The sequence below is a fragment of the Hypanus sabinus genome, chromosome X1, assembly GCF_030144855.1.
Source record: "Hypanus sabinus isolate sHypSab1 chromosome X1, sHypSab1.hap1, whole genome shotgun sequence".
In the NCBI taxonomy this organism is placed as follows: Eukaryota; Metazoa; Chordata; class Chondrichthyes; order Myliobatiformes; family Dasyatidae; genus Hypanus; species Hypanus sabinus.
The window spans coordinates 16806369-16928264 of NC_082738.1; the positions used below are offsets into that span (position 1 = coordinate 16806369).

A 121896-nucleotide genomic window follows, 5' to 3' on the forward strand; every position below is an offset into this window, starting at 1 on the left:
AACCTGGGGAGAATAAAATAGGATTAGTGTGATCAATATCATGGGTGGTTGATGGTCTACACAGACTCAATGGGTCAGAGGGCTTGCTTCTGTACTGAGTGCCTTTGACTCTTGTTTACTAAAAGAATGGGGAAAAGGAAGGTTTCTGGAGTTACATCACAGATCACCCAGTAAATGGTCCAACAGGTTCAAGGACTGAATAGCTTCTTCCTAGTTGCAAATCTCGACAAACAGCAGCTTTAGAGTTATACAATGACCACTTCTTCTCTCAGACTTGCTACTTGTTATCAGCAAAACTCGTCCACTCACCCAAAGACCAGAGCTACCTCAGCTTCTCCCAATAAAACTCTAGACTCTAGTTGGAAGTCACTTTATTGCAAAGAAACCTCAGACCGATATTAAAACAAAGACTGGTGATAACTAGGAATTAAAAACAAAATACACAACAGACTACGCAGAAAGAGAGCTATGTTAACATTCCAATAAAATCCTTCCATCAAAAAAATCCATTTATTCCTCTTTCACAGAGGATCCCAAATCCAAAATTTGTTTTCAATAGCCACGCTTGGCCATGTGGGCAACACCAGTATTTATTGCCCATCCCTAATTGCCCCTGAGAAGATGATGATGAGTTGTCTTCTTGAAGTTCTGTGATCCTTCTGGTGAAGGTGTTCTCACACTGCTGTTGGGAAAATGGGGTTACATCACACAGAGCCAGCGATACTGGAGAAACAACCAAGTCAGAATGGTGTGTGATTTGGACAGGAGCCCACAGGGGCTCAAAGCCCTTGTTTGTCTAAGTGGCCTTCTTTTAGAAACCGCCCTTTTGGGCATATCTATTACCTTTGAATTGACCACAGACACACAAGAGAATCTACAGATGCTGGAAATCTTGAGCAACACACATAAAATGCTGGAGGAACTCAGCAATTCATGCAGCATCTATGGAGAGGAATAAACAGTTGTCAGTTCTGGACAAGATCCTTCATTGGAGGTCCTGATGAAGGGTCTCAGCCCAAAATATTGACTGTTTATTCCCCTATGTAGATGCTTCCTGACCTGCTGAGATCCTCCAGTGTTTAGTATGTGATGCCTTTGAATTAACCAGTAATTTTGTAACTGCTTCTGCAGAGCCCCAATTAAGTAACATGGGGACACATAACCAACTGGACAAAAGTGCACTGAAGCATGAGCATTGAACCAACTCCCTGAATTGCATCAAGTCTTACTGGGAACCATTGCCATAGAGTCAAAAATACCAGGTCCCATTGAAAGGGGTCTCTGCTGCATGAAGTTTCTCAAAGACTTTCAATATGTAATGGTGCTTTGTTAAACTCCAACACATTTTGAAATATATCATTTTTGTTTGCCAGAGCCTGGTGGGAAATGAAAACAAGCAAAAGTTATAATTTATATTACTGAACAAAATGCAGGGATACAAATTAAAACCAGTTATTGAGGTTTAACAGGGTGGTTTCATTCCAGCACACAATGCAAGCCAGGGCACAGAATGCTGCCAAATCTCGTAGGTTTTCTGCTGTGGCTTTGCAGTTGGCTGAGCCACATGAACTCACTCAGTGCCACACAGATAAAAATCACCAATTTAATGAACTAATTCTGACCAGCAATTTATTCTTTATGAATAAACCTTTTACAGTGGAGATTGGCTCCTGATTAGCCAACAGCTCAAGATTTTACAAACTATCCCTGTTTACAAATCTTTTTAAAAGTCTCATGCTTTCCTGGTTTTTCATCTCATCTCATCCTCCAAGGGCTCTTCGTTGCTCCATCTCTAGCCTCTAGTAATCCCCAAATGTTATTGCTCCACCATTGGTAGTGATGGGCTCTGGAATCCCACTGCTCAAATTTAAACCTCTCTGGTCCTCTTCCTTCCTTTACTGAGCTCCTCAAAACTTCCTTCTGTAACCAGTTTTCAATCATCTGTCCCAAAATCTTCTTATGCACCTCAGTGTCCACCTTAGTTAGTTAACACTGCTGTGAAGCCCTTTGTGGTATACTTTCTATGTTAGAAGGGTTATTGCTCTAAGTTATCACTTATCTAAATATTTATGGAGTACCTTTGGTGCCTGTTAACCCCATGAGACAGTTCAAAATGATAATCCTCTGAGTGTCATGGGCCTTCGAATTTTTACACGTACAAGATATTTTTTGGTGCTGGAAATTCAGAGGTTGCTCTGACATTTCTTTGCTTCAAGGTTCTGCTCTATCTAGAATGTGAGTAGTAATTATGCTGTTAATTAAAATATTAAAACATCAGAGAATAGGAGCTGGGGTGCAGACAGGTACCAAGCACGGAAACCTGGAGGTTGGTGACCAGCGGTGTTTCACAGGTTCTAGCACCCATGCTCTGTGATTTTTAAAAATGACTTGGATGAGGAAGAGGAAGGGCGGGTTAGTAAGTCTGCAGATGACACAAAGGATGGTGGTGTTGTGGATAGTGTGGAGGGCTGTCAGAGGTTACAGTGGGATATGGACGGGATGCAGAGCTGGGCTGAGAAGTGGCAGATGGAGTTCAATACAGAAAAGTGTGAAGTGATTCATTTTGGAAGGTTGAATTTGAAGGCACAATTCTGGGTTAATGGCAGCATTCTTGGGGGATCATAGGGTCCATGTCCATTGATCCCTCAAAGTTACCACACAAGTTGATGGGTAGTTTTGTGGGGATTGAGTTCAAGAACCATGAGGTAAAGTTGTGGCTATGTAGAACACTGGTTAGACCACACTTAGAATATTATGTTCAATTCTGGTTGCCTCATTATAGGAAGGATGTGGAAACTATAGAGAGTGTGCAGAGGAGATTTACCAGGATTCTGCCTGGATTAAAGAACATTTTTTATGAGGATAGGCTGCACTGATTTTGTATTAGACTTTGTACAATTCAAACCATATAAACATTAACATCAACAGAAGTTTTAGATGTAATGTCGGGCAAGTCATTTTTACCTACTGTGATAGAACATAGAACACTACAGGCCCTTTGTCCCATGATGATGTGATGACCTTTTAAACAATGTTTTGCTTTGTCAATCTTCCTTCAATTCCCTCTGTGTACTCCTGTACCCCAGCTTGCTCATATTGACTGAGTCTTTTGCTCCTCACAACTTAATAACCTACTCATCTTTATATCTTCAGTTAACATGGCTACAGTATCCTCAATCCCATCATCTGAATCTTCAGTATAGTTTATAAATAGTTATAAACAGCTCTGATCCCTATGGCTCCTCATTTGTTCTTGCTTGCAACTCTCATCCCTACTCCAGCCACCATATGCTCTTGTAGGGTTACATTTTATATGGCACCTTATCAAATATGTTCCAGAAATCCAAGTATACTACATCTACTGGTTCCCCTTTATCCACCCTCGAAATACACTAGCAGCTTTGTGGGATGGGATTTGCCCCTCATCTGAACTCTGCTTGATTGCCTTATGGTTTTCTAAATGTTACACTTATTACATCCTGGACTAACTGGTCTATAATCTGGTTTCTGTCTCCATTGGTGGTTTTCTAATACTCTGGAACCTGTCCAGATTCCAGAGAACTTTGGTATATTATAATCAATGAATCCATCATCCTTGACTGTAGCATGCATGTTGTCAGGTCCTGGGCTCTTGTCAGCCTTTAGCTATATTAGTTGACCTAGTACCTTGCTAACAATAAGTTATTTTAACTTCCTCCAACCCCACCCCCCACAAAATACACCGTGTGGTCCAACAACCACTTGTAACACGGCATTCCAATCCGTATACTCGATGCCACATACCTTCTTCACCACCCTGTCTACCTGGGTCACCACTTCTGGAAACTATATACAGATACCCCTAGGTCTCTCTGTTTTACAACACTCCCCAGGGCCCTAACACCTACCGTGCAAGTCCTGCCCTGGTTTAACTGACCAAAGTGCATCACCTTGCACGAGGTTAAATTCCATCTTCCATTTCTTGTCCCACTTTCCTACTTGATGTAGATCCTACTGCAATCTTAAATAACTCTCTATGGTTCTAGTACCACCCCGGCAGCACGTTCTATGCACTTACACACTCTGTGTAAAGAACCTGCTTCTGACACCTCTCTGTACATTCCTCCAATCACCTTAACATTATGCCTCCTTGCTTGAGTCATTTCTGCCTGGGAAAAAGTCTCTGGATAGCCACTCTATCAGTGCCTCTTACCATCTTATCACTTCTATCAAGTCTCCTCTCATCCTCCTCAAAAGAGAAAAGCCCAGGTCACTTAACCTTTCCTCATGAGACATGCTCTCTAATCCAGGCAGCATCCTCTGCACCCTCTCTAAAGCTTCCACATCCTTCCTAGTAATGAGGTGACCAGAACTGAGCACAATACTCCAGGTGTGGTCTGGCCAGAGTTTTATAGAGCTGCAACATTACTTTCCCATTCAGTTAACATCACACCTGCCCTCAGCCAGACTTCAGTAGGTAGTATTATCACATCTGGGTAGGAAGGTAATAAAGTTCAAGTCCTGCCCTAGAGCCTAAAAGCTTGGCTGACCCTCCAGTGCGGTTCTGAGGGAATACTGAACCACCAGGGGCATCATCATTCTGATCAACTGTGAAGCTAGGTCCTCTGCCCTGTCAAGTGGACCTAAAACATCCCACAGCACTGTCTCTCATAGAGTCATACCACACAGGAAAAAGCCCCAAGGCCCTCCATGGGTGCTGGCCTGTGTGTGATTCTCAGATGAAATGGCCCAGCAAGCCCATTGCCCATAGGCTGTCTCATTATCCATGTCCTAACTTCTTATCTCAATAAGAGATGTGTAATAATAAGCACTGTCCTTACCAGTCTGAATGAGCAACAAAATAAAAAGATTCAAATCAGTTCTGAGGTGATATTGTTGCACAGCTCAAAATTAGCTGAAAGCATAGCATCTTTGAAGCAAAGGATGCTATAAAATGTCAATGGAATAACATGTGGGGGGATGGGGGGAACCCATGGCCTGACTTTTGGCTAAGCTGAATATTGAGCCAGAAGTATGCATTGTAATCATCTTAGGTTGCACAATTTCTCGTTACTTCTTTAGAGCTGCTCTCCTCCCTGTGGAGGGCTGTTGCAATGGAGCAGCGAGAAGGATTAAGTAAGGTTTTTGGGCAGTAACACAGCCTTTTATGATGTCACTTGTAACTTCTGAAGGCACTGGTAAAACACCACCATTGCTGTCACTGCAAATTCCCCTGGATTCACTGGAAAGGCAAGTAAATCAACATCAGTGTCCTGTTCCAAGCCAACATCCCAAGATCCAAGACCCTGTGTACATCACTACACATGCCCAATACCGGACTCCCAAATTGGACAATCTGTTGTTCCAAGCTCTATCACATCAAGGTTACCAGAGGAAAAGATTCAAGAATTCACTCAAATCATCCTTGAGGAAATCCACATCTCATTGATTCCTGGGAATGTGTGGCCCATGGAGCACTGGAGATGGTATTGACAACCTTGAGTCCATGGATCAGGAGCAGACAGTAGACTTGCATAAATGGTGGAAGGAGTGAACCACCACAAACTACCCACCCATCCGCTCCGTCACCCACCTCCTGCCCCATATGTGGAAGAGACCGTGGTACCACACTGGCCTCATCGGTAACCTCAGAACCTACAAAACCTGAGTGGAAGCCAGTCACTCTAAGGAGTAATGCTGCATGCTGTGGTTTAGGGACCTGCTGAGCTCAATTACTTCATCAGTTGATATATGGCCCCATAACTGAGAAAGGATGTGTTGACATTGGAGAGAGTTCAGACGAGGTTCACAAGAATTATCCCAGAAGTGAAAGGGCTAACAAATTTAAAATATTTGATGACTCTAGGCCAGTACTCACTGGAATTTATAAGAGGGGATCTCATTGAAACCTATTGAATGTTGAAAGGCCAGGATAGAGTGGATATGGAGAGGATGTTTCCAAAAATAGGAGGGTCTAGGGCCAGTGGACATGGCTTAAAATAGAAGGACATCCCTTTAGAACAGATATGAGGAGGAATTTCTTTAGCCGAACGATGGTGAATCTGTGGAATTCATTGCCATGGAGGCCAAGTCATTTGGTATGTTTAAAATGGAGGTTGATAGGTTCTTGATTAGTAAGAGTGTTGAAGATTATGGGAAGAAGGCATGAAAATGGGTTTGAGAGGGAAAATAAATCAACATCTATTGAATGGTGGAGCATTGATGGGACAAATAGCCTAATTCTGCTCCCATGTCTTATCAAAGTGACCAGTCAACATGAGCGATCAAACATAAGCATGGACATAAGCTCTATCCCTCAATGAAGATGGTGAGTTTCCACTATAGACAGTAACCAGGTGTGTAAACCATTGTTAATTCTTACTCTCTCTATCCAGACACTACATTGATACTAAACAGCCAGATTCCAAACCAATATTAATTGATATTTAATCCCTGACATTAAATAACTTTCTCCACATCACACAGAGCAAACCTGGGCCACCTCCTGGGAATGACTCTTGACCAACTCAATAATCATTTACAATCTGTCATTTAATGATGTTATACTCCTACTTCTGGCAAGAATAGACTGGGAAATGACAAAAAAAAAACACAGCATAGCTTATATCAGAATTCTGAAAAATGATTCCTTTTCACGATTAAGCCGTATGGAGTCCTTATGTGCTCATTACAGGCAACACTGCTCTTGGACGAAAGAAGAAATGAAAATAAGACACAGATTTCCACAACAAATATTGGCTACTCTCAGCAACTGGAAAACACCCAATTTGAAACTTGTTATTAATTTATAGACGAATGGATAAACATTAATTTGTGCTCAGAACAGATCGAGGAACACTGTGTATAAAATAAGTTCTCTTTTGCAATCTGGAGATCCCCTTTAACTTAACTCTTTAAGGTATATCCCTAGAAGGAAAGCATTTTGAAACTTCTTTGTCATTTGAAGATGCTAACTTTTGCTAGACTCAATTAGCCTGTCATGTTCCCTCAGCATTGATACTGGTGTTTTGTCTAAAAATAAAAATAGCATTTTTTGTTAATTATTGCTCATTAACAATAATTAATTTTTCAATTAGAGGCCATGGCATTCTGTTACTTCACCTGATATGGTAACATAATTAAATTTGTTTGTGCACCATATTACCATACAATGGACAACAAGATGGACACCAGTTTTACTTGCTTTCTCCTTCAATTGCTCTCCTTGGGGCCTGGCCCCAATATAAGGAGGGTCTTTCCTCCACTACCTGAACCCTTCCATATACTTCAGTAGCTCAATGGCTGTGGTTCCTGGTGTAGAAACATTCAAATGCTTTCATTGTGTTTTGACAACAGGCTAAGCTGAGGGAGCAGCTAAGATGGCTGTCAAAGATTTTTCAGCAGCTTTGTGGGCAGGCTTTATCCTGCCTTTCCCAACTCACTTGTCCCCCTCACAACACCACCACCACATTCTATGAAGGCCTTTGCTACTAAGGTCAGCTAGTTTTGTCTAGCAATTTGTCAGCAGAAATAAGAGAAAGCTAAATGGGAACTGACCATTAAAAAATTCTGAGCCTTGTCTTTAATCAAATACCAGTGCAGAGGCTCTAGCTTTACAATAGATTATAAATATCATAAAAGACATGCATTTGTTAAATGGTTCTGCCTGTATTAATAAATCTGTGGCAAGTTAAGTGTTATTATCAGAACTCTACCGAACTCTTCATGTGCTGTTTCTCTTCATTTCCTACAACAATCTAGATGCACTCTAAAGAATCTAATGGAAGGATGCATTTCCCCTTCCTACTCCATCATGAATGTAATGCCTTGTCAATTCGCTGCAAACTTTTGGGTTATATGGCATTGCCCCAAACTGCTCCCTAGGCAGGTTTGTGTCAGACTGCCTCCCCACTACTGGGCTGGAGGAGGAACAGAAAGCACCGGCTCCTGGCAGCTAACCTGCACCCTCCAACTCCAGGCAAGTGCATTTCACGGGACAGATCAGACTCAGCAAAGAAGAAGAACAGTTGGGTACTTCTCTAGTGTCTTCTATGATTTTTGGATGTTCCGGAGCACTTCAGCGGCCAATAAAGTACCCGTGAAGTGTTATAATTTAAGAAACACAGCAGCTGATTTATGCACAGCAAGATCCCACCTACCACAATCAATCTCAAGCCTGTGGAGTGGGTCTTGAACCCACAACCCCAGGCAGCCCACTTCTTGGCACTGACCTGGCAAAGTAACAGGAAAGCAAAGGTGGACTCTTTGAGTATCCATGCTCCAGTGAGAACTGGAGCTTGCAGGAGAGGAGGCAAATTCCTGGAGGGGAACCAATCTGCTTTTAAGAATGAAAAAGAACTATGCAGAAGAGAGCACACTTCTAAACATCTTAAAAGCCTCAGCATCTGTTCTTATAATTTCAAAAACTTTTTCTTTCATACCTGGTCCCTCTCCCTTGAGGAGCCCTAAAGACAGTTACAAGCTGCTCATCTGGGCCCAGTGTCTGGGAGATTCGATTTACCTTCACACACAAGAGGTGAGTGAACAACACAGGGAGCAAGTGACACTATCGGGACTTCCACAGTAATGGAAAGTGCCAACACTTTCTAAACACCATTTCTCACTAATACTAATTTCCTTTTACATATTTATGCTTGCAGGCCTTAAACAACACAGAATACTCTTTTAAATCTAAAGAACTGCAGATAATGGAAATCCAAAGCAAAAACAGAAAGTGGTGGAAATGTTCAGCAAGTCAGATAGCATTCATGGAGAGAGAAACTGATTTGTGTTAAAGGTCAAGGACCTAGAGAGGTGAAAAGACAAGCAGGTTATTTTGCAGAGAATGGGGAGGTGGTGGAGATATCAGAGGGAATGTCTCTGTAGGATGTAGACCAAAGTTGTCATATTTCCATTTTGTCTTAATATCTTTGTTTTAATTTGCCTTGTCTATTCTACTCTTATTTTCTAAAGAATTATTACATTAACAAAAAAAAAACAGAAAATGTGAGAAACAGTCAATGGGTCAGGGAGCATCAGTGGAAGGTGTGGAAGTGGCCTTGGTTAAGAAAAAGGAGGAGGTGCGTGGCAGGTATAGGCAGGCAGGAACAAATGAAGCACTTGAGGAGTATAAGAAATGCAAAAGAACAGTTAAGAAGGAAATCAGGAGGGCTAAAAGAAGGAATGTGCTTACTCTAACAGACAAAAGTTTCTACAGATATATTAAAAGCAAAAGGATAGCAAGGACCAAAATTGGTTCTCTGGAAGATCAGAATGGTAATCCATGCATGGAGCTGATATAGAAACATAGAAAACCTACAGCACAATACAGGCCCTTCAGCCCACAAAGTTGTGCCAAACATGTGCCTACCACATTTGCTGTAAGAGATGGGGAGATCTTAAATGGATTTTTTGCATCTGTATTTACTTGGGAGATGGACACAGAGTCTATAGAAGTGAGGCAACATAGCAGTGAGGTCCTGGAACATATATAGATTACAGAGGAGGAGGTGTTTGCTGTCTTGAGGCAAATTAGGGTGGATAAATCTCCAGGACCTGACAAGGTGTTTCCTCAGACCCTGTGAGAGGTAAGTGCAGAAATTGCACTGGCCGAGCAGAAATATTTAAATCATCCTTAGCCATGGGTGAAGTGCTGGAGGAATGGAGGATAGCTAATGTTGTTCCATTATTTTAGAAAGGCTCCAAGAATAAACCAGGAAATGATAGGCCAGTGAGCCTGACATCAGTAGTGGGAAAGTTACTGGAAGGTATTCTAAGGGGGCGGATATACTGTAGGAGTATTTGGATAGGCAGGGACTGATTAGCGACAGTCAACGTGGTTTTGTGCATGGTAAGTTGAGTCTAACCAATCTTATAGAGTTTTTGGAGCAGATTACCAGGAAATTTGATGAAGGCAAGGCATGGAATGTTGTCTACATGGACTTCAGCAAAGCATTTGACAAGGTTCCATAAGGGAGATTGGTCAAGAAGGTTCAGTCACTCAATGGTCAGAATAAGGTGGTAAATTGGATTAGACATTGGCTGTGTGGGAGAAGCCAGAGAGTGGTAGTAGAGGGTTGCCTCTCTGACTGGAGGCCTGTGATTAGTGGCGTGCCGCAGGGAGTGGTGCTGGGTCCATTGTTGTTTATCATCTATATCAATGATTTGGATGATAATGTGGTTAACTGGATCAGCAAATTGGTGGATGACACCAAGATTGGGGGTGTAGTGGACAGTGAGGAAACTATCAAGGCTTGCACAGGAATCTGGACCAGCTGGAAAAATGGGCTGAAAAATGGCTAATGGAATTTATTGCAAACAAATGCAAGGTGCTGCACTTTGGGAACACCAACCAGGGTAGATCTTACACGGTGAGTGGTAAGCCACTGAGATAGAACAGAGAGTTCTGGGAATACAGATCCATAATTCCTTGAAACTGGCATCACAGGTAGAAGGGTCATAAAGAAACCCTTTGACACATTAGCCTTCATAAATCAATGTACTGAGTACAGGAGATGGGATGTTGTGTTGAAACTTTGCTGAGACCTATTTTGGAGTATTGTGTGCAGTTTTACATCTTACCTACAGGAAAGATGTAAATAATGTTTGGAAAGTACAGAGAAAATTTACAAGGATATTGCCAGGTCTGGAGGACCTGAGTTACAAGGAAAGGTTGAACATTCTCGAGAATGTAGAAGATTGAGAGATTTGATAGAGGTATACAAAATTATTGAGGGGTATAGATAGGGTGAATGCAAGAAGGCTTTTTTCCACTGGAAACAGATGTTCTTGGGGAAATGTACGGAAGAAATGTGGCAAATGTTCAGGGGATATTTGCGTGAGTTTCTGAGTAGGTATGAAACATGGGAAGGATGGTAGGGTACTGGAACCGTGGTGTTCGAAGGCTGTTGTAAATCTAGTCAAGAAGAAAAGAAGAGTTTACAAAAGGTTCAAAAAACTAGGTAATGATAGAGATCTAGAAGATTATAAGGCTAGCAGGAAGGAGCTTACAAAGCTTATAAAGGAAATTAGGAGAGCCAAAGGGGCCATGAGAAGGCCTTGGCGGACAGGATTAAGGAAAACCCCAAGGCATTCTACAAGTATGTGAAGAGCAAGAGGATAAGATGTGAGAGAATAAGACCAATCAAGTGTGATAGTGGAAAAGTGTGTATGGAACCGGAGTAAATAGCAGAGATACATACTGAATACTTTGCTTCATTATTCACTATGGAAAAGGATTTTGGTGAATGTAGTGCTGACTTGCACCAGACTGAAAAGCTTGAGCATGTAGATATTAAGGATGAGGATGTGCTGGAGCTTTTGGAAAGAATCAAGTTGGATAAGTCACCGGGACTGGATGGGATGTACCCCAGGCGACTGTGGGAGGTGAGGGAGGAGATTGCTGAGCCTCTGGTGATGATCTTTGCATCATCAATGGGGATTGGAGGGTTGTAGATGTCGTTCACTTATTCAAGACAGCGAGTAGGGATAGCCCAGGAAATTATAGGCAAGTGAGTCTTACTTCAGTGGTTGGTAAGTTGATGGAGAAGATCCTGAGAGGCAGGATTTATGAACATTTGGAGAGGCATAATATGATTAGGAATAGTCAGCATGGCTTTGTCAAAGGCAGGTCCTGCCTTACGAGCCTGATTGAATTTTTTGAGGATGTGACTGAACACATTGATGAAGGTAGAGCAGTAGATGTAGTGTATATGGATTTTAACAAGGCATTTGATAAGGTACCACATGCAAGACTTATTGAGAAAGTAAGGAGGCATGGGTTCCAAGGGGACATTGCTTTGTGGATCCAGAACTGGCTTGCCCACAGAAGGAAAGAGTGGTTGTAGACAGGTCATATTCCACATGGAGGTCAGTGACCAGTGGTGTGCCTCAGGGATCTGTTCTGGGACCCCTACTCTTTGTGATTTTTATAAATGACCTGGATGAGGAAGTGGAGGGATGGTTTAGTAAGTTTGCTGATGATACAAAGGTTGGAGGTGTTGTGGATAGTGTGGAGGGCTGTCAGAGGTTACAGCGGGACATTGATAGGATGCAAAACTGGGCTGAGAAGTGGCAGATGGAGTTCAACCCAGATAAGTGTGAGGTGCTTCATTTTGGTGGGTCAAATATGATGGCAGAATATAGCATTAATGGTAAGACTCTTGGCAGTGTGGAGGATCAGAGGGATCTTGGAGTCCGAGTCCATAGGACGCTCAAAGCTGCTGCACAGGTTGACTCTGTGGTTAAGAAGGCATATGGTGCATTGGCCTTCATCAATCGTGGAATTGAGTTTAAGACCTGAGAGGTAATGTTGCAGCTATATAGGACTGTGGTCAGACCCCACTTAGAGTACTGTGCTCAGTTCTGGTCATCTCACTACAGGAAGGACGTGAAAACCATAGAAAGGGTGCAGAGGAGATTTACAAGGATGTTGCCTGGATTGGGGAACATGTCCTATGAAAATAGGTTGAGTGAACTCAGCCTTTTCTCCTTGGAGCAACAGAAGATGAGAGGTGACCTGATAGAGGTGCATAAGATGATGAGAGGCATTGATTGTGTGGATAGTCAGAGGCTTTTCCCCAGGGCTGAAATGGCTAGCACAAGAGGGAGTAGTTTTAAGATGCTTGGGAGTAGGTACAGAGAAGATGTCAGGGGTAAGTTTTTTTTATGCAGAGTGGTGAGTACGTGGAATGGGCTGCCGGCAATGGTGGTGGAGGCAGATACGGTAGGGTCTTTTAAGAGACTCCTGGATGGCCACATGCAGCTTAGAAAAACAGAGGGCTATGGGTAAAGCATAGGTAGTTCTAAGGTAGGGGCATGTTTGGCACAGCTTTGTGGGCCGAAGGGCCTGTATTGTGCTGTAGGTTTTCTATGTTTCTATTAGGTTGACTGAGACTACAACTAGAGCTCATGGGTTAAGGATGAAAGGTGAAATGTTTCATGGGAACATGGTAGGGAACTTCGTTACTCAGAGGGTGGTGAGTGTGGAACATGCTGTGATGGATGTGTGGTTGATTTCAACATTTAAGTGAAATTTGGGTAGGTAGATGGATGGGAGGGTTATAAAGGGTTATGGATCCCATGCAGGCCAATAGCACTAGGTAGATTAATGGTTCAGCACAGACTAGAGTTCACTCTGCTGTAGTGTTCTATGACACTATGTTCCAAGAAAACACTTATTTCTCTGCAATCTCATCTCTCACCCCCCCCCCCCCACATACACACTAACATCCCCTACCGTACTGGGGGGGGGGGGGGTGGAATTTACAACAGCCATTGAACCCAAAAAAAACCATGATATTGGGATGCGGCTGCAAACCAGAGTACCCATGTGAAACAATAGAATGGTGAAACGATTGTACTGTAACTGAGGTCACGCGAGAAGAAATGCTACAATGACAATAACTGAGAGAAACAGAATGGCATCATCTTTTAAGCATCGCTGTAGTTGTGCTGGCCCTGACGAGTGTTAACCAGTGGGATTGGAGGTAGTTGGGGGATGGCTGGGTCGTTGGAGATGTTCACTACTTTGGGAAAGGTATGTTACGGGGGTAAATATTACCTCAAATTGACAGCTCAAACCAGGCACTGCAAACTGACACAGGAGGATCAAACCCCTGTGCAACGGTCTTTCCTCAATATAGAGGATGAATCACCGAAGGAACCCCTACAGCGTACGTCTGATGTCTCCCTCAGCCCAGGAGGCATCCTGAGCCCTTACTTCACCAAAAGCCTCCGGCACACGGTGTGAACGCACGAGGAAATCGTCACGGTAGCGTATCAGCTTCAGAATCCCAGTGACCCAGGTTCAATCCCGTGTAGCCTATGTGGAGGTTACACGTTTTCCCCGTGACTTGTATAGTCTTTCTCCGGGTGTTGCAGGTTCACCCCTCACGTGCGGTTGGTGGGTTAATTGGCCGTAGTAAGTTGTAAAGTGTGTGAGGGGTGTGGAATTGAGGCGGCGGCGGGTGAATAAAAAGTGGGTGTTTGATTATCAGTGCCTACTCGGTGGGCTGAAGAGCGTCACGGTAACATAGGGGTTAGTACGACGCGATTACTGCTCGGAGCGCCGCAGTTTAGAGTTCAGTGCTGACGTCCTCTGTAAAGAGTTTGTACGTCCTCGCAGTAGAATGTGTGAGTTTTCCCCGGCAGCTCCGGTTTCCTCCCGCAGTCCAAAGACGTACCGGTTACTAGGTTAATTACTCATCGTAAATTGTCCTGTGATTAGGCTAGGATTCAACTGGTGGGTTGTGACAGGCGGCGCGGCTCGAAAGGCCAATGTTGCGTTGTATTTCTAAATAAAAATAAAATAGTAAAGTATTTCTCCCAGACACCAATGCCCTCAGCGTAGGAGGCAAGACTTATTTCAACGGTCTAGCGAGAAGTCAGCTCTCGAACAACTCGCTCCATCCTCCATAAACTGAAATGTTGCTGATTACGTGGCGCACAAGATGCATCGATTCCAAGTTTGGCAACCCAAACAAGCCTTAACATATGAGTAAACATTCCCCGGCCTCTCCCTCTCAACCACACTGGTGCTGATGGGGAAATGGGTCACTTGAAACTGGATATCTGCTGTTTCAGTTCTCTCCAGTGAAGCTACAGAGAAAACCACAAGAATGTCATGTTTCCCAAAAGACAGAGCTGAAAATTGCCACTTGGACCATGCTTTTTGATGCATGATCGGATGGAATTGAATTCTAAACAAAAACATCAGCAAGTCCACACGAACTGGTTGTGCAGACCGCTAAACCGTCATTTAAGGTCGAAGGATGATCGTGGCTGCTGTGCCTGGATAATTATGAAACTTTTATCCATGTAAACCTCTCAATGTTCAAGAAACATTTAACTGACATAAAAATGCCCGCACTCAAACGTAGGCAAAAAAAAAATCTATCGGACCCCGAAATCGACGTTCACTCTTTTACGTCCGTCGTCTCGGACATCCCGCTCTTTCAAAAAAGTCACCTGACAGGAATTTTTAAGAGTCAGTTTCTCCCAACAGTCGTTTGCGAGCCCAAATCTTCTCCCTGGCTTTAATTTACTTTAATTAGATCAGTCAAGTGGAGTGACCCTAACAGCAGGGATGGTGAAGTGAGTCCTATGAATAGAAGCTACGTGCAGTAGCTCATAGTGGAACTAAAGTTACTAAGTAACCCACCCATGTATAGCAGTAATCACCCACTGTATTGCATTGCCCCTCAGTAAATCTATTCACACGTTTTATAAAAACTGCTGTGGAAGAGATTCTCTGAGAACTGATCTGAGCCTCCGACAATATCCTTAACCACTTAACCAGAGAACGGCTGTATGACACAGCGGTTTGTACCATTTGGCGCTTGCCTATGACATATCATCAAGGTGTACCATTGATAGAGGATTGCTGAACGGTTACCGCAATTGCCTGACAAATCTATCAGTTTGAATTTGCAAACCACTGGCCAAAGAAAGGGATAGGGGCTCTTGAAAATAACGCCAATCTAAATTTATGCCACCTGCCAGAAACTGCAGGTGTGAATGTGGATTGGGTTTCATTTGCGATCATCCTCAATCACTGCTGATGTGGGTCACTTTCTGTGAGAGGGTGATGGGAAGTTTGGGTATACACTGCCTGGAAATTCTACGATTGGAAATAATCACTTGCTCGCAACAGTTCTCTGCAGTTCGCACATTACCAGCAGGCGGCAGTAGATTACACGTCGCTTGTTGCCCGTGTCTGAACAGTGCAACATTGCCATCTGTCGAATTTGAATATCAGTACAACTTTTAATCCTGAGGGAAACTTTAAGGATATTTTCTCCTCTGAATAGGCTCCTCAGGCTCTACACGATATTTGCCTTAATGTACGATTAAAATGTCCTTGTTTTGCGACTTTTGAAGTAGTAAATTATTTATTCTCAACTCTAGATTTAAGAGAGCTGTTTTAACAACTCCAAGAACAACTACACTTTCCACATGCAACACTAATACTGTCCTCTTGAGAGCAAAGAAAGGTGAAAGGAGATCGGATAGAAATGTTCAAACATCATTTTGGATTCATAATAAATAAACCTCAATTGTTTTAACGCAACGGAACGTGCAAGCAGTTACTGTCCCAGAGATATTGGCCCCTGCTGGACCTGAGTCCATTAGTCTGAGCTACTTTCTGGAATGGCCAGTCTTGAATGTACAAAAGGTTTCATGGTACTGGTTACAACAGCCTGTTCACGCTCCAGACACAATGACACCCTACCTTTTGCAGAAGGAAAGCGGTAATTAATTTGCTTTTTAGGGCCTGCAGGCTTACCATACCTACTGCTTTATGGGTGAGATCTACGCATTCATCACAAGCCCGGGTGGCACTGAAATTTCTCTCGTTCACATCATTTGGTGCAGCTCAGGGTCGTGGGGTTAGAGTACGACAACTGTCTGGGAGGAGAAGTTTCCAGATGGAAGAGTTTTCCTTCTATACTCTCCGTTCTTAGTCCAAATCAAACAGTATGAAATAATCGACTTTCTTTCTGCTAACTAGTTTGTGAGAAGTACCTTATCTACACATTCGCCCTGTTAAGTTATTCAGGGAAAGAAACATGTTATTGTTACATTATTATAGTCTATATAACTGGCGCACCTAAATACAGAGTTAATAAAGTCATGACTTAACGATAGACAAGCACATCAAAGTAATGAATGATAAGTGAGTTCTTTGCTTTGAGGGAAGTCATCTTAACAACTCAATTGGATCTTAAATCTAGTTTATATGGGACTCCCTAATGATTCATTGCTTTCCGAATCCAGAGAGTGTGTTATTAATCTCTTCAAGCCTGACTCAAGGGTAAGTGAGTCAGCAGTGGCTGGAGCTGGAATCTGTGACCTTTACGACCTCTGTGGCTGTGGCAACAAATGCCTTTGCCCGTTGATTCATAGGGAGTGTTCCAATTATCTCATTAACTTGCTCTTCCCCACTCTCACGTTAACCCTTTTATCAATGCCAACGCCTACTTGTTTCCAGACTGTTTAAATGCTGTATGGCCGTTTATCTCTGAACATATCAATCAGTTACTACTCTAGTATGCCGATCTAAAAAAAGGAAGCCCAGACGTCCACGTGAATTCGGTACAGATCAGCTTCTCATCGTTATATCAAACATCAAGCAAGTTAATTTCAAACATTCTGTACCTAATATTATGAGTTGTTAAATCAATGGATTGATAAAGCACAAAATGTAATATTTCACGTTTTAATTCCTTCAAAGAGAACGAGCTGACTTCTACTGTAACGAAGGGGGGAAGAGAACCCCACCGGAGGCAGTGTGGTCCGTTTGTACTTTCATTAGTTGCTGGGGAAAGCGGCGATTCAACAAATGAATCAACTTCTTCGCCCTCACGTAAGCAGCACATTACCCTCACGGTCTGTCGGTTCAGTGTCAGATTTGTGATTCACTTTCATTTTGGCATGTTTCATTCTTTCGTGATGTTTCTGCTCCGGGGGTTCCTTGTGTTCAGAACCTCCGCCCTATTTCTCTCGTCCTAAGTTTTATTACAAAATACAATGATTCCAAACGGAAGCGTGAGATCGATCAGCATTTACTGGCTCAGGTAAAATGCGAAAGGGAATTGGATTTGCATTGTAATCATCTGGTAAGGGCAACGGAATTGGCTGTCCCAGCTGCTCCCAGGCCCAGAGTCAGTATGGAACTTCAGGTGTGGAATATTCCCAGTTGCTGATATATAGCGCCTACTTAGCAAAGCTGATAAGACGAATTCCATAAGACCAAGGAGCAGAATTAAACCATTCGGCCCATCGAGTCTGCTCTGCCATTCCATCATGGCTAATTTATTATCCCTCTCAACCCCATTCTTCCACCTGATTAATCAAGAAACTATCAACCTCCGCCTTAATGATTTGGCTTGCACAGCCATCTGTAGCAATGATTCACCACCCTCTGTCTAAAGAAATTCCTCTTCATTTCTGTTCTAAAGCTGTGCCCTCTGATCCTAGACTCCTCCAGTATAGGAAAGATCCTCTCCACATTCACTCAATCCAGACCTTTCAATATTCGACCAGGCCCCCTTATTCTTCTAAACTCGCAGGCCCAGAGCCATCAAATGCTTCTCAAATGTTAACCCTTTCATTCCTGGGATTATTCTCCTGAACTTCCTCTGGATCCTCTCCAAAGCCAGCATATTTTTCTTAGATAATGGGCCCAAAACTGCTCACAATACTCTAAGTGTGGTCTGATTAATCATTACATCCTTATTTTAGTATTCTAGTCCTCTTGAAATTAATGAACATTACATTTGCCTTCCTTACCACTGACTCAGCCTGCAAGTTAACTTTTGGGGAATCCTGCACAAGGACTCCCAAGTTCCTCTGCACCTCTAATTTTTGAATTTTCTTCTCAATTTACAAAATAGTCCACCCTTTATTCCTTCTGCTAAAATGTATGATCATAAACTTCACTACATTATATCCAATTTGCCATTTCTTTGCCAATTCTCCCAATCTGTCTAACTCCTTCTGCAGATACCTGTTTCCTTCAACACTGCTGTTCCACCTGTCTTTGTATCATCCGCAAACCTGGCCACAAAGCCATCAGTGTTTGTATCTGCATTTACTCAGGAGATGGACACAGAGTCTATAGAAGTGAGGTAAATCAGCATCGACTTCATGCACCCTGTTCTGATTACAGAGGAGGAGGTGTTTGCTATCCTGAGGCTAATCAGGGTGGATAAGTACCCAGGGCCTGACAAGGTGTTCCCTCAAGACCCTGCAGGAGGCTAGTGAGAAACTGCTGGGGCCCTTGCAGAGATATTTAAATCATCCTTAATGACAGGTGAGGTATGAAAGGATTGGGGGATAGCCAATGTTGTTCCTGTGTTTAAGAAAGCCTCTAAAAATAAACCAGGAAATTATAGGCTGGTGGAAAGTTATTAGAATGTATTCTAAGGGTCCAGATATGTAAGTGTTTGGATAGAAATGGACTGATTACGAAAAGTCAGTATGGCTTCATGTATGATAGATCTTGTCTAACCAATCCTATAGAGTTTTTCAAGAAAGTTACCAGTAAAGTGGATGAAGGCAAGGCAATGCAAGCCATATTGTCTACATGGACTACATGCAAGGCATTTGAGAAGGTTCCCACATGGGAGACTTGTCAAGAAGGTTCAGTCGCTCGGCATTCAGGATTAGGTAGCAAATTGGATTAGACATTGGCTGTGTGGGAGAAGGCAGAGAGTGATAGTAGATGGTTGCCACTCTGACTGGAGGCCTGTGACTAGTGGCGTGCCGCAGGGATCAGTGCTGGGTCCATTGTTGTTTGTCATCTATATTAATGATCTGGATGATAATGTGGTTAACTGGATCAGCAAATTTGGTGGACAGTGAGGAAGGCTATCATGGCTTGCAGAGGGAACTACATCAGCTGGAGAAATGGGCTGAAAAATGGAGATAGGAATTTAATGCAGACAAGTGTGAACTGTTGCACTTCGGTAGGACCAACCAGGGTAGGTCCTACACAGTGAACAACAGGACACTACTGAGGAGTGTGGTAGGACAAAGGGATCTGGGACTACAGGTCCATAGTTCATTGAAAGTGATGTCACAGGTAGATAGGGTCATAAAGAAAGTTTTTGGCATATTGGCCATCATAAATCAAAGTACTGAGTACAGGAGATGGGATGTTATGTTGAAATTGTGTAAGACATTGGTGAGGCCTGATTTGGAGTATTGTGTGCAGTTTTGGTCACCTACCTACAGAAAATATGAAAATAATAAGTTGAAAGAGTAGAGAAAAAATTTACAAGGCTGTTGCCGGGACTGGAGGACCTGAGTTATGAGGAAAGATTGAATAGGTGAGGACAATAAACCTTGGAACACAGAAGATTGAGGGGCGATTTGATAGAAGCATACAAAATTATGAGGGGTATAGATAGGGTAAATACAAGCAGTATTTTTCCACTGAGGTTGGGTTGGACTACAACTAGAGGTCATGGATTAAGGGTGAATGGTGAGAAGTTTAAAGGGAACATGAGGGGGAATTTCTTCATTGAGAGGGTTGTAAGAGTGTAAAAGGAGCTGCCAGTACAAGTGGTGCATGCAAGCTCAATTTCAATGTTTAAGAGAAGTTTGGATAGGTGCAAGGATGGTAGGCATATGGAGGGCTATGTTCTTGCTGCAGGCTGATGAGAGTAGGCAGTTTAAATGGTTTTGCGTGGACTAGATGGGCTGAGTTCCTGCCACCGAACACAACATTGCTGATTCAACCACTTGACCAAGGTGTGATTCACATTCAAGGCATTTTTTTTTAAACAGCGAAATATCTCTCAGATGTTGCAAGCAACAGATGATTTTGAAAATCCCGGGAGGTTACTAACAGTGAGGGAATGGTGGAAGTCGGAACACTTGGCACAAATGGCGATGGACATGGACCCAAGTTTAGAACGGAGTCAGCATTTCAGTCGTTCCCTGCCATCAACCCTCACCACTTTCTTCAAACCGGTGTCATCTCCTGCTGCCGGCAGTTCTAAGAGTTCTGCGAGTCTTCCTTCACCCCTTGTTGTGCTTGATGATCCCGACGACTCACAACCATCCACCTCATCCATGGAAAGCTGCCCGACACCACAACAACCACTCATCTCCCGGAGTGAACACACCTGCCAATGTTGGTGAGTACTGTACACCCTAGTATGTTAACTTTCTATGATTTATTATGTAGAATAATACCTTAAATTGATGAAATATAATATGAATGTTGCATTGTGGTACTGCTTTTGTGTTGTATTGGTATGAAAATGTGAATAAATTATAGATAAAACATATTTAGGAAAAGCTCTCTGGAACACATCCCTATTTTCTCCATTTAAATAATTATTCACATTATGCGTTGACTGTGAGGGATGTATCCCCTGCATATGTCGAGGATAGGGTGTATTGGGGGATATTTTCAAGGAAAAATCTAAAGAAATAAAAAGTTTACATAGTATTGTTGACACTTTGCATGAAGGATTTCAGTCAGTAGGAAATTATTTAAATCAACTTCCATTCTATACTGCACCATTAAGGCACCTAATAAAAACGCTCATATTCTTAGAAATATTGCACTGATGACTTTGTTTCATTTTTATAAACTTTACCGATGCCTCCTTGTTAGACTGTGGCATCAGCAAACAAAAAATTCTGGAGGAAAATGTCATCCACGACTTGGGAAGCTCACTGCAAAATTTGGTATATTAGGCCCTCTTAAAATTTTAGACTAAATATAATCCAATACCTGGAGATCCCATTATTTTAGTATCTAGCTTACCAGGGACCCGGTTCGCGCATTCCCTTTAAACTCACTTCCATCTGTTTCCCCTACCCTCTTGAAACTTACTTGGGTCATGTTTCCCACGTTCACTATAAACCTATTTGTTTCAATGGAACGTTTACTGTGTTGTAATATGTTTTCTCTTCAACAAAAATAATGTAAAATGTTTTGGAGCAGAAACAAAAAAACACGAGATAACCCCAAAACAGATCTGCTCATCCACTAGCACGCTATATTAGCTATAAACAAATTTCATGATAAGTGAGTGATGATAATTCTGATCTGGGTCTCTATCATGGACTGAGAGTGGGAAGGGGACGGGAAGGGGAATCATGGTTGGGAAAAGGGGGAGGGAGCGGGAACCACCAGAGACACATTCTGTGATGATCAATAAACCAATTGTATGGAATCAAATGACCTCACCTGGTGTCTCAGGACTGGGTGTGTCTGCACCTGTACCATTCCCCACCCCGGCACTCCTTCTCTACCACCTGTCTCACACCCATCCCGCGGCACTCCACCCTCGCCATTCCCAACAACCTGTCACATTTACAAACCCGCTCTATTCCACGTTGACAAATACAGTACTGTGCAAAAGTCTTAGGCATCCAAGTAATATATATACCTGACTTTTGCACAGTACAGTATGTACCATACTTAGCCTGATGGATGTTGGCAAATATTCAGTGTGTGCCCATTCCACCACACAATGTATATATGTGACCTCAACAGCGAGTTTTTTCCAAACACGCCCAAATATGTACAGGCAGTCCCTAGGTTACGAACAAGTTCCGTTTCCGAGTCCGTCTTTAAATTGGATTTGTACGTAAGTCAGATCAAGTACATCTGTTATTATTTAGTGTCAGTTAGTCAAACGTTTGTCTTAGTATATAGTATATATTTTACCTTTCTATGCATATAAAACACTTAAGAAATGTATTGGGACAGGGCCTTTCACATGCTCCATTATTCTTACTTTATCCTTTATCCTTTAAAATTGTTCTGATCATTGACTGAGTGTAGTCTAACGCTTTTCCAATGACCGGTGATATCTCACCTCTTTTCAAATGCTTTATTATTTCCACTTTATTTTCAATCATGATCGCTTCCCATCAACGAAACAGAAACACAGCAGGCGCCGGCTCCCGAGCTCCGCCAGTTCCTAAGGACCTCTGCACTGAATTTCCTGGGTCCTAAACTCCACCACACTGAGACAGGTTAAATGGGACAAGTGGGGGCTGTGCTGGGTTTGGGTATTTCATCCTCTGCAATATTCTGCGTGGGAATTTAAACTGGAGGTGGCAGGGTTTTTTTTAACGAGGTCGAGTTGCGAGCTCGACATCAACCCAGCACGCTCAGGAACGGTCTGTCACTGGATCGAACTCGGGAACCTCCGTTCTCGAGCCCCCCACTGATCTCACTGCGCCACCAGCCAACTGGAAAGGGGGGGGGGGGGGGAGTCAGGGTGAATCTTGCTAAGAAAAATTTAAGCCAAATACAAAGTTACACACTTAACACAGTGTCAATGGCAACGACTTAAAATGACAGAAGGTGTCGCGATCCGATTTAAAATGGCGATCGACTTTCTCCTTCCTCGGTTCGTAAGTGCGAGTTGTCCGTAAGTCAGACGTTCGTAACTCAGGGACTACCTGTATGTTTAATAAACTTTTAATTGTCTGATAAATGAAATTCAAACATACGTGTGTCCGCTCACTCAGTGTTTTCATCAGCGCTTCAAACAGAATTTTGATGCACAACGGATCATGTTTCACAGACCCCGACAGGTATCCCTGTCTTCTTGCAAGGCATCCAAGTTAAATGAACGTGCATTTTCCTGAAACAAGGTAACACTTACACTTGCAATACTTTATTTATTTATCTGCTTCTTTATTTATTGTCTCAATAAACCACCTTTACATCTCTGGTTCTGATGCTGCACTTTATCCATTTCCCCCCATGGCTCCCTGCCTATTGGTGACCTCCCCCCCTCCCCCCGTGTTGGATCTATGTGACCAATACACAGTGCTAACAGTCGCTGTTTTGGGTGGTGGGGTGGAGGTGTAGGGCACTCCTTCCCTCCGCTAGCTAGGGTCATGTGAAATCATGGGAGCAGTTGGTGGATGGTTGCCGGTGCATATCACGAGTCCTGGTCATGCGACCACTGATGCCAGGCAGACAATCTCCGAAGAGTATTGATAATGGCTGGGGTTACCCGTCTTCTAAAGACACCGCCCAGAAAAATGCAATGGCAAATCACTTCTGTAGAGAAATTTGCCAAGAACAATCATGGTCATGGGACCATGATCGCCTACATCATACAACACGGTACATAATGATAATCGTAATAATTACTGGAGATGAAGGAAAAAACACACCATCTCTCTCAGCACTTGGAATCTCATCTACTTTTAGAGCAGGTACAGCTATAAAGGAAAAGCCAGAATCCATTAAACTCATTTCACAAATAACTTACTGGCAGAAAATAGAAACTCATTAAAATAGAAATAGAAGCTATCCAATACTAACTCTCAAGTAACTTGAAGTAACCTGAGACTTTGGGGGTGATCATTTAAGACTGAGGTGAGAAGGAATTCCTTCCACAGCAGTTGGTGAAACTCTAGAATTCTCTACTCCAAGAGAGTGTGGGAATTGAGGGTTATGGGGAACTGGCACAGAAGAACAAATGAGGCCCAGGTCAGTCACATTGAATGATGGGGCAGGATTGAAGGGCCAAGTGGCTTGCTCCTATGTCCAGGGAAGTAGTAAGGATTTAGCAACACTTGCGATGGAGACCGAGGAACGGCCAGCTAGCTTTGATGCACCTTCAGTAAGCTGACAGAAGCCACCGGACTTTTGGCGGGAGTAGGCCACTCGTGGACTCAGGCGTTTCTGATCTTGTTAGCTTCACCGTCCGGGGTGCTCAGGCTCCTGCTGCTCTCCTGACTTGTTTCAGGCATCATTTTCCACCTCCCGAAGACCACCCTCCCATTTCTTTGTGGTCCCTTCATCTTGGCCTCCCGTATCCTCTCGTGGGCTCCTCTCCACACACTGTTCGTTACCTGTGGGAAAACACGGACTGCAGGAGACGTTCACTCCATGGGTTGGGTCCAAATATTCTTCACTCTCCATTGCCAGGTTTTGCCCGACGCCGCATGCGATCACCGTGTCCGCCGAGCTACTGCTGTCTGCGCTCTCCCGGGATCCCCTCTCATTTCCTCCTCCATCTCCTTCTGGCTTTAACACTTCACTCGCCAGGAGGCGTTCCACCTCCTCATCGTCAGATTCCGAATCAGGTGCCGTGTGGCGGCGGATACGTGAAACCGACTTGAACACCATGTCCTGCAGGTTCTGGGACGATGCTTCATGTGGGTGCTCGTTCAATCTCCGAAATTCGCCACATTCGGAATTTTCCGCAGTTTTTGTGTTGGGACTGTGCTCAACAGGGACGAAGGAAGATTCCTCTGAGATTTCTTGGCACCTCGTCCTTTCTTCCCGGATATCACCTGCCGCTGAATCGGTGTCTCCATTGGACAGCGGATCGCAGGCAACGGAAAGAGATTGTAATGTGTGGACAGTTATTGACTCAACACTTTCTCGCTGAATACCTTGCGTTATTTCTTCAGATTTGCCTGGGCTGGCCACTGTGCCTCCCATCCAAGACCCCCATCGCTTCTCCTCTGTACCATCTTCCGCTTCTGTCACTCCAGTCTTCTGCAAATGCACTTCAGCCGAGTTGGTATCCATAAGAGGAAGGCCCAGTATTCGGGTTGCCTTTCCATTTGTGCAATCCCTCACTCTGGCACGTGGATATGGGCTTTGCTCTTTCTCTGGGTTGATGCCATTACATTCTGCAGCCTGCTCTCCACAATAACGTTCAGCCTCGGTGTGCCAAAGCTTTCTGTCCGGAGTCAGACACTCAACACAGTCTTGCATTGGCTCTCGCAATCTTTCACTCCAGCCGTCGGGGCGAGCGCTGGCCTCACTCGAGCCCACAACTTCAACTGGGTATGAAAATAACACCCGTTCTTTCTTCGGTGAGGAAATGTATTCCGCTCTAACTATCGCACAGGTCGCATCGATAATGAAGACCCTGTCGCTTTCAGGGGCGCGGTTTGTACAAGCACTCTTACTCCGGCCTTCCGTCCCCACGGAAAAATGAAGGGGTTGCTTCCAGTTCGGTAGTTTCCGAACTCGGTGCCAGTTCTGTGTGTTATTCCCGTCCACTCTGCTACGATTCCCGTCAAGTTTTCGGCCCCCACTCGCCAGAGGGACATCCGAGCAGCGTCTTCTACAGGACGGAGACATGCCGCGTCCGTACCACTCTAAGTCGGAGAGTTTCCTACCTTTATCAATAGAGTTTCCAGGTGAGCCGTCACCGGGAACAAAAGCAATTTCCTCCATTTCACCTTGCACAGGACCTCTGCCCGAATGATAGCTCCAAACATGGAACCCCGCCTCTCGCTTCCCTCGCTGTCCGTCTGTTTGCACTTGACTTGAGTTGTTCGCCTCGTGGATATCCAGCCCTCTCTCTTTGAAGCCTGTCACATCTTCCCCGCCGTTGTAACATGGCCGCTGCCTTACTCTGCCTCCTAATTCTTCTTTCTTCCCAGAGCAGAAAGAGTGACCGGAATCTGAAAAGTCAAGTCGACCTCTGGCCCAATAGTTCTCAATATCGCTGTAGGTATTTCTACACTGTGTCCTATCTGAAGGAAATTGATTGATCGAGAAGCCAGTGCTGTCCACACAACACATCACCTCCACGTTAGAAGGTTTGCATCGTTGAGTTTCACCCCATTTTTCATGAAACTTCCTCTCATCTTTGGCCAATAGGGTTTGCCGGACATCGGATGACTTGCTGGGTACAACCACATCCCTGGCAATTTCAGGGAGTGCGTGTGCACATTCTGCACCCGAGTCCACGACCGGCGGCCCCGTATCCTGCCTAGATATTAAGCAGAAGACGACCTCACCTCTTTTACTCCGAAGAAGTTCACCTTTCATCTCATTCCTCCGCTCACCTCCTCCTGCCCGACCATCCACCTCCACATCCGCGCTTCGCACTTCTAAAGCTTCATGCTTCAGATCCAAACCCTGATGGAATCCCTTGGTGCCTCTCTTAGATGGGCGACACACTGCAAGGTTGGCGCCTGTTAGATGCTGTGAGCCTGTGGGACACAGATACTTCTCTGAAGCATGGCATGTAACATAACCGGGGTGAGCTCTCAGTTTCCTCGACCGTTCAGCCTCTGTGTATATGTCACATTGGGTTCTTCTCTCACTGATCCCACCTGTCAGATACGAAAGGTGGTCCTGGCACCTGTAAAACTGTACTGCTGAACGTGTTGGGTCATTTCGGGCACCACTTGCTGCCTTGGTGTTCGGTACTGATCGATCATAGTTTGGCTTCCGGCCTCTCTCGCTCCCTGCCGTTAGTTGTGAAGCACCTGACTTGCTCTGAATGATGGGCTGACTTAGCCATGGATTTGCTTTGGTTTTCAGTCCCTGTTCCGCTTTCCTTTTCATCTGCAGGTACATCTCGTAGGTTGGAGGCTTAACTGGTCGCAGTTTGGAACCTTTGCTTTCGGAACTACTTGGCTGAATAAACTGTCTGTGTTCTGATGGATGGAAGGCGCCTCTGTGAGGCTGATGAGGGCTGGGCCACGGTTCTCTATAATTTCTGCAATCAACAGCCTGGTTAACGGGAGACAAATCCCTCAGATACTGGGGTGCCCATGACTGGTGAATGGGTTCATGCCTCAAGGGATGGAGTCTCCTTGGCTGCCTTATCAGTCGGTGTTTGAAGTGTTCTGGGGAATCCCAGCCACCCCCAAAGCTTGTAACATCTTCCATTGCTTTGGGCTTCACCTTTTCCACATGATGCATCCAGTTCCCCGAGTCTTCCTGTCCGCTCCAGTCCCAGTGGCTGAGGTTCTGCATCATCACCCCCTTGGCTGCTGTTGATATACTTGGCCCAGATGGTGCACATCTTGGCTGTGTTTGCCAGTGATTGAAGGAATCCTGCACAACGGAGGGATCTTCTCCCATTAGTCTCCTGGGTATGACACTTCTCGTTGGGGCCAGACGTGGTGAGAGGGGTTTCTCCCAACAGCTGCAAGACAGAACAAATCAGTATCTTTGGAGAGACAAGAGGCTGCAGATGATGCAACCTGGAGCAACACACAACCCGCTTGATTACCTGTGTGGGGGGACGGGATTGGTGGGTTTCTGTAGGGTCACAGAAAATTGAGAGACTAGCTTTATTTGTCACATGTACATGGAAGTATACAGTGAGACAGTATACAGCGTACAATGTCGAATCAAATCAGGGAGGATTGTGCAGGGTAGGAATTGAACCCTGATCTTACAGCTTCCCAACAACTGGAAGTAGAGGTCATAGGTTAAGGGTGAAAGGTGAAATGTTTGAGGGGAACATGAGGGGTACCTTCTTCACTGAGAGTGTGGAACAAGCTGCAGGGGGAAGTGGTGGATGCGGGATTGATTGCAATTTTTAAGAAAAGTTTGGGTAAGGGTACGTGGATGGGAGGAGTGTGAAGCTTTAACTCAGTGAGGTCAGAATAAAGATTTACTGGGACAGTTATATTGGAAACACAACAATAACTAGTTCAGTTTACAATGTGAATGTGTGGAGAAAGGTAAATGAGGCACAGATAGCTGTGAGGAAATCTGATTTAGCTTCAATAACAGAAATTTAGCTCGAAAGGTGCAGGGCTAATATTAAATATTCCTGGATATGAAGTGTACAGTAAAGATAAGGATAAGAAAAGAAAGAGAGTATTAGAGTTCTGGAGACAAAGAATGTGCCAGATGGAACAAAGACAGAATCTGTTTGATGAGAACTAAGAAACAGAGGGAACACAGAGTGGGTGAGGCTTGGAGGACCAAATATGCTGAGGAAATTACAGAGCCAGGGTAGTCCTAATTGGGGGGGGGGCTGCAATAATCCCAGTGTAAGCTGGAATAGTTATGATGTTGAGGGCAAAGAGGATGGAGAGTTTCTGAAACAGTTGAGGATAACTTTCTAGAGCTATGTTTCTAGTCCAGGATATTGCAGGTTCTGGTTCTGGGGCATGGGGTAGGTCAAGAGCACCAAGTTGCAGCAGGGAACATTGAGCAAACATAGGAGTTAGTTTAGTTACTGTACATAAAATGAAAAGGAGCAATCCAATTAATTGGAGGAGGGCCAATTTCAATGGGGTGTGAGTGGGTCTGGCCCAGGTAAACTGGAACCAATGTTCACGGGACTATCACTAGATGTCTTCAGGGAAGAGACAATTCATATTGAGGCACAATTGAGCAGTATAGGAAGAACAAACAAATCCAGAGCTCACTGAATGGCAAAAGAGATTTAAAAAAAAGGAAGATGCAGTGAGTGGTACGGTTAGAAAAGCTGCTGCCTCATAGTACTAGAGACACAGGTTCAATCCTGACCTCGGGCACTTTCTGTGTGGAGTTTTCACATTTTCCCCGTGACCATGTAGGATTTCTCCAGATAATGTAGGGTTGGTATAAATGGGTATTTGATGGTCAGTATGCTCAGTGAGTTGAAAGGCATGTTTCTGTGCTGTAGAATGTTATGACTCAATAAAGCAAGAAAGGGCCACATATAGAAAGCGTTGGGATATAAACAACTGCGAGAACCAGGCTGACTACCTGAGGGAATCAGAGGGAAAGTGAAGACTAAAATGAGAGGGAAAGAAGGCATGTGACAAAAGGGAATTCAGGAGTGTTGTGTTGGCATGCGATGAGTAAAAGGGTAGAGGAAGTAAAGTAGGGCCTATTAAGGACAAAAATCAGAACTTGTGTATAGTTAGAGGGCAGTGTTAAAGTACTAAATGAGTACTTTGCATCTGGCTGCACAAACAAAAAGGATATGTTAAAATTTGACCACGAGAAAATCTGCAGATGCTGGAAATCCAAAGCAACACACAAAATGCTGGAGGAACTCAGCAGGCCAGGCAGCATCTTCTGAAAAGAGTAAACAGTCAACTGCAATTTGCCTATCGCCACAGTAGGTCAATGGCAGATGCAATCTCAATGGCTCTCCACACGGCTTTAGACCACCTGGATAACACAAACACCTACGTCAGGATGCTGTTCATCAACCATAGCTCAGCATTTAACACCATCATTCCCACAATCCTGATTGAGAAGTTACAGAACCTGGGCCTCTGTACCTCCCTCTGCAATTGGGTCCTTGACTTCCTAACTGGAAGACCACAATCTGTGCGGACTGGTGATAACATATCCTCCTCGCTGATGATCAACTCTGGCGCACCTCAGGGGTATGTGCTTAGCCCCACTGCTCTACTCTCTCTATACCCATGACTGTGTGGCTAGGCATAGCTCAAATACCATCTACAAATCTGCTGATGTTACAACCATTGTCGGTAGAATCTCGGGTGGTGACGTGAGGGTGCACAGGAGGGAGATATGCCAACTAGTGGAGTGGTGTCACAGCAACAACCTGGCACTCAACGTCAGTAAGATGAAAGAGCTGATTGTGGACTTCAGGAAGGGTAAGATGAAGGAACACATACCTATCCTCATAGAGGGATCAGAAGTGGAGAGAGTGAGCAGCTTCAAGTTCCTGGGTGTTAAGATCTCTGAGGATCTAACCTAGTCCCAACATATCAATGTAGTTATAAAGAAGGCAAGACAGTGGCTATACTTCATTAGGAGTTTGAAGAGATTTGGCATGTCAATGAATACACTCAAAAACTTCTATAGATGTACCATGGAGAGCATTCTGACAGGCTGCATCACTGTCTGGTATGGAGGGGCAACTGCACAGGACCGAAAGAAGCTGTAGAGGGTCACAAATCTAGTCAGCTCCATCTTGTGTACTAGCCTACAAAATACCCAGGACATCTTTAAGGAGCGGTGACTCAGCAAGGCAGCGTCCATTATTAAGGACCTCCAGCACCCAGGCCATGCCCTTTTCTCACTGTTACCATCAGGTAGGAGGTACAGAAGTCTGAAGGCACACACTCAGTGATTCAGGAATAGCTTCTTCCCCTCTGCCATCAGATTCCTAAATGGACATTGAACCCTTGGACGTTCCCTCACATTTTTAAATATACATTATTTCTGTTGTTTTGCACTTTTGTTAGTCTATTCAATATAGGTATACTGTAACTGATTGATTTATTTATTATTTTTTCTTCTAGATTATGTATTGCATTGAACTGCTGCTGCTAAGTTAACAAATTTCACATCACATGCCGGTGATAATAAACCTGATTCTGATTCTGTTTTGAGCCGAGACCCTTCTTCAGGACTGAGAGGGAAGGGGGAAGATGGCCTGAATTAAAAGTTGGGTGGAGGGGAAGAGGGCTAGCTGGAAGGTGATGAGTGAAGCCAGATGGGTGGAAAAGGCCAAGGGCTGGAGATGAAAGAATCTGACAGAAGAAGAGAGTGAACCATAGGAGAAAGGAAAAGAGGAGAGGACTCAGGGGGAAGTGGTAGACAGGTGAGAAGTAGTAAAAAGTCAGAGTAGGGAATAGAGAATGGGGGGGTGTATTTTTGTTCACCAGAAGGAGAAATCAATATCGGGGCAGCATGGTAGCATAGTGGTTAGCACAACACTTTACAGTACCAGTGACCCAGGTTCAATTCCCATCACTGCCTGTAAGGAGTTTGTACTCTCTCCCTGTAACTCTGTGAATTTCCTCCGGGTGCTCCGGTTTCCTCCCACATCCTAAAGACGTACCGGTTGGTAGGTTAATTGGTCATTGTAAATTGTCCCATGATTAAGCTCGGGTTAAACTGGGTGATTGTTGGGCAGTGTGGCTCAAAGTACCAGAAGGGCCTGTTCCACACTGTATGTCAACAAAATTTTAAAATTCATGTCAGGTTGGAAGCTACCCAGACAGAATATAAGATGTTGCTTCTCCACCCTGAGGGAGGCCTCATCTTGGCACAAGAGGAGGCCATGGACTGATACATCGGAACTGAATGGGAATTAAAATGCTTAGCCACTGGGAAGTCCCACTTGTGGTGGATGGTACGGAGGTGCTCAATGAAGCAGTCCCCCAATTTACGGCGTGTCTCACCAATCTAGAGGAGGCCACATTGAGAGTGGCCAAATGGCCTGATTCTACTCCGATGTCTTGTGGTCTTATGGAGAGCACCGGACACAATTAACAACCCCAGCAGATTCACAGGTGAAGAGTTGTCTCAGCTAGAAGGACTGTTTGGGGCTCTGATTGCAGGTAAGGGAGGAGGTATAGGGGCATATGTGGCACTTCTGCCACTTGCATGGATAAATGCCTGGAGAAAGATTAGTGGGGGGAGTGGACAAGGGAATTATGGAGGGAGCAATCTGTGCAGATAGCGGGAGGATGGGAAGTAAAGATATGTTTAGCGTCCCTTTGGAGATGTATGGCACATGGCCAAGTGGTTAAGGTGTTGGACTAGCAATCTGAAGGTCGTGAGTTCGAGCCCCAGCCGAGACAGCGTGCTGTGTCCTTGAGCAAAGTACTTAACCACACACTGCTCCAGTCCACCCAGCTGAAAATGGGTACCGGCAAAATGCTGGGGGTTAACCTCGCGATAGACTGGCGTCCTTCGGGGGGAGGGGGGTCTCGTACTCTCAGTCGCTTCACGCCACGGAAACCGGCATAAGCTCCGGCCTGATGAGCCTATAAGGCTTAGGACAGACTTTAACTAACTTTAACCCTTTGGAGATGACAGAAGTTGTAGAGGATGGCTGTGTTGCACGCAGGTGCTGATGGCATGGTAGATAAGGACAAGAACTATGTCTCTGGGGTGAGCACAGATGTACAGGGAATGGAGGAGATGCAGGTGAGGCAGTAGCAATGGTGGAGGAAGAGAAACCCCATTCTGTAAAGGAGGAATGGAAAGCCACATCCTGAGAACAGATGCATTGGAGGCAAAGAAACAGAGAAGGGAATAACATTTTTACAGGAGGTAGGGTGAAAAGAGGTAGAGTCAAGATACACAGGAAATCACAGGTTGCGCTAACTATAATCTTCCCATGTTCTTTGTACCCAAGAGTAGGATTCAGAGGCCAATATTCCTGCATTGTCCCATGAAAGAAGCAAGGATAAGCCCGGAAACGACAGGGCAGTCAGTGTAACTTAAGTGACAGGAGTTTTGAGAGATGATAATCTGGAATAATTAACTAAAACAAGGATTTATTTAGGGTTCATCATGTTTAACCAATTTGAGGGCTTTTGGATATGGTAACAAGAGGAGGGTAGTGCAGTTATACTGTGTTTGTGACTGAAGGAAGGCTTTTGAAAAGGTGCCACACAACAGGCTTCTCAGTAAAGTGAAAGCAGGTGCCACAGAAGGAACAACAGTGGCAGGGACATGAAGCTGGTTAAGCAACAGACAACAGTGCTGGTGAATGGTTGTTGCTCTGGCTGGAGAAGGTGAATAGTAGAGTTCCCCAGGGATCATTGTTCCTTCGGTCTGCATTAGCAACCTAGAGTTGGGGTGTAAAGTACAATTTCTAAATGTGTGGATGTCACAAAACTTGGCAGTACTGTTGACTGCAAAGAGGATTGTGTTAGATTTCAGCCAGATTTTCAACAGGCTGGTGGACACTTGTAGATGAAATGTGGAGAAACACAAAGTGAAGGAGAAAGGCAAAAGATCCGGAGGACCTGGGGTATGGTTGCACAAGCAACAGATTGTGTTGGAAAGCGGTCTTTATCTCTGCTTTATCAATGGAGGCACAGGCTTCAAAAGAGGAATTACACTGATCATTTATAAAACAATGATCTGGGGTATTGGACACATTTTAGGAAGGATGTGAAGGCATGAGGGAGGTCCCATGAAAATATTCAAGAATGACAGACAACAAATACAAGGGTAGATTAGAGAGAGTGGGCAGTTTTCTTTGAAGATGTGACAGCTGAGAGGAAATAAAATGATGAGGGGCTTGCACAGAGTGGACACTGGAGACCATTCCCATTGGTGGGGGGTTGAGGACTAGAGGTCATGAGTATAAAACAAAATGGAGGAGAAGAAGAGTGACATGCAGACGAATACATTTTACACAACATGTGGCTGGAACCTGGAGCACACTGGCTGCAAATGAGGTGGAATCGGGGTCCATTCTGGTCCTCGAGGAAACTGGTGAATAATCTGCATGACTACATAGAAAGGGCCAGTGGGTGGAACTGGACACAATGGGCTGAATGCCCTCCCCAGTATCATAACCATTCTGTGATTCAATGTACTTCCTGTAAAGTTCTTTGGGGCAAAGGTGAAGGTAAACAAAAATCGATGCAGTTGCTCATTTCCATGGGCATAAATTTTATACAGTGACCGGATCCAACATCATTGGTATCAACTTAGCCTGCCTGGTGAATGTCCACTGTGTGTCCTCCGCAGGTCCCGCAGGTAACTGGCTTTAAGGTTAAACTATTAAAGTGGGACAGATGATGCAGGCTGGGACTCAGTCACAACTAAAAATACATCACATGCATTATATATGGAGCTGACTCAAGCACATGATTGATTGAAATTACTTCTGAAGGCAATTTCTGGTCACACATTCAAGTGGCAGGAGTGGAATTTAACAGCAATATGAAGCAAATGGCAAATATACCCCATTGTTTAAAGCAGTAATATATGTTCACAAATAATACTGAATATCATCTTTTAGAAGATGGACAATTCCACTTTCACATTTCAGAGAAGGAAGCCCATTGAATCTAAGCCAACTGCCAGAGTATTTCTTTCTGTCAGAGTATTTCTTTCAGATACAGATTTCAGATTTATTTATTGCATGTACAGTGAAACATGCAGTGAAATGCACAATTTGCATTAACAACCAACATAACTTAAATAATGTGCTGGGGGTAGCCTGCAAATGTTGCCAGATTCTGCAGCGCCAACATAGCATGTCCACAATGTTCAGCAGAACAACACTACGCAATATAAGCTCCATATATAATGCATGTGATGTATTTTTAGTTGTGACTGTATCCTAGCCTGCATCATCTGTCCCACTTTAACTTTAAAGCCAGTTCCCTCATTGATTTCCCTGTGACCTGTTTTCTCTCACATTCCCAACTTCCCCCAACCCCACAATTCACCTACCCCTCACCCACATATTAGTGACAAGGTACAGCAGCCAATTAACCTAATCCTCACTGAGGGGTCAACAAAGGAAAGGGGGAGTAGATTCAAGCTTCTGGGCCCAACACATTGATGCAATCATGAAGAAGGCACATCGCCAGCTCAACTTCATTAGGAGTGTGAGGAGATCTGGTATGCCACCAAAGACTCTAGCAAAGTTCTATAGATGTATGGTGGAGAGCATTCTGACTGGTTGCATCACAGTCTAGTATCGAGGCTTCAATGCACAGGATTGAAAGACGCTTCAGAGGGTTGTAGACTCAAACATTTCCATCATGGGCATTAGCCTTCCCACCATTGAGGACATCTTCAGAAGGCAGTGCCTTAAGAAAGCGGCATGCATCATGACAGACCCTCACCATCCAGGACATGCCCTCTTCTCATTACTACCATTGGGGAGGAGGTATAGGAGTCTGAAAATGCACACTCAATCTTTTAGGAACAGCTTCTTTCCTTTCAATATCAGACTTCATGAACTCATGAACACTGCCTCACTATTCCTCTTTAGCACTATTTATTTATTATATTTCTTATTGGAATTTATAACATGTTTATATCTTGCACTGTACTGTTGCCTGAAAACAACAAATTTCATGACCTATGTCAATTATAATAAATCTGATTCTGATTCTAACCTTCTCCACATTATTGGGATGTGGGAGGAAACCAGAGCTCCTGGAGGAAACCCACACAGTCACAGGGAAAACATGCAAACTCCACACAGACAGCACCCAAGGCCAGGATTGAACCCAGGTCTCTGAAGCTATGAGATAGTGGCTCTCCTCACTGCGTCACTATGCTGTCTGATCTGAACTGTTAACCAATACTTACATGGATGGCCCAGGATAGGTGCCATATTTATCCAAAAGTTTATAGCTGCCAGAGTTCATTTTCTTCATTCTTTGAGTTATTGCCTTCAAAAAGAAAAAAAAAAGAACATTATTAAGAACAAGGAAGAGACATCCAGGCATTGCCATGCTGTCCATGAATCCCGTTCTTGCAATCTCTATTTCAGAGCAGCAGACCCTAAGAAGAAGGATGGGACTCGAAAATGGAAGCCAGAGGCAGGGCTGCCACCATCGTCCCCGTGCCAAAGAAGTCTTCAGTGTCCTGCCTCAATGACTACCGTCCCGTTGCACTCACATCCATCATCCTGAAGTGTTTCGAGAGGCTCGTCATAAGGCACATCAAGACCCTGCTGCCCCCCTCACTGGACCCCCTGCAGTTCATGTACCGTCCCAACCGTTCAACAAATGACATGATTGCCATCACCCTCCACCTGGCCCTAACCCACCTGGACAAAAAAGACACGTACATTTGAATGCTGTTCATAGACTTCAGTTCAGCATTCAACACAATCATCCCTCAGAAACTGATTGGAAAGCTGAGCCTACTGGGCCTGAACACCTCCCTCTGCAACTGGATCCTAGACTTCCTGACTGGGAGACCTCAGTCAGTCCGAATTGGGAGCAGCATCTCCAACACCATCACACTGAGCACGGGGGCCCCCCAGAGCTGTGTGCTCAGTCCACTGCTGTTCACTCTGCTGACCCACGACTGTGCTGCAACACACAGCTCAAACTACATCATCAAGTTCGCCGATGACACGACCATGGTGGGTCTCATCAGCAAGAACCATGAGTCAACATATAGAGAGGAGGTGCAACGGCTAACGGACTGGGGCAGAGCCAACAACCTGTCTCCGAATGTGAACAAAACAAAAGAGATAGCTGTTGACTTCAGGAGGGCATGGAGCGACCATTCTCCACAGAACATCGACGGCTCCTCGGTAGAAATAGTTAAGAGCACCAAATTTCTTGGTGTTCACCTGGTGGAGAATCTCACCTGGTCCCTCAACACCAGCTCCACAGCAAAGAAAGCCCAGCAGCATCTCTACTTTCTGCGAAGGCCGAGGAAAGTCCATCTCCCACCCCACCATCCTCATCACATTCTACAGGGGTTGTATTGAGAGCATCCTGAGCAGCTGCATCACTGCCTGGTTCGGAAATTGCACCATCTCGGATCGCAAGACCCTGCAGCGGATAGTGAGGTCAGCTGAGAAGATCATTGGGTTCTCTCTTCCTGCCATTACGGAGATTTACACTACACGCTGCATCCACAAAGCAAACAGCATTATGAAGGACCCCACGCACCCCTCATACAAACTCTTCTCCCTCCTGCCATCTGGGAAAAGGCACCAGGGCATTCGGGCTCTCACGACCAGACTGTGTAACAGTTTCTTCCCCCAAGCCATCAGACTCCTCAATACCCAGAGCACCAACTTACTGCCCTCTACTGTGCCTATTGTCTTGTTTATTATTGATTGTAATGCCTGCACTGTTTTGTGCACTTTATGCAGTCCTGGGTAGGTCTGTAGTCTAGTGTAGTTTTTTTCTGTGTTGTTATTACAAACGTTGTCTCGTTTTTACTGTGTACTGTACCAGCAGTTATGGTCGAAATGACAATAAAAGATGACTTGACTTGAGGATCACGACTCAAGATCTGCACCGCAAACCTGGCTCCTGTGGCTCAGTGGGCAGACATGGCAGCCATGAGTCCAAGTCTCATTCCCAAGACTTGAGCAGGAAATCTGGCCAACACTTCCAGTGCAATATTGGCAGCAATGCTGCAGCATCAGGGGTGCAGTGCTGCAGCTAAAACAGTAAAAGGAGACTTTTTTCCTTTGGCCACTCTTTGATTACAATAATCCCACATTAATCCCATTTTATTCTTCCCGTTTATCAATTAACATTTACAGTGGCCAAGTAACCAATCCAACCATCTTTGGGGTGTTGGAGGAAAACTAGAGTGCCCAGAGGAAACTCACACGGTCACAGGAAGAACACAGATAGCATTATGGCTAGGAACAAACTCAAGTCTCTATCCACATCATAACTCTAATAGCTGAATAGCATTTTGACATTTTGAAATGGAGTGATAGACAATACAAGCTTTTATCCCCCCCCCCCCCTTTTTGATTTAGTTAGGTCTCATCTTCCTCTGCAAAGAAGTGGTGTGAAACTCGGAGGCTTTTGGGTGAAGATAAATGACAAAAGGGAGCATACTAAAACACTTAATTCATTAAAAATCAAGCCAGCACAATGCTATGTCTGTATGGTGATAGGTTTCAACACCAGTTTAAGCAGTTGTTTTAAAGCCTGTAATTACTCCATTTCACACAAATTTCTAGACAAATCCATACAAATGCCTATGGAAATTTACCGGAACATTTTGAAAGCATATGTAATATTGTGGAACTCACCAATTGTTCAAAGCATAGTGCAGACCTCTCTGCCTCTCTTGCCAAGCCACGTTCCCCTCGTTTTTTCCAGGTACTGTTTGGTTCTCAGTGTTGCTGAGTTCTGATGAAACAGTGAGTATTTTGGAAAGTAATACTTTAATAAAGTCCTGTGTTTGTTCTTGTCCGCTGTGTTTAACTCCCTGAGCAAGATCGACAATATTGTAATTTACTGCTAAACTACGATAATTACAAAGCAACACAGATTAATGCCAAAGGACACTCTAGTTCTCTACTCCCACCAAATTCTGCACATATTCCTCCTCATGTGGAAATAATGGTCTGAAAGCAAGTTGCTAACAGTGCTGATATCAGCACATTATTTGGGCTGTGCTGGCAGCAGAACAGTGATGACCACCGTCTCTTTCGTTCTTTCTCCCTCCTTTTTCAAATACTAACGTCCCTGGATCACTGATCTTGTTTTTAGTTGGTAACTCAACTCTGGCTGCTCATTCCAAGTCAGGTAGAACAGGAATACATCTCCACCCCAGATACTGTGCAAAACCCACCATAGGCAATTTTCAACACCTTAAATCTGAAGTTCCCATCGATTCCTGCAAGATTTGATGAAAAGGATTAAGATAACAAAAGCTGAACATGTTTGGGAATATCCATAGATGCCCAAACACACAAACTGAGATACATATACTGTGCACTACTTTAGGCTGGGTGAGGTGGGGGGCGGGGGGGAGAAATTATGGATGATCGAATTGCAGTGTCAAATAATCAAATGGGATTTTGGCAAAATCACTGAATTTACCTTTAAAGCTGTCCTACTTTCCTTCTGTATGGAACCTTGGCCTCAGTTTATCTGCTCACATTTGTTGAGACTGCAGCTGTACGATTCATTCCCAAATATTTAAATTCCGACAAATGTTCAGAGCCTTTCTCCCAGACACTTGTGGGCAGCAAGGACACTTCTTTGCAAGCATGTTGGAAATTGATATATAAACAGACAGTGGGAGATGCAATTGCAAATTACAGTATACAAAATTATTTCTTGCACCAAGAAAAATACAAAAAGAAATAATACCCATCAGGATTTTGCATTACTAACAATTTACAATGAGAGCCTATGTTTAATTGCCAAGTGTTCCATCTCCACAGATACCTATGCACGAACATAATTTCAAGAGGAGCAGATAGACTCCCAGCTGACTGCTTGCTACCTAGGCCACTTTGTCCAGGCTCAGGAGCAGACTGATCAAGGAGGTTTGCTGACCAATCTGACCTCCTTTCACAAGGAGCTAAAGGCCAGGAGTATGGGACTATATTGCAACCAGAACTTGGAATATTTAAAGACAAGCTGCAACCTCACACATTCCGGAATACAGGTACAACAGACAGCCTGGGAGCATGTGACCAAGATTTGAAAAACCTGATGTGCAGGCCTGCCCAGTGCAATAGTCTCTGCCTTAGGTACCCAGTGTAAAGTGGGGAGGACTCCCATTGCTGCGTCTCCACTTTTATCATATGTTCCCCTGCAACACCTGCCCATTTACCTCCATCCTTCTTGCTACACAGGAGCCTTTCCAGATGAAGCAATAATTTTTCACCCGGAATGACAGCTCCTCATGCAGGGAAAGCAATTTCAAAAACAGGTCATTCTAGGAAAGTTGGGCTAAAATCTCTGAATTTTCAAAGAAAACATATTCTTTCAAAAACCAAAGTGAACTTCTGGAGTGAGAGGGACAAAGTAGGAGAGAAATAGAGCATGGAGAACTGGCTTCCGCTAGGATGAATGGACAGGAGGAGCGGAAGGTAAGCTTAGAGCCCTGAAATGATTTTTGGTATTTGCTGGTGCTCACACTCCTGGCCCATTGCAATTCCCAGGGCCAGAGTGCTTACTCAAAGTGGAGAGGCACCTGGGTCAGTAACAATAAGCAGCAGTTTGCCTTAATAAAATCAGTATTGTGCCAACAACCCAACAGGTAATGAATTCCTGCACCTTCTCTTTGCCAGCTTTGACAGTAGTTGCATCATTAGGAGGAGGAGGAGGAGATAATCAGGACATTTACTTAATTGATGTCTTTGTGATCTTACTGTGCATAGATCATCTGCTGTCTCACAACTGCAACTACAGATCAGAAGTGCTTTGAATCACACAGCACAGAAACAGGCCTTTCAGCCCGACTGCACCTAAGCTAGCCCTACTTGCCCATATTTGACCTACAGTATATCCCTCTACCTGTCCTACCTATGTATCTGCCCAATGTTGTTAATTTACCTGCCTCAACCCTTTTCCCTGGCGGCTCTTTCCACAATACTGATCAACCTCTGGGTGAAAAAGTTGCCCGTCATGTTCCCAGTAAATCATTCCCCTCTCACCCTAAACCTATCCGCTTTAGTCTTTGACTCCCCAACCCTGGGATAAAGACCATGACCCTATCTATGATCTTGTAGACCTCAAAGATCACACCTCATTCTTCCAAGCTCCAATGACCCTTCACTGGACATTTGCCATCCTACTGCTGTAGATGGCACATTAGAAACACATTCTCTTTTCTTTCACCCTTAGCTCATTAGTGAAATTTGCAATGAGCAAACAAACTAGGGGCAGGCTGGTGTGTCATTATTTGTTTCTTATGGTGTCAGTATCCAAGGCAAACTAAATGTGCAGTTCCATTGGAAAAGAAGTGCAGCAGCAAGAGATTATGATCACCATTCTATGGCTGTTTTGTAGAATGCATCACAATTTAAACATTACTGGATAAATTTAACGACAGAACACAACTAAACCTTAGGCCGATTCAAATCTGCTTGTTATTGTCACGGCACCCTACAGCCCCACATTCAATTAGCACCACTTTGATATGTTCCTACATTTTGTTAGACGAGGAGGCCCCTATAACTCATTTAGAAAGATCATGGTTAATCTCAACTCTACATTCCTGTCTCCCTACAGTAAGCAAACAAGAAAATCTGCAGGTGCTGGAAGAGTTTCGGTCCAAAATGTCGATTATACTCTTTTCCTAGATGCTGCCTGGCCTGCTGAGTTCCTCCAGCATTTTGCATGTGTTGCTCCCTACAGTAAGTTTTTAGCCTCTTGCTTATCGAGTATTTACCAACCTCTGCCTTAAAAGTTTTCAAAGAATGCTTACACTGTGTCAAGGGAGAAAGTTCCAAAGACTTAGGAAGCTCCTGGGGAAATTATCACATCATCTTTGTTAATGGGGTAAGCCCATACTTTTAACCAGTAACTCCAATAATAACACTACCATGTTATTACTTATTTTGTAGTTTATAGTCATTTTTGTCTTTGCACTCTATTGTAACAATAAGTCAGTGATTATAAATCTTATTGACGATCCTCCCATTTGAGGTATTAGTCCAGTAAACCTTCTCTGAACTGCTTAAAAAAGGGGACCAGCACTGTAAACAGTACGCCAGATATGGTCTCACCAACATCCTACATAACTGAAGCATACCCTCCCTACTTCCCTCACAATAAACAAAAACATTTTGTTAGCTTTCCTAATCACTTGCATTTGAGCCTTTTGTGAATCATATGCTGTTCCCTAGTCAGGGACACTCCATCAGTTCACCCTCTGATGCCTATTTCTCTGACCTAGAATTTCATAATTATGGGTGTACCTGAACATAAATGTTATAGCACAATGGAATTAGTGCCCCAGATTGTAACAGTCAGCTGTAAGGAGTCTTCCTTGTCACTTTGGTCCTCTACTCATAAGAGGGTACTTGATTTCAAAACAATGAGCTGCATCAAATTGGAGGCATTTTACTTACAAGCAAAATATATTCAGCTCTAGTTACCAAAAATACTGATCTGAGCCAGAGGTAAAATGGAATTCCTGAAAGAAGCATTAATGATATGAGAGACAGACAAACTGGCTGGGCAAGAACTCCACCAAAACTGAATAGGCTTTCCAGAGATTAGCAGACACCAGCTCAGCACAAATAGAGTAGGCACTCCATCAGCATGGATCAGGGATTATTTCCACAATCAATAGCTCACTCTGTAACCACAGCAGGAGAATGACACTAAACTAACAGTAGAATTTGTGATATTAAAGACAAATGAATGATCTACTTGCTGGTGTCATCTTTTGTCTTTCAATGAATTGCACCATACAAACATCCCAAGAGTACAGCTGTATTTGTTGGGAGGTCCCACAATGTATATAAACACCTCACCAGTGCAAAAACAGGAGGTCTATCAAAGTGTAGGAACATATAAAAGTAGTGCTGATTCAATGTGGAGTTGTAGGGTGCGTGACAATGAAAAGAAGATTTGAATCGGCCTAGAGGATACTTGTGTTTTATCATTAAATTATCCAGTATTTAATTAGTGATGTGTTCTACAAAACAGCCACAGAATGGTGATCATAATCCCCTCTTGCTGCTGTATTTCTTTTCTGATAAAACTATTCATTTAGTTTGTCTTGGATCCCAAAGCTATAAGAAACAAATAATTGAACTGCTATGTGCAAAGCACTTAATAATCTACAGTTCTGTCTGACATGCAATGGCTACAGAATCAAGGCATGTTTGGAGGTAGGAGCTGAAAGAGAGATTGTAGCAAGGATCAAAACACATATTCATTCCCCAGCATTTTATCACAGTGAACCTGGGTATGAACTGAGGGAGAACTTGCTGGTCAATAAAAAAGGCTAAAAAACAGCCATACTTGCAAGCCCTTGGCATCAACTGAAGAGGTCCATGATCATAAAGTGCAGGTGCATCTTGTTATATTTAAGGGGAAATCATTTGATGAAGCATAAATGAATAGAATATCATATTGATAACATGATATAAATATGAATAGGAGGAGGAAGGGGTAATCAATTTCTGTTTTGAGAATACTTAGAATATTTGAAACATCATGTGAATATTCAGCACTATTTTTGAACCTCCCAAAAATAGTACCAATGCCTACATTGCAATGGAATTACAGTTCTAAACCCTTGTAAACTATATTTAATCACTGCAGATGCATCAAGGTGCAACACTTTGCGGACTTGCAGTGAAATTTCATTTATGTACTTCAAAGAGCTACTGAAGGCAATGCATTTAATTGGTAAAATACACAAAATGCTGGAGGAACTTTGCAAGTCAGGCAGCATGCACTAAATTGGCATTTTTATCAGGAATGCCCTGCCCGCAAACCAGAAATTTCTGTTCATGAGCAAGAACAGCTTCCTTTACTGACTTCCTTTATTGCAGCAGAATGACCCAAGTTGGCACAAAGGAATATTAACAAAATCTAACACCAAGCCACTCAAGGATGTATTCAGGTAGATGACCATCAGCTTGACAAAGAGTTAAGTTTTAAGAAGCAGCTTAGAGAAAATAGACAGAAAGTAGCGAGGTTTAGAGACAGATTTAGAGTCTGAGGCCTTGGTAGCAGTGCAAATTATGAGTAACCAAGAGTCCAGAATTGGAGTACAAGCACCTCCAAACGTTTATGGTCAGGGAATGGTGAGGTCATGGAAAGGTTTGAAAAAAGTTTAATTGGGAGATACTATGCATCACTGCACAAGATAAGTCCAGGGCAGCACAAGATAGACTGGCCAGAAGAGTGTTGGAACAACTCTCGTTATAAGTAGCAAAAGGCATTGATGTAAGTTTCCATCAGCTGAGGGAGAGGAATATAATGGGGACAGAAAATTCTAGTCTTAATGATGATACGGAGATTTGGTCTTATACTAATAACACGGTCAAATTGGATACAAAGGCTACATTGCCAGAAAACTGGCCAAGGTGATAGCTGATTTTCCCAGCAATCTATTGGAGGACATTTCAACTCAATTTGAATAAAGTGGGGGAGTGACAAAAACTGATGGCAAGGTTGAGTTGAGTGTTGTTTAGCAATACAAGCAGACTAGATTTTGAGAGCACACACAAAATGCTGGAGGAACTCAGTAGGTCAGGCTGCATTAATGGACAGCAGTAGACAGTCAATGTTTCAGGCCAAGACACTTCATTGGTACTGGAAAGGAAGGGAGCAGAAGCCAGAAGCGATGAATGGGTGAGGAGAAGGGGTGAGAGGGCAACCAGAATGCATAATGTAAAGAGAGGGAAGGAGAGGCATCACTGGAAGTTAGGGAAATCAATATTCATGCCCTCAAGTTGGAAGCTATCCAGATTGAATGTGTAGTGTTGCTCCTCCAATCAGAGTGTGACCTCATGATGGCAGTAGAGGGAAGCAATGGAGAGACATGTCGGAATGGGAAGTTGAATTGAAATGGCTAGCCATTGGGAGATCTAGCCTTTTGTGGCAGACAGAGTAAAGACATTCCATAAAACCGTCCCCCAATCTGCATTGGTTCTCCCCGATGTAGAGGAGGTTGCACCGGGAGCGCCAGATTTTCAGGTGAAGTGTCACCTTACCTGGAAGGACTGTTGGAGCCCTGAATAGCAGTGAGAGAGATGGTGTAGGAGCAGGTGTAGCACTTGTCACACTTGTAGTGATAAGTGCCAGAAGGGAAATCAATGGGGAGGGACATGTGGACAAGGGAGTCACATAGAGATTGATCTCTGCAGAAAATGCACGGGGGGGGGGGCAGTGGTTAGATGTACTTAGTGGTAGGATTCTGTTAGAGATGGCAGAAGTTACAGTGAATAGTCTGCTGTACATGGAGGCTCATGGCCTGGTAAGCAAGGACAAGTGGAACCCTATTCCTGCTATGATGGTGAGAGGATGAGGTGAGGTCAGATGTGCAGGAAATGGAAGAGATGCAGGTGAGGGCAGCACTGAAGGTGGTGGAAGAGAAACCCTGATCTTTGAAGGGGGACATCTCAGATGTTCCGGAATGGAAACCTCATCCTGAGAACAGATGCAGCAGAGATGGTGGAACTGAAATAAGGAATAGCAATTTTACAAACAAAATGGTGGGAAGAGGTATAGTCAAGATAACTGAGTCAGTAGGTTTGTAAAAGATATCAGTGGATAGATACAGAGAGGTTAAAGATTAAGATCTTTACTTGTTACATGTACATCAAAACATATAGAGAAATGTGTCATTTTGCATCAACAACCAACACAGTCTGAATGTGCTGGGGCTGCCCATGTGTTGCTGTGCTTTCCACATCAACAACCTTACCAACCCTAACCCAGACATCTTTGGAATGTGGGAGGATTGAGAAAGGGGAGGGAAGTATCAAGTACATTTGAGGGCAGAATGTGAAGTTGGAGGCAAAGTTGCAATTTAGCTCAGCTTGGATGCAGGAAGCAGCAACGATGCAGTCATCAATATTGCATAGGAAAAGCTGGGACCATCACCAGTGTAGGCTTGGAACATGGACTGTTCCACATAGCCAACAAAAAGTCAGGCATAGCTGGGGCCCATGCAATCGACCATGGCTATACCTTTGGTTTGGAGAAAGTGGGAAGAGCCAAAAGAAAAATTGTTGAGGGCAAGGACAAGTTCTGCCAAATGAAGGAGGATGGTGGTGGAGGGGAACTAGTGAGGTCTGTTGTCCAGAAAGAAGTAGAGAGCTTTGAGGCCTTCTTGATGGGGGATAAATATGTATAGGGAGCAAATTTCAAGAGGGATTGACAGGTAGATGCCAAGAGACTAAGAGATTAGTTATTTCAGATCAAGAAAGACAAATTTCTTCAGAGAGTATATGAATTTTTGGAACCTTCTGATGTTTGTATGATAAAGTTAGAGGTATGGGGATCAGGGGATAAAGTGCTGAGAATAATCGTGGCAGAGGTGCTACTGCCTATCCTTACAGATTGTAGTCTGTTGGTCAGAGAGCCAAGGATCCAGTTGTGGATAGAGGTGTTGATTCCCAGGGTCTGGAATATGGTTCTTGCATGTGACATTCACACACTTCGGAATAATGTTACTCAGGAATGTAAATGAGGGGACAATAAAGGAGAACTTATCAAATCTGAGTGCAAATGAAATGCAAAATTGATTAAACTTTGTTTTGCCCAAGATTATTCATTGATTATTGGATCACTCACAATTGATAGCACATCAAAGGTATTTTATATACCTCACTTAAATTGGTCTCTATTATTAGAACCACAAGCAAAAATGAATTACATCATTAACCAAACAACTATCAGTTAAATAAGGAACATTGAAAATATGAAATACATGGCTCAAAAAATTTTATTATGGTTTGAAGATATTACAATTAATACCTCTTCAATAAGATTTCAAATCTTCACAGATAAAAGCCAAAGGAGTATAAACACTTCCATGAAAGGTTTGGACTACACACGGAATAAATATGATTTTGATTCTGTGAGGAAATAACCAATGCACTTCAAATTCACATTGATTTTACTGTCATTTTGAATGTTACAATACATCAGTATTACATTAAATGAGCAAAACACATTCAACTTCATATAAAACCTTTTAGCAAAACACAAAAAAATGTTTTAAAAACAGAAAATCACAGTGTCCCACGCAATACATAAACAGCACATGGTAGTTCATGACAACTCTACAAGAATAGAGGCAGAAATACAAACAGAAAATGCCAGGAACACTCAGCAAGTCAGGCAGTATCCACAGAGAAATAAATGGTTAACATATCATGATGAACGGTTATCAGAGCTCTCTCTACATGGATGCTACCTGGTATGTTAGGTATTTCCAGCGTTTTCAGCACCTACAATCTTTTGCCTTTTTGGGAGCTTGATTCTTATATTTAGGAAAAGTAATTTTATTCCAAGGGAGAAGTATTGCATTACACTTTTACCTCTAAACTTTGCTGACACATTTCAGTGGCCAATATTGCCCTTTCTGATTTCATGTCAAGGGGATAGGATACTTGGTACTGTCAAAACATTCATACATAATTCAGCTCTCAGTTTACCACTATTCCATCACCCAAACTCCATCCATTGTCCCTACCCCAGTCAACAAAGTGCATTCATTTAATCCCATTTGTAGGCCAAAACAAAATTCTCCAAGGCATCTGCAATAGGGACCACAACACAAGATGGAAGTAGTGAATGAGGGAACGCAGATTTATGAAGTTAACAGTCTGTAATTACTGATTGTCCCTCAGTCATTTTCCTTTTCATTTCCTGACTGTAATCTCTAGAAAATATTCTAGAAAAATTTAAATCCTTTAATTTGCAAGGAATAAACTGCCCAGCATCAACACAATAATGTGGTTGTGTATCAGAGATCTCAGGATGAAATGTAATATTATATGTTACCAATAAAATACTGAAAGCACTTTATGAACAGTCATCAACCTGAAACTATAACCCAGTATTTTCTCTCTCTTTCTATAGATGCTGCTTGACTAGCTGACTATCTCTATCGTTGTTGTTCCTTTTTGCGCCTCAGATAGCACATTGGATAGTATTTTTTGCCGTTACTGTAGTACTTTGTCTTTTTTTTTAAAAACAAGGCCAAGTTGCTAGCTCGATGTTCAACCCAGCACGGATGGAAAGCCTGCAAAGGAGCTGGCCAGATTTGAACCCAGGACCATTTGCTTTGAAGTCCAGTGCTGATGGTACTACACCACTGGCTGGCTTATTTCGATCATTTTCTATTTAAAATTCTTTGCAGTTTTGCCCCAAGGTTTACATGGTATCTCATCCTTCAACTGAACAAACCGATACATAAACATCATCACAGCACTGCCCAGAGAAATGCTGCTGGTGAATGCCCAGTGTGACTTCAGCAGGAAGAAACCTGAGCAATCAGGTTTCTGAGCGTACAGCTAAGCAGTCAGAACAATGGTGTGGATTATACACCATCTGCATGGGGTTTACAAGCAAGGGAATGTAATAAGACATAGGAGCAAAATCAGGCCATTCGGTCCATCAAGTCTCCTCAGCCATTTGATCATGGCTGAGTAATCTTGCTCAAAAACATTTCAATGACAACTTTACAAATATGACATAATTTTTTTTAAAAAAACCTCATTAATCAAAACCTGTCTCACTTAGTTAAGCCTATCATTAACCTGGGGAACATGGCAAAAACACAATGCTTTCAACTCTGATCACTGTTCAGGCCCACAGGTGAGTGTGTTCATAGATGAGTGTTAATCAGGTACAGAATTTGCTTCACTTTGATAGCCTTTTTATGCATGGAAAAAGGCTATCTGGCTGAAGTTTGAAGGACCTCAAGCACTCTGCACCAGCACAGAGAGGGGATAGGGGAACAGGAAAAGAACTCCCTCAGGAGTTGAACAGGAGCGATTGTTTTAAATGGCGAAAGCCCTCAAAGAAACAGCAAATTTATTCCACTGTTCTTTGCTCTTTTCCAGTTCTGTCAAAGCAAAATGGATGCAAAACATTAAACTTGATCCTCTCTCCACAGATGATGCCTGGCTTGCTGAGTGTTTCCAGCATTTTCTGTTTCTACTTCAGATTTCCTGCATCTGTATGTTTTTTTACGTTCATTGTTGGTCTACTTCACCTCTGACTTTTTGTTTAGCCAATAATCTAAATAAAATTTCAATCCAATGTTCATGTTTAGAGTAATTTGCCAATTTCATGGAATATCTGGAGTCATTTTGCCTGTATTCCATGAATACACTTGTAGTCCTGAAGTTACCTTCATCCAATTCCACTTGAAGGCTCGTTGCCTGACAATCAGGCAGTGCAGCAGAAACTGAACTAGTTGCTACGAATTGGGGTTCAACACAAAGCTCATTTTCTTTGCAGATGTTAGGTTCTCAATTTTTTGGCACTTTTTTAAAAAAAACTATCTGTTTTGACCTCAGGAACATGCTAAATTTTATCACTGGAATGTTATATCCAACTTCAGTCTGGATTGAAGTAGTGGGGCGCAGGCCTGAGAGCATAAAACAAACTGATGTTCAGCCGATTTAAGTGCCAAACCAAATTTCAAAATATTAAGACGTTGAGGCCAATGGCAGAGGACAAACCAGTGTTCAGCTCATTACTCTGTGTCAGCCAAGGTCCCACTTTCCCTTGACAGACTAGCCCTCTCTTCTCGCTACCACCACTGAGTGCAGGAATCTTGACCAGCTGCACACGCCTCAGCACTGAACTGGCTCTGTGGCTGTGGACTTAAGTTCTGTGTACCATTTCCTTACTTTTTTATTGTTTGCATGATTTTTTGCTCATTGGATGTTTGTGGATTCTATTGTGTTTCGTTGTTTTGGGTTGCCTGCAAGAAGACGATTCTCAAGCTGGTATACATGCTTTAATAATCAATGTGCTTTGAACCGTGCTGAAACACTGGAATTATCATGCCAGAAAGTTCAGGTTCTAGCTAGTAACCACCAATTTGCAAGCAACCAGATAATTAGACGGGTAGTGGCTCCATATGTCACTACTACAGGGCGTGACAACCCTGCCTTACACGAGTCCTGGGCTCAGCTGGCTCCAGCTGACAGTACCTGGTATGGACCCCTATCCAGGGTTACAGATCCCACTGCCCTCTGGGTATCTTCGGGAGATGAGAAGGCTAAGCAGTAAACCCTACACAAATCCAGAGTGGAGCCTTTGGATGACGTATCACATCACCTCCCAGCTGCTCCTGCAGCCAAGCTGATGCCAAATGTACAGCTTCACATTCCTTTGGATCACATCTTCAAGGACGAGAGGGGGATCTTGATGTCTGGGCAGCCCAGGATCTCCATATTCATCGCCCAGGCCTGCGCCCTGGAGAGGTCACTCCGGTGCTGCTGCAAAGCAGCAAAACCAACATGGGAGGCAGCTGTTATGAGTTATATGTCCAACATGATTGGCGTAAGATATGGGCGCTACTGGTTGTCTCTGATGGTGGGAGAGGTCATTGCATCTCACTGATCAGCTACCGCTTGCCTGAATCCGGGCAGCCCCCGGACAATTGGGTGCTGATCCGTCACCGTCTGCCTGCTTCAATGGGTGCTTGGAGCTTAGATTTGCATCGAAAAGCAGACAGCTATCACTGTACCAGGCAAACCACAGAGAAGAAAGAAGAAACCACCAGTCATGCGACTGGCCACCTGGAACATTAGGACCATGTGCCCTGGCCTCTCAGACAGTAGTAAAGCAGCATTCATTGACTTGGAGCTGAGGAGGCTGGACATCGACATAGCAGCACTGCAAGAGACCAGGCTTGCTGCAGATGGCGTGCTGTGGGAGAGGGTTATACCTTCTTTTGGCAGACCACCTGAGGAACCCCAACTGCATGGCGTCGGCCTTGCTGACAAGGACAGCCTGCTGTCCATGATAGTTCCTCCCACCAGTGGGGCAGAACACATCCTTTCCCTCAGCCTTTCGATGTCGTCTGGTAAAGTGAACATCCTGAGTGTCTATGCGCCAACGCTGGACTCACCTCAAGAAACAAAAGATCAGTTTTACGAGCAAAATACCAGAATCTAAACACATCATTCTGCTTGGTGATTTCAATGCTAGAGTCGGATCTGACTGCAGCTCATAACCAGACTGCCTCGGACACTTTGGCGTTGGCAAGATGAATGACAACGGCCAGAGACTGCTGGAGCTTTGCTCCTATCGCAAACTGTGCGTCACCAACACGTTCTTCAAGACAAAACCTCACCATAACCTCTCATGGAGGCACCCAAGGTCTAGCATCAACTGGACACGATCATCACCAGAAGAGCTGCCCTCAACAGTGCGCTTCTAACATGCAGCTTACACAGTGCAGTCTGCAACATGGACCGTTCCATGGTGTGCAGCAAAGTCCAACTGAAACCAAAGAAGATCCACCACACCAAGCAGAAAGGATGCCCACGCATCAACACCGCTAAGGCAGCGAACCCAGAACTTTGCACAAAACTCAATGACCAAATGGAACAAGGTTTCAAAGCAAATACAGCCACAGCCATGGAGAGGTGGCAATTCATTCGTGACACCATCTGCAACAGCACCATGTCATCCCTCGTGAAGAGGGACACCATCTACAACAGCACCATGTCATCCCTCGTGAAGGACACCGTCTACAACAGCACCATGTCATCCCTCGTGAAGAGGGACACTGTCTACAATACCATGTCATCCCTCGTGAAGGACACCGTCTACAACAGCGCCATGTCATCCCTCGTGAAGAAGGACACTGTCTACAACAGCACCATGTCATCCCTTGTGAAGAAAGACACTGTCTACAACACCATGTCATCCCTCGTGAAGAAGGACGCTATCTACAACAGCGCCATGTCATCCCTCGTGAAGGACACCGTCTACAACAGCGCCATGTCATCCCTCGTGAAGGACACCGTCTACAACAGCACCATGTCATCCCTCGTGAAGGACACCGTCTACAACAGCACCATGTCATCCCTCGTGAAGAAGGACACCGTCTACAACAGCACCATGTCATCCCTTGTGAAGAAGGACACTGTCTACAACAGCACCATGTCATCCCTCGTGAAGGACACCGTCTACAACAGCGCCATGTCATCCCTCGTGAAGGACACCGTCTACAACAGCGCCATGTCATCCCTCGTGAAGGACACCGTCTACAACAGCACCGTCATCCCTCGTGAAGGACACCGTCTACAACAGCACCATGTCATCCCTTGTGAAGAAGGACACTGTCTACAACAGCACCATGTCATCCGTTGTGAAGGACACCGTCTACAACAGCGCCATGTCATCCCTCGTGAAGGACACCGTCTACAACAGCACCATGTCATCCCTTGTGAAGAAGGACACTGTCTACAACAGCACCATGTCATCCCTCAGGAAGGAGAGGAAAAACCAAGACTGGTTTGATTCTCACCTGTCTGAAGTGGAACCTGTCATCAATGCCAAGAGATCAACTACAAAAGAGACTTGTCAGAAAAGAATCTCACTGCACTGAGAATGGCAAGAAACAACGCTCGAAGGACGGTTAGACAATGCACAATCGACTACTGGCAGAACCTGTGCCAGTACATCCAGACCTGCGCTAACAGTGGCAATGTGCAAGGCATATATGAGGGGATGAAGAAAGCCTTCGGGTCCATCACTAGCAACATCGATGTTCTGAGGGCGAAGTACGATTAAGTCATCAGAGACCGTGCCAAGCAGATGAAAGAGTTGAACCTATCCCCAACAGAGGAAAAACTCAGCAAGTCCATCGACTCACTTGCTTACAGCAGGGCACCAGGCAAAGAAGTTGACGAAGATAATGTTGAAGAGGTTTTGGCATCCCATGACCAAGAACTGACAGATGAAGAGGAAATGATAACAATTGAAGCCAAACGCAGCAGCGAACAGCCCGAAAGTGAAGTCATCCAGGAACTGAATGTGAAGCAACTGTGTGAGGTTTTCCCTGCAATGATTGCAGAAAAGTATGATTTTAATTTTGAAAGGGTACGCAGGTTTAGGGCATATTTGCAGGATGGTTTGAGTGCTTACAAAGAACTGTATGATAGAAAAATGTGCGCAGTTAAGCAGTCGAGCATACTGTCGATTTTCAAGCCTTCCGCATCAGCCACAGCGGATGACAAACCTCGACCTTCGACATCGAGGCAGGGAGACATAAAAGAAGGTAACCTGCCTGCCCTGATGAAAAGACGATGATGAGATGACACCCCAGTCTCCTCTACCTCCCACCACCCCAACCTCTGACAACTCAGCCTAACGCACCATCATCAGTGTGCTCACTGTCTTCCCGATTCCGGTAAGTGAAACTACACTAGATGTACATTATTTCTACTTTATACAGATTGTATATTTTTATGTGTTATTTGGTATGGTTTAGCAGCTTCACAGCTTAAAGGTTACTGGAAAGAGTGCTTCTGCCGAGAGCGCTTGCGCCACGTGTTTCTGCCAAGAGTGCTTACGCTGTGTGTTTTTGCCGCGAGTGCTGCCAAGAGCGCTTGCATGAGATTTTCGCTACGGTGGACAATGCTGCAATAATTGCAGAAAAGTATTCCTACATTATATAGGCTGTGTATTTATCAGATCATTCCTGCTTTTACTATATGTTACTATTATTTTAGGTTTTATGTGTTATTTGGCATGATTTGGTAGGTTATTTTTTGGGTCTGCGAACACTCACAAACTTTTCCCATATAAATAAATGGTAATTGCTTCTTCACTTTACGATATTCCGGCTTACGAACTATTTCATAGGAACGCTCTACCTTTGAATAGAGGGGGAAACCTGTACTTGGATTTTAAGAAGGCCTTTGAAAAGGAGCTGCACATGAGGCTGCTTAACAATTTAAGAGCCCATGGTATTACAGGAAAGATACTAGCATGGATAGAGCACTGCTGACTGGCAGGAGACAAAGAGTGGAAATAAAGGGGACTTTTTCTGGTTGGCTGCTGGTGACTAGTGGTGTTCTGTAGAGGTTGATATTGGGACCACTTCTTTACACATTATACGTCAACAATTTGGAAGACAGAATTGATGGCTTTGTGGCCAGGTTTGCAGATGATACAAAGATAGGGAGAGGGCCAGGTAATGTTGAGGAAGGGTGGTCTGCAGAAGGACTTAGACAGATCAGGAGGATGGGCAAAGAAGTGACAGATAAAATACAGAGTCAGGAAGTGCATGGTCATGTACTTTGGTAAAAAAAATAAAAGCATAGACGATCTTCTAAATAAGAAGTAAATTCAGAAATCAGAGGTGCAAGGGATTTGGGGTCCTTGTGCAGGATTCCCTAAAGGTTAACTTGCAGGTTGAGCTGGTGGTAAGAAAAGCAAATACAATGTTAGCATTCATTTTGAGGGGACGAGAATTCAAGAGCAAGGATGTTATGCTGAGGCTTTACAAGACGTTGATCAGACCACACTTGGGGTATTGTGAGCAGTTTTGGGTCCCTTATCTAAGAAAATATGTGCTGGCATTGGAGAAGGCCCAGAGGAGGTTCATGAGAATGATTCCAGGAATGAAAGGGTTAATGTATGGGAGGAGTGCTTTAATGGCTCTGGGCCTGTACTCACTTGAATTTAGAAGAATGGGGGGCAGGGGGCAGGGATCTCACTGAAACCTATCAAATATTGAAAGGTCCAGATGGAGTGGATGTAGAGAGGATGTTTCCTATAGTGCAGGTGTCTAGGTCCAGAGGGCACAGTTTCAGAATAGAGGGATGTCCTCTTAGTGCAGAAAAGAGGAGGAATTTCTTTAGCCAGAGGGTGGTCAATATGTGGAATTCATTACCATGGGCGGCTGTAGAGGCCAAGACAGTGAGTATGTTTAAAATGGAGGTTGATAGGTTCTTGATTAGTTAGGGTGTCAAAGGTTATGGGTAAAAAGTATCAGAACGAGGTTACGAGGAATAATAAATCACCCATGAATAAATGGCGGAGCAGACTCGATGGGCCAAGAGGCCTAATTCTGCCCCTATGTCTTAGAATTCAACTGCCTGCAATCACCTTCCACTGAATTTGAAAAAAAAACACACACACACACAATTTGGTGTTTAAATACCATCAGAATTAACTTGTTGCTGGGTTGGTCATATTTCATTTTTGTTCAAAGCTTTTGTAAAGTTAAATTCAACCTTAGCCAACTTTTCAAATCAGGAATTTTTAGGGACACAACCACCCAAAACTATATGACCACATCGAATGTGACCACATCAAAGTGATTTTAACAAGTGAAATGCTCACCCAAGTTCAAGAGTTCCATGTTTTTTCAAACAAAGGAAGGGGCACTTCATCTTAACTTTTTTTTGGTTTGGGCTTGGAGGTGACAGAAACAGACAGGTGTTTTCATGCAATTTGTACCATATTCCTGCCTGGAGTGCAAAAATAATGCAAGCTTACTTGCAATTTTTTGGTACTCGTAACACCACATATAGTTACCATATGTGGGAAATGATACATCAAAAAATATATTCTATTGGAAAATGAAGTCTAATAATTCAGGTAGTGGACTAGCTTAATATCTTAATCGAAAAGTGTTATAACAGTATTCATATGTTCGGTCATTAATAAAACTGGCTGTATTGGTCAGATTACAGCATGTCTATTAGTCAAGAAGAATAAAGGAGTGACGTCACTGCATCAAACTAGATTAAACTGAGCACAGATAGTCAAGCATACAATCACATATAAAACAAAGTACATTCAGATAATGAAATAATCAGCCAGCAAAAACACTCCTAACAGCAGGATGAATTAAATAAAGTAACAAAAGACTCGGTTCCTTTGACCTGACCTGCAGTATCATTTCAGTGGGTAAAGAAAGACAACATCTTCAGCAGGGAGGTGCAGAAACATTTCAAAGTGAAATCAAAATGGGAACAGTGAGCAGGAGTAAGAATCTTCCTCATAATGGCTCAGCACACTACTGGTGAAAGAGGTTATGCCATCATGGGTGTGTGTCCGTAGATAAAAGATTTTCAGGCTGCTGAGACCTCTACGAGGGGAAAATGCCAATGGTACACTTTGTCCATACATCTCCTACTGTTCGAGGTCCGATGATATATCACCTAAAGATAAAGTAAGAATTTTTACTTCATGCACCAACAGTGCACGTGTGCTGTAGCATGACAAACTCAGAGTATAAGCTGAAATCAACAAGTGCTAATTATGGAAATTAAGGCAGCAAAAAAGCTCTCCTATGATTGTAGTTTATCAGCTAGGCTACTTGTTTTGGGATCAGGTTTGTTTAACTTACACTGGTTGAAGATGATACTGTATCGTGTGCATGTGGGGGGGGGGGGGTGTTGGAAATAGAGTTGAAGAGCTAAAATGGTGAACTCTGTATACTTGCCTCCTCCAGTTAGCACGAGTGCCTGTAGAATATCAGAAAGTGAGACAATCCCCTTCACTACATCATTGTCGTCGACCACAACTAACCGATGAACCTACAGAGGGGGAAAATACATGGGAAGTAAGAAGACTCTGTAGTGGCTAATGATGTGAAAATTAAAAGTTGGAGAACTCGGTATTTGACCAAAAGAATCCATTTTTCTTTAAATTTAGTTGTAATACATCTTGATTCCAGCTCTTTCACCATCTCCTTTAACAACAGTCCCTAATTCCAGTGCTTTACAATAATAGCTAGGTTTTCCCATCCTGGTATTTTGAAGGAGAAAAGAACAGGATTGGAAATGAGAAAATCAAAGATGAGTTCAAGAACTGCGGAGTCTTTTTGTAATTTCATCTAATCTGTTTAAGAAAGGAAGTACTTCCTGTGACAAACAAGAGAAGATCTGCAGATGCTGGAAATCGAAGCAACACACACAAAATGCTGGATGAACTCAGCAAGCCAGGCAGCATCTATGGAAGAGAGTACAAAGTTCTGCCGAAGGGTCTCAGACCGAAATATACTCTTTTCCATAGATGCTGCCTGGCCTGCTGAGTTCCTCCAGCATTTTGTGTGAAGTGCTTCCTGTGATCTATTTTGACACAAAACGTTGATAGATACTTTTATAAAAGGCAATTTCACAAAATGTAGAAATAAAACATTAATTTGCTATACTGAAACCTTGCAATTTGAGGTTTTACTAGTTACTGTTCAATAATGCAGGGGGTCTTAAGAAAAGCTAATAATGTGGTACTGGGTCTGTCAAGTCCCCAATGGATTTGCTGGAATGTGTATGTTCCATTTGTGTCTCCAACGATATCAACAACACCTACTGATGTACTAAACCCTGAGAAACTCATTAGCTTAACGCTACATTTTGCTGAAAGAAAAAAAGTTTAAAATATTTGTGCCAAATTTCAGGATATGTGGAGTACATTTAAATCAGCTGTTTTAAATGAGTAAAGTCAATCTGCCATCCTACATCTGGTGCCATGGCATACCCTCCATCAGCAGCTATCAATAAGATCTAGACAGATTAACGATTTCTTTGATCAGGGATCAGGGGTGAGGGAGGATGAATGAGACACTTGCCCCAATTAAAAATATGCTGTCTGTTGCTTATACAAAAATGACAAAGCAAAATGTTATACTGGGAAAAGCTAAATCTGATTGAAACATATAAGATTATTAAGGGGTTCGACACACTGGAGGCAGGAAGCATGTTCCCGCTGATGGGTGAGTCCAGAACTAGAGGCCACAGTTTAAGAATAAGGGGTAGCCCATTTAGAACAGATGCGGAAAAACTTTTTCACCCAGAGAGTGGTGGATATGTGGAATGCTCTGCCCCACAAGGCAGTGGAGGCCAAGTCTCTAGAGCTCTTATAGATAGCGGGGTCAAGGGATATGGGGAGAGGGCAGGAACGGGGTACTGATTGTGTATGATCAGCCATGATCACAATGAATGGCGGTGCTGGCTAGATGGGCCAAATGGCCTACTCCTGCACCTATTGTCTATTGTCTAAAACAAAATAATGTTGGAATTTTGCACAAATACAATTTTGAACATTGTTGAGAATCTAAGTGAAACAGTTTATTTTTTTTACTCTCTTTTTAAATCTATCTGAAGAAAAGCAAGACAAAATTGCAAATACCAGGAAAAAAGGGCAAAATAAATGCCAGAAATACACAGGAAAATGAGCAATTGAAAAATAAAAGACAAGTCAGCATGTCTGGGTGTAAATCCATCAATTCAGTTCAGACTAAAGCAAACAGTTGAAGCAAAACGTTTGCGTTATACCTTGATAGATACTGAAGGATCTGTGCATTTTTTTTTATCATTGTGCTTTGCTTCCATTAATATCCTATCGATATTTCTCCTGTTCACTAGAGTACCAACATCCTTTACTTGCAACACTAATTGGTAATTAAATACCCAAGATTTATTGATACACACACACACACACACACACGAAGATATCTCTATCTACCTAGTGTCTCCATTTTAAATCATACTGGAGACAATTTCTCTGGTAAAACCTGGCAAGAGATGATTAAACACACAGCAACAACTTCATAGCCAACTCATGCATGATCAATTTCTCTAAAACAAATGCAGTCTTGCAATTCAGACCTATTAATGTCAAAATGTTGCAGATAGTCAGGCTCCAAAGAATATAGTTAGTGCTGACTAAAATTTCTATGGCATTCAAAGACAAGGATTTTTCATGGCTCAGTTGCAGAGTGCTTGTTCCAGTGTGAAATCTGGAATATGTTTATGGACTAGAGGGTACCAAGTGATTGAGAAGCAATAAGGTCATATTTCCCCAGAAGAGGGGAGAACAACAAAAAAGTTACAAAGTGGGTAAAATCCCAATGATTTATTACATGAAACATTGCTGTTCTATACCTCTGCTTCCACAAGTCGGTTGATAATTGTCTCAAGAGTTTCATGTTTGTAACACTTCAGCACACCCTCGAAGTACTGGGAGCGATGCAACAATGCTTTGGTTACAGTAATATCCAGATTGTTATACGTCTTCTCTGCAGCTAGGTTCTAAAGCATAAAGTGTTGGTTAAGGAATTGCCAGGGACGCACAAAAACAGTGAATAAATGTTTTGCTGCAATGTACTTACAATGACATCAAACTTAGAATAGATATCCCCTACTCGCCCTGTAGAGGAAAAATTCAGGAGTAATTAACATTAATAGGCACACTGCAGGTTGAAAAAAAACATTGGGACTAATAATTCAACTGTTACTGATTAAGTTGACGTATTTGAATAATGAACCTATCTGAACCTCCCTACTCACTGGTATACCCATTAACAAGTGAATCTCTCACACTTAAGTTGCCTTCATTATTTCATTAAGAGATGCTTTCTCATTGTGACCAAGAAGCGCTGGCCCACAATACTGGATTTCATAAAGGAATACAGGACAAGTCATGTGGAAAAATCATCAAAGGAATTAGGTTTAATCATCTATTTCCACAATAATATAAGAAATGCCAGATGTCTGTCCTCCTCAAGCTTTTTTGTCAGTCAACAAGAACATGGTTGATCTATCTTAACGTAATTCTCCTGGACTATCCAGATCCCCCAATTCCCTTAACAACCAATATCTATCTGTTTCAAATGCAATCAATGACTGAATTACCACAGCTCCCCAGGGTAGAGAATTCCAAAGCCTTACTACACTTTCAATTCAGTCCTACTTTGCTTGTTTAAAAGCTGTGGCTCCTGGCTCTAAATTCCTCAGCCAGGGGAAACATCTTCTCCATTTCTATTTAGTCAAGCCCTCAACACTTCAATGAGATCACCTCTTATTCCTCTGAACAAAATAGTGGAACTGTTGACTCAACCTCTCCTCCAACAGCACACACCCGCCAGTATGGTGAATTGGCAGCACATTCCCACTTTAGTAAATATGCCTTTCTCTAGGTGAAGAGAACAAAATTGTACATAATACTCCACATGTTCTCACCAATGTCCTCTGCATTCCTATCCTTAAACTCCAATCCTCTTGTAATAAAGGGAATGCGCATAATAGATGATCTCACCTATTCCCTCAACACCACTTCTTTAGTCAAGAAAGGACAGTAATGTCTCCATGTCCTGAGGAGATTATGGCAAGTGAGCCCCCCCACCCCACTCCATTCTAACTAATTTTTACAAGAGCATCATTTAGTGTCCTGATCAGCCTTGTCAGCATCACCATCTGATTATGGGGATTAGACCATAATATATAGGAGCAGAATTAAGCCATTTGGCCCATGCCTGCATCGCCATTTCATAATGGCTGATCTAATTTTCCTCTCAGCCCCAGTCTCCTGCCTTCTCCCCGTATCTGTTCATGCCCTGACCAATCAAGAATCAATCAACCTCTGCCTTAAATATACATATAGACAGCCTCCACAACTGCCTGCAGCAATGAATTCCAAAGATTCAGCACTAAAGAAATTCCTCCTCATCTCAGTTTTAAAAGGACACCCCTCTATTCTGAGGCTGTCCCCTCTGGTCTTAGACTCTCCCATCACATCCACTCTATCAAGGCCTTTCACCATTAGAAATGTTTCAATAAAATCCCCCTCAGTCTTCGGAAATCTAATGAGTACAGACACAGAGCCATCAAACACTCTTCATATGACAAGCCATTCAATCCTGGAATCAGTTTCATGAACCTCCTTTTAACCCTCTCCAGTTTCAGCACATCCTTTCTAAGATAAGGGGCAAAACTGCTCACAATACTCCAAGTGAGGCCTAACCAGTGCTTTATAAAATCTCAACATTACATCCATTTATATTCTAGTCTTGAAATGAATGCTAACATTGCGTTTGCCTTCCTCACCACAGACTCAACGTGCAAATTAACCTTTAGGGAATCCTGCACAAGGAATCCCAAGTCCCCTCGCATCTCAGTTTTTGAATTTTCTCTCCATTTAAAAAATAGTCAACCCTTCCATTTCTTCTACCAAAGTGATTGACCATACACTTCCCAGCAGTGTGTTCCGTCTGCCATTTTTGTCCATTCTCCTAATCTAAGTCCTTCTGTAGCCTACTTCCTCAAAACTACTTCCCCTCCACCCATCTTTTTCTCGTCTGCAAACTTTGAAACAAAGCCATCAATTCCATCATCCAAATCATTGGCATATAATGCAAAAAGAAACAATCCCAACACAGACCCTTGTGGAACATCACTAGTCACCAGCAATCAGCTAGAAAAGGCTCCTTTTATTCCCACTCTGTCTCCTGCCAATCAACCACTGCTTTATCCATGCTAAGTCTTTCCATGGGCTCAGAGCTTGCTAAGCAGCTTCATGTGTGGCACCTTGTCAAAGGCCTTCTGAAAATCAAAGTACACAACATCAAGCAATTCTCCTTTGTCTATCCTGTGTGTTATTTCTTCAAAGAATTTCAAGAGATTCGTCAGGAAAGAGTTTTTCTTGAAGAAACCATGCTGACTATAGCCTATTTTATCATGTGCCTCCAAGTACCCTGAGACCTCATCCTTGATAATCAACTCCAACATTTTCCCACCCATTGAGGTCAGACTAACTGGCCTACAGTTTCCTTTCTTCTGCCTCTCTCTCTCTCCTTGAAGACTGGAGTAAATTACAAGGCATCTGACTGCAAGAGCCTACAAAGGATTGCGAGGACTGCTGAGAGGATCATCGGCATCTCTCCTCCAACTATCCGAGATATTTATCAGGCACGCAGGGCACTTAACATTATCAATGATCCCTCCCATCCATTCAACAATCTCTTTGACCCCCTACCATCAGGCAGGAGGTCCCGTAGCATCAGGCCAAGGACTGTTAGGAAGGGAAACAGCATCTTCCCCCAGGTTGTGGGACTAATGAACTCCCTGCCACCACCCAGGCCTCATCACTTACGTAGCACCAGTAGTGTTATGCAGTTTACTTTTTAAACTAGTGTCTTAAATGCACCTTGTTATTTGTTAGTTTATTTGTGGTAATACTACTTTATGTGTTGTGTGTGTACTCTGTTGTGAACCTTTGTCTGGAGGAATGTTGTTTCATTTGGTGGTATACATGAATATAGTTGAAATGACACACAACTTGAACAAACCCATGGTATAATAGAAGACATACTAGCATGGATAGAATAGTTCTGATTGACAGGAAGAATGGGAATAAAGGGAGAATTTTCTGGTTGGCTACCGATGACTAGCGGTATTTTGTAGGGGTCAGTGTTGGGATCACTTCTTTCCATGTTATATGTCAATGACCTGGATGATGGAATTGATGGCTTTGTGGCCAAGTTTGTGGATAATACGAAGAGAGGTGGAGGGGCAGGTAGTGTTAAGGAGGCAGGGAGACTGCAGAGGGACTTAGACAGATTAGGAAAATGGGCAAATAAGTGGCAGATGGAATACACTGTAGGGAAGTACATGATCATGTACTTGGCACAGGAATAGAAGCATAAACTATTTTCTAAATGGGAAGCAAATTCAGAAACCAGAGGTGCAAAGAGACTTGGTAGCCCACGTGCAGGATTCATAAAGGTTAAGTTGTAAGTTGAGTCTGTGGTAAGGAAGGCAAATATAATGTTAACATTCATTTTGAGAAAATTAGAATATAAAAGCAAGGATGAAATGCTGAGGCTTTTTAAGGGCATTGGCCAGACCGTACCTTGAGTATTGTGAACAGTTTGGGCCTCTTATCTAAGGCAGGATGTGCTGGAGGTACAGGAGACAGTCCAGAGTAGGTTTATGAAAATGATCCCAGGAATGAAAAGGAGCATTTGATGGCTCTGGGCCTATACTCACTGAAGTTTAGAAGAATAGGAGGGGATCCAACTGAAAATGAGGGGGGAAAGGGGGATTTTGGGGTTTGCGAGTTTTGTTTTTTTTTGTGGCAATTTTGGGTTGAGAGGTAGTGAATGTCTTTTCTTTCATCAACACCGATGACCTTTCTGTATTTAATGGCCAGCTGGAGTAGACAAATAGAGTTGTATTGTACATGCATACTTTTGACAATAAAATGAACCTTTTGAACCTTTGAAACCTATTGAGTATTGAAAGGCTTAGATAGAGTAGACATGAAGAGGATGTTTTCAATAGTGGGGGAGTCTAGGACCAGAATGTACAGCCCTAGAATACAAGAATATCTTTTTAGAACAGAGGTCAGGAGAAACTTCTTTATCCAGAGGATGGTGAATCTGTGGAATTCATTGCCACAGATGGTTGTGGAGGCCAAGTGATTGGATATATTTAAAGTACAGGTTGATAGTAAGGGTGTCAAAGGTTACAGGGAGAAAGCAGGATAATAAATCAGCCATGATGGAATGGAGGAACAGTCTTGATGGCCTAGTTCTGCTCCTATGTCTTATGGTATTTCTTTTTCCCCTGCTACCAAACTGGATACCCTTACATTTATTGCTTCACATTTACTCCATTTGTCTTCTGCTACTCACTTGCTCAACTTGTCTAGATCCACTTGGAAGCCTTTTTGCATGATCATCACTATTCAAGTTCCCACTTAGTTTCATATGACTAACAAACTTGGAAATGCAACTATTAGTCTCCTCAGCTATGTCATTGATAGAGAGGGGGAGTAGTTAGGATCCTTGCAGTGCTCCAGTAACTACAGCCTGCCACTCTGAGAAGAACCTGTATATGTCAACTTTACATTCTCTAACTTTCAACCATTATCAATCCATGTATTCTAACCTTGTTTGCCAACTTCACTTGTGGGACTTTATTGTCTGAAAATCCAAATACACCACAGCCACAGGTTTCCCCTCGTATACTCTCCTAGATACATCCTCAAAGAACATCAATAGATCAGACAAACGTTACCTCTTTTTCATAAATCCATGCCAAATCGGCTTCATTTTCTAAAACACCTTGGTATCACATCTGTTATTATAGATTTCAGCACTTTTCCTACTACTGATACCAAGCTAAATAGGTTGGTTCTTCCCCATTTTCTCTCTCCACCTCAGCAATAGTGGTATTACATTTGCCACCCTCTAATTTGCAGGAACTATTCCAGAATTTATGGAAATTTGGAAGAAGATGATAACCAGATACCTATTTCCATGGAATAAAGGAAATTACAATGGCATGAGAGGGGAACTGGCCAAGGTTGACTGGAGAGAGACACTAGCAGGAAGGACAGCAGAGCAGCAATGGCTGGAGTTTCTGCGAGAAATGAGGGAAGTGCAAGATAGATGTATTGTAAATAAGAAGACATTTTCGAATGGAAGAAGGACACTACCGTGGCTGACAAGTGAAATCGGAGCCAAAGTAAAAGCAAAAGAGAGAACATACAAGGAAACCAAAGCTAGTGGGAAGACAGGACTGGGAAGCTTTTAAAAACTTGCAGAACAAAACTAAGAAGGTCATTAGGAAGGAAAAGATGAATTATGAAAGGAAGCTGGTGACTAGTATCAAAGAAGATACTAAAAGCTTATTTTAAGTATATCAAGGGTAAAAGAGAGTTGAAGGTAGATATAGGACCAATAGAAAATGACACTGGAGATATTGTAATGAGAGATGCAGAGATGGCAGAGAAACTGAATGCGTATTTTGCATCAGTCTTCACAGTGGAAGACATCTGCAGTATACCGGACATTTAAGTGTCAGGGAAGTGAAGTACGTGCAGTGAAAATTACAACTAAGGTGCTCAGGAGGCTTAATGGTCTGTGGGTAGATAAATCTCCTGGACCTGATGGAATGCACCTTCGTGTTCTGATAGAAGTAGCTGGAGAGATTGCAGAGGCTTTAACAATGATCTTTCAAGAATCGATAGATTCTGGTATTGTATCGGATGACTGGAAAATTACAAATGTTACTCCGTCATTTAAGAAGGGTGGGAGGCAGCAGAAAGGAAGCTATAGACCTGTTAGCCTGACATCAGTGATTGGGAAGTTATTGGAATCGATTATTAGGGATGAGATTATGGAGCACTTAGAGGCACATGGCAAGATTAGCCAAAGCCAGCATGGTTTCCTGAAAGGAAAATCATGCCTGACAAACCTACTGCAAATTTTTTGAGGAAATTACAAGCAGGGTAGACAAAGGAGATGCATAGATGTGGTGTAGTGGATTTTCAGAAGGCCTTTGACAAGGTGCTGCACATGAGGCTGTTTAGTAAGATAAGATCCCATGTAATTACAGGGGAGTTACTAGCATGGGTGCAGCATTGGCTGATCGGCAGAAAGCAGAGAGTGGGAATAAAAGGATCCTATTCTGGCTGGCTGCCGGTTACCAGTGGAGCTCCACAGGGGTTGGTGTTGGGACCGTTGCTTTTTACAATGTATGTCAATGATTTGGATGATGGGATTAATGAATTTGTGGCTAAATTTGACGATGATACAAAGACAGGTGGAGGAGGGGGTAGTGTTGTGGAAACAGAAAGCCTGCAGAGAGACTTGGATAGTTCAGGGGAATGGGCAAAGAAGTGGCAAATGAAATACCATTTTGGAAAATGTATGGTCATGCACTTAGGTGGAAGAAATAAACAGGCAGACTATTATTTAGATGGGGAGTGAATTCAAAATGCAGAGATGCAAAAGGACTTGGAAGTCCTTGTGCAGAATACCCTAAAGGTTAGCCTCTAGGTTGAGTCAGTGGTGCAGAAGGCAATTGCAACATTGGCATTCAATTCTAGAGGTAGAGAATACAAGAGCAGGGATGTGATATTGAGGCTCTATAAGGCACTCGAAAGACCACACTTGGAAGTATTATGTGCAATTTTGGGCTTCATATTTTTAAAAAGGATATACTGACACTGGAGAGGTTCATAAGAATGATTCCAGGAATGAAAGGGTTACCATATGAGGAACATCGGGCAGCTCTTGAGCTTCAGTCCCTGGACTGCTGCAAATTGTGTATATTTTGGTAAATGTTAATCAACGCCTTGTCACTCTAATACTCTTTAAAGCAGTTTTCCCAATCAACCCCAGTTAACTCACCCCTCATACCATATAACAATTACAGCACAGAAACAGGCCATCTCGGCCCTTCTAGTCCGTGCTGAACGCTTACTCTCACCTAGTCCCACCTACCTGCACTCAGCCCATAAACCCTCATTCCTTTCCTGTCCATATACCTATCAATTTTTTTTTTTAAATGACAATATCGAACCTGCCTCTACCACTTCTACTGGAAGCTCATTCCACACAGCTACCACTCTCTGAGTAAAGAAATTCCCCCTCGTGTTACCCCTAAACTTTTGTAACTATATCTACCAAAATGTAGCACCTCACACTTATCAGCATTAAACGCCATCTGCCATCTTTCAGCCCACTCTTCTAACTGGCCTAAAGCTCTCTGAAAGCTTTGAAAACCTAATTCATTATCCACAACACCACCTATCGTAGTATCATCTGCATACTTACTAATGCAATCATTAATGTATATGACAAACAACATTGGACCCAGTACAGATCCCTGAGGCACACCACTGGTCACCGGCCTCCAATCTGACAAACAGTTATCCACCACTACTCTCTGATATCTCCCATCCAGCCACTGTTGAATCCATTTTACTACTTCAATATTAATACCCAACGATTGAACCTTCCTAACTAATGTTTTACCCTCGTAAACTTTTCTAGTAACCACTTCAAAAAATTCAATAAGATTTGTCAAACATGACCTTGCACGCACAAATCCATGTTGACTGTTACTAATCAGACCCGTCTATCCAGATAATAATATATACCATCTCTAAGAATACTTTCCATTAATTTACCCACCACTGATGTCAAACTTACAGGCCTATAATTGCTAGGTTTACTCTTAGAACCCTTTTTAAACAATGGAACCACATGAGCAATAAGCCAATCCTCCGGCACCATCCCTGTTTCTAATGACATTTGAAGTAGTTCTGTCAGAGCCCCTGCTATTTCTACACTAACTTCTCAAGGTCCTAGGGAATATCCTGTCAGGATCTGGAGACTTTCCACTTTTATATTCATTAAAAGTGTCAGTACTTCCTCTTCTTTAATCATCCTAGTTTCCATAACTACCCTACTTGTTTCCCTTACCTTACACAATTCAATATCCTTCTCCTTAATGAATACCGAAGAAAAGAAATTGTTCAAAATCTCCCCCATCTCCCCCATCACCTAGCTGTCCACTCTTATTCTCTAAGGGACCAATTTTATCCCTCACTATCCTTTTGCTATTGATATAACTGTAGAAACCCTTTGGATTTATTTTCACCTTACTTACCAAAGCAACTTCACATCTTCTTTTAGCTTTTCTAATTTCTTAAGATTCTTTTTACATTCCTTACATTCCTCGAGCACTTCATTTTCTCCATGGTGCCTAAATTTATTGTAGATCTCTCTCTTTTTCCAAACCAAGTTTCCAATATCCCTTGAAAACCATGGCTCTCTCAAACTTTTAACCTTTCCTTTCAACCTAACAGGAACATAAAGATTCTGTACCCTTAAAATTTCACCTTTAAATCATCTCCCTTTCTCTATTACATCTTTCCCATAAAACAAATTGTCCCAATCCACTAAATCCTTTCACATCTCCTCAAAGTTAGCCTTTCCTCAATCAAAAATCTCAACCCTGGGCCCAGACCTAACCTTCTCCATAATTATTTTGAAACTAATGGTATTGTGATCACTGGACCCGAAGTGCTCCCCAACACATACCTCTATCACCTGACCTATCTCATTCCCTAACAGGAGATCCAACACTGCCCCTTCTCTAGTTGGTACCTCTATGTATTGCTGCAAAAAACTATCCTGCACACATTTTACAAACTCCAAACCATCCAGCCCATTTACAGAATGGGCTTCCCAGTCTACATGTGGAAAATTAAAATCTCCCACAATCACAACCTTGTGCTTACTACAAATATCTGCTATCTCCTTACAAATTTGCTCCTCCAATTCTCACTCCCCATTAGGTGGTCTATAACACACCCCTATAAGTGTTACTACACCTTTCCCATTCCTCAATTCCACCCAAATAGCCTCCCTAGACGAGCCCTCTAATCTATCCTGCCAAAGCACTGCTGTAATATTTTCTCTGACAAGCAATGCAACTCCTCCCCCTCTTCCTCCTCCAATTCTATCACAGCTGAAGCAATGAAATCCAGGAATATTTAGTTACCAATCACACCCCTCCTGCAACCATGTTTCACTAGTAGCTACAACATCATATTTCCAGGTATCAATCCATGCTCTAAGCTCATCCACCTTTCTTACAATGCTCCTAGCATTAAAATACATGCATTTAAGAAACTCTCCACCTCTTACTCTGTTTATCCCTAACGGTGCAAGCAACTTTTCTATCTTCTTTTTCTTCCTTCTCCCCTACATTTTCGGTCTAAACCCTCCCCTTCTCTATCACCTGCCTATCCTCCCTCACACACTGTCTACAAGCTTTCTCTATTTGTGAACTAACCTCCTCTCTCCTAGTCTCTTCAATTTGATTCCCATCCCCAACCACTCTAGTTTAAAGTCTCCCCAGAAACAGCAAATCTCCCCGCCAGGATATTGCTCCCCCTAGGATTCAAGTGCAACCCATCCTTTTTGTACAGGTCACAACTGCCCCAAAAGAGGTCCCAATGATCAAGAAATTTTGAATCCCTGCCCCTTGCTCCAATCCCTCAGCCATGCATTTATCCTCCACCTCATTCCATTCCTACTCTCACTGTGCGTGGCACAGGCAGTAATCCCGAGATTACTACCTTTGCGGTCCTTCTTCTCAACTCCCTATATTCTCCTTTCAGGACCTCTTCCCTTTCTCCTACCTATGTCATTGGTACCTATATGTACCACAACCTCTGGTTCCTCACCCTCCCACATCAGGATATCTTGGATGCGATCAAAAACATCCCGGACCCTAGCATCAGGGAGGCAAACTACCATCCGGGTCTCCTGACTGCATCCACGGAATCACCTATCTGACCCCCTAATTCAAGTCCCCTATTACTACTGCCTTCCCCTTCCTTTCCCTACCCTTCTGAGCTACAGGGCCAGACTCTGTGCTGGAGGCATGGCCACTGTTGCTTCCCCCAGGTAGGCTGTGTTCCCCCCACTCCCCCCCAACAGCACTCAAACAGGAGTACTTATTGTCAAGGGGTACAGCCACTGGGATACTCCCTAGTATCTGACTCTTCCCCTTTCCTCTCCTAACCGTGACCCACCTGTCTGCCTCCCGTGACCACCTGCCTGTAACTCCTCTCTATCAACTCCTCACTCTCCCTGACCAGACGAAGGTCATTGAGCTGCAGCTCCAGTTCCCTAACACAGTCCCTTAGGAGCTGCAGCTCGGCGCACCTGGCGCAGATGTGGACAATCCGGGAGGCTAGGAGACTCCAGGACCTCCCACATCCAACACAGAACAACAAGCTGCCCTCACACTCATACTTCCCATTTCCTCAAATAACAGGAAAAACTGAAACCTAAACCTACCTTGCCTCACCCGTTTCAATTTTATGGCCACTCTTTTCTAGGGCACCTTTATGCCAAGGTTATGATTTAACCTTCCCCTACAGCACAGCACCAAATCTAAAGTTACTGTCCCTTTGTCAGTGCCTCAGAGTGCTGATCTAGAACAATCCATCTCATATACACATTCCAGAAATTCAACCTTTACATGACAGACAAGGCAAATTGTCCTGTATGATCACTATATCAGTCCTGTTACACGCATTTCTGATTACACCACTCCCTACATCACCACTTCCATTCAGAGACCTGTCAACCTCTCCTACAATGCTTTCTGCCTCCTGCTGCTTCTTAGCTCCCCTAAAGCCAATTCCAATTCTATACAACAATCTGCCAAGTCAAGATTGTTCCTAACAAACTGATGCCATCTCCTATTAACAGCACTACCCTACCTTTTCAATGTTGCTTATCCTTCCAAAATGTCAAATATACTGGAAATACTAAGATCCCGTCTTTGGTCAACCTGTTCTGCAATAGCAATGAGATCACACCCATGTACAGGTGTTTATGCAATTAATTCATCCTAGTTGGGAACGTTTACACAGTGTCTTTAAATTTGGCCTTTTAACATTTTTCTGTACTTGATTCCCATTTGTTGCTCATCTTGGTTTCCACTGCCAATTAATTTTGTTTACTAGCTCTCCAACACCCATCTTGTTTCTTCCCCCTCCCAACTTTCCCCTCATATTTCCATCTTTCATCTGAAACTAATCTACAAGGAGATTAACTTTACTGTCACCAGAGTAAGTACAGTACCTGAAGAAAGCATGTTGAAAGAGAATTGAAACAAATGATTTTACAATAACAGAAGTGTTCAGAGAAATTAGAGAAGTTATGGCATGTTAATTTGTAGGATACGACTTTGATCATGTGTTGAAATGCATTTTGCAATGCAATGACAGTTAAAAATAAGAACTTTTATTTACCAGATTCATCCACAACTGGCAATGCAGACACTCTTTTTTCCACAAAGATCCCCAAGGCCACATAAATAGGAGTATTTTTCTTCACCACTGCAATGTTATTGTATGTTCCAATGTTCAACTCTTCCAATGTTTTGGACATAAAGTCTGGTTTGGGCATCTCTGAAATCTGCAATAAAAGAATAAAACTATCTTCAGAAATAAAAGAAATACAGAAGTAAATGTAAAAAAATCCACAAGATTTTTTAGATAGTTCAGAAGTAAAGATTAAAGAGTATATTTCTGAAGTAATATCAGATTGATACACATTTTTAAACTCTTTGTTCAAGAATATTGTTGTTGGATCTTCAGCCTGACACAGTAAAGAATCCCCCAAATTCACCAGGATCTAATTAAAGCTAATTAATATATTTTATCCAAAAGCACCACAAAAGTTAAACATAAATATTTCTATTTCAAACAAAACTGTCAGAAGCTCTGCTTCTACTGCAGTACAAATCCTACACTAGGACATTTACTGATACACAATCCCACAACTTCAGAACAAGGAAATTCTATTCAACGGGTATAATTTTTATTCATTAATGGACAAGGCCAACACTTAGTGCTCATCTCTAGACACTCCTCTCAACAAGTGAATAGTGGAGAACACCAAAACTGTGGCAAAATGTGAGCTGCCAGAGGAAGTGGCTAAAACGGGTACATTAACAACATTTAACAGTTGCTTGGACAGGTATGCAGATAGGAAAGGTTTACAAGGATATAGGCCAAACACAGACAAATGAGAGTAGCTTAGATAGGAACCTTGGTTGGCATGGTTCAAAGGGTCAGTTTCTGTGCTGCATTACTCTAATTTCAACTCTGTGCCACTGAATTTCAAAGACACCAGGAGTGAACGGATCAGGTCTCTAATAACTAGTCACTCTAGAGCAGGGGTCGGCAACGTTTACCACTGAAAGAGCCATATGGACCCATTTCCCACAGAAAAGAAAACACTGGGAGCCACAAAACCCGTTTGACATTTAAAATGAAATAACACTGCATACAACGGTTTTTTTTTGCCTTTATGCTATGTATAAACAAACTATAATGTGTTGCATTTATGAAATTGACGAACTCCTGCAGAGAAAACGAAATTACATTTCTGCATGCAACAAAAACATTTTGAACTCCGAAAAAAAGACGTTGGGTTGAAGGTTACTCCGTAGTTAGCCTACCTTGGATCAAAGAATTAAAAGAAAGCGCGCACTGGCGGGTGTCAGGCATTGGCAGTGGTGATGTATATTAATAGCGATAAAAAAAACACGTTGTAGCGGTGTGCTACACGCAGCGCTAAAATAGCGACACTGCAGTCAAAGATAACTTTATTCGAACTAAACAGCCTTGCTTTAAAGCCTCCCTCAACCCGCCCCCCGTGGGCGCAGATGCTCCAAAAGACACGTACTCACAAACCCCCTTAGACTATCTCCCTTAGCCGGAACGGTGGCTAATTGTGAGCCGGTTCGGATGTGCCAGGAAATGGGGTCTCCACAACGTTTTATTTAGATTGTACAGGATCACCATAATCTTCAAATTTCGAATTACATTTCAAAAACTAACAAACCACGGGGAGCCACAGCACAGAGATGAAAGAGTCGCATGCGGCTCCGGAGCCGCGGGTTGCCGACCCCTGCTCTAGAGGAATGACGGTGTAAAAACAGAGACTAATCAAAGTGTACTGTGCACTTACAAGAATATCTAGGCCTAACTTTCACCAGAAATATTACCACCTTTTCCCTTCTCACAGCTGTGGCATGACCAGTGTTTTCTATTTGCAGCTTTAATTTATATTTCAAGCATCTGCAGTTTCTCTGATTTTCACTACCTTTTATCTTCGTCTAATTTGTGGTCTGGGATACTTACAAAGAGTTTCAGAAACTTCAAAATGCGCTTGTGTGTAAGAATATAGAGTGTATTCCCTGTTAAAGGATCAACGACTGGAAGACGATGAATTTTGTTCTTGATCAGCGATGAAACTGCATCGTATAAGCTGTAATGATGGAAAAGACAGTGAGCCACAAATTGAAAGTCATTTACACTTGGCAGAAGATGCTCTCAGTGTTGTGGGTCTGGTCCACCTCCAATTCCTGGGCTGGAATTGAGTTTCGTATTCCACTTCATCGAAAATAGATCATGTCTGCAAAGACATGTACAAATTCTCAGAGAAACAGGAGGGAAGAATGTACTCAATACAGCCTTCATCCTGATGGCTACCATTGTGTGCAGCTCCATCAAGTTGTGCACATAGACCTCGAGTGTGTAAACACCTTAATGAAGTTCTACCTGTTCCTGATGTTGCAAAGCTTGGGTCTCTGGCCCTGTTTGAAAATAATGTTCTATTTCACCTCCTCTTTGCAGAAGAGCACCTTTGACAAGTTAATCAGGCTGTGGTGTGTACAGAATATTAATTCTGGATCAAGTGTACAAGTTTCACAATCAGAAACGCCAAGGCCATCCTGAAGTATAAGCTGGGCATGCCAGCAGCAAGGAAGCCAGCACATATTACAGATTTGGCTCTGTAACCTAAATATGGGGAAGTGAACTATTCTCAAAATAACTGCAAGAAGTACTGAGAAAAGCTGTTCAGTCCATCAGCTATTTGCTACCAAAAAACAATTTGATGAATACAGTGGAGTCTGGTTAATTGGGCCATCAGTTAATTGGGGTAGCCAGTTATTTGGAACAATTCTTAAAGAACAAAAACTAAATTGAGAAAATTGCCAGGATCCCTTTCACTTATTTGGGACACCATGCCATTTAACTGGGGCACAAGATTGTTGCCAAACAGGCTCTAACCACCATCAGTCTTGTGCACTTGCATGGCCATTAGGTACTACACATGCTCAGTCAACAGTTTTTAAATAGCGTGAGTTGCGTGTGTGTGTGTGTTCAAAGAGCAGTGCTTGTTGTCACTGATAGCTGTCGAGAAATAAGCAGCAAGATAATTCAGAACTGTTTTGCTCACTGCAATTTCAAGCATTCTGGCTTAGAAATGCCAGAAACATCCAGGAGTGAAAACCAAATGATTTCATGACTTCAACAAATTAGGAACTACAAAGAATTAAGGTGTAGACAGTCATCTAGAGGGGCGGAGTGAAGTGATGGTGCTAAACAGCGACTCCTTTGCTTGCATTTTCGGAAACAGCTCTATTTTCATCTTTAATATTTTTATTTTTCCCTTTCAGGGTTCTTTTGAAGACCCTGACCTGGAGTTACACGCTGTCTACTGTTCTTTGCGGGAATGGAACCCGCTCTTGGGGTTTCACAACTGACCGTTATTTGGCACACCAAGGGCTTGGCCTTAGAGTTTGGCTTGACTTTGGAGGCCTAGGATCTCTGGGCTCTGGAGACAGGCAGTTCAAAGGTCAGTGTCACGGCAGAAGGTATTTCGTCAGGGGAGTTGGAATATCTACGGCTGTGTGCCCAGAGACCTGAAACCTTCGGGCACAGAGCTCGATAAAAGCAACATAATGGACTTTTAACATCATAAACCAGCGAGTTGTTGGTTATGTCTCCCCTCTCACTGTGAAACAGAGACCCTCTTTCTCCCTTATTATGGTGAGATAGAGCCTGTGGCATGTCGAATACCGGGTGAAACACTAAGTCTTTGGAGTAACTGCAAGTCTGTGTCTTTGCTGTTATTTTGCTCACACTTGAGTGCTCAGTGGCGAGTGCCGATGCTTTTTTTTTGCATCGGTGGGGGAAGGGGGGATTGTTACTTGCTGCCGTTTACGTGCAGGAGGGAGGGGAGCTGGGGGGGGGGGGGACTTTGAGGTTCTAACATTTAACTGTCATTCATTCTTTGGGGCACTCTTCTGTTATCATGGATGTTTGTGAAGAAAAAGCATTTCAGGGTGTATATTGTATACATTTCTCTGCTATTAAATGTACCTTTGAAACCTTTGAAGTCACAATGAAAATGAAGATTTGGAGGATACAATCATCTAAAGCATTGTATGAAGACACTAGGTGTCTGCGCCAATTTTGTTTGTTGCATACACTGGATGAATTCCTTCATTAATGACTATTGGGAACTAACACAGTTTTATAGTACTGTAGTGTTACTGGCAGTGTTTTAATTTCAGTATTTTATTTAAATACATAATTTGTTAGTCAGTTTGTCTTTTTTTTTTAAATACCTTTTTAAACTATTATGTACCTTCTTAAACTATCTCCATGAAACTTCAGTTAATTGGGGCAGCTGCTTAATCAGGCCAAAGTGTACTTGTGCCGATGTGTCCCAATTAACCGGAATCCACTGTACGTGGCTAGTAAACGAAAAGTAATATTCATTATTCCAAATAAATCAAGATCCCAATTGACAAATCCAAACTCTCAGTAATGGATTATGGATCCACTTAATTTTGTTATATAAAAAATTTTTACTTTGTCTTCTACTTAGGATTAGTTTCTCTTCCTCTTCACTCATTCCTATGGAACTGAAAAAACCTCAGCCACTTCCTACCTTCTCCACCCTAAAGCTTTCCAACCTTTGTTTCCCTACCTTTGGTGTACTCCTCCCCAGGACATCAGCCTTCCACGTTCAGTGTACTTCACTCTTGCCATTCATCTGCTGAGGTCATTTCTTTCACCCAAGTAGATAACAGCCGAAGATGGATTGTTCCCTTCACTGGCCACCTTACCCTTGGCTTAAGCTCCAGTTTCATTTTTAACTTATCTCCTCCAACCCACATATAATTTCAGATACTTAAGGGATTGAAGAGTTAATGGTAAGTTTTAGATGAAGAAAAACTGCTTTTTGTAGTTTTACCTATTCTCAAGTCCATTCAATGAAAAATCTAAAAGGTTTACTTAGTTCTTCACTCTTCAAAATATTAATTCAATGCCATTAGCATTTGAAAAGTCTGCCTCTTACTTTCTTTTCAAGAGGACAGCGTACTTTTACTAAAAAGTGTAATACTAAATCCCTTAGATCATATAATTGGGCAAAGTTAACACTGATAAATCAAACACATACATTGCTGCATATGATTAGAATATTTCATTACCTGGCATTTGGGGAGATGCTCACCAATGGTTTAAAAGAATCTTGTAGATAAACCTCTGATAAAACAGAAAAAAAGGAGGGAAAAGAATATTGAATAAATCATAGGAGTTAAGACCACAATAAAAGGGGCTTTTATAAAATCAACTGGACCACTTATTAGGGCAGTAGCAAAATGCTTGCACAAATATTTCCATATAGATAAACAAAAATTAAAACAACCTTAAATAAATTCACTTTCAGAGCCCAAAACAAAATCAGATACAAAATAATGTTATGCTCCCATCCTCACTGGTCTTCACCCACAGAGATTGCCAACCCGACATCTTCGACCACAAAGCCATCTCCAACTGTACTCTGGCCTGACCTCCAATTCCTCCTTATTGCTGTCCTTAACCTGACCCCTAACTCCCAGCTCTGACCCAAACTGATCCTCATGAACCTAAGAAACTATTAAATTTGAGGCACCACTGTGTCCAGAGAGCCGTGCCTGTCACATGACAGCACCTGGTCACCCTCACCTGGTCGGAAACCACACCACCTGCCAGTCAACATTTCGCCTCTCCCAACTAATCAATGCACACTTAACCATTGGCCACCTTAATTGGATTAAGCCATCTAACACCAAGCCATTGGCCCCCCGGTGAATCACCTGGGCTGGACCCTCCAGCCCCCTGACCTATAAAGGGTGCTACATGTGTTTGGCTCGCTCTCTTTTGCCATCCTCAAGGGACCACCCTGCTTCACTCCAGGCTGAAGACTGCAATACAGCGCTGGAGACACGTGGTAAGGTGTGCATTGAATAGGATTGTGGGAGCATTTATTGTTGTCCCTTTAGCAAAGAGCCGTGCCTGCCAATAGTCAAGGGGTGGCAGGTATTGTAGTTACTTTTCCCTTGCTTGTATGTGTACCGATACTCTTGTCCCCACACCGTTTTCCCGTGTATTGTACTGCCGACCTGAATTTTCCCATACTCGTCTATTCTAAGCACGTTTGTGCGAATATGGTAGCCACTTGTGTTGTTCCCAAGCTTTTTCTCCCCTTGTAAATAAACTCATTAACACTGTGTCCAAAGCTCTTGCCTTTAGACCCAAAGCATCTTCCTCATTTCTATCACAACAACCACCTTAACAAGGACCACAGCTTGGTGCCATCTCTACTGGAATTCAAGTTAATATTTGGTTGTTGTAAAGGAGAGTACTACAGACGCTGGAAATACAAAATACAAACAGAAGATGAAAAAGCTCAGCAGAACCATTCTGAGAAATGAAGAGCCTTTGAACTAAAAACCTTAACTCTGTTACCTTTCCAGAGATGGTGCCCGACATGCTGAGCAATACCTGCATTTTTTGCTTTTAATAATGCTTCAGATAGGATACTTTTCTGACAAAGCAATCAAATTGCAGTATTAATTCCATTTCTCTCAAAATTAAATTATTTGGTCAAATGTACTATGTTTTTTAAAAAGCAAAACTTCATAACTACACAGCACCTAGCACTGCAAAAGCTGTCTCCAACAGGGCAGACAGAACATCAATTACTTCAATCTCAAGGCCAGGGCTGAAATCCAGAATTTCACCAGTCTGTAAAGTGATTATTAGCCACTGAACCACTGGAAAATAATTTTAGCAGCAAGTTATATTTTCCCCAGTCAGGAGTGAGGGGGCAGAGAGCACTGCTACAGTCTAAGGGAATAGTAATCCTGTTACAGAGTTAATGGTGTGGAGGGGTGAGGAAAAGAAGGAAATTTTTTTAAATTCTTCTGTCTTTAAGTAGATTAAAACTGTTAGATAATGACTGTTCACAATCTTGATTTTGTAATGCTTCTAAAAAAATTCTGAAAATTTGTAAACAGTGAATTTTTCAGTTTTACAGCAGTTGTGTACACTAAACTTTTTAAATCTGTTTTTTGGGATTTTTATTCTTGACTAGCTACAGATAAATTATAAAGGATTGAGCTCTGAAGTATGAAAAACAACCACAGAACACAAAAGATCGTTTAAAACTTACTGGAAAGTTTTATGCATATTACTAAAGACAAAAATCAGTTGGAAAGTAATTTATCAATATTACAGTGGCATGCAAAAGTTTAGGCACTCCTGGTCAAAATTTCTGTTGCTGTGAACAGCTAAGTGAGTAAGAGATGAACTGATTTCCAAAAGGCATTAAGTTAAAGATGACATTCCTTAAATATTTTAAGCAAGATTACATTTTTATTTTCATCTTTTAGAGTTTCAAAATAACAATAAAGGAAAAGGGCCCGAAGCAAAAGTTTGGCCACCCTGCATAGCAGTACTTAGTAACACCCCCTTTGGCAAGTATCACAGCTTGTAAATGCTTTTTGTAGCTAGCTAAGAGTCTTTCAATTCTTGTTTGAGGGATTTTCACCCATTCTTCCTTGCAAAAGGCTTCTAGTTCTGAGATTCATGCACTGCTCTTTTGAGGTCTATCCATTGATTTTCGATGATGTTTAGGTTAGGGGACCAAAGTGAGGACCATGGCAAAACCTTCAGCTTGTGCCTCTTGAGGTAGTCCACTGTGGATTTTGAGGTGTGTTTAGGATCATTATCCTGTTGTAGAAGCCATCCTCTTTTCATCTTCAGCTTTTTTTTAAATATACAAACAGTGTGATGTTTGCTTCCAGAATTTGCTGGTATTTAATTGAATTCATTCTTCCCTCTATCAGTGAAAAAAAGTTCTATTCAAAAGATTCAAAGGAACATCTAAACAAGCCCGATGCATTTTGTAAACAAGTCCTGTGGACTGATGAAATTAAAATAGAACTTTTTGGCAGCAATGAGCAAAGATACGTTTGGAGAAAAAAGGGTGCAGAATTTCATGAAAAGAACACCTCTCCAACTGTTAAGCACAGGGGTGGATCGATCATGCTTTGGGCTTGTGTTGCAGCCAGTGGCACAGGGAACATTCTCTGGTAGAAGGAAGAATGAATTCAATTAAATACCAGCAAATTCTGGAAGCAAACATCACACCGTCTGTTCAAAAAAAACTGAAGATGAAAAGAGGATGGCTTCTACAACAAGATAATGATCCTAAACACACCTCAAAATCCACAGTGGACTACCTCAAGAGGCACAAGCTGAAGGTTTTGCCATGGCCCTCACAGTTTAGGTCACAGTTTGCCTGACCTAAACATCATTGAAAATCTGTGGATAGACCTCAAAAGAGCCGTGCATGCAAGATGGCCCAAGAATCTCACAGAACTAGAAGCCTTTTGCAAGGAAGAATGGGTGAAAATCCCCCAAAACAAGAATTGAAATACTCTTAGCTGGCAACAAAAAGCGTTTACAAGCTGTGATACTTGCTAAAGGGGGTGTTACTAAGTACTGACCATGCAGGGTGCCCAATCTTTTGCTTCAGGCCCTTTTTCTTTTCTGTTATTTTCAAACTGTAAAAGATGGAAATAAAAGTTTTCTTGCTTAAAATATTAAAGAAATGTGTCATCTTTAACTTTATGCCTTTTGGAAATCAGTTCATCTTTTACTCGCTTAGGTATTCACAGTAACAGAAATTTTGACCAGGGGTGCCCAAACTTTTGCATGGCACTGTATATCAAAGCCCAACACCAGACTACAACAATTAAACCCCAATCAAACCTCATCATGATGAGCAAATTGAAAGATTCAACCTTCTCCCACATAAAAACATATCCTTCCTATTCTGCATACCTTCTAAATGCTTTAAACCCACATCTCTCTATGCAACATTACCTCTCCATGTTTCTATTTTGTGTTCCTCTAGTTCATAGATCTGAACCTGTGCAGAAAGAAAAAGAAAAATTACTCTTAACCCTCAAATGGTGTTCTTTCCATATCCTCCTCCTCCATCTTCAAGCAACCTTAACTGTGGGCTTAAACAATTGACTAGGAAATTTCAAGTACAATGCCTATCTGTACTGAATACCAATGGCTAAACGAGTAGTTACGATTGGCCCACGGCTTCACGCCATGGCTGATACAAGTCAGCTGAGAGGTAGAGGGGCAAAACAGAAAGAGAAAGAAATGTGTCAAACCTTTTACTTTTAGTCTGTGAAGGTCAACATTTGGTGGGCACACACAGACATTACATGCGATTTAGGGTAGATGCTGAGATGCTTCCAGTAGGAGAATCTCAAATGAGGGGATATAGTTTCATGATAAGGGGACAGTCATAGAAACATGAATATAACATGGAAACAGACCCTTCGGCCCAACTTGTCTACCCAAGCTAGAACCACTTCCCTGTGTTTGGACCATATCCCTCTAAATCTTTCGTATCTGTGCATTCAAGTGTCTTATAAATGTCATAATTGTACCTACCTCTACAGCTTCCTCAGACAGCTCTTTTTTTAAAAAAAAAGTGAAAGCAGGCATAGACAGCTGCTGTACTCTCCATGAAGAAACAGAACTGACACATGGATAAGGCATTAGCACTTGTGTATCTATGTTCTGTTATGAATGCATCACAGCTCTGAGGGGCCGAAGGAACGGGGGAGCCCCCTCCTTTGTGAGAATCGCAAGAGCATTATTGGGTTGGCTCAGAGGACCCAGGAAATGAGAGAGACCTGGCCATTGTCTCCTGGAGACCACGTTTGTGGATTGGGGACTATGCTACGTGCAAGCCCTCGGGCAAAGTGGGCTGGTTGAGAGAGAGATTGCATCATCCCAACCTGATTGACATCTGAGACCCCTTGAGGAAGTATTAAAGAGGGTCTGGGGGAACAACCCCTTCAGACGCACCAGAAGAAACGCTAACGATCCCGTAGTAGCGGGAAGCCATTTGAAGGAAGCCACGTGTGTTCGGTTCCCTCGCCTGGGGGCCGGTGGCGGGTACCACAGAAACGATTTTCTTGAACTAACAACGGGGAACCAACTTTCCCGATTCAACGGATTTGCTTCATAAAAGACCCGGGCAAGTTTCTTTTCTCACAGATCTCTCTCTCTCCAACAAGTGAAAACCCAGCGGTCCCCAAAGGCTGAAGCCTGCAGGAACTGAGTGACTTTTATATTTCCATTGGACAATATATTATCCCCTAGACAAACGATCGAGCTATTTCTTATTGATGATTATTATTATACCCACGCTTTTAGATTATGTCGTCAATACTTATATTATCTGAATGTTTGTATTAATCTTATTTTTGTGCCCCTTTATAAATAAAGACTTTTAAAAATAGTACCATCAGACTTCAACGGACCTCTCTATCTTTGCTGGTAAGTAATCCAGTTACGGGAATTCGTAACAGTTCCTACAGGACAGGCTGGGAGAATTAAATGTAATTTGATGGAACAGAGTTGAGGACAACTTATACATATATAGTGTAGCAACTATAGACAATTTGCAGCTGAAAACACATCTTCACTGAGGTGAAATGATAAAAGGTGCTTTGTGACTCAGGTCAGAGTCACTTTACTAAACATAGGGGCGTGCTTAGAATCATTAAAACCATAGTATTTAAGACTCATTGGAACCACTGCATGTATACACACGCAAACTCAATGTCATTACGTACCAGTGGTGACTTGTAGTATCTGTGTAAAATATTAATGAAATCTGTGATTGTGAGCATTCCTGCAACAGAACAAAAGACCAGTCAAATGGAAAGCAGACCAACACTTAACTGCCTAGTACTAAAATTAGTAACCTTCATTTACATGACTTCCTGGCTAAATGTCCATATGGTGACTTAGAGAGTACAATGAATGAACACAAATAACCAAACTCCACTTTTTAATTGATTCACAGAAGCAATCCACAATTCAGATGACTCACACTACCTCAATCCCGTCTTCGGTCCCTGATGATGTATCTTTGTTTGGCATTGGTATAACCAGCTCTTAATACTGACATTAGTCTGCATTTGGGTAATTTGAAAGGGTTGGTGCACATCATTACACTGGTAGTAAAATGGCTGGAAAAACTTGATGTTTCATGAAGGCACCAGTTAGTGCAAAACTGCCAAAACAAAACCCTTGTTTTTAATACTCAAATACAGAGTTAGTTTGCTATGGGATTAGTCACACTTCATGCAGGCATTTGCTGAGTATGCAAAAACATACCTTAAGTGTGAATCTGATGACTGAAAAAACACTTGCCTACCTTGACCTCTTTTCAATGCAAAAGGATGATCAGCAGATTGCTGGCGTTGGAGAGGGTCCAGAGGAGGTTTAAAAGGATGACCCCAGGAATGAAAGGGTTAACATATGAGGAACATTTGATGAAGCCCTAGATAGAGTGGATGTGGAAAGGATGTTTCATTTAGTGGGGGAGTCTAGGACCAGAGGGCACAGCTTCTGAATAGAACGACATTTAGAACAGAGGTGAGAAGGAATTTCTTTAGCCATAGGGTGGTGAATCTGTGGAATTCATTGCCACAGACAGTTGTGGATGCCAAGTCATTGGGTACATTTAAAGAAAAGATTGATAGGTTCTTGATTCCTTGAAGCAACTGTTAGCTTGTCAGTGCCTAGCAGTGTCTGGTGGCTCCCTTACTCAGGTGTACGCCAGGAAAGAACATACTTTGCACCACTTGATATCCAAATTAAGTGCAATCATCATCAATTTTGACTGGCATCTTTCCAAAAGACACTTTGCCATGTTTAGGAACTAGGCATAACCAGAGAGTAAGAATTCTTACAGCTAAAATTGGTGGCAATGTTACTTGGATAAGGGATATTCAGCAGTAGGCCTCCTTGACAGATAAAGGACAGGGTCAATAGCTTGAGCATGTAGATATTAAGAAAGAAGATGTGCTGGAGCTTTTGGAAAGCATCAAGTTGGATGAGTCGCCGGGACCAGACGAAATGTACCCCAGGCGACTGTGGGAGGCGAGGGAGGAGATTGCTGAGCCTCTGGCGATAATCTTTGCATCATCAATGGGGACGAGAGAGGTTCCCGAGGATTGTAGGGTTGCAGATGTTGTTCCTTTATTCAAGAAAGTGAGTAGAGACAGCCTAGGAAATTATAGACCAGTGAGTCTTACTTCAGTGGTCAGGAAATTGATGGAAATTATCCTGAGAGACAGGATTTAAGAACACTTGGAGAGGTACAATATGATAAGGAGTAGTCAGCATAGCTTTGTAAAGGGCAGGTCGTGCCTTACGAGCCTGATTGAATTTTTTGAGGATGTGACTAAACACATTGATGAAGGAAGAGCAGTCGATGTAGGTGTATATGGATTTCAGCAAGGCATTTGATAAGGTACCCCATGCAAGGCTTATTGAGAAAGTAAGGAGGCATGGGATCTAAGGGGACATTGCTTTGTGGATCCAGAATTGGCTTGCACACAGAAGGCAAAGAGTCGTTGTGAACGGGTCATATTCTGCATGGAGGTCAGTCACCAGTGGAGTGCCTCAAGGATCTGTTCTGGGACCCTTACTCTTCATGATTTTTATAAATGACCTGGATGAGGAAGTGGAGGGATGGGTTAGTAAGTTTGCTGATGACATAAAGGTTGGAGGTGTTGTGGATATTGTGGAGGGCTGTCAGAGGTTACAGACGGACATTAAAAGGATGCAACACTGGGCTAAGAAGTGGCAGATGGAGTTCAACCCAGATATGTGTGAAGTGGTTCATTTTGGTAGGTCAAATATGATGGCAGAATATAGTATTAATGGTAAGACTCTTGGCAGTGTGGAGGATCAGAGGGATCTTGGGGTCCAAGTCCATAGGACGCTCAAAGCAGCTGCGCAGGTTGACTCTGTGGTTAAGAAGGCATACAGTGTATTGGCCTTCATCAATCATGGAATTGAAGAATCGAATTTAGGAGCTGAGTGGTGATGTTGCAGCTATATAGGACCCTGGTCAGACCCCACTTGGAGTACTGTGCTCAGTTCTGGGTCGCCTCACTACAGGAAGGATGTGGAAGCCATAGAAAGGGTGCAGAGGAGATTTACAAGGATGTTGCCTGGATTGGGGAGCATGCCTTATGAGAATAGGTTGAGTGAACTCGGCCTTTTCTCCTTGGAGCGACGGAGGATGAGAGGTGACCTGATAGAGGTGTATAAGAAGATGAGAGGCATTGATTGTGTGGATAGTTTGAGGCTTTTCCTGAAGGCAGAAATGGTTGCCACGAGAGGACACAGGTTTAAGGTGCTGGGGAGTAGGCACAGAGAAGATGTCATGGGTAAGTTTTTTTTATTCGCAGAGTGGTGAGTGCGTGGAATGGGCTGCCTGCAACGGTGGTGGAGCTGGATACAATAGGGTCTTTTAAGAGGCTTTTAGATAGGTACGTGGAGCTTAGTAAAATAGTGGGCTATAGGTAAGCATAGTAATTTCTAAGGTAGGAACGTGTTCAGCACAATTTTGTGGGCCGAAAGGGCCTGTATTGTGCTGTAGGTTTTCTATGTTTCTATGTTTCAATAGCTAATGTGAGGCTCATCAATTGTAAACCAGCACATTTACTACAGAATCTATTATCTGCAACAAATGGTTATTCTTGTAATGTTACTGTAGTTTTACTTTTCAATATTACCACAGCAATGATCTCTTCAGAATTACTTTAGAAAGGTGTGGTGCAACATCAACAAAACTCACCCACAAAGCTCTGTGTTTTGCTATCCCAGAGAGGTGCAGCACGAACTCCATTTGACACCAGGGCAAAGAAAGCCTTCTTTACCTGAAGGAGAAACAGGTAAAAAGGCAAGGATCACACATTCAGATACCCACAAAGATTAGTCCTTGAAAATCTAATCCTTTCTCATGAGATCTGGATTTAAAAGTGACAGGTGTATTGACAATCATAAATTAGGTCATAAATAGGCACAGTTGTTTGTCTTACTGCACTAACATCAGGCAGTGATTAGCCACATTAGGGCCCTGCATGGGATCTGAGGTGAGTTCGCAAACTGAATCCAGAATTTGTTGGGTGAAAGGAAGTCTGTATCAAGTGGAGGGCCGTAAGGGCCAGTGCTGAGGCCTTTGTTGTTTGTAATGTATACAAGTGACTTGGAGGAGAATGTAGGGGGGTATGATTGGTATGTTTGCAGATGACACGAAAATTGGGAGTTATACACAGCAAAGGTATAGATCAGCTGGAAAGTTGGGTGAAGTGATGACAGATGGAGTTTAATCCAGATAAGACTCAAGATTGTCTAAGAAGAACAAAATAATTGTTACTTCGGATCTGATGCAGCACATTAAAAAACACTAAGATAAAAAAAAATGTAAATACATAAGATAGCTTATATACATAGATTGATTAAATTGTCTGAATAGTTCAGCCAAGTTCAGCAGTGGTAACAATGCATTAACCAACAGTACCCCAACATTCCCAAGATGAAATGGGAAGTAGGAAAATAAAAGCCATGTCAGGCACCTATCCCTGGTCTTTGAACAATGAACTTTGCCTAAAGTACATTTAAATTGATGCTCAGTAAGAACAGGATTGAGCGGAAAGGCAAAGCCCCACTGTTGAAAGCGTGCTAAATGTTCACCATCTAGGTTCACAAAGGCAGCAAATTTCAATTGGATGTCATGGGGTTAGTAACATCCATTGGTTAAACCCAAACAAAACTCATGAACAGAGCATGAGCAGCTTCTTATACAATCATTATTTAAAAAGCCAAGTAGAATCTAGTTAAATGTCCTTTACTGATGCCATCAAATAAGATCCAATTACCAGCAGTGGCTGGTATGACAATGTATCAGAACTCATGCCAAAAAGAGCACATTTTCCTTAAGAGGTTATATGCATACTATAACAAGATTTATGAATATATGTAGTCATAAAAGGAACTCAGAAAATATAATTAAATGACATTCCAAACCATTAATATGAACCATGAGTACAGTTCATCCAGATCAATCAGATCCAGCCATTTCCTCCACAAAGTAAATTTATTAAAGTACATATATGTTAGCATATGTTAACATTAAACTTGATCTCAAAATACTTAATTTGATTGGTTAAGTCTTTATTCCCTTAAGATCTTCCTGAATTAGTGTCAATTTATAGAGTTTGACATTTGGTGACTGAGGGACTGATGTGATTATGTGCCACCCAGGCCAATGACCTTCCAAATTATTCACCAGTGGGGTGGTTAGTAATACTTTGAACGTATTGGGTAACTTTGAAGGATATTTGAAGGAAAACTCGGGACTTTAAATATGTTAAGTAAGATAAGTCCACTCTTCTGTGTCAGTTTGACTCCGTACACAGTTCTTACAGCTTTCAGTCTGAAGGCTGCAGGTTCAATCCCAGAACTCTATTGCACAACGTGGACACAGAACATTCAACCTCATTTAGAAAGTCACTTGCAGAACCTACACTGACATCTGGTCTAGTGTGATTAGGAACAGCAGTTTGAAACATGTATAGTAAATCTTCTGAATAGTATTCATATGTGGTTCATAAACATCACACTGTCTCTTTGCTGCTTGAAAGATAGACAGAGTGGCGAAGATGGTGTTTGGCATGCCTGCTTTCATCAGTCAGGGCACTAAGTACAGAGTTGCGGAGTCATGTTGCAACTGTGCACGTCATTGGAAAGATACACCGAGTGCTGTGTACAGCTCTGGTTGCCCAACTATAGGAAGGATGTCAATAAACTGGAAAAGGTGCAGTAAAGATCCACAAGGATGTTACTGGGACTGGGAGGGCTTAAGGTGCAAGGAGAGCCTGGTGCAATGAAGGCTGAGGGGTGAGCTTATAGAGATTTATAAAATCATGAGAGATATACGTTTGTAGATAAGGTGAATGGTCACAGTCTTTATTCCCCCAAAGTAGTGGAGTTGAAACTAGAAGGCATAAATTTAAGGTGAGTGGGGCAAGATTGAAAAAGCTGAGGAGGCACATTTCCCCCCCAGAGCGCGTGTGTGCACGCACGCACACACAGTGTTGGGTATAGGGAACAAATGCCATTGGAAGCTGTAGGAGTCAGTGCAATTACAATATTGAAAAGACATTTGGACAAGGTATGTGCATAGAAAAGGCCTCGAGGGGTATGAGCCAAACATTACTAGCCTGGATAGACATCTTGGTCAACATGGAATAAGTTGGACTGGTGGGCCCATTCCTGCTCTGTATAACTCTATGGCTGTAAATGTTTTGGCACCACAAATTTAGGAAAACACTTCAGCAAAATGCAGAGAGTGAAATGTACAGTGTTAAAAACAAGGCCCATCTGCTTGGGTTCACATAGCTGCTAATTGTTTTATATTATTCAAAGAGAAGTACCTTACCAAATAATAAGCTACTATTAACCACCAGCATCAGAAATACAGCACTGCTATCCAAGGGACCTCTATTGCATAAAACAGCATGGAAATTGGGTTTTTTCTATTTTTGGTGAGCTACACTGTCATTGCTTGTAGCACCATCATTTCTTTGGGGGCTCTTGCAAAACAACAAAAATCAAAAAGGTGTTTAAAGAAGTGCTAGGGTAGCTTGCATCCCAAAGTGTACCAAAATGGGACCCACGTTCCCAACAACACCACACACGCTTTAGTGCAGCTGCAGGGGAGGGGGAGAGACCTCCCACATTACAAGGGTCGCACAAATCCTGGTCAACAAAATCCACACCAGCAGACATGCCAGGGACATCAGAAGAGGTGGATAGCAGGAGACGATTACAATTGCCTCCTGTGGATGTGAGACCAAGTAGGGCAATACAGGAATAAATTTCATGTTCACAAAAATCAAGGAGATCTGCCGACCACTGAGAACAGCAACAGAAAGCCCTAACGGTAAATGGATCAGAGATGCATTGATCAACGTCTTCCAATCAGAGCAGACGAGCCTGCACAGCAGCATGTAAGGAATTAAGTGCCACCTGGGCTGCCCTGCTTGATTATTGATGTACTGTGTTAGTGGTAACCACAGGGAGACTTGCTGGGATTGCCTTGGGGACTATAAATTTGCAGGCTGATTCTCTGACATGTCCATCGGGATGCCCCTTATATAACATGACAAATTAGCCAAATTGGGAGATGAGAACAGTAGCTACTGAGTAGGGACATGCATCTGGAGGCCATGTTCTCCCTCCTGCTCCTCTTCAATGTTTGCCTCGTGTACCCCAGGCTCCAGGTTCTCCTCTACTATCTGCTGTCATCTTCCATTTGCACCACATATAGAACAACCCTTCAGCCCACAATGTTGTGCTGAACTATTACATTAGTAATCAAATGACCAACTATACTCATCCTTCTGCCTACAGTCCCTATCCTTCCATTTCCTGTATATTCATGCTCCTATGTAAGAGCCTTGATCATATCTGCCTCCATCACCACGCTACGCGTCCACCACTCTGCAAACAAATAAAACCTGATCTGCACAATCCTCTTAACTTTTCTTCTCTCATGCTGAACATATACCCTCTCGTATTAGACAGTTCAACCCTGGGGAAAAAGATACCAGCTGTCTTCTCTACCTATGCCTCTCATAATCTCATAAATCTATATCAGATCTCTCCTCAGCCTCCTCTGCTCCAGAGAAAACAAACTCTCTGTCCAACCACTCCTTATAGCACATACCCTCTAATCCAAGTAAAACTCCTCTGCACCCTCCAAAATGTCCATATTTTTCCTATAATGAGGCGACCAGAACTCAATATAGTTCTTCAGTGGTTGGTAAGTTGATGGAGAAGATCCTGAGGCAGGATTTATGAGCATTTGGAGAGGTATAATATGATTAGGAGTAGTCAGCATGGCTTAGTCAAGGGCAGGTCATGCCTTTAAAGCCTGAATGAATTTGTTGAGGATGTGACTAAACACATTGAAGGTAGAGCAGTAGATGTAGTGTGTATGGATTTCAGCAAGGCATTTGATAAGGTACCCCATGTAAGGCTTACTGAGAAAGTAAGGAGGCATGGGATCCAAGGGGACATTGCTTTGTGGATCCAGAACTGGCTTGCCCACAGAAGCCAAAGAGTGGTTGTAGACGGTTCATATTCTGCATGGAGGTCGGTGACCAGTGGTGTGTCTCAGGGATCAGTTCTGGGACCCTTACTCTTCATGATTTTTATAAATGATGAGGAAGTGGAGGGATGGGTTAGTAAATTTGCTAATGACATAAAGGTTGGGGGTGTTGTGGATAGAGTGGAAGGCTGTCAGAGGTTACAGCGGGACATCGATAGGATGCAAAACTGGGCTGAGAAGTGGCAGATGGAGTTCAACCCAGATATGTGTGAGGTGGTTCATTTTGGTCGGTCAAATATGATGGCAGAACATAGTACTAACGGTAAGTCTCTTGGCAGTGTGGAGGATCAGAAGGATCTTGGGGTCCGTGTCCAAAGGACACTCAAAGCTGCTGTGCAGGTTGACTCTGTGGTTACGAAGGCATACGGTGCACTGGCCTTCATCAACCGTGGGATTGAGTTTAAGAGCCAAGAGGTAATATTACAGCTATATAGGACCCTGGTCAAACCTCACTTGGAGTACTGTGCTCAGTTCTGGTCACCTCACTACAGGAAGGATGTGGAAGCCATAGAAAGGGTGTAGAGGAGATTTACAAGGATGTTGCCTGGATTGGGGAGCTTGCCTTATGAGATAAGGTTGAGTGAACTCAGCCTTTTTTCCTTGGAGCAGTGGAGGATGAGAGGTGACCTGATAGGTGTACAAGATGATGAGAGGCATTGATCGTGTGGATAGTCAGAGGATTTTCCCCCAGGGCAGAAATCACTAACACAAAAGGGTAGTTTTAAGGTGCTTGGAAGTAGGTGCAGAGGAGATGTCAGGGGTAAGTTGTTGTTTTCTTTAAAAACGCAGAGTGGTGAGTGCATGGAATTGGGTGCTGGTGGTGGAGGTGGATACGATAGGGTCTTTTAAGAGGCTCCTGGATAGGTACGTGGAGCTTAGAAAAATAGAGGGCTATGGGTAATCCTAAGTAATTTCTAAATAAGTACATATTCAGCATAGCACTGTGGGCCAAAGGGCCTGTATTGTGCTGTAGGTTTTCTATGTTTCTAGATACTGCGCAATTAGAATTTCATAAAGCTGCAACATACTGTAAATTCAACTCTTAAACTCAATTCCTCACCTAAAGGCACGCATGCTACATGCCTCCTTTACCGCCCTATCAACCTGTGTAGCCACTTGCAGGGTCCAAGTCCATTTTTCCTATAATATATCTAAGCATCAACACTGTTAAAGGTCTTGCCTTGACCAAGTCTCCACACTGGTTGGCATAAACTGCAGGGCAGCCCTGGACGATGCAGGCAATGGAATCTCATTATCAGAAGATCAATGCTTGCCACAATAAATACAATACTTGTGTGGCTCCTCTTCTATCTATGCTCAGTTAGCATGATTGGAGAGCTCACAGATCCAAGAAGACAGGGAACTTGGTGGATGCTTTGTCCACCAGGGGCCTTGTCTCTACTGGGCTGCTGAAAATATCTGGCAATTTGGTCTTACCACAGTTGAAGCCATCATATACATCATAGAAATCTACAGCACATAGGCTCTTCAGCCCCCAGTGTTGTGCTGACCATGTAACCTACTCTAGAAACTACCTAGAATTACCCTACTGCATAGCCCGCTATTTTTCTAAGCTCCATGTTCCTATCTAAGTGTCTCTTAAAAGACCCTACTGTATCCGCCTCTCCTCTTCAAGGTTCTATTTATGACCCAGAAACATCCTATTTACAATCAGGAAATGCTACTGAGAATCCACAAGCAACTAATGATTGAATGAGAGGAAACCTTTCCAGATGATGGAAATATCCAGGTGATTAAGGGGAGCCCCTGTGGCCAGATGTGTCTACTCAATGACTGCCAAGTTTGGGGAATCAGCAATCCCAGCCCATCCCAGTCACTGAGATGCCACTTCACCCTCACTGTAATCAAAGCAAATGAAATCAGTTTTCCATAAGTGCTGTGTGTGAAAAAGCTCTCTGATGCAGTGATGAGCAGCAGATGAAATGGCAAAGACACAGTATAGCCATTTGGTGAGGAAATCGAGAGCCAATATGACCATGACTGAGAAGAGGGCAGTGCAGGCTTCATAGTCTTCCTGCAGAATGTCACACGTCTCAGTAACAGCCTTGAAAAAACCATAGCTTGCATATACATTGTTCAGAGTGTCCAGGTAGAAAATATGCCTCTGAAGAGTCTCAGGACTAGCCACTTGTCTGATGGACACGTCTTTCTGTCCACCTTGCCACAATGTCTCCAGTAAGTGCCAGCAACTTCACCAATGAGGCACTCTTGGAGTGAGAATCTCAGCAGCTAAATGCTGGAGGAAACAGTTTGAGCAGTCTGCAGTCAGTTCTGAGGCTGCTCAGTTAGGTCTAACAATTCAGCTTTGTCCCTCTAAATAGTATCAGTGATAAATTGGCACAATGTGCTCCTCTTTCCACTGTGACCAATCCATAAAGAATATAGATTACAGCTTGGAACTCCAATGTCATGTCAGTAAAGGTGAATTGAGCATTGCGCAAAAGTAGCGATATCATATGGACACACCTGGCAGCAGTAAACACTGGCCTTGCTATGAAACGTATTGAAAGTACCTGGTCCATCATGCAATTTCACAAAGAAATGATTGTTACCACACTCCAAACTTGCATAATTTGAATTAATGATTCTAATCAGTCTGGCTAAAAGGTTTGCCTACTTCAAAGTAATTCATCGTGATGTAAACTGCTTTGACTATTTCAAAGAACGGGGAAAGCATTATAAAAACCTAAATATCTCTGAAGTGAACACGCACCAGCAATGGTTGGACAAATATTAACTCCACAGTCTTACATTACCTGCAGAGAAGTGTCAAATACCACAAGTTTGGAGCTGGTGGGGACAAGATCATAGCATCTGTGTGACTTCATAAAGCGAGTGTAGACCTCATTGTTGGATTCATTCGCTGCAATTCAACACAAAAAGTTAACAGGTCCAAATTCTTAAGGATACAATATTTTACTTTTATGATGTGCAGGACTGCCTAGAACAACCATCGGCACAGTGTAAACCAGTGATAAGCTTATTTTTATGCTTCAACCACATTTTGCTCCTGTTTCCTCTGAAAGATTTAGAGTTTCTGACTCTTGGCTTATTACTGGTCAAAGGTTACAGATATAATCTGTTTTCAGGGTTATGATAATGACAGACTTTGTACTCCCAGTTACCATTGGAATGTGCATTGATGATAAAAACAGTATGACTGAGCTGGGTTCTAATTCAGCCCTTTGTTTCTTCAGAAAAGGGGATAAAAATGAAAAAAAGTGCTTTTGAAGGTAACAAAGTTCACCGTGGATACTGTATAAATATTTATGTTCTAGGAGTGAGAAATGATCAGTAAAACCAAACTAGAATCAGATAATTTATGAAGATAAAACACTACGTCCATAGTGATAACATAGAAAATGTCTCACGACAGTGAAGACAGTCATTGTATCAAAGAAACCATCAGAATGGACTAAATTAAATCTTTCATTCAGTTATGATTGCTGGAAATGATATAGCTCCATTCAGTGTGCACTTAATATTAAACTAATGAGCACAACCTGATATATTATCAAAACAAAATTCTGTGGAAATAGTACAACACTAACATTAACTTATGGGCCTGGCTAATACCAGGTATTAAAAAGTAATTTACAATAGAAATGACGCAAGAGTACAAGATGTGCATGCAGCATGTGGGAAATCAGGGATACTTCTAGTGTCCCTGACAACTATGTGTGCAAGAAGTGTGTCCAACTGCAGCTTCTGGCAGACCGCATTGAGCGTCTGGAGCTGCGATTGGATTCATACTGGAGCATCCGCGATGCTGGGAAAGTCGTGAATAGCACGTTCAGTGAGTTGGCCACACCGCAGGTAAAGGCTACACAGGCAGAAAGGGAAGGGGTGGCCACTGGACAGCATAGCAGTAGGCAGGTAGTGCAGGAGTCCCCTGAGGTCATCTCCCTCCTAAACAGATATACTGTATTGGATACTGTTGGGGGAGATGTCTCATCAGAGGAAGGCAGCAGCAGCCGAGTTCATTGCACCATGGGTGGCTCTGCGGCACAGGAGGGAAGGAAAAGGAGTGGGAGAGCTATAGTGATAGGGGATTCGATTGTAAGGGGAATAGATAGGTGTTTCTGCGGCTGCAAACGAGACTCCAGGATGGTATGTTGCCTCCCTGGTGCAAGGGTCAAGGATGTCTCTGAGCGGCTGCAGGACATTCTGGAATGGGAGGGTGAACAGCCAATGGTCGTGGTGCACATAGGTACCAATGAGATAGGTAAAAAACGAGATGAGGTCCTACAAGGTGAATTTAGGGAGTTAGGAGATAAACTAAAAAGTAGGACCAGAAAGGTAATAATCTCTGGATTACTACTAGTGCCATGTGCTAGTCAAAGTAGAAATAGGAGGATATTTCAGATGAATACATGGCTTGAAAAATGGTTCAAGGGGGAGGGATTCAAATTTCTGGGGCATTGGAACCAGTTCTGGGGGAGGTGGGACCGGTATAAACAGGACGGTCTGCACCTGGGCTGGACCGGAACCAATGTCCTAAGGGGAGTGTTTGCTACTGCTGTTCAGGAGGCTTTAAACTAATGAGGCAGGGGGATGGGAACAAGTGCAGAGAGACAGAGGGGTGTAAAATGAGGGTAGAAGCAAAAAGTAGTAAGGTGAAAAGTAAAAGTGGCAGGCAGGCAAATCCAGGGCAAAAAGCAAAAAGAGCCACTTTTCAACATAATTGTATAAGGGCTAAGAGTGTTGTAAAAACAAGCCTGAAGGCTTTGTGCGTCAATGCGAGGAGCATTCTTACAAGGTGGATGAATTGAATGTGGAGATAATTATTAATGATTATGATATAGTTGGGATCACAGACATGGCTCCAGGGTGACTAAGGATGGGAGATCAACATCCAGGGATATTCAATATTCAAGAGGGATAGACAGGAAAGAAAAAGAGGTGGGGTAGCATTGCTGGTTAGAGAGGAGATGAACGCAATAGAAAGGAGGGACATTAGCCTGGAGGATGTGGAATCGATATGGGTAGAGCTGCATAACACTAAGGGGCAGAAAACACTGGTGGGAGTTGTGTACAGGCCACCTAACAGTAGTAGTGAGGTTGGGGATGGCATTAAACAGGAAATTAGAAATGTGTGCAATAAAGGAACAGTAGTTATAATGGGTGACTTCAATCTACATATAGATTGGGTGAACCAAATTGGTAAAGGTGCTGAGGAAGAGGATTTCTTAGAATGTATGCGGGATGGTTTTCTGAACCAACATGTCGAGGAACCAACTAGAGAGCAGGCCATTCTAGATTGGGTATTGAGCAATGAGGAAGGGTTAGTTAGCAATCTTGTCATGCGAGGCCCCTTGGGTAAGAGTGACCATAATATGGTGGAATTCTTCATTAAGATGGAGAGTGACATAGTTAATTCAGAAACAAAGGTTCTGAACTTAAAGAAGGGTAACTTTGAAGGTATGAGACGTGAATTAGCTAAGATAGACTGGCAAATGATACTTAAAGGGTTGACAATGGATATGCAATGACAAGCATTTAAAGATTGCATGGATGAACTACAATAATTGTTCATCCCAGTTTGGCAAAAGAATAAACCAGGGAAGGTAGTGCACCCGTGGCTGACAAGGGAAATTAGGGATAGTATCAAGTCCAAAGAAGAACCACACAAATTAGCAAAAAAAAAAGTGGCACACCTGAGGACTGGGAGAAATTCAGAGACCAGCAGAGGAGGACAAAGGGCTTAATTATGAAAGGGAAAAAAGATTATGAGAGAAAGCTGGCAGGGAACATAAAAACTGACTGTAAAAGCTTTTGTAGATACGTGGAAAGAAAAAGATTGGTCAAGACAAATGTAGGCCCTTTATAGTCAGAAACAGGTTAATTGATCATAGGGAACAAAGACATGGCAGACCAATTGAATAACTACTTTGGTTCTGTCTTCACTAAGGAGGACATAAATAATCTTCCGGAAATAGTAAGGAACCGAGGGTCTAGTGAGATGGAGGAACTGAGGGAAATACATGTTAGTAGGGAAGCGGTGTTAGGTAAATTGAAGGGATTAAAGGCAGATAAATCCCCAGGGCCAGATGGTCTGCATCCCAGAGTGCTTAAGGAAGTAGCCCAAGAAATAGTGGATGCATTAGCGATAATTTTTCAAAACTCCTTAGATTCTGGATTAGTTCCTGAGGATTGGAGGGTGGCTAATGTAACCCCACTTTTCAAAAAAAGGAGGGAGAGAGAAACCGGGGAATTATAGACCGGTTAGTCTGACATCGGTGGTGGGGAAAATGCTAGAGTCGGTTATCAAAGATGTGATAACAGCACATTTGGAAAGAGGTGAAATCATCGGACAAAGTCAGCATGGATTTGTGAAAGGAAAATCATATCTGATGAATCTTATAGAATTTTTTGAAGATGTAACTAGTAGAGTGGATAGGGGAAAGGCAGTGGATGTGGTATATTTAGATTTTCAAAAGGCTTTTGACAAGGTCCCACACAGGAGATTAGTGTGCAAACTTAAAGCACACGGTATTGGGGGTATGGTATTGATGTGGATAGAGAATTGGTTGGCAGACAGGAAGCAAAGAGTGGGAGTAAACGGGACCTTTTCAGAATGGCAGGCAGTGACTACTGGGGTACCGCAAGGCTCAGTGCTGGGACCCCAGTTGTTTACAATATATATTAATAATTTAGACGAGGCAACTAAATGCAGCATCTCCAAGTTTGCGGATGACATGAAGCTGGATGGCGGTGTTAGCTGTGAGGAGGATGCTAAGAGGATGCAGGCTGACTTGGATAGGTTAGGTGAGTGGGCAAATTCGTGGCAGATGCAATTTAATGTGGATAAATGTGAGGTTATCCACCTTGGTTGCAAGAACAGGAAAACAGATTATTATCTGAACGGTGGCCAATTAGGAAAAGGGGAGATGCAACAAGACCTGGGTGTCATTGTACACCAGTCATTGAAGGTGGGCATGCAGGTACAGCAGGCGGTGAAAAAGGCAAATGGTATGTTGGCATTCATAGCAAAAGGATTTGAGTACAGGAGCAGGGAGGTTCTACTGCAGTTGTACAAGGCCTTGGTGAGACCGCACCTAGAGTATTGTGTGCAGTTTTGGTCCCCTAATCTGAGGAAAGACATTCTTGCCATAGAGGAAGGACAGAGAAGGTTCACCAGATTGATTCCTGGGATGGCAGGACTTTCATATGAAGAAAGACTGGATCGACTAGGCTTATACTCACTGGAATTTAGAAGATTGAGGGGGGATCTTATTGAAACATATAAAATTCTAAAGGGATTGGACAGGCTAGATGCAGGAAGATTGTTTCTGATGTTAGGGAAGTCCAGAAGGAGGGGTCACTGTTTAAGGATAACAGGGAAGCCTTTTAGGACTGAGATGAGGAAGAACTTCTTCACACAGAGAGTAGTGAATTTGTGGAATTCTCTGCCACAGTAAACAGTTGAGACCAGTTCATTGGCTATATTTAAGAGGAAGTTAGATATGGCCCTTGTGGCTAAAGGGATCAGGGGGTATGGAGAGAAAACAGGTACAGGGTTCTGAGTTGGATGATCAGCCATGATCATACTGAATGGCGGTGCAGGCTTGAAGGGCTGAATGGCCTACTCCTGCACCTATTTTCTATGTTTCTATAAATGCTGAACACCTGAACAATTCCCCCCCTCTCATATTTCTATTGGATGACTGCTACAAAGATGCATAATTTTGACACTTCTCAATTGCTAAAATTAACACTTTTGCCAGACTTAAAGGTTATTCCATTTTAGCCAAACAGAATCTGAAAAGAATTTTAAAATTTAGTAGTTATTTCTCATTTGCTACGTACAAATTTCTTTCAGCAACTTCCAATTCCAAATGTTACAAAGATAAGGACAACTAAAGGTCAGATCCACTTTCCTCAATATTCTGTCAAAAGCTGACAACACTGACTTGCCTCTAGAATGACTCCACAGAGATTTTACCTTCATTGCCTTGAAACCAATCCAGTTAGTTTCACTTTCAGTGTCTTTCCTGCCATTTTTGTTCTAAATTCATCTTCTGCCTATTCTATGATCAATTAACTTAAAATACTGTGCAGAGTTAACTTCTGGTCCACTGAATTCCTAATTTTTGTAGAGCCTCTCTCCATTTTCCTTGAAGGTTGAAAGATATGTGCTTAGCCCATTGCTATACTCTCTCTGCACTTATAATTGCCCTCTTTACATTACTAACATCAAGGAGGTGGCAGAGAGCCTGAAGACTCACACTCATTTAGGAACAGGTTCTTCCCTTCTGCCATCAGATTTGCGAACAGTCCACAAACACGACCTCGCTCTTCCTCTTATGCGTTATCTAAATTTTAACTTTATAGTAATTTTTAAGTCCTGCACTGTACTGCTGCCACAAAGCAAATTTCATGACATAATATGTCAGTGATAATAAACCTGATCGATTCTGAAGAGTACAAGATTTATATTCTTTGCTCATAATTCAGTTCTAGTAACAGAAAACAGACACAATAATTGTGGTAGTCAAGGTGAAGCAACTGCAGCAGGATGGCTCCAGATTTGTTCTACTGATTTGCCAGAAGAGCTCAGCTTCATTTGATCTGTTGATTAGTGCTCTGTAGTTACTGAAGATCAGTGTTGGGCCTATGGTCACTCAAATCCTTCTCAGTTTCTACCCCCGGAACACAAGAACAGGGTCATTTAGTTTCTCAAGACACTTCAATCACACAGCAAGATTATGGTTGAACTCTGACCTAACCCCATATATGTGCCTAGTCACTGTATGCCTCAATGCTCCTGGATATCAATCTCAAATTTAAAATGAATGAAGGTTAAGTTTATTTCTCACATGTACATTGAAATGCATTGTTTGCGTCAATGAACAACACAGTCCGAGGATGTGCTGGGGGCACCTTACAAATATCGCCACACTTCTGGTGCCAACATAGCATGCTAACATACCTTACTAACCCTAATTTGTCTGTCTTTGGAAAGTGAGAGGGAACTGGAGCATGCGGTCACAGGGAGAATGTACAAACTCTTTACAGACAGCAGTGGGTCAATAGTAACCCTGATCATTGGCAATGCAAAGTGACTGCACTACCACTACACTACCGTGCTACCCCTGTAGCCAAGCAGTAACTGACAGCCCTCATTTTCAGAGGGCAACACAGGTCAGGCCACTTTTAGGTATTGCTACATTCTTGTGAAGCTTGTCTGCCAGTTAAGACTCTGCTTGTCTCATCTAATTTAGTTAGCTTGTGAATTACACCATCTTTCATTGCAATTCCAAGTCCAAGATACTTCGGTGAACTCTGGTATACATGGCACCAACCAAAGAGTGTCCTGTACATGCAACATATTTGCAATTTGCAAGAACTGCTGTGCAAAATACTGACTTCTATACAGGTGGCCCCTGTTTTTTGAACGTTTGCTTTACAACAGCTCACTGTTACGAAAGACCTACATTAGTATCTGTTTTCGCTAATCAAAGAGGATTTTCGCTTTTATGAAAAAAAGACGCCCGCTTTATACTTGTGTTTACCCCAAGAAAGACTACAATGACCACGAAGCCTTGTGCAGGCAGTTGTTTGCGCATGCGTGTACGTGTCAATCTTTTAATTTTCTCCAAATCGATTTTGACTGGCCGTCTTCCCGAGTTTGATAAGTGAAACGACACCATACATACAGTATTTCTACTTTATATAGGCTGTATATTTATCATATCATTCCTGCTTTTACTATATGTTAGTGTTATTTTAGGTTTTGTGTGTTATTTGGTACAATTTGGTAGGTTATTTTTTGGGTCTGGGAACTCTCAAAAAATTTTTCCCATATAAATTAATGGTAATTGCTTCTTTGATTTACGACATTTTGGCTTACAAACGGTTTCATAGGAACTCTCTACCTTCAGATAGCAGGGGGAAACCTGTATTTGCATATTTAACAGTGGGTGCACTTAATGTCAAAAGAGCACAAGGACTAGCAGATTACACCCCATGACCTACATTATGAGGAAAGGCTTCTCCTCACACAGAGGAACTAAAGCAGGATGGGGATAAAGGTGGCTGAATACAGAGCAAGGACAATACACGAGGAAACGTCACAACAAAGGGAAAAAAACTAGGGATCGGAATTTTTCAATAGACTCACATTTTCTGAAATACTTAGAAAAAAGTAGGGTTGTAAGTAAAGGCAAACGTATATTAACAGCACAGGACAGCAAATCAAGAGCTTACCTGGGGTAAATGAGTGACACTATTTATGAGAAACAGAGGGGATACTTGCATAATTTGTAGTATAGACAGCCCAATCCTGAATGCTCATTGGCTCACTGGCACCAAGAAGGGGATTAAAAAAAGGAAGAATGCAGAATGGGATTCTTGTAAAGAGGTGAAGGAGTTAAATTTTAAACTAAAGTACAAGACTTTAAGGGTCATAAACCTGTCTGAGTTAGCCAACTTATACTCAAGTCAGAAAGTTGAGTGTCCAGGTCCATTTCTGAATCAGAGCATGTAATCTAGACAGACCCTCGGCTTTGGACTAAAGGATCACTACATTGGATAAGGAACTAAAGTGAGGTCCAAATGGCCTCATGCAGATACAAAAAAAAATCCATGGTATTAAAAACAGGGGAGTTTCCCTCATATACCCCAGATCAGCATTTCTCCCTCAATCAGCACTCTACAAAAAAAAAAGCACAAGTTAACTGGACATTCACTTTATTTGCTGCTTGCGAGAACTGCTGTGTACAAAACTGACTTTTGCATTTGCGCATTTTGTGACTACATTTTTAAAGCAAGTAGTTGATTGCAAAGCACTTCCAGGCATCCTGAAATTACAGCAAGATGAAATGCAAGCCCTTTCTCAATAAATTCAGTATTATTCTTAGTGCAATGCAGTGCACCAGTAAAACAGGAACCGGTTAGATATGGAGCTCAAAAGCAAGTACAGATTTGAATGCTCAAGATCCCTAGGCCTAAGGAAAATACATGCAGCGAATGCTCTTCAGATGAGACCAGTCTCATCCAAGCCAGACTGGTATTAGTATCTTTACTAAGGGGATAAAGAAGAGAGTGAGCAAGAACTTAAGGAAGGGTAAAGAATACAGTGGGGAAAAAAAGAGGGAAGGAAGTTAATTGAAGAAAGTTTATAAAATGGAAAAAGGAATGCCATTAAAAACAGACACCCACCTAGGTTGTTAGAAGCTTTCACACACATGGTGTTCAAACTCAATGGTTGTTATGTCATTTGAGAATCATGATGCGAGCTCTTAGAAATACAGTTAATTCCAAACACTGGACATGAGATGGAGGACCACAAATGCTTGGAATTAACTCATTGGCAGTTAGAGAGAGAGAAAAGGGATTAAGAGAAATACTTGGAATAGCCTATTGACTAAAACATAACTACCTACCTACCTCTTAACAAAATACTATTTTGGGAACAAATGCCATTCTATTGAGGGATTTTAACAAACCTTACGCAAGCTGGTAGTATCTAACATTCTTGAACTACTGAGTATCATTTATGAAGTCCTCATCTCAGCACAACAAAAAGTATCTTAACCTCCAGTAAGCAAATGGCAAATGTAATAGGTGATAAAAGTAATGAATGGATGTAGCAGCAGTCTGAACAATCACATATGTCATGACCTGGGAAAATAAAACTATTAACTAATACTTCATTATGTGATTTCAAGACAATGTGTGATAACTTTGATGTAATTTGTATAATAGTCCAAGTTTAAAAACAGTGAAAAAGCAGGCAGTCCTCAGGATGTGACTTAAGATTTAGACAATGTGTCTTAAGATTTAGGGCATCTAGTCACTACAAAACAGTAATCTACAAAGCAAACACAAGCCAAGGTACAATGACAAATTGCAAGCTTTTGACTTGGGTCCTAGTTTGAATAGTGTCACTAAAGTCACTGGACTATTATTCCACATAAGGAAACAGTGAAGAGGACAATCAAATGACTGGCATCTAAGTACTGAATTATGAGGGTAGTCTGGGGAAAAGTGCCTGAGCTTTGAAGAACATAAACTACATGTAACATTTTATTCTGAGCACTCTCTCAAGTTAAACGATGACTCTATGAAATCAGGAGGCATTGCTTTGCAAAATGATTAATTCTTAGATTGGACTCTGGGCTTAGATGCAAAAACTCTGGAGTCATTCAAGGGGCAGTTAGTCATCTTGAAACTATTAAATCAAATAGCCTCTCTTATCTATCGGATTGTGATCTAAACTAGAAGTCTGGGTACTCCACTCAATACACCTAACTTCTTTTTATATATATATATCAATATATATATAAAAAACAGAAACCAGTGATCCCCCTGCCCTTCTATTTCATATACACTAGACATTTTATTTTAAACTATTATAAAATAAAATTTGGCCACAGTTATACTTTTTAAATATCTAAGCTAGCCTGGCATTCAGTACATAAAATATGTTTCCAACTTTGAATAAAGTGATTTAAAATGAAAAATATACCATCTCCAGTCGAGTTCAACTTCTCCATGTCATCAAAGACAGCAACAGTCTGTGGGAAAAGAAACAATACAATTAAAGTCTGCCAGGAATTTTTAAAAAATGATGATATAGAATCATACAGTGATACAGCACAGAAATGGGACCTTCAGCCCACTAAGACCTGAGAGATCAACCACCTAGTTATACTAATCCTGTGTTAATCCTATTTTTATTTACTCTGCATTCCCATCAACTCTCTCCAGATTCTACCCCTCTTCTACACACTAGATGTAATTTGCAGTGGCCAATTAGCAACACATCTTTGGGATGTGGGAGGCAAGCAGTCACAAGAAAAACATGCAAACTCCACACAGCATCCAAGGTCAGGACTGAACCTGGGCCTCTGGCACCCTGAGGCAGCAGTTCTGCTAGCTGCACCCCTATGCTGCCATATACATTACAGAGATAATTGTGCATTTATAAATATGTCAGTAACAATTTTAGCACATGTCAATATGTCAATTACAAGCAGAGACAAAATACCCTCATTCATTTCAACCACAATGAAAGCTGTTTGAAAAGATACAAGTCTTGAATGCAAAGCTCACAAATTGGCATGCTCAATAATGTTTGCAATGCTAGAATTACAAGCAGGGTAGGCTCAAGAGTTGTTAAAAATTGAAGATGAAGTACACTGACTTCTTTTCACGAATGTGTCTAATTGTGGGGCAATATTTTAAACTTACCAATGCTGCAAGACACTCCAGCCTGAAATTAATAGACTTACATAGGCAGCACAGAGCAGATAACAGTGAAGAAAGATAAAGGGTAGTGGTGCTTTGTGCTTTAACTTCTCAAACTGCTGCAACTAAGGGACATATATTTGAATCATGTCCCACCAACTTAAATGACTGGTCAGCAACAGCAAAGAAATTGAAAATAGAATGGAAAGCCAATCCAAGTATTCAAGTGACTACACAGGCAGCGTAACAACACTTCCAGCAAGCTGGCTTTCACTCAAAGGGAGATAAAACACTACACTCAAGATGCAAGAGAAAGACAAGATCCTAAGATACTGGGATCATGCTGAACGTTAAGCAATTCATTGTAGGTATTGTATTTGGTGATTTTGTGATCCAGAGGTTCTTCAGAAATCAAGGATGAGGCATAAAACTTGGTGGTTATGGCCCTTTATTAGATGTTACAAGAACAAAGAAAAAGATTAAAGTAGTCATGGTCATCTCAGATGATTAAAAACTAATTCACTAGACAAATAAAGCACATTCCAGTGATAAGAAAGAACATGCTCAGTGACATGGCACAGACTGCAGAGAAACTTGTAGAAAAATATAGAAATAGCTATACTGCAATTACTGAAAATTCACTGAACAATTATACGCATACAGGTGATTATATGAAACTGATAACCAAGCACAAGTTAAACTGCAAGAAAAATAACAATTCTACACCCTAATGCAACACGAGAGATACATTTCTGTAACCCAAACAAAATGGTGGAGATAAACAGATAAGTTGGTTACTTGAGATACATCAGAAGTACATCCTTACTAAATATAGCAATAATTCATACCACCACCAGTTTTATCTCCAGGATCAAATGAACTGTTTTAATGTTCAGGTGAAAGCAAATCTCATAGACTGGATGTCTTTGTGTGCCTGGCACCTGCTTGTGGTCCAATTACAGCTATTAAAAGGAGAGGCAGCATGGCTTTCAAAAGCCTCTGTGGGTGCTGTCATGACTCGCATTGAGTCAGCGATTACACTGCCATATCAGAATCAGGTACAGGTCCCCCCCCTGCTTTATGAAAGTAAAGCGTTCCTATGCCACCTTTCTTAAGCCACAATGGCGTAAAGCAAGGAACCAATTACCATCAATTTATATGGGAAAAATTTGAGTGTTCCCAGACCCAAAAAATAACCTACCAAATCATACCAAATAGCACATAAAACCTAAAAAAAAAACACTAACATACAGTAAAAGTGAGAATGATAAGATAAATACACAACCTATAGGTAGAAATAATGTACAGTGTCATTTCACTTATCAGAATCAGGAAGATTTAGCTAAAAACAATATGTAGAGAGAAAAAAAAAATTAGCACGTACACGCATGCGCACACACCTGCCCGTGCAAGGCTTCATGGTCATGGTAGTCTTTCTCGGATAAACACAAGTTTAAAGCTGACCCTGCCGCCGTTTCTCTCGTCCGGTTAGCAAAAACAGGTACTGATGTAGGTCTTTCGTAAAAGCGAAGTGGCACAAAGCGACCATTCATAAAGAGGGGGCGCTTGTATATTGTCACTGGCATAGGTCGTGAAATTTGTTGTTTTGTGGCAGCAGTGCAATGTAAGACAAAATTAAAAAGTTAAGATCAACAAAAAGTGCAGGGGAAAAAATAGTGTGGTAGAGTTCATGGACCATTCAGAAATCTGATGGAAGAAGCTGTTCCTAAAACATTGAGCGAGTCTTTAGGCTCCTGCATCTCTTCCCTTTTGGCAGTAATGAGAAGGCATTTCCCAGATGGTGGGAGTCCTTAACAGCAAGAATGTTAAATCTGGTAGTGAGTATTGTACAAAGACCAGATAGCAAATAAGGATTTCACACCATCATGGCACAGAGCAAAGGAAGCATGGAGACTGGACAAACAGCTAAGATAAAAATAGAAGTGAACAAAATTACATATTAAAAATAATGTTACTGGTATAGGTTAGCTGCCAGGGCACCCCTCGGTCAGGGAAAATATCATTTCAGTATCCAGTTTGCTGTGCACTCTGGAAAAATATTCCATGAGATCTCCTCTAAACTCTAAGAGAATAAAAGCTGCTTAAATCACAACCTTAATTCACACCCTCCTCACTAATCAATGGATGGTTGAAGCAGCCATTTGGACTTTCAAGCCTGTTCTATCATTCAGTTCCATCTACCAAAGTCATTTTTTCTTAAACAAGGGTTACAGATTTAGCCCTGAAACTTGTCTTACCTCAGCCTTTCAGAAAGAGTTCTGCAAATTTCCACTGTCAATACTTCACACTTTGCTAGATAGCTTAGAATATCCACTGAACACAAACCAGACTATTTTGCAGTTCAAGTGTACATAGGAGAAGTAGAGCCTTACAGGGCCACTATGACCTCTCACTGAAGTTACAGGGAGAACATGCAGATCATAAGGTTCTGCAGAAATAGCCCAAACATACCACTCATGAATGTCCACCAATAATAAACTCACATGGGTCAGTTTTTGAAAGTTCTTCAAAAATTGACAAAGACCTCATGGCTAATTGAATGAATCTTTATAACTGGAAGAAGACAAGAGATGGATGGTTGGAACAGGCACCAAAGTGAAGGGATATTTCAGATGGGAAGGGGCGGGGAGGGTGTAGAAACCAAGGAGTTGCTGTGAAAACGGATATATCTCTTTCTCCCTTATTAGAGAGGGAGAGAGCCTGTGGTATGTCGAATACTGAGTAGTCTTTGGGGTACTGCAAGTCTGTGTCTGCTGTACGCTGGAGTGCTCGGTGGTAGGTGCCGATCCTTTTTTTTTTGCTGGTGGGGAGGCAGGATCGTAGCTTTGCTGCTGCTTACGCATGTGAGGGGGAGCTGGGGAGTCTGCTGTTCTAACATTTAACTATTATTCATTCTTTGGGAGCACTCCTCTGTTTTTCGTGGATAGTTGCAAAGAAAGCATTTCAGGATGTATATTGTATATATCCTTCTGGCATTAAATGTGCCTTTGAAACCTTTTTACTAAAAAAAATGGACAGTCAATATTTCAAGTCAAGACCATTCACGCCTGACCTGCCAAGTTCCTCCAGCAACTCACATGCTGCTCCAGATTGCAGCATCTGCAGTCTCTTTTGTCTCTAGTTCTCCCATAAATTGTACCTTATTTAATGGCTCTTGCCTGCTAGGATGCACACGATGCATCACTGCAGAACAGAATTTGGCCTTGTCCCACTTGAGTCTCCTACTCAAACACCAAGAGGGAAGAACCCATACCCCTGAATCAGACCAATGTAACACTGTTACACTGACTTCACTGTAATAGCAATATAAATTATATTTACCTTCAAAGGCTCAAGTGTATTCTTAGGAAGTTAGGAATTGCACCAGCAGGTAACATCATACTGCACAGTCCACACTACAAAACTATATCTATACACAATTTTCTCTTTAAATCTTGCTCTGAACCTGGGAAGCTGACACCCTAACATAAGCTGCCATTACTCAGACTTTCATAAATTCCCACAAGACTCGTGGATCCCTGAAAATGTTAGTTTATTTGAATCTGCAGTGAGCCCATGGAAATAAACTTAGCAAACAAAAAGCTCAGGGTTTTCTGTTTGGAAACAGAATTTAAATGGTATTAAAAATAGCTCATATGTCCAAACATTTTGGCAAATTTAACTGACAGATTAATAACTATCACAAGGCCATAGCTTGAAACGTTGCACGCTTGACATGCAGTTGACATTTCCTGAATTCCCTCAAGAATTGTACAATTGGTTTTCCTAGAGAACATCCAACTAATCGGAATTTGCTTTACAGGTGTTTATTATCCCAAAATGCCTTAATAAATTGAATTCAGAGAACATCTTGACCTTCGGACACACGGGTTTTTGTTTGAAAAATGTTTGTTTGTTGGACTTGCACCAGCTTTATAGGAATATCCCAAAGTTACACTTCCAGTAATACCAGAAGATAATGGAATCACTCAGCTGGTCAAGCAACTGATTGGGAGAAGGAAACAGAGTTAACATTTCAAGCCGGGGCCCTTTGTCCTACAACATTAGCAAGATGAAAAAGATAACGGAGTTGCAGAGAAGGCAGCAGGAGAAACGGATAAGACAAAATGAGAGACTAGTTGCAGGGTGAAATTACTACTTTGCCTGTGTATGAGATTTTAGTTGTAGGGTAGTAGGACATGCCCAGAAATCAGACTGTACTTCTCCATTTAGTACATGAACTACCTGGCATGTCCAATAGCACTTGCAACACAGCAACATGTAACACAGACAGAAGCATCATCATCATGTAACTGCCCCATTTTTCACAAAAAGCAATTAATAAACATTTTGTACAAAAAGCCACAAATCTTCACTAGCCTACTTCTCCCAACCATTTCATTAGGAGTTATATCACTGAAGTAATTGTACCATAATAAAATGAGGGAAAAACAGCTGAATTAAACTTAATACTGTCTAAACCCTTTGAACTGATAAGTACTGCCCAAAAGATTCAACCCAATTAATACCATGGTATAGGGTACCAGGCAACTGACAGCAGTACACGAATATCCCAGTAGTCTAATACATTGAGAAAGTAGCCAGAAGTCAGCATTTAGATTTTTTTTGCTATAGACATCTGGAAACTTTGTAATAATCTAAGGCACAGCTGTTTTTTTTTAGTGCAAGTACACATTCAATTCCCAGAAGTATTCATTCTCCACAACTGTTCCAAAAATGCACCTTCTAAGCAGTCTGCACATTATTAGGCAAGATGAAAAAATAACTTCCTGCTGATTAGCTATATGCTTCCTGCTGCTTCACTTCTCCAGCAAAAGAATTCATTTGGATGGAGCCTTTAGAATGGGCAAACTGCATTAATTAACTGATGAACAATTTCACTGTTTTTTTTAAAACTCGTTTTTTAACATTTGTGCAATTTGTTCTTTTTGTGTGTGTGTTGGGTGTTTGATGTTTTCTTTAAACAGGTTCCATGGTGTTTGTTTCATGCTGTCGGAAGACAAATCTTAGGGTTGTATACTACATATATACTTTGATAATAAATATACTTTGAATTATAACTTCATTTTAGTCAGGATTTCAAAAAGTACAGCATGCCCAAAAACAGTAATTATTTTAAACAACTGATTTTGTTTTGTAGTACTTCACTTGGAATATTGTGTTCATTTCTGGTCACCTCATTATAGGAAGGATGTGGAAGCTTTAGAGAGGGTGCAAAGGAGATTTATCAGGATGCAGCCTGGATTACAGAGCATGTATTAATTATGATGATTGGGCCAGCCAGTGATTTAGTGGCATCAGCACTAGACTTTGAGGTGAATGGTCCAGAGTTTGAATCTGTCTGGGTCCCAACCTGGGCAGCAGTAGTATGTGCAGAAGAAAGGCCTGGCCATCTACTTCCACATCTTGCCACAAGACCCTATGGACAACTACACTAACCATAGGGTCGCCATGAGTTGATGACAACATTATGAGGATAGGTTGAGCAAGCTGGGGCTTTTTTCTCTGAGCAAAGGAAGATGAGAGGTGACTTTATAGAGGTGTATAAGATAAGAGGCATCAATAGAGTGGATAGCTAGAGACCTTTATCTCAAGACAGAAATGGCCAATATGAGGGTGCATCATTTTAAGGTGATTGGAGGAATGTATGGGGGAAATGTCAGATTTTTTTTAACTTTTTAAAAAAAACAGTAGGTCATGAAACAGGGATAGTGATAAAGGCAGATACATTAGGGACATTTGAGAGACTTAGATAGGCACATGGATGAAAGAAAAATGGAAGGCTATGTGGGAGTGAAGGGTTAGACTGATCTTAAGACTAGGTTAAAAGGACAGCACAACATCTTGAGCCAAAGGGCCTGTACTGTTCTATGTTCTATCATAAAGGGTATTTTAGTTTTATGGGGATTAAAACAGAATTTCACTTTGTAAGTTTGCAATTATTTGCATGTAACTAGTTTTTTTTCTGCCTGGCAATGAATTAAACTCCTTTTGAGAGACAGCTTTGGTGAGATATACCAAATGAAAGATTTATCAAAGATCCCCACTATGAGTCATGTGCCCTTCTCGCAGCTACCAATGGGCAGAAGCCTGAAGTCCCACACCACTAAGTTCAAGAACAGCTACTTCTCTTCAATCACTCAGTTCTTGAACCAACTTGCACAACCCTAATCACAATATCAATGCTACCAGCAACAGTATCACCATTTTGCACTAAAATGCACATTGCTTTTTGTATTCTTCCTTGTAAAAATTGTCTATAATTTTTAAGTTTTTATTGTGAATTGAAGAGCTGGGAAGTTATGCTGCAACTGCACAGGGTACTGGTGAGGTGCACCTAGAGTACTGTGTGTAGTTCTGGTCTCCTTACTTGAGGAAGGACATACTGGCTTTGGAGGTGGTGTAGAGGAGGTTCACCAGGTTAATTCCAGAGATGGAGAGATTGAGTCATCTGGGACTGTACTCGCTGGAATTCAGAAGAATGAGAGGAGATCTTACAGAAACATATAAAATTATGAAAGGCATAGATAAGATAGAGGAAGAAAAGTTTGTTTCCACTGGTAGGTGAGACTAAAACTAGGGGACATAGCCTCAAGGTTAGGGGAGTAGATTTAGGACGAAGATGAGGAGGAATTGCTTTTCCCTGAGGGTGGTGAATCTGTGGATTTCTCCACTCAATGAAGCAGTTTACTATCTCAGTAAACATATTTAAGACAAGGTTGGATATATTTTTGCATAGTAGAGGAATTAAAGGGTTATGGGAAAAAGGCATGTACGTAGAGATGAGTCCATGGCCAAATCAGCCATGATCTTATTGAATGGCAGAGCAGGCTCGACGAGCCAGATGGCCTACTGCTCCTGTTTCTTATGAATGCTAATTATCTGATGCTGTGCCTGTGATGCTGCTGCTAAAAGTTTTTCATTGCGCCTGTGCATACATGTACTTGTGCACATGAACTTTTGACTTAACATGGGTAGAGGAGCTACTTCAACCACATCTAATATTCAGCAATCAAGATCAACTTCCTCCTTATCACAAAAGCAAAAAAAAGGGTGCTTCATAAACCACCTTTCAAAAGCCACAAATGCACACACTTCTACAAACTAAACACAAGTAATCTGCATCACATTCAAGAGTGGAGACTGAGGACTGAACCGTGGATGGATGAGCACTGCAGAGGATGCACTCATGTGCACACTCTACCCACATTCTGCAGTGTTGTTACTTGACAGGGGGGGGGAAAGAGTGAAGTATACCAGAAGCAGGAATGCTACAGATATTACAAACAATTCACATGCATCCCATATATTCAGGTCTAAATTTGGACATTATTATTGACTGTAGCTTAATGATTTCCTGCCTCCACACAGCCTGAGTCAGCTGGCTCCCTGGGTCAAAAGACTTCATGTACTCGACACAGGAATAGGGACTCAAGATTGGAAAAGGGAAGGGGGACCAATAAATGACGTACTGCTAACTAATTTACACAGACAATATTGATTTACATGATACAAATGGCTCAGATGCAATCTAGGAAGGGTCCACACTTTTGCAAGTTCTTTCCTTGAAACAGCTGCAACACTGACATTGTCATAGCAGCTACCACAGCATAGAAACTTCCAGGAGCCATCTAATCGAGACATCACTTTCCCTTCGCCAGTCGAGCAGAAGACACAAAAGCCTGGAAACATGTACCACCAGGCTCGAGGACAAGCTTCTAACCTGCTGTTATAAGACTACTGAATGTTAGCCTGGTATGACAAATTGGACTCTTGACCTCACAATCTACCTCATTATGACCTCACACTTTGTTTGCCTGACCTGCAACATCCCGGTAGCTGTTGCACTCCCCCCCCCCCCCCCACACACATTCTGTTGTTGTTTCACCTTGTATTATCTTGATGCACTGTGTAATGATCTGATCTGTAAGGCAAGCTTTCCACTAGGTGACGATAATAAACCAATTCCAACTTAAGCCTGGACTTTCAAGTTGAAGTTTTCAGCAGATTAATCAAACTAAGGCCAATCCAACTTCCTCAGTTTAATTACAGGAGATTTGGTAGGAGTCCAATTTTGTTCTCCTAAATGAAGTTTCCAATTTAAATACTGCAATTTCAGATTAAATAGGTGCAGCTTCATTGAGAACTGTTACTCTTTCAACAGAGTAAATACTAATAAAAAGAACACCACCATCAGTATTGGTCACTAAATTAGCCCCAAGAATAAAATCTCTCACCCACAAATGGATCTGGGTGAGAGGAAAAAGCAGTCAGGAAGGTGAAGGGTCAAGTTTGTATCCTAACACACTCCCTTGCAATCTGAGGATGAGACAGTGACCACCCTTTACTGGAAAGGAAGCATTCTCTTTTCACCATCGAAAATCAGAGGCATGCAAAGTACTGACAACAGTCCTTCCTTTCCTGTTCTGCAACAAAATTCACATGCACTTTGTGTGGGAATGCAAGAACACACACACTGGACTGAGGGAAATCACAAGACAGGGCAAGTATGCAAACAAAGATGGGCTCAGCAAACAGACTCCAATTGCCACATCAAGTCAATTTTTTTAAAGCTCTGAGTAGCAACCAATCCAGACATCATAGGTGCTAAGTTAAAGGGCAGGACTTCCAGGGCTGTATTCTCCGGATTGCTACCCATGTCACATGCTAGTGATGCCAGAACTAGAAAGATCATAGTTTAACATGTGTGGAAGAAAAACAGTAAGACATTGTGATGAACATTAAGAGGTTAATGATCTTCTAGTATTTGAATTCAAAGTCTGTAATCACTTATCTGTAACTAATATACACTATATGACTAAAATGTGCTTTGTAGACAGGATGGGAAAATAACTGTCTCTGCTTCCTTGTTCTAAGAATCATCACGTCTGCACTTGGGAAAGCCTGATATACTGTCATGAGAACTAACACTTAAAATATATAGCTGCTCAAGGACATATAGTGCAACTTCACTATTCTAACGAGTTTTAGTTGAAATTCCCTCCTTTTTCAGATTTAAGTGCTTCTTGTCACGTACGCCTGGGGTATAAATAAGAGTGTAATCCATTGTTGAGCAGTTTCAGAACTCTGCTTTCGGAGTCTGGGCTCTCCATGATATCATGTCATAAAACCCTTTAGTCTGAAACAATTCTCTGAGTCGGCCTGATCTATTCTGTCTGCTGCTCCTGAGATTTTTTTCCACAACAACATGTGGCTAAATAGTTGGTGTAGGAGGGAGGCACAAGATTTTTGGATCAGTGGGCTCTCATCCAGACAAGGTGGAACCTGTACAGAAGGGACGGTTTGCACCTGAACTGGAGGGGTACTAAGGTATGTTAATGCTGCACAGTGGGGTTTAAACTAGAGTTGCAGGGGATGGAAACCAGAGTGCCAGAACAGTTAGTGGAGAGGCTGTGAAGGCAGATGTTGGCAAGACCACGCAGTCAGGAATCAAAAGGTTGAGCATGGTGCAATGAGTGTCCTGAGCTGCGTATATCAAGCAAGAAATATCGTAGGAAAGGCAGACGAGCTCAGAGTATGGATCAACACCTAGAATTATGTAGCCACTAGTGAGATTTGGTTGCAGGAGGAGCAGGACTGGCAGCTCAATATTCTGGGGTTCTGTTGTTTTAGACGTGACAGAGCAGGAGGGATTAAAGGAGGAGGGGTGGTGTTACTAGTCAGGGAAAATGTCACAGCAGTGCTCTGTCAGGACAGACTGGAGAACTTGACTAGGTATGACCACGGCAATGGGGCATATTACAGACCACCCAACAGGATTTAGGGGAACAAATTTGTGGAGAGATCGCAGACTGTTGCAAGAAACACAAGGTTGTTATAGTAGGTGATTTTAACATTCCACATATTGACTGGGACTCCAATTCTGTAAAAGGACTAGATGGGATAGAGCTTGTCAAATGTGTTCAGGAAATTTTCCTTCACCAGTACACAAAAGTCCCAACAAGAGAGCGTGTGACCTGCAATTAGGGAATGAGACAGGGCAGATGTCAGAAGTTTGTGTCGGGGAATACTTTGTATCTGGTGACCACAATGCCATTAGTTTCAAAAGTAAGTATGATAAAAGATGGGTCTGGTCCGTGGGTTTAAGATTATGAATTGGAGTAAGGCCAGTTTTGATGATATCAGGAAGGATCTGGCGAGTGTGGATTGGAACAGGCTGCTTTCTGGCAAGGGTGTACATGGTAAGTGGGATGCCTTCAAAAACTAAACTTTTGATACAAAGCTTGTATGTGCCTGTCAGAATAAAAGGCAAAGTTAACAAGTGGAGAGGACCTTAGTTTTCAAGAAATATTAGGCTCTGGTTCAGTGAAAAGGAGGTGCATAGTAGGCATTGGTAAGTAGGAACAAATTAGGCGTTTATGGAGTACCAGAAATGCAAGAGAACACTTAAGAAATCGGGAAGGCCAAAAGGATGCATGAAGTTGCTATAGCGGACAAGGTGAAGGAGACTCTCAAGAGATTCTACAGATATGTTAAGAGCAAAAGGTTTGCAAGGGAAAAACTGGTCCTCTGGAAGACCAGAATGATAATCCATGTGTGGAGCCAAAAGAGATGGGGGACATCTTAAACAAATTAGTTGCATCTGTATTTATTAACGTGCAGTGAGGCAAAATGGCATCAATTTCATGGACCCTATACCGATTACAGAGCAGGTGTTTGCTACTCTGAGGCAAATTAGCATAGATAAATCCCCAGGGCCCGACAAGGTGTTCCCTCAGACCCTACAGGAAGGAAGTGCAGAAATTGCAGAGACATTTAAATCATCCTCAGCGACAAGGGAGGTACCAGAGGATTGGAGGATAGCCAATGTTATTCCGCTGTCTAAGACAGGCTCTAGACATAAACCAGAAAATTATAGCCAGCGAGTCTGACATCAGTAGTGGGGAAGTTACTGGAAGGTGTTCTAAGGGGCCAGATATATAAGTATTTGGGGAGACATGAACACAGTAGGTCACTTCTAACCAATCTTATAGAGTTTTTTGAGGAAGTTACCAGACAGTGGATGTTGTCTACATGGACTTTAGTAAGGCATTTGACAAGGTCCCACATGGGAGGCTGGTCAAGAACGTTCAGTCGTTCAGCATTCAGGATGAGGTAGTAAATTTGATTAGACATTGACTTTGTGGGAGAAGGCAGAGAGTGGTAGTAGAGGGTTGCCTCTCTGAATGGAGACCTGTGACTGGTGGTGTGCCACAGAGATCGGTGCTGGGTCTGTTGTTGTCTGTCATCTATATCAATGGTCTGGATGATAATGTGGTTAACTAGATCGATTTGTGGATGACACCACAACTGGGGGTGTAATGAACAATAAGGCAGGCTATCATGGCTTGCAGAGGGATCTGCATCAACTGGAAAAATGGGCTGAAAAATGGCAGGTGGAATTTAATACAAGTGTTTCACACTTCAGTAGGACCCTGGTGGTCCTACACAGTGAACGGTGGGGCACTAAGGAGTGCGGTAGAACAAAGGAATCTGGGAATACAGGTCCATAATTCGTTGAAAGTGGCATCACAGGTAGATAGGGTCATAAAGAAAGCTCTTGGCACATTGACCATCATAGTACAGAAGATGGGATGTTGAAGTTGCATGAGACATTGGTGAGGCCTAAGTATTGTGTGCAGTTTTGGTCACCTACCTATAGGGAGGATGTAAATAAGGTTGAAAGAGTACAGAAAAAATGTACAAGGATGTTGCTGGGTCTGGAAGACCTGAGTCAGACAGAAAGATTGAATTGGTTAAAACATAAACATAGAAATCTACAGCACATTACAGGCACTTCGGCCCACAACGTTGAGCTGACCATGTAATTTACTCTAAAAACTGCCTAGAATCACCCTAGTGCAGAGCCCTCTATTTTTCAAAGCTCCCTGTACCCATTTAAGAGGCTCTTAAAAGACCCTGTTGTATCTTCACTGGCAGTGCATTCCCCTCACCCACCACTCTCTGTGTTTACAAAAAAAACATACCCCTGACACCCCCTCAGTACCTATTTCTAAGCACCTTAAAACTATGCCTCCTTGTGTTAGCCATTTCAACCCTGGAAAAAAGCCTCTGGTTATCCACACGACCAATGCCCCTCGTCATTTTATATACCTCTATCAAGTCACCTCTCATCCTTTCTCATTCCAAGGAGAAAAGGCCGAGTTTACTCAACCTATTCTCGTCAGGCATGCTCCCCAATCCTGGCAACATCATTGTAAATCTCCTCTGCACTCTCCCTATAGAATCCACATCCTTCCTGTAGTGAGGCAACCAGAACTGAGCACAGTACTACAAGTGGGGTCTGACCAGGGTCCTACATAGCCGTAACATTACCTCGCAGCTCTTGAACTCAATCCCACTGTTGATGAATGCTAACACACCGGTTGCCTTCTTAACAACACTGTCAACCTGTGCAACAGCTTTGAGGGTCCTCGACTCAGATCCCAAGATCTCTCTGATCCTCCACACTGCCAAGAGTCTTACCTTTAATATATTCTGTCTTCAAATTTGACCTACCAGTTAGAACTGTATTCTTTAGAACATAGAAGATTAGGGGAGATTTGATAGAGGTATACAAAATTATGAGGGCTATAGATAGGGCAAATGCAAACAGGGTTTTTCCATTGAGATTGGTTGAGACTACAACTAGAGGTCATGGGTTAAGGGTGAATGGTGAAAAGTTTAAGGGGAACACAAGGGTAAACTTCTTCACTCAGAGGATTGTGAGAGTGTGTAACAAGCTGCCAGCACAAGTGGTGCATGCAAACTCAATTTCAATGTTTAAGAGAAATTTGGATAGGCATATGGATGGCAGGGGTATGGAGGACTATGGTCCCAGTCCAGGTCGATAGGAATAGGCAGTTTAAATGGTTTTGGCATTGACTAGATGGGACAAAGGGCCCGTTTCTGAGCTGTACTTCTCTATGACTCTAAGTCCCAATTCTGTGGGGAAAAATATGGATTGGTCACAGGGAACATTTAATATTTACAAAATATGTTAAGTAATTTCCCCAAACACAACTTTCACACTGCAGAGAGCATTGCAAGGGCTAGTGTGGACACAATGCTTCCTGCTGTTGGTTCAGTATGGGATCAGAATGTTGTGCTCCAAAAGCTTTGCTGAATAGCTGGTGCAAGGAGGCAGGATATTTACAACAAGTGTGAAGTTGCCATGACTTCTATGAGAAAGATTAGCTAGGGTTTGAAAAGTGAGACATCCATACATTATCGTTATTTAAGTAAGCTAATCATTAACTAGCTATTACACTGCCAACTAAGTAAAACCATGATCGTGGCTGTAAACTGCAGTACAAAGTTCACTGCTGTAAATGCTGCGGCATAAACATATATTGTTATACAAACGAAACTTAAGAGAATGAGGCGAGAGGAAAATGAAAATGGGTGTAGTTAATAGAATGATGATGAAAGGGCAATGCTGGGTTATAAACTATTCAAGTTATATCCTGAAAGTGGACTACTTATACAAAGAAGTCAACTGCAGTTCCACTTCCTCCAATTAACGGGATCACAGTTTGCATCATTGGGGGAATGCATAATGACTTCAGTCTGAGATCCTTATTATTGCATGTCACATCAGCCAGTGGTTTGCAGAGAAAAAAAAGAATGCCATTCCTGCTTGGACATCTAAACAGCATTTATAGTATTGCGCAAAAGTCTTAGGCACATGTAAAAAAAATTCTTAAAGTGAAGATGCTTTCAAAAATAATGAAAAGTTTCTAAATATCAGAAAATTTACTGTAAAGAGCAGTAAACAGTTAAAAACAACAAAAATCAAATTAATATTCAGTGTGACCACCCATTGCCTTTAAAACTGCATCAATTCTCTCAGGTACACTGTTGTGCAGTTTTATAAGAAAATCAGCTGATAAGTTGTGCCAAGCATCTTGGAGATCTTGCCACAGTTCTTCTGCAGAGGTTGGCTGTCCCACTTGCTCCTGTCTCTCCAGGTAATCCCAGACATCCTCTGTGAAGGCCATACCATCTGAAACCATATAAAAAATCTAGGGTGCCTTAGACTTTTGCACAATACTGTATATATTGCACCTTTATAGGATACAGTTAATAGATTACTTTCAAAATGCATTTCTGCTGTTCCATTAGCAACCATGGCTGATAATTTGCACCAAGACCCCAAAACAGCAAATAACAAACAATTAATCTGCCTGAAATGTGGTTAAAAGAATAGGAGCCAGGAGAAAGCCATCTCTCTTCAAAATACGATCCAAAGTCAATGAACAGACATGCTCAAACTGCCTCATCTGACAATGCAGCATTCCCTCAGGAATACACGAGTATCAGTCTGGATCAAACAATTTAATTCTCTACAATAGACCTGGACTCCACACAAATTTCATATTTAGAAGCAAATATAATTCTAAGTAAGGAAATTGAAATCTTTAAAATATCACTGAATGCCTACCAACTGGATATAGAGGATATCCCAAACACCCATCTAAACAATTAACAAATGTCACTTAGTGTGGTTACTTAAACTACATTCGGTACTGGTGATGTGGTTTCCTGTATTAGGGAAACCACATCACAGACTGGGTGACTCCTTTGCAAAACATCTCTGTTCAGTCTGTAGCACTTACCCTAGTTTCCAGTTGCCTATCACTAATTTTCTAGCCCTCTGACCTGGCAAAGAGGAAGGTAGGTGGGAGGTAATAGGTGGAAGAGGTAATGGGCTGAAGGAGGAATCTGATAGGAGAGGAGAGTGGACCATGGGAGAAAGGGAAGGAGGAGGGGAACCAGAGGGAGGTGATGGGGGGGTGCTGTGGAAGGGAAAGAAGAGAGAATGTCCAGGGTGGAAAGGGCCTTATGCAGGTGTTGCAAGAATTTGGAAAACTTACAGAATGCTCTTTATTGTGAAGGGAACACAACAGAAAAATAGGGAGGTTATGCTCCTGCTATATTGGTATTGATTTTATTATTGTCACAAGATACAGCAAGAAGCGTTTGTTTGCCAGCCTTCTAAATAGATTATGTGATACATAAGTGCATTGAGGTAGTAAAAATAAAACGATGCAGAATATATAGAGAGTGTAGTACAGGCAGACAATAAGATGCAAACTGGCAGATCAAGAGTTCATCTTTTAGCACACGGGAGGTCTATTCAAGAGTCTGTTAACAGATAGGGTATTAGTAAGATCACACCCGGAGTACTTGCTTTCCTTACTTCTGGAAAGATGTAAGAGTGTGTTGCAAGGAGTCCAGAGAAGTTTTCTTTATTTCGAGAGACAGTGCGGAATAGGCTCCCGCGCTGCACAGCAAACCCAGATTTAACTCTAGCCAATTAATTTACCAACCACTACGTCTCTGGACTATGGGAGGAAACTCACGCGGTGACAGGGAGAATGTACAAACTCCTTACAGGCAATAGCAGGAATTGAACCCAGGTCTCCTGCACTGTAAACCATTGTGCTAACCTCTATGCTACCGTGCTGCCTGGACAAATACATGGATTGCCTTGCATCAGGATAGAAGGGTTTCTGGAGTTAGCAGGAGTGAGAGAGAACTTGATTGAAGCATTTAAGACCCAGAGGGGTCCTGATACAGAGAATGGTGAGAGGGTGTTTTCTGATCACCATGCAAAATGAAGGGGCTGCCCATTTAATACGGATGAAGGAAAGTTTCTCCCTCCCCGTCTCTCAGGGAATTAAGATTCATGCAGAACGTGGAGTTGATGCAGAACAGTTTTGAGGGGTTGTGTGGCTTCCTCCTGGTCTTAATTCACATGTACTCACATTTAACTCCATGTGTGAATGTTAGAGAGCAAGCAAGCATGCACACATACCCCAAAGACCTTGCATATACCCTTTAATCCCTCTGATGGGTGTTCATTTCACTAATTCCTTACACTAGCTGTTCACTGTTACTAAAACACGTTGGGGTTTTGAGCCAACTTTCCAAGAAAAAAGGTGGAACTGTATTCAAGTTGTTGTTTAGACCTAGATTACAGGATGACAAATGAAGCAAGACAAATTTCCAAGTGGAATCCTTTCCTACTGTAATATATAATATTTTAAGTATTACAAGAAATTCATAGTTTGGATGAATTTGAAAGCAACAGTCACATATGCATACATTACAATTCAATCTGTGTAAAAATGTAAGCTTTTTTCCCCCACAATCTGCATCACCAATGTCAAGGCAGCTAACTGGTTAATACTTCTGACTTTCCTCATTCTGTCCTTTCTTGAACAGCAGGTATATGTAGTTCCTCACTTCAGAGGATTTTCCTCAACCTAGGAAACACGAAGTTCAAAGCCAATACACCCACTATTTCCATTCCCAATGATAATAGAGGATCTATGATTTTTATTTTGGCTTTTCACCCCATACAGGGGGTGGAGCTTAGGAGACGATGGCACCTAACGACAACTCCTTTGCTTGCATCTTCGAAAATAGCTCTAATTCTATCTTTAATATCTCTATTTTTTCCTTTCAGAGTTCTTTTGAAGACCCTGACCTGGAGTTGCACACTGACTACGGGTCTTTGTGGGAATGGGACCCGCTCTCGGGGGCCTCATGTCTGGCCACTATTCGATATACCAAGGACACGCCTTCAAGGTTCTGGATTTCATGGCTCCGGAGGCCGGCGGTCGGTACTTCTGCAGGAAATCGTGGTGTTGTGGGAGACTGAAGATCGAAAGCAGCAAGCTGGCTGTTTGTCCAGAGACCCAAGTTCTTTGGGCATAGAGCTCGATAAAAGCAACACAATGGACTTTTAACAACGTAAATCAGTGAGTTGTTTGTTATGTCTCCCCTCTCGCTGTGAAACAGAAACACCTCTTTCTCCCTTATTAGGGCAAGAGAGAGAGAGAAAGCCTGTGGTATGTCAGATACCAGGTGAACGAGTAGTCTTTGGGGTACTGCAAGTCTGTGTCTTTATTGATGCTTTGCTGTACGCTTGAGTGCTCAGTGGGGGTGCCGATGCTTTTTTGCTGGTGGAGGAGGGTCATTGCCTTGCTGCTGCTTACACATTTGTCTTTATTATAACATTTGAACTTGCCAATATAGAAAAGTTTTTCCTCAAACTTTTGTCTATTATTGCATTCAAATTCTGTTTTCCTTAAGAGTTTTGTGCCTATCTTCTATTGACTTCAAATAACTTCCTGGGTTTATTATTCTTTCCGGCAGCTTCATCAACAGCCTCCTCTTTTAATCCATTAACACAATTTTTACCCTCTTAGTCATAGGGTGGGGTTTCCCCAAACAAAATAAGGGAATATCAATTTGCTACAAATTACCAATACTTGAAATACTTACCATTGCTTAACTATACACACCTCTTAAATTTAGTTTAATCTTAACCACTCACTATACTTATTTTGTTCCACCCATTTTAAAAGACCTCTGTTTCAGACAATCAGGTCATAAACTCAAAACAAAATCTTTTTATTCCCCTGAACCATTACTACAAGATTAATACATTAACCTTAACCCATTGCACAATACTAAATCTATAATATTATGTTCTTTAGTCAGAAATTCATTAGAATATCAAGACCTAGATCTTGCATTATTCGTAAATGTAACTTCCAAAATAACAATAATTGCAAACGCTGGAAATGAAACCGTAAATGCCAGAAACACTGTGGGTCAGAAGCATTAACACTTCTAGTCAAAGGCCCTTCATGAAAACTTCGTCAGACTTCAGTCTGAAACGCCAAATGTTCCTCTCTACGCAGATGCTGTCTGACCAACTGAGTGTTTGTGGGATTTCCTGTATATACTTCTATATTACTTTCAATAGCTTTCTCAATGATATTCGATATATCATCTTTTGCACCTACCGCAATCCTAAAAAAATCTCTTAAAAAACTATAACGCCAAAATACAATTAGCCTCAAACAGCATAGCTGAGAATTTGGAATACCAACGAAATAAATACACCTAGCCAAGACAGAAGCTTTAATATTGCGTGACAAAACAAGGTCGCACCCAGCACACGTCGCCAGGCTGCCCGTCCACAATGACAGCTCGGGAAGGGAGAGTCGCTCTCCGGCACTCGGGACGGGACCTCCCCACCCATCCAAACTTACCGGTTCCATCCCTGCGGCTTCGCCAACTCGACGCTCTACGCCCCCCGATGACTCGAATCGCCGTTCCCTCCGACTACAGTATTATCATGAACTCTTCTCAGTACTTTCAGGTCCTGTCTCCCATCCACATCTCCCAGCGCTTCCGGTCCGCGCCCGATGAACAACGAGCCGGCAGACAGGCGGAAAGATGGCTGGCGTTGGGCAGTCCCTGTACCCGGCAGCGCCACCTGTAGGCTCAAACGTCCAGGCGGAAGCCACCGCCGAAGTCTGAGTGGTTTACCCACCTTGCTCCTGCACTAACAGGAGGCACTAAATACCAAGATCAGGTTAACATTCAATCAAAGCAACGTGAGAGGATTACGATGTTTACAGATTGAGCGAAGCAGAAGTCATAAAGGAAGTTTGAGAGTGTAGTCAGGGATATCATTGGTAGTGAGATAGATTTGATTTCATGCTCAGTGTTGTGCCAGTTACAGGTTGCAAATAGTAACTTCAAAAAGATGGATTTGACGTTCATTTTGAGACTTAAAATGATCATAGGAAATTGGGGTCAATTGTTATGTTTCAATTTACAAACAATAGAAGTGGAGGATTACAAATACCTGGGGATACGAATGGACAATAAACTGGACTGGTCAAAGAACACTGAGGCTGTCTACAAGAAGGGTCATAACTGTCTCCATTTCCTGAGGAGACTGAGGTCCTTTAACATCTGCTGGGTGATGCTGAGGATGTTCTACGAGTCTGTGGTGGCCAGTGCTATCATGTTTGCCGTTGTGTGCTGGGGCAGCAGGCTGAGGGTAGCAGACACCAACAGAATCAACAAACTCATTCGTAAGGCCAGTGACGTTGTGGGGGTGGAACTGGACTCTCTGATGGTGGTGTCTGAAAAGCGGATGCTGTCCAAGTTGCATGCCATCTTGGACAATGACTCCCATCCACTCCATAATGTACTGGTTAGGCACAGGAGTACATTCAGCCAGAGACTCATTCCACCGAGATGTAACACTGAGCGTCATAGGAAGTCATTCCTACCTGTGGCTATCAAACTTTACAACTCCTCCCTCAGAGTGTCAAACACCCTGAGCCAATAGGCTGGTCCTGGACTTATTTCCACTTGGCATAATTAACTTATTATTATTTATTTATGGTTTTATATCACTATATTTCTTCACTATTCTTGGTTGGTGCGGCTGTAACAAAACCCAATTTCCCTCGGGATCAATAAAATATGTCTCTCTGTCCGTATTCAATTATGTTGGCACACAGCCCTAAAAGGCAAATACTGCAACGAAATGCTGGAAGAACTCAGTAGGTCAGGCAGCATCTATGGAGGAAAATAAACTGTCGATGCTTCTCACCGAGACCCTTCACCAGGACTGGGATGTACATGTTCCATAGATGTTACCTGACCCACTGAGTTCCTCCAGCATTTTGTGTGGGTTGCTCCAAATTTCCAGACAAATACTAAACTTACATCCTTGGGCAATCAGTGGGGAACGAGACACTCTTTATAGAAAATTAAGTGAGGCTTACACTCGTTTAAAGACAAGTAGAAAACCAGCAACCGTGAGAACAATGTAAGCAAGCAGCAAAAGAAACACTAAAATAACCAGGGAAAATTCTAGCAGAGATAGTAAACCAATAATTTAAGGATTGAAATGAACTAAATGGGTGTTGCTATGAGTGGTATGAAATTGTTTTATAAATATTAAAACAACATTATTTCTTCTGTTATTGCAGCATTTTTATATAGGCTACCCAATCTTTCACAGTGTTACTAACAGCAGGAATTTTGCATGGCTGGTAGAATTCTCAGCACTTATGTAATTTTCCTCTCATGAAATTTATCACAGAAAATGTGTGTATTTCTTAGAACAGAGCGACAGTTGCAAGGAAGTACATATAGGCATGTTTCTTTAATTGTACTTATTTGATATGGCATCTACTACATGCACCAGGTATTACAAAGTTTGCAGCAATTTGAACAAAATCCCAATGAGTAACAACAAGATGCATAACCAGAAAAAGAAAAAAACTTTGCATTGTGCAGAAAGAAATAATTGCTCCAAAGAGGGTGCTTGACCAGCTGAGCTCCTTCACCAATTTACTTCCTCTCTAGATTGTAGTATGGAGAGTCTCTCATATGGAGATAAATATTGTAACCACAAGACCATAGAATAGTACAGCACAATACAGGCCCTTCAGCCCACAATGTTGTGCCAACCCTTAAACCCTGCCTCCCATATAACCCCCCAACTTAATTTCCTCCATATACCTGTCTAGTAGTCTCTTAAACTTCACTAGTGTATCTGCCTCCACCACTGACTCAGGCAGTGCATTCCACACACCAACCACTCTCTGAGTAAAAAACCTTCCTCTAATATCCCTCTTGAACTTCCCTCCCCTCACCTTAAAGCCATGTCCTCTTGTATTGAGCAGTGGTGCCCTAGGGGAAGAGGCGCTGGCTGTTCACTCTATCTATTCCTCTTAATATCTTGTATACCTCTATCATGTCTCCTCTCATCCTCCTCCTCTCCAGAGAGTAAAGCCATAGCTCCCTTAATCTCTGTTTATAATCCATACCCTCTAAACCAGGCAGCATCCTGGTAAATTTCCTCTGTACCCTTTCCAATGCTTCCACATCCTTCCTACAGTGAGGCGACCAGAACTGGACACAGTACTCCAAGTGTGGCCTAACCAGAATTTTATAGAGCTGCAACATTACCTCATGTCTCAAACTCTATCCCTCATCTTATGAAAGCTAACACCCCTTAAGCTTTCTTAACTACCATATCTACCTGTAAGGCAACTTTCAGGGATCTGTGGACATGTACCCCCAGGTTCCTCTGCCCCTCCACACTACCAAGTATCTTGTCATTTACTCTGTACTCTGCCTTGGAGTTTGTCCTTCCAAAATATACCACCTGTTACAGATTCAGCAACAATAAATATATAAGTGAGGCAGGGTTTTTATAACAAATAAAACATCTATTAAACACTGAAAAACAAACCCCCAAAAGTAAACAAACAACTAACGTAACTGGAAATCAGCTGCTGTGGGCAGCTTAAACAGTTAAGGAATAAAGTGAAAACAATTCTTCAAAGTAGTACTGCAAAAGTTCAAAATGCTACAGTCCATTTAAGGGGGGACTTTTTAGACGATTTAAATTCTCTTTCACATCATGTTGCTGCAGTTCCCAGTCGAACTATACTTTTCCCGGAGAATTTACGAAGATGAAAATGAAACTGCTTAAAGGCACTGACCTTTCCTTGACAAAACTGTACCCAACCCTTTCTGCTATAATTTGCAGGGGTTAACACGGGCACAGCCAACGAATTCCTTCCGAATGAGGATCAAACAATGTCGAACCTGTTTCACCGTCGAAATCGACTTTCCTCGATCTTTTAGCTCCCGAACTCCGATCTTCACTCTCCACTGATTTTTAACTG

The 121896-nt window shown here is 42.3% G+C and overlaps 2 protein-coding genes across 3 annotated transcripts; both read right to left on the reverse strand.

Annotated features, from left to right (window-relative positions):
• Window positions 1-23126: 23126 nt before the first annotated feature.
• LOC132384644 (uncharacterized) lies at window positions 23127-37742 on the reverse strand. Its single transcript, XM_059955964.1, has 3 exons — window positions 37662-37742; window positions 35231-35313; window positions 23127-27374 (listed from the first exon to the last, which is right to left on the reverse strand). Exons 2-3 carry the CDS (start codon window positions 35296-35298, stop codon window positions 24215-24217), a joined length of 3228 nt encoding a protein of 1075 aa, XP_059811947.1. The 5' UTR covers window positions 35299-35313; window positions 37662-37742; the 3' UTR covers window positions 23127-24214.
• A 17113-nt stretch (window positions 37743-54855) lies between these two features.
• LOC132384645 (5'-AMP-activated protein kinase subunit gamma-1) lies at window positions 54856-118694 on the reverse strand. Of its 2 annotated transcripts, XM_059955965.1 has the most exons (13): window positions 118444-118691; window positions 99630-99678; window positions 89914-90020; window positions 82757-82838; window positions 79734-79792; window positions 77953-77998; window positions 74229-74283; window positions 71083-71209; window positions 69184-69349; window positions 57947-57984; window positions 57720-57866; window positions 55277-55370; window positions 54856-54992 (listed from the first exon to the last, which is right to left on the reverse strand). In XM_059955965.1, exons 1-13 carry the CDS (start codon window positions 118450-118452, stop codon window positions 54964-54966), a joined length of 1008 nt encoding a protein of 335 aa, XP_059811948.1. In that variant the 5' UTR covers window positions 118453-118691; the 3' UTR covers window positions 54856-54963. The 2 variants fall into 2 exon arrangements, with proteins under 2 accessions (XP_059811948.1, XP_059811949.1); XM_059955966.1 differs by lacking the exon at window positions 89914-90020 and having other exon boundaries at window positions 118444-118694.
• Between the last annotated feature and the right edge of the window lie 3202 nt (window positions 118695-121896).

Excerpts from the sequence above, each read along its gene's own strand:
- LOC132384644 (XM_059955964.1), bottom strand. The coding sequence starts at position 35,298 with ATGAAGAAAATGAACTCTGGCAGCTATAAACTTTTGGATAAATATGGC. Across the intron at positions 27,375-35,230 it reads ACCTATCCTGGGCCATCCAT|CTGTTGGGAGAAACCCCTCT; the intron begins GTAAGTATTGGT and ends TCTGTCTTGCAG.
- LOC132384645 (XM_059955965.1), bottom strand. Across the intron at positions 69,350-71,082 it reads TGAAGTTTCTGAAACTCTTT|ATTTCAGAGATGCCCAAACC; the intron begins GTAAGTATCCCA and ends CTTTTATTGCAG. Across the intron at positions 57,985-69,183 it reads GCCAGTTGTGGATGAATCTG|GGCGAGTAGGGGATATCTAT; the intron begins GTAAATAAAAGT and ends TTTCCTCTACAG.